The following is a 144,179-nucleotide window of genomic DNA, read 5'->3' on the forward strand; positions in this document are numbered from 1 at the left end:
ATTTTGAGACTCCAAAGATTTGAGCTTCTCAGCAAGCTCATCCATACGGCGAGTGGTCTCGAGGGCTTCGTCGTGCAAAGAAAATTAATCATACTGACAATCTTCAGTAACGGGGTGCCCGTTAATCCGAATTCCTTGATTCACATTGTATCTTCCACCAATACCATTCCCAACATTCCCCGTGTTGCCAACATTACCCGGGTTTCCATCAACATTTGCGTTACCCGCGTTTCCAGTATTCACAGGGTTATCAGCGTTCCCAGGGTTACCAGGGTTCCCAGGGTTACCAGGGTTCCCCTCAGCACTTGGTATCTCCAAATCTGGATTGTGTCTCGGTTGCTCAACCAATTCCCTCAGTTTTTCCTGACCTGCTGCCATACCAGTCATCAATGTCATGAACTGATCCATCCTTTCACGCATATCAGCCAGCTCTTTCTATACTTGGTCCATCGCTAGTTGTGGACGATTTTCCTTTGTCGGGTATCTGTGAACTCGCTTGGGACCAATAACTGCCTGATACAGGGAACAAACATTAGACACTGCAGTGACACCTGCAAAACAGACAAGGGTTAATATGCATGGTATGCGATGCACTGCTTGTTCAGTTTTAAGGCACCCCCGTTTTGAAAGGGAATACCCTACAAATGAATAAGCATGAGATGTTGGATGCAAATATGCAGATGATGTTATGCCATGCAAAGGCATGTCAATCAGAATTGATGGATCCGCTTGAACATCTGTCAGGTTGCACTGTCTGGAGAGAAATTAAGAGCACGCCAAACAAAGGTCATGGGATGGATCATGTTATCCTTAATATCAACCACCCATTTTGGTGGATTATGGTTTACACCTTATCAACACCCGAGTTTCATTGATATTAAGGATACCTGATCGGATTAACCATGAATCAAGGGTTTGTTGCAAGTCACGAGCATGGAGTTTAGGTTAAGAACCACCCAAAAGGAGTGTACTAAGGTTTAAACCTGCCAAACATGTTCTACAAAAGGTTCCCATAGTCATAATCCCGTCTTTCGGATATTATCAGAGGAACGACTACTCGTATTCCAACAATATTCTCAAGAGAGACTCTTATGAGTGTAGCATCGCGTAACAATCGTATCAAATCTTACACTTGAACGACTTTCGCACTACGTCCTACGAATAGGCCAAGATGGGTTAGGTAAACTAAGGTCCTTGGCTTCTTAGGTCTATATTGGAACAAGTAATGTCTAACCACAACTTACTTATGTGACATTATTGATCTCAACATGACCTCCACCAAGTGAATGGGCTTGCAAGTCAACTCGCTAAGGAATACTCCACACAAGTTGACAGGACTATGCCATTCTCCTATCTTAAGTGCACTCGAGTTCGGGTATAGAACTCATCTCACAAAGATCACCAAGCAGCCAGCCAACAGAAACAGCAATGATATATACACAATGCAATAAGGTAAAGCAGGTAAATAAATAACTGCACAAAAGCATGAACACCCAACAAACAAACAAACTACAAAAGCTAGGAGGGACTCGCTTAGGGCAGATGGACCAGCAAGATGTCAACTTCTTAGTGTCCCCAGCAGAGTCGCCAGTTGTCGCAACCTGAAAAATACAGTGCGAAAAAAAAACAACCGGCGAAAGAAAAAGACAGAAGAGTCGCCACCGTGCGTTATTTATCCCAAGGGAGGGAAAGGAAACGCTCGAAGTAAACCTGAAAAAAGGAAAGGACAAGACGGGGTCTCGCAACCAAATCTTGGGTTCGGGAGTCGGTTATGCGAAGGGAAGGTATTAGCACCCCTACGCATCCGTAGTACTCTACGGGATCCACTTGTGTAGTTCTTGTCTAAAGGGTGTGAGTTTATCTTGTGCTGTTTACCAAAAAAAAAGGGTTAAATGAAAATGACTCGCGCGGATGTCGCATCCACTGCATACGTATCTCATCTGAATATGAGAATCAGAGTCTTCGTAGCTCGGCTGACCTATGGGTTGGGGGATGTGTGCTCGCTAAGACATCGCGTCTTATGCCTACGTATCTCATCTGGCCTGAGAACCAGAGCAAAACGTAGTTCGGCTGACCTATGGGTTGGGGGGATGTGTGCTCGCTAAGGAATCGCGTCTTATGCCTACGTATCTCATCTGGCCTGAGAATCAGAGCAAAACGTAGTTCGGCTAACTACGGGGTTATGGATTGGGTTTTGGACGAACGACGTCACTACGCAATCTACCGGATGCTCGACCTTTGGAGACTTACTTGTAACACCCCGATAAAAATATGATAATTATTTAATTTAAGTTAATAGTATATTTATTAATTTAATTAAATAATTGGAATATTATTTGTATTATTATTATTGGAATAATAAAGTTGGAATATATATATAAAGAGTTCCATTTGGTAAAAAGGGTTTTTTCACGTGAAAACCAGAGAAGCGACAGAAAGTGGAAAAGGGCATAGAGGAAGAGCAAGAGAGCAAGGGTTGAAGAAGGGAAAAGCTTGAAGCTAAAGGATTGCCGGATTAACTCAGGTAAGGGGGGTTTATCGTCGTTTAATGGGTATTATGGGTTAACATGTAATGGGTAGTAATAAGCCATTGATTTGACCCTAATTTGGATGATGAATGTTGCAAATTGTGATGATCAAATTACGTTAAAAACTATGATTAAATCTATAATTGGATGAGTTGTGATTTTCTGGACGTGTAGTCGTTTACGGAATCGAAATCGGAGGTCCGGAAGTCCTCCGACGGCGAAAAATGCGGGTAATTCTGCATTTTGTTCGTGTTAGCGCAGGAACAGCTTTCTGTCTTGCGTTAACCGGTTAACCCAGGGTGTTAACCGGTTAACACTGTTATGATAATTAAAAGAATTTATTTCTGTTCTGCGTTAACCGGTTAACCCAGGGTGTTAACCGGTTAACACTGTTATGAATTATGAGAAATTGTTGTCTGTCTTGCGTTAACCGGTTAACCCAGGGTGTTAACCGGTTAACACTGTTAAAATGTGCCAGGAAGCGTGTTCTGTGTTGCGTTAACCGGTTAACCCAGAGCGTTAACCGGTTAACACTGTTGGAAAAGTGGAAATTTGATATTTAAATATTGTGGACATATTTGATGATTGGCCTATATTGGTGTATGATATAGTAGGGATCATTTCCCGTTGTTTTGAGCAGTATAGATATTAGTAGAGTATGCTAATACTGTGATTTATTATTTGGCATGATATGAATATGATTCTGTGATACATATGCTGATGATGTGTGATGGTATGCATAATGCTGTGAATGTATCGGTTATGTATGCAATTGTGAATGGACTGTTTATGGCTTAGAGTGTGAGCATATGTCCATTGTGGATTGTTGTTGATGTTTGCATGCTAGGTGATTTAGCGTGCATAGCATAGCCCTTGGGGTGGTAGCTAATTCCCATGGTGAGGAATTAGTGAGTGAGTCACTAGGTCTCAAATGAGTGGGACTAGTGAGCTTGGTAGCCGTATCTGGATTTGATCGGTGAGGTTGAACTATGTGTTCACGAATAGTCGGTACCGCATGCATGGAGTCTCATTGCATAATGTATGTGTGGCGTATAATATGAATGGATGTATTCCAATATTATACGTGTGTTTTATGTTGTGTTGTGTTGAGTATGATTATGAGTTGATGTTGCCGTTGCTGAATGTGTGATATGATTAGGGTGATGAAATGTGTTAATTTACTTAGCATTACATGATATTTTATAATGCTTATTATATCGATTGAGGAACTCACCCTTACAACTATGTTTCAGGTAACGAGCAGTGATTGAGTAGAAGCTAGTGCTTGGAGTCTAGTGTAGTTCCTTAGTGGGTCATGCTCTGGTAGATGTAACATCGGGACGGGATGTTTACTTTGTTTTCAATTGTGGTTGTTGAACAGTTTTACATGTAATGTGATTACATGGTTTGCATGATTGATTAGATCTCTATCCGCTGCGAATTGTGCAATGTTTTATTTTGATTAATAAATGAGCATGACAAGTTATTATGGTGAATGGTGTGAAGTGTCAAGTGTGACACCCTTAAATTGCATATCTACTCTGATTTATATTTTGTTGAATTAATTGATTTATTGGGGTATTTTAGAAGGGTGTTACATTAGTGGTATCAGAGCATAGTCGGTCGAGTCGAGTCGTGATTATTCTGTTTCCCTGTACGTGATAGGTGTTGTGTAACCCTATCAGTACTTATTGTTTTAGCTTGTTGGGTTTTCAGAATAGAGATGGCTGGAAGAGGTAGAGATGATGTTGCGATTGCTGAGGCTCTGGGTATGCTAGCTGGAGTACTTGGAGGAAATCCGAATGTTGTGGGGCTGGGAGCTGCTCGTCAACTGAGTGAGTTCCAGAAGAACAATCCTCCAATGTTCAAGGGAGCATACGATCCAGATGGTGCTCAGAAGTGGTTGAAGGAGATCGAGAGGATCTTCCGAGTGACTGAGTGTGTCGATAACCAGAAGGTCAGGTTCGGTACGCATATGCTATCAGAGGAAGCAGATGATTGGTGGGTTGCTGCCCGCGCTGAGTTGGAAGCGGCTGGGGGTGCTGAGATCACTTGGGCGGTGTTCAGAGAGAGATTCCTGAGGAAGTACTTTCCAGAGGATGTCAGAGGAAAGAAAGAGATAGAGTTCTTAGAATTGAAGCAGGGCAATCAGTCTGTTACTGAGTATGCTGCTAAGTTCACAGAGCTGTCGAAGTATTACACACCCTATGATGAGGCTACTGGGGAATTTTCAAAATGTGTGAAGTTTGAGAACGGGTTACGTCCCGAGATCAAGCAGGCTATTGGGTATCAGCGAATTAGAGTGTTTTCTGACTTGGTGGACTGTTGCAGGATTTTTGAACAGGATACCAAGGCCAGAGCGGAGAGCTATCAGCAGAGGGTTGATAGGAAAGGCAAGAATCAGAATGATCGTGGGAAACCGTATGCAGCTGGCAAAGGTTTCCAGAGACAGAGTGGGATGAGGAGACCTAGTGGGGGAGACTCCAGTGCCCCTGCTAAGTGTTACAGATGTGGTCAGGCTGGACATCGTTTCCATGAGTGTACCAGTGCTGAGAAGAAGTGTTTCAAGTGTGGCAAGGGTGGTCACTTGGCCGCAGAGTGCCGGTTGAAGACTATGACTTGTTTCAACTGTGGAGAGGTGGGTCATATTAGCCCACAGTGTCCTAAGCCGAAGAAAGAGAACCAGTCGGGAGGCAAGGTCTTTGCTTTATCGGGTTCTGAGACTTCTGTAGATGATCGTTTGATCCGAGGTACGTGTTATATTAATGGCTTTCCTCTTGTGGCTATTATTGACACATGTGCGACTCATTCCTTTATATCGTTGGATTGTGCTGTGAAAATTAAATTAGAGATATCTGAGATGCATGGGGGTATGGTGATTGATACTCCTGCGAAGGGTTCAGTGACTACTACTTCAGTTTGTTTAAATTGCCCTTTGAGTATTTTTGGTAGAGACTTTGGGATGGACCTTGTATGTCTTCCACTAGTGCAGATTGATGTTATCTTGGGTATGAATTGGTTGGTGTTTAACCGAGTTTATATCAACTATTTTGATAAGACTGTGATATTTCCTGAGATTGAGGAAGGAAAGAGTTTGTTTCTATCAGCAAGGCAGGTGAATGAGGCAGTAGCAGATGGGGCAGAATTGCTTATGCTGTTAGTGACTTTGGAGGCTAAAGATAAACTGGTGATTTGCGATCTGGCCGTGGTGTGTGATTTTCCTGATGTGTTTCCTGAAGAAGTGAATGAATTACCGCCAGAGCGTGAAGTTGAGTTCTCGATTGATTTGGTACCTGGTACTAGGCCGATATCGATGGCTCCGTACCGTATGTCTGCTGTTGAGTTAACTGAATTGAAGAGTCAGTTGGAAGATTTGTTGGATAAGAAATTTATTCGTCCGAGTGTGTCACCGTGGGGTGCACCAGTGTTATTGGTTAAGAAGAAAGAAGGTACTATGAGGTTGTGTGTGGACTACAGGCAACTGAATAAAGTGACGATCAAGAATCGGTATCCTTTGCCGAGGATTGATGATTTGATGGATCAGTTGGTTGGTGCGAGTGTGTTCAGCAAAATAGATTTGAGATCGGGTTATCATCAGATACGTGTGAAAACTGAGGATATTCAGAAGACTGCTTTCAGAACAAGGTATGGACATTATGAGTATTCTGTAATGCCTTTTGGTGTGACTAATGCGCCTGGGGTATTTATGGAGTATATGAATAGGATTTTCCATCCGTACCTAGACAAGTTTGTTGTGGTGTTTATTGACGATATTTTGGTGTATTCGAAATCTGAAGAAGAGCATGCTGAACATTTGAGAATGGTTTTAGGAGTTTTACGAGAAAAGAAGTTATTTGCTAAACTGTCCAAGTGTGAATTTTGGTTAGAAGAGGTTAGTTTTCTTGGTCATGTGATTTCAAGAGGTGGTGTTGCTGTTGATCCTTCTAAGATAGAAGCGGTATCTAAGTGGGAAGCTCCGAAGTCAGTTTCTGAGATAAGGAGTTTTCTTGGACTTGCAGGTTATTATAGGAAATTCATTGAGGGATTTTCTAAGTTGGCGTTACCGTTGACGATGTTGACTAGAAAGGGGCAAGCGTTTGTTTGGGACTCAAAATGTGAAGAAGGTTTCCAAGAGTTAAAGAGAAGGTTAACTACTGCTCCTATTCTGATATTACCGAGTCCATCGGAACCATTTGAGGTTTACTGTGATGCTTCATTGTTGGGTTTGGGTGGTGTTTTGATGCAGAATAAGCAGGTTGTAGCTTATGCTTCGAGACAACTGAAGGTTCATGAGAAGAACTATCCGACACACGATTTAGAGTTGGCAGCTGTGGTATTTGTTCTGAAGTTATGGAGGCATTACTTGTACGGGTCAAGATTTGAGGTTTTCAGTGACCATAAAAGTTTAAAGTATTTGTTTGATCAGAAAGAGCTGAATATGAGACAGAGGAGATGGTTGGAGTTTCTGAAGGATTATGACTTTGGTTTGAATTACCATCCGGGTAAAGCAAACGTAGTGGCTGATGCATTGAGTCGGAAATCATTGCATATGTCTATGTTAATGGTTAAGGAATTGGATTTAATTGAGCAGTTTAGAGACTTGAGTTTGGTGTGTGAGAGTACTCACAATAGTGTTAAATTGGGAATGTTGAAGTTAACGAGTGGTATTCTGGATGAGATTAGAGAGGGTCAGAAATCCGATTTGCTTTTGGTTGATAAGTTGACTCTAGTGAATCAAGGTCAAGGTGGTGAATTCATAGTTGATGAGAATGGTGTTTTGAAATTTGGTAATCGGGTGTGTATTCCGGATGTTACCGAACTTAAGAAGAGTATTCTTGAGGAAGGACATCGTAGTGGCCTGAGTATTCATCCTGGGGCTACGAAGATGTATCATGATTTGAAAAAGTTATTTTGGTGGCCGGGAATGAAAAGAGAAATTGCAAGTTTTGTTTATTCTTGTTTGACTTGTCAGAAGTCGAAGATTGAGCATCAGAAGCCGTCTGGGCTAATGCAACCGTTGGCTATTCCAGAGTGGAAGTGGGATAGTATCAGTATGGATTTTGTTTCTGGTTTACCGAGGACAATTAAGAATTTTGAAGCTATTTGGGTGATTGTTGACAGATTGACAAAATCGGCTCATTTCATTCCGAAGAAGTTGACACCTCGATTTATTGGTCCTTATCAGATTTTGGAGAGGATAGGGGAGGTAGCCTATCGTGTCGCTTTACCGCCGTCACTTGCGAATTTGCATGAGGTTTTTCATGTGTCTCAGTTGAGGAGGTACATTCCTGATCCTTCGCATGTGGTCCAAGTAGATGATGTACAGGTGAGAGATAACCTGACTGTTGAAACATCACCTATGAGGATCGAGGATCGAGAGTTGAAGCAGTTGCGGGGTAAAGAGATTGCTTTGGTAAAGGTAGCTTGGGGAGGACCAGCAGGTGGCAATGTGACTTGGGAACTTGAGAGTCAGATGAAGGAGTCTTATCCAGAGTTATTCGCTTGAGGTATGTTTTCGAGGACGAAAACTCTTTTAGTGGGGGAGAGTTGTAACACCCCGATAAAAATATGATAATTATTTAATTTAAGTTAATAGTATATTTATTAATTTAAATAAATAATTGGAATATTATTTGGATTATTATTATTGGAATAATAAAGTTGGAATATATATATAAAGAGTTCCATTTGGTAAAAAGGGTTTTTTCACGTGAAAACCAGAGAAGCGACAGAAAGTGGAAAAGGGCAAAGAGGAAGAGCAAGAGAGCAAGGGTTGAAGAAGGGAAAAGCTTGAAGCTAAAGGATTGCCGGATTAACTCAGGTAAGGGGGGTTTATCGTCGTTTAATGGGTATTATGGGTTAACATGTAATGGGTAGTAATAAGCCATTGATTTGACCCTAATTTGGATGATGAATGTTGCAAATTGTGATGATCAAAGTACGTTAAAAACTGTGATTAAATCTATAATTGGATGAGTTGTGATTTTCTGGACGTGTAGTCGTTTACGGAATCGAAATCGGAGGTCCGGAAGTCCTCCGACGGCGAAAAATGCGGGTAATTCTGCATTCTGTTCGTGTTAGCGCAGGAACAGCTTTCTGTCTTGCGTTAACCGGTTAACCCAGGGTGTTAACCGGTTAACACTGTTATGATGATTAAAAGAATTTATTTCTGTTCTGCGTTAACCGGTTAACCCAGGGTGTTAACCGGTTAACACTGTTATGAATTATGAGAAATTGTTGTCTGTCTTGCGTTAACCGGTTAACCCAGGGTGTTACCGGTTAACACTGTTAAAATGTGCCAGGAAGCGTGTTCTGTGTTGCGTTAACCGGTTAACCCAGAGCGTTAACCGGTTAACACTGTTGGAAAAGTGGAAATTTGATATTTAAATATTGTGGACATATTTGATGATTGGCCTATATTGGTGTATGATATAGTAGGGATCATTTCCCGTTGTTTTGAGCAGTATAGGTATTAGTAGAGTGTGCTAATACTGTGATTTATTATTTGGCATGATATGAATATGATTCTGTGATACATATGCTGATGATGTGTGATGGTATGCATAATGCTCTGAATGTATCGGTTATGTATGCAATTGTGAATGGACTGTTTATGGCTTAGAGTGTGAGCATATGTCCATTGTGGATTGTTGTTGATGTTTGCATGCTAGGTGATTTAGCGTGCATAGCATAGCCCTTGGGGTGGTAGCTAATTCCCATGGTGAGGAATTAGTGAGTGAGTCACTAGGTCTCAAATGAGTGGGACTAGTGAGCTTGGTAGCCGTATCTGGATTTGATCGGTGAGGTTGAACTATGTGTTCACGAATAGTCGATACCGCATGCATGGAGTCTCATTGCATAATGTATGTGTGGCGTATAATATGAATGGATGTATTCCAATATTATACGTGTGTTTTATGTTGTGTTGTGTTGAGTATGATTATGAGTTGATGTTGCCGTTGCTGAATGTGTGACATGATTAGGGTGATGAAATGTGTTAATTTACTTAGCATTACATGATATTTTATAATGCTTATTATATCGATTGAGGAACTCACCCTTACAACTATGTTTCAGGTAACGAGCAGTGATTGAGTAGAAGCTAGTGCTTGGAGTCTAGTGTAGTTCCTTAGTGGGTCATGCTCTGGTAGATGTAACATCGGGACAGGATGTTTACTTTGTTTTCAATTGTGGTTGTTGAACAGTTTTACATATAATGTAATTACATGGTTTGCATGATTGATTAGATCTCTATCCGCTGCGAATTGTGCAATGTTTTATTTTGATTAATAAATGAGCATGACAAGTTATTATGGTGAATGGTGTGAAGTGTCAAGTGTGACACCCTTAAATTGCATATCTACTCTGATTTATATTTTGTTGAATTAATTGATTTATTGGGGTATTTTAGAAGGGTGTTACATTACTCGCCTATAGTAGAAGGAGTTAACGTGTTGCTTTGGGTTTTAGGGTTTGGGATGCTCGAGGGCAAAAAGGCAGTCCTTGATGAAGGAACCGCGCTACCTGCAGGGATATGAATACAAAACACAAAACATGTATCTCAAAGTAAAACGCCACCAAGGGGCTCAAACGTTGCCTCCTATCGAGGTCTTCCAGCTAGGAAAGCAGTAAAATGCGGGAAAAATGTAAAAGTACCACGCGGATAAAGATCCGAAGTAACAGCAATTAGAGGAGTAAGAAACCCTGAGATCCTTCCAAGCTAATGCCATCAAAGAAAAGTGAGTCAGTACAGGTAATCGGAATGAACCTCCAGGGGTTATCCCACAAATAAAGTGGGAAACCACGCAAGTTATCCCTGCAAAAGTCATGTGAGCCCTCACAAAAATTCAACAAAAGGGTTAGTGAAACACCATAAGCATTTTTTCATGATCAACAGTATGGTTTCAAAAAACTCAAACCCTGTGGCATACCTTTCAGAAATTAAACGGTTAAACATTCAAGGCATTGTTTATACATTCATATACATATTAAACCCATGGGCGAAAAACCTAATGAAATTCATCCATCATACCTCATACATTCAGAGTATTCAACTTCAAAGCAAAAGGTAATGGGAATAAAGGCAAACCTGATTGGAGAGCTTGATTGAAATTGAGTTGCACCCGTGAGGTTTACAAAACAATCTTCAGGGTTTATGTGAGGCAGAGGCGATTCTGTGTAGCTGAGTTCCCTTCGGGGTTTGGAGGCTGCTCTGAACTCCGTTAGGTCTTCTCTCACTATCTTTTTCCTCAGGGTTTTGTTCCAAGGAAACCTCAGAGTATTTTGCTTCTCTTCCTTCTTCTCCTCTTCTCTGTGGCTTTTGTTTCAATGAAACTCTAGTATTTATAGGCTAATATTGGTAGCTTAGTGGGCTTTTGAGAAAGGTCCAAGTCCAAGATTTTTTTATTATTTATTTATTTATTTAATTAATTAATTTAATTAATTAAATAATTAATTAATTAATAAAAAATTTTTTTTCGTTTTTTTTTTTTTTTGCAATATGAAATGCTAAATGAATGCATGAATGAGGAGGGCAAATTTTGGGGTGTTACACCCTGCAGGGGATTTTTGCTGAAAGGATGGTGGATTGTCCCGTCACTGGCTTTGCAGACATAGTAGTGGCTGATGAGAGAATTGAAAGTTGGCTGAGAATGGGGAAAATACAAGGAAATGCTCCGTCATCTGGAGTAAAGAAGCTATTTGGGAACGTTCAGCGCAAGAATGAGGGTGAATCGAGTGCTGTGTATGCCCAGAGAGGACACGGTAGGGATCGCTACTACCAGCATACTGCTGCGGTAACAATTCCTGATGGTAATCAATCGGTACAACAACAACATCAGCCACCTCAGTAGAGAGCACAGAGAGCAGGGTACCAAGTGAGAGGAAAGGGGACTGATCGTCAGTTTGATAGGCCACCCGTGACATATGCTTTTCTGTTTAAGAAGTTGATGGATCTTGGGTTGGTTTAGCCGAGGACGATGGCTCCAGTAAGACCAGATCAGAGGCCTGCCAGTTATGATGAGAACGCCAAGTGTGAATTCCGTTCTGGTACACCAGGGCATAACATTGAGGGTTGTAGAGCCTTTAAGCATGTTGTCCAAGACTTGGTAGACTCCAAGGCCATCAATTTTGCACCATCTCCGAATGTTAATGCTAATCCCATGTCGGCGCATGGTCAGGTGATGGCGGGTGTAATTGTTGAAGATTCAGATCACGTCTGTGCGGTGGGTGAAGAGACTGACAGTGACTGCGAGCTCGATGGTTGGATAAAACCGTGCGTACCAGGGATGGAAGTCTAGAACTGGAAAGCTGAAAAGATCATCACTATCACTCTACGTGAAGAGTAATATTTCTTGTTTTTCAATTCTGTTTGCATGAAAGCCATACGTTTTGCCCGAAGCGTAATGGTCCATTGTAAGGGCCACCTCATGTGTTTCATTGTGCAACATTTTGCATCATTAATAAATGGATGTCTTTCACATTAAAAGCGGTGTTCCCTGTTTTTCATTTATTTTTGCAGTTTAAAAAAAATAAAAAATGGCAATGCTTGTTTTTATTCCTTTTGATTTGTCTCGTTCCGACCTCAAAAGCAATGCATGAATCAATATTCATGTAAATGCGATCATTCTCCGGATCTCATTGATAACAATCTTGTTACACCCTCATATGACTTCGACAATCCGATCTATCATGCCGAAGAAGAAGGCGAAGAAGATTGTGAACTGCCGGAGGAATTAGCCAGGTTGTTGAAACTAGAGGAGAAGGTGATTCAACTGCACGAGGAGCGAGTTGAGATTGTCAATCGGGGCACCGAGGAGGTCAGAAAGGAAGTAAATGTAGGGGACGCTTTGGAGGTAAGTGTTAAGAGCCGAAGAAGGATGGGAAGGTGAGAATGTGTGTGGACTACCGGGATCTGAACAGAGCTAGCCCGAAGGATGATTTCCCATTACATCACGTCGATGTGTTGGTAGACAATACAACTCAATTCTCGGTGTTTTCCTTCATGGATGGTTTTTCTAGCTATAAGCAAATCAAAATGTCGCTAGATGATATGGAGGAAACAATGTTCATCACACCGTGGGGCACTTTTTAATATAAGGTGATGCCATTCGGTCTCAAGAACGTCGGTGCCACGTATCAGAGGGCTATGGTGACTTTGTTTCATGATATGATTCATCATGAAATTGAATGCTATGTTGATGACATGATAGCAAAGTTCCAAACAGAGGAGGGGCATCTGGTAGATCTGGCCAAATTGTTTGACCGGTTGAGACAATTCAGACTGAGGTTGAATCCGAATAAGTGCACTTTCGGAGTGCGGTCCGGTAAATTGTTGGGGTTTATTGTAAGCGAAAGAGGAATCGAGGTTGATCCTGCTAAAGTAAAAGCAATATGAGAAATGCCTGAACCGAGAACAGAGAAGGAGGTTCGTGGTTTCTTAGGTAGATTGAACTACATTTCACAGTTCATATCTCATCTAACAGCCACGTGTGAACCCATATTCAAATTGTTAAGAAAAGATCAAACGATCAGGTGGAATAATGATTGCCAAGCGACATTTGAAAAGATAAAAGAATATTTGCAGGAGCCTCCGATTCTGATGCTTCCTGTGGAGGGACGACTGTTAATTCTGTACTTGACGGTCCTCGAGGGGTCTATGGGGTGTGTACTGGGGCAGCATGACGAGTCTGGTCGAAAAGAGCATGCAATTTATTACCTTAGCAAAAAGTTTACCGACTGTGAAACAAGATATTCACTGCTCGAGAAAACTTGCTGCGCTTTGGTATGGGCTGCTCGCCGGCTGAGGCAGTATATGCTGGTTCATACCACTTTGTTGATTTCCAAGATGGATCCGATCAAGTATATATTTGAGAAGCCAACATTGACCGGACGGGTTGCGAGATGGCAAAGGATTTTGACTGAACACGATATTCAGTATACCTCTCAGAAGGCGATAAAGAGGAGTGTATTGTCTGATTACCTCGCCCAGCAACCCATTGAGGATTATCAACCGATGAAGTTTGAGTTCCCTGATGAGGACATCATGTTTCTCAAATCGAAAGATTGTGAGGAACCGATCCCGGAGGAGGGGCCTGACCCTGAATCCGAATGGATTCTGATGTTTGATGGGGCCGTTAACGTGAATGGTAGTGGAGATGGTGCTGTTTTGGTTACGCCAAAAGGATCCCATATTCCTTTTGCTGCCCGGCTAACATTTGAGTGCACCAACAATGTGGCTAAGTACAAAGCTTGTGCACGGGAATCGAACCTTGGTGCGTACCCCTACTGGGGCAACGCCTTTCTCGCTTGAGTATGGGATGGAAGCGGTGCTACCTCAGTCCTGATGGAGGTAAAATTGAAGAGTTGAGCCTGATTGAGGAAAAGAGGCTGGCAGCCATTTGTCATGGGAAGCTGTACCAGCAGCGAATGAAGCGTGCTTTTGACCGAAAGATGCGACCTCGGGTATATCACGTGGGAGATATGGTGTTGAAAAGGATCCTTCCTCCTCAGAACGATCGCCGGTGCAAGTGGACACCCAATTATGAAGGTCCATTCGTGGTCAAGAAGGTTTTCTCTGGCGGAGCCTTGTTGTTGATGACCATGGATGGCGAGGATTTTCCATCCCCTGTGAATGCGGACGCAGTTAAAAAATACTTCGTATAAGAGACCCGTTGGACGATAAGAATAAAATAGTCCAGGCAAAAATGGGCATCCCGGCGAACCAGAAAAAATGAAAAAGGTTCGGGCAAAAATTAGGGATAAAAAGAAAAAACTGTACACCCGGCAAGTCGAAAACCCCACAAGGGCGGCTTGGGCAAAAAAGGGTATCCCGGTGGACTGAAAACCCGAAAGGGCGGTCCAGGCAAAAGAGGGAATGAAACGAACAACTGCGTCTAGCATGACCGTTTGTGTTTTGGTTAAGACACATGGATAATCTCCGACAGGGATCGATCGGAAGCATCTTGTTCAGAAGGCAGAAAGCACGGAGAGTCTTGAGGACATATGGGGTGTAACCGAGTTGGAACTCGATGAGATCACGGGTTCACATTGCCATTAGGATAGATTTTCCTTTTGTGCGCAATTACCTCTTTTCAGGAATTGCTTCTTGTGTATCGCTCAGTTAAGAGCCACCTTTTTGATCAATAAAGTGCATATTCAGTCAAATAATTTTTGTTTTTGTTTTTCATTACCGCTTTGATTGCAAAAACATCCGTTTATTTTGATAAAGAATCTTTGCATTTTAAGACATACGGCTCCCTTCCGATGCATGCTCATAAGATTGAAAGCCTGAAATCTTATTCGGAAGGTTGAGTGACTCAGGTGTTCAAACTTTGGCACGCCTGGGGCACGTTTTTATCTAACGATCTCTTTTGCAGGTGCTGTTAGATATTTTCACTCACTTGTAGGTTGTGATGTGAAGCCTTTTGGCAAAAGATCCCCGTGGAGTCCAATCAGGGACAAGGGATTGAAGAATGGTGAAAAGACGGCGAAAGACGTGCGACGATCCTGGAGGGTTAATCAAGAAAACTCTTCAAAGTCTGAAATAGAAAGTTGACACTTTGGCTAGATGGTGGATACCAGTGTTCGACGAGTCGACAGGTGTTCTATGTCAAATGTTCTGTATCTCCCCAGCAGGTTCGAGATCGGTATCTCCTCAGAAGTCAGGCCTGAAGGTTGTTGTTTCCCCTAGCATTGTCGGGATTGTTATATCCCCAGCAAGTCGGAAGGTTGCCGTTTCCCCAGCGGAGGTGTGCGTCGGTAGCTGTTCCCCAGCGAAGTTCCCAAGCGGACCGAGTTCAGTGGAGGTTATCCCCAGTGAAGGGTTATTCTTTCCCCAGCGGCAGTGCTATTCCCCAGCAGGGTGGAGATTGGAATGGTATCGAGTTCCTCAGCAGAGTGCCTCGAGCTCCCCAGTAGAGCCCCTGAGGGGGATACTTTTTATGTATTCATCATTTAGGAAAGTATAGCATATTGCATACCTAATTGCGTAGCATTTCCATGGTTATGGAGCATTACGCTGAAAAAAATCATGCATCAGCATTGCAAGCATAAACTAGTCTCAAGCCGTGGTTACCGTTTGAGGATTGGTTTCGCTGGTTGGAAGATCAGCATCAGCAAGCATAAGCTAGTCTCAAGCCGTGGTTACCGTTTGAGAATTGGTTTCGCCGGATGGTGAAGATGTTACTCCGATGAGGTTAGCATCATGACGTTGTATCAGCGCGACTCAAGTCGTGGTTACCGTTTGAGGATTGGTTTCACCGGATGGTGAAGATGTTACTCTGAGGAGTTTAGCATCGTGATTTTGGATCAACAGTATTCCCCAGTTAGTCCCCGGCAAGCGTTTGCCTTGTTTTGACATATGTAGATGTCATCCCTGAGATATCGGTAAGTGTCGTGTCGGTCCCCGTGATGTCTATCTTTTCTTTGGTGTCGGTAAACATCATTGTTCGATGTCAGTAAACGTCGAGTTCCTTCCCAGTCATCGGTAAATGTCTGGTCGTGTATCTTTTCTTTGGTGTCGGTAAACATCATTGTTCGATGTCAGTAAACGTCGAGTTCCTTCGCAGTCATCGGTAAATGTCTGGTCGTGTATCTTTTCTTTGGTGTCGGTAAACATCATTGTTCGATGTCAGTAAACGTCGAGTTCCTTCCCAGTCATCGGTAAATGTCTGGTCGTGTATCCTTTCTTTGGTGTCGGTAAACATCATTGTTCGATGTCAGTTAACGTCGAGTTCCTTCCCAGTCATCGGTAAATGTCTGGTCGTGTATCCTTTCTTTGGTGTCGGTAAACATCATTGTTCGATGTCAGTAAACGTCGAGTTCCTTCCCAGTCATCGGTAAATGTCTGGTCGTGTACCCTCTGATATGTCGCCATCAGAGTGGTGGTTGGTGTTATTTCCGGCATTGCCAACGGAATTAGCATGGGAAAATGGAGAACGAGGTTCATTATTTGGCAGCAAGAGTGACATGAAAGTGTGGGGTTCAAGAAAAGCAAAAAAAAATCAAATCAAGAAGTCTTGGGGTTCAAGAAAAAATAAATAATAATAATAATCCCCAGCGGATGCGGCATTCAGGCCATGGTTATTCCTGTGTTACCATTTATTTTGGTATCCAGGTCAACATTCTTTTCGGTATTCAGGCCGACTCTCACTATACCAGACGGATTTTTCTTTCAAGATTACCTCTTTGCCGATTCTGACAGGCATTGTTAATTATTTCCCAGCAGAGTGCAAATTGTTCGTCTGTTCTTGGTATTCAACCATTCTTCACCCTGATCATCTAAAAGCCGAGGCTGTTCATATCGACAGGTTCATAGTGGATTGAATAGGGGCAGCTGTAACACCTCAAAATTTGCCCTCCTCTTCTTGGGACTAGTTTAGCATATTGCATTTCATGTTTTAGGACATTAGGCATTTGCATATTGCCTATCATATGATAATAAGAGAGTCATCCTCCAAAGTCTTTTTCAGAAGATAGAGAGGTTAAGAGATTCAAGCCTGAGGGTCTTATTGAATTGATGATCAACCATCTGAGGGGTTTGTGCTTCAGTCAGGGTTTCTTGATTCCTCAAAAGAGGTTGAGCATTATCTTGTGTGCAAGGGTATATCTCCATCATCATGGTTATGTTATCATTCAGGGTTTCATCATTCAGTCTCCAGTTCCTTTGGATTAGGGTTTTGACCTCTGGTTAACCCTAATCAATGACTATCTTCCAGCCAGGGTTTATCAAGGAGAAGAGGTATTCTATTGAGATGGAGATCACATGAGTATCATATAGAGCTTACATGGGCTAGGGTTTTATTTCTGAGTCATTTCCCCAAGTGGTAGAGGCTCAAGCTGATCAGGGCATGTCTAGGTCATCTGAGGACCATACAAGTCAACTGTGCAAGAGCTAAGGGCTATGAGGTGGGGAAGTGAGTTTCAACATTTCATTCATGTTCAAAAGAGGTTCATTTGTCATTGCAAACATCTACCTTGAAGATTTTGAAGTCAGGGCAAAAGTTTCCAAAAATGGAAAGTGACCTGTAATTAAAAGTTTCCAAAAATGGCAAGTTTTTGGTCCACATTCAACTTGACTTTTCAACATCAAAGGAGCTTCAAATGAATTTTTGGTGAACATGAAAGTTTAATATCTTTCTCTCCTCTTTTCAAAAAGTCCAAGATCGTGATCATCTGATGAATGGTTAAGAAGTTATGGTCCAATGATTGCAAAGTATACACCGAGGTTCAACATGCCATAACTTTTGATCCAAAACTCCAAATTGGTCCACTCTTTTTGCAAAATGCTTGTCTTGACCAATATTTTCCAAATGAACCATTTCCTTGCATGAAAAAAGTTCATATGATCATTGGCTTCCACAAGTACATTTTGGAGGGAAAATCAAGAATTCAAATTTGGTTCAAGATATGTGCAAAATTCCAATTCCATTGTGTTTATTAGATGATTTTAAGAGGAATCAAGCCCTTGCATGACACTATTCACGTGCACATGACCCCATGCAACCTCACTTTGTCATTTTTGCAAAACACCTCTTATTTCATTAATTTTAATTAGCCATGCCTAATGTGGATTAGCAAAGTCATTAGCATACCATATAAATAGATAATCATAGCAGAATTTGCTCATAATCACAATTCTAGATCTAGAATCCATTTTTCCCTCCAAAACTCTCTCTCCTTGGATTTCAAATTTTCTTCACACAACCACAAGTTTTCTTCATAGATCCATCATCCTCAGGGAATTTGGAGCATGATTCATCCATTTTTCGTGGAAATTGAGCTGGTTTTGAAGACATTCAAGCACATGAACATGTCAATGGAAAGTTAAGATTCAACAAGATTAAAGAGGATTCGAGTGCTGATTCCTATTCAAAGCTTTAAAAGAGGTGTTAGAGAGAAGATCTGAAGCTTGTGGAGGCTTGAACACGTGGATTTGAAGCACTTCCATTCCAAGTAAGTGGATTTTCGAATCTCTTCTTTTTCCAATTCATGTGCATGATCTTGTAGATCTCATTGTGGTGAGAATTCTGATGTGATTAGATTTAATTTTGGTGAAAAGATGAGTGAGATATGATGATTATAAGTTTGAGTGTTGAAACTTCTCGCCTTCGATCCGTTTGATCCATGATGAATTAGGCTTAGCTAATAGGATATTCGAGATGTACATGAAAAGATCTTTCCATTGATATAAATTTTGTGAAATTCTGCATTTTGTGACGGTGGCGCTCCGCCGGAGACGGCCGGAGAAGACGGTGGAAACCACCGTCCGCCACCGCCTGTTGAATGACTTAGGGTTTATGCCAAAACGCTGGCGTTTTGTCCCAAGCGCGCTCATGAACTGTCCAAGCGCTGGTTCGATCCTTGGCAACGCCGATTTTGTGAATTGATTTTATTTTCTGAGCGCCTCTCATTAACCCCTTGCCTCCTGTGTTCGATCCTTGGCCAAGGCAATTGTGGATTTTAATTTCCCGCGCTTCTTTTGGCCATCATAACCTGAGTTCAACACTTGCTTCCAACACTTTTTCAAATTTGCCTTCAAATTTTATTTCCCTCCATGATTCTCATATTGTTTCAAATATTTTCATCAACTTCAAAAATCCATAAAAAATAGAAAATTAATGTAAATTGAGTGCAATTTTTTTTCAGATTCTTGTTACAATGTCTATTATTTTGTGATGTTTATTTTCCTGATTTTTGTATTTCTGGAATTTTATATGATGATTGTTTGTTTGCACATGATGATATATTGACATGTTGAATTCATTTGCTTGTGAAATGCACATAGTTTATCCAATTGGCTTGAAATTTGACATGCTTGTTCCTAACATGTGACTGGATTTTTGAGAATTGGTTTGGCATTTTTATCATGTTCTACCACTGTTTTGGATACATGGACATGTTGTGTGACAATTTGTGTCACAATTTGTATGTTGCATTTGTACATTCTCATCCACACACCAATTGACCTCTTCTGGACTTCATTTTTGGCATGATGCTTGTTCATAACATGTTGAACTCACATAAAAAATTTCATGATCATTGGATACATTTCTGTTTTAATGTGGTTTTTCTCATTTGGAATCTCCAATTGTGTTCACCTTGTTTGCCTTTGCCTTATCTTGATGAATTGATGGCTTTGCCTTATGATTTGGATTTGGTACTTTTTAGGACATGTTCTTGTTTGATTGAATTTGCTTCATGTGGAATGTTGACTTCTGTTTTGACTATTTGCTTTGCCTTTGACCCTAGTCTTTGCACTAGTGGTTTGTACTCACCGATTGTGTTTGTGTTTTAGGTGTTTAGCACTAATGATTGGTGTGGCCTCATCATTTGAGATGTCATTTGCTTTAATCACTAACTCTTGTTGTGTTGTAGGTCCATTGGTGTAATGAACTCACTTGAGTGCATGCATTTATGACTTACATTGTGTACATATTGGAAAGTCCTGTTGTTGTCTGTTTGTTTCTCTGAATACAATACTGACTGGTTAGCTTTTGTACAGGTACATTAGCCGCTTTTAGCTCTTGCTTGAGCTTTGCTTTGGAGCGTGGTTGGTACACCACTGAGGTAGCTTAGCCTTCTAACTCCATGTAGTCTGGAAGCCCTGTCGCTTTTTTGGCAGGCGTTTGGCTGAAGTCCTCCTTAAGAGGCAATGACTGTGATTGTTTATGTTTGTGCCAAAGACCTCCTTGTTAAGGCATGTTACTTGTTAAGTCCTCCTAAGTGAAGAGGCAATTGACAGATAGAAGGGACTAGTAGCCAGTCCCCTGTTAGTCGTTGAGTCGTTCATTATGCTCGCACTACGTGCTGATGCTCTTGAACCTAACCCAAGATCCTTGTATAGAGTCAGTCAAGTGGAATAGGGTCCCTCTTTCTGGATCCCCACGCTTTCCTTGATTTAAGCTCACCCAGGCCAGGGTTAAGAGCATGAGGTCTAATCCTCATTACCTTTCATCAGCTTCACCCTAACTCTCAATGTTAGTGGTTAAGAGCTTCAGCATACCCCTACAGTTTTGGCTTGTTTGTCGAGGTTGATATGACCCCTTGACTAAAGCCCAACCATTTGTCTGAGCCTCTTGTTTGTATATAGAGTGTGATGATTGCTTGTGTGTTTGCTTTTGGTATGTTTATTTACTGTTTGAATTGACTTGCTTCCTGTGCGAGTTAGGTTCTGATTAGATACCTCAACCTAGGGCTATTGTGGATTGCATGACAACTATTAGGCTCGAGTCAGTCTCCCTTTTAGTTTGTTATTCCCTTGGTCTCTGGTTAGGAGAGAGTTTCTCCCCTGTTAAGGGGAACTACGTCGCTCTGATTCTCATACCAGATAAGATACGTAGGCAGGAGATCGTGCGAGATCTCTCCGGGCAACCTTTTGTTTTTTTGAGTGTGTTCAACCTTTTGTTTTTTTGAGTGTGTTCAACCTTTTCTTTTCTTGTGTGTGTGTTTGTGTGGCAACTATTAGGCTCGAGTTCCAGACTCCCTATTAGCTTGTCAGTCTGATACCCTTTTGCTTTGGTGTTCGCTGGTTAGCGTGTGCTTGTTTGGAGTCGGATGTAAGTCCAGGTTTGGCATTCTGTTTCCTTGCTTGTGTTGTTTGTTTGGAGTCGGATGTAAGTCCAGGTTTGGCATTCTGTTTCCTGGTTTGTTTGTGTTTGGAGTCGGAAGTAAGTCCATCTATTGGCATTCCGTTTCCTTGTTTCCTGTTTGTTTTGAGGAGTTAGATATAAGTCCAGCTATTGGCATTCTGTTTCCTTGTTGAGTTTTTCTTGTGACGTCTCAACGTCTTTGTTTTGTGTTTTTGTTTCGGCGTGCGTTAGCCGAACTACGAGTGTTCTGATTCTTTCTCTGGATAGAGAAGATACATAGGCATAGTATGCGATATCCTAGCGAGCATGTTTCCCATTTCCCCGAACTACGTTGACTCTGATGTTTGTTTCTGACAAACTACGTAGGCCCAGGATGCGACATCCTGCCGAGTCCCCTTCCTCCATCTTCTTTCACCTGTTTATTAATCCAGTGTGTGTGCATTCTTTGAGCAGTTATTCAACAACCTTTTTCTATTCTTTTGAGCGTGGATCCCGTCGAGTACGACGGACGTGAGGGGTGCTAATACCTTCCCCTTGCGTAACCGACTCCCGTACCTTGCAATCTCTGGTCGTGAGACCATTCCTTTCCCTTTTTCAGGTTTACTTCGAGCGTTTCCTTTCCCTCCTTTGGGATAAATAACACACGGTGGCGGCTCTGTGTCTCTTTCCGCCAGTTGTTTTTCGCGTTGCGACAGTTAGGCATTACTATCTCTAATTTGGGTTCGAGAAGCTGAGGGTCGTAGAACACTTACCCCCTCTTGGCCTATTTTAGGACGTAGTACGGAGATTGTTCAAGTGTAGACTTGATAACAGTTGTTACGTGATACTACACTCAAACGAGTTTCTCTTGAGAATATTATGGGTCGATGAGTCAGTCATCTTAACTTGTAATATCCGATAGATGGAATTAAGACTCTCTGAACTGTTTAGAACATGACCTACAGGTTTTATCCTTAGTTCACTCCTTTGGGATGGTTCTCACCCAGACTCCATGCTCGTGATTCACAAACCCTTGATTCTTGGTTGATCCAACCAAGTCTTGTAAATATCAATGGAACTTAGGTGTTGATAAGGTGAAAACCATAATCCACAAAAATGGATGATTGATCTTAACAATGACTTGATTCATCCCTTGACCTTTGTTTGATTGCCTTGTGTGTGATCCCTTATTTGTCATTGTTGCATTCATGCATTCATGCGCATCATAACATTCATCACACAAAAATTTCAAGGAATTGAGGTATTATTTGCAAATATTTTCAGACCATGGATTATGGACGAAGGAACACTAAGAAGTACAGTTTCAGATGTCCCAACTTGAAAGAGTTAAACACATAACTTAAAGAACATTATGCTTCTACTAAGAATGCAGGTGCCTAGGAACACATAACTTTTATCACCTATTGGCTTTCTCGCTATGTTTTTTGCTCCAGCTCCCTTCAAGTGTCCAAAAAAATTGTACCTTTGGCTACTCAGCTCCATAAAAAGAGGGACGTTATCTTAGCAAACTGATCTTGTGTGGCCTTTATGAATCTTTGGGGTTATCTTTTTGTGACCTCAAGGAACGGGAAAATTCTGAAAGCCTCTTAATGTCTAGCCTCATCTGGCTCCTGCAACTGTGACTTAATTCCACCTTTGAACCTTCTATCAAAGCCAACATTTCGCCTAATTTAGAAAGGGGTGTCAAAGGCCTAAGGCTTTCCCAAATTGCTCTAGTTGACGGAAAAGTTGCATATAAAAAATATTTTAAGACTTATTTTTATATGTTTTACACTTTAAAAGATTCATTTTGACCATGTCACCTTTCGCCAGTAGGGGTTGTGGACCATACTGGTTCACAATGCCATTCATAGCCTCTTCTCCTGAAGAGAAAAGAGAGATTCACAACATTTTGCTAGAATTTTTTAACTTTCCCCTTTATCGGCTGTAGCACCTCAAATTTGCACCTAGCATTGTACATATCATTTCAAGTTAGGTCATAGCATAACATAATCCATTGCATAACATTTGCATTGTCCTCAGTTGCCTCAAGTGCAAGCAAGCAAGAATTTAGGTCAAACTGATCAGGAGATCAGTCAACTAATCAAGCAAAGGTGTTTATCAAGGGATCAAAGCCTTAGGGTTTGTCCAACAAGTTCACATGTCTTGGAGTATCATTTGAAGTGTTCAAGTCAAGGGTTGGATGTTCAGAGATCATCAGTCAATGCACAACCAGGTCAAAACCCTAGACAGTCAACAATCAGTCAAAGCAGGGGATGGTGGCCATTCTTGTGGAATTTGGGCACCATGGTCAATATTCAAGAGTTCATATGTCTTGGGACATCATTTGAAGTCAAGGTCTCAAGGAATTAGGGTTTGGAATTCATCAGAAGTGCACAGCCAAGTCCAAAACCCTAGAAAGTCAAAGTTGGTCAACTGTGGTTGATTCTTTGGATTTGATGGATGGAAATGGTTTGAAGGAGCTTATTCATGTCCTAATAAGCCTCATCTATCATGTCAAACCTCATCATGGAAGAAAATCAAGCCAATCAGAAAATTTTCCAGAAATAGCAAGTGGACCTGTAATTTCAACTGCCAAAAATGGAAACTTCTTGATCCTCAACTTACATCATGATACAAGCTCCAAATGAATTTTTGCCCAACATGAAAGTTGAAGATCTTGTTCTCCCATTTTCAAAAAGTCCAAGAACTCTCAAATCCCATGTATGGTTGTCAAGATATGATCCAATCATTTTCATCAATTTTTGAACTTCAACTGAGCATATCTCCCAAACCATAAGGCCAAATTTGGTGGGGTTTTTTCCTACAAACCACATTTTTCACCATCTTTCCAAAAATATAAATTTCATGACCTAAAACCTTACCATTCAAAATGGCATTTTTGGACCTTTTTATTTAAATTCAAAGTTTGACTCAAAGTTGACTTTTTGATCCTTTGACTTTTTCTCATTTTTTGCCAATTGGGAAATGTTTTAAATCACATTTGAAACTTGTTCAAAGCCATAAACCATAGTCATACCACCATCCTACCACTATTTTGGCCAAAATGCAAATATGGTATTTCTTAACAAATGGAAGCATGAAAGCAAGGCAATGTTAGTAAACCACAAGCAGAGTTCAAACAGCATTTGTGTTGGTCATTTACAGTCTGTTTAAGGCCCAACTCGTGCACCACTTACACCCTCCCATACTCATTTTTATGCCAAATAGCAAAATGCAATTACTTCCTTTTGAACAAAGCAAGTACAGCAGTACATGTACAACCACTAGCAGCATTTTGCAATGTCCTTCTGTAGCCTTTCCAGCCCATTTGAGCAGCAAATACACCCTCCATCATTCACTTGTTCCACAATTAGCAAAATTTGCAATTGGATTAAGATAAACCAAACTTGTTTACCATTCCCTTAAGTGACCTTAAACAGACAGTATAAGCTGCATTTTCTGACATTTACAAAACCCTAGAGAGCAGCCACACGCAGCAAAAAGCTCTCACTCCCTCATTGTGCATTTTTGCAAAACAATATTTCTGCAGAAACCATTCAAAGAAATCAAAGAACCCTTGCATCCTTCATCATCCAAACATCATTTGGAGCCTTGTTACAGCCTCCTTCACCAGCTGGGATTTCATCTTGGAGCTCTGTTTTTCTCAAAGCATCAGCCATGGCATTTGTGAGCTCGAGCTGAATTTGAACTGGTTAAGTCAATTTCCTTCAAGCCTTCATCACTACCAACCATCATTGACAACTGTTTGAGCTTAAATCATCAATACACCACTGTTCCACATTTTCTTCAAAAACAAGTAAGTGAATCGACTTCCATTATATGCCATGCTATGATATGTTCATGAAAGATCATCTTATGCTGATTCTAAGGAAGTAAGGTTTGCTTGAAATGGTGTTCTCTTGATGGAGAAATCTGCTTTTCTTTTTTGTTACAAGTGAACTTTTGGTCGATTTGCATTGCTGGAGTTGATTTAATGAATTTGGACATTATATTCTTGCTGTTTGATGCTTGATGATACTGATGATATGCTTGTTTAAGCTTTCTGGGTTTTGTTGAAATTCCATGATGAATGTGTGTTACTGCTGTTAAACCCTAAGCTGTCCAGATTTTTTTCATGCTTGTCTTGTTGGCTGCTGTTGCCCTATGCTGCATGAATATCATTTATGTTACCACGTTGGTCTGCATAATTTTGCTAGAGATTTGTCTTTCCATGATGATGAATGTATACATATGTGCTGCTATTTAAACCAAACATCCTGTTGTTTTTCCAGAAAACTGGCTCATGTATGTTGACTGCTGTTTGTTATATGAGCATCATGGTTGTGTTACATTTGTGGTTTCCATGTGGTTGATTAATTTTGATTGATGATGAGACATGATGATGACTGTTTGCTGCAGCTTAGAGAACCTTGCCTAGAAATGTTCCTGCTTGTTTTGTTTTGATGTTTATGACATGAAGCACATTGAGACTTTCCTGCTGTTTGCTTGATGATGATAATTACATGATGATAAAGTTGGATGATGAAATACTATGCTGTTGTGTTTGAAACCTTAAAACTTGCCAGAATTCCCCTGGTTGTGTTGGTTCTGTTGTTAGCTAAATGTTGCTTAGTAATGATGTTTCATGGCCACGTTTAATCATTGATGCTGTTGTTCATGACTGGTGTTTGGAATGTTGGAGATGATGATTCGTATGTTGCATAGCCAAACCCTAGCTGCAGGAACTTTGCCCAGAATTTCGAATGTCCTTAGTTGTTGCTCTTCTGCATGATACTGTATGGACCTACTGCTTGCTATGCCATGTTGTCCATGTGCTGTTGTTGGATTTCATTGTAATTGCTTGATGATGAGTGCACTGTTGTATTGAACCAAACATCATGTCCAGAAAATCCATGTGAAATATGTTATATGCTGTTGTGTGCTGTTGTTTGGATGTTGATGAACACATGATACCATGCTGCTAAAATCCTGCTGCAGTTTTGAAATATGAATGTATGCTGTTGTTTGGCTGCAGTAGGAACATTCTCATTGCCATGTTAGTTGTTGGTTTGCTGGAATTTCAATTGATGGTGATGTTGGTGAACCAAATGTTGAAAACCATGCTGTTACTGCCCTGCTGTTATTGCTTGAACCTTGAACATGCTCAGAAATCTACATGGATTATGTTCTGTTGTTTGTGTTAGAATGCCATTTGAGTATTAATGCTATGCCGTTTTCTGCTGGTCGGGTTTTGTGTTGATGTTTGAATGAAATGCCTTGCCATTGTTAAAACTCTAGCTGCATGAACATGAAATTCCTAGAATTGGCATGAAGTTTGGATTGTTGTATGTTGCTGAATGATGTTGTTGGAACACTAATGTCATGTTGTTTGATTGAGTTTGCTAAATGTTTGTTTTTGGTGATTACATGAAGATGTATACATTGCCTTGCTGTTAAAACCCTAAGGGTTTTGAAAACCCAGAATTCTGAAGCTTTATTGGTCGTTCCACTGTTCCATTGGCTAGTAGCCAATAGGAACATTTCCTCAGCGCCCCCAAAACGCTGCAGTTTGGTTAAGTGGCGCCCAATATTACAAGACTGCCACGGTTGACTATTGCTTTGACCCTATTGCCATGTTGTTTGTTCATACTTGTTCCAATTATTTCTCCATCTTCAAAAATCAATTTCTCATTCATTTTAATTCCAAAAATTGTGAAATTTTTTCCTCATGATCATGAATGTGTCCTTTGTTTTATGATGATTTTTAATGATTTTTCCATTGGCTGGATTTTTTATGGTAATTATTTTCCCAACATGTGTGCATAAATGATACCCTTGGCCATTTCAATTGTGAAATATTGATGTTGCATCCAATAAGCTTGAAATTTTTTTGTGATGAAACTAGACATGTTCACCTTCATTTTGGTATAAAGTTTGTGGATTTCCCATTTGTGGTTTGCTGGTTATGAATTTTTGAAGTTAGAGATTACATTTGGTGTCATACCATGATCATGCATTTTCCATAATTTTGTTCACATGTTTCCTCTTATCCAATTGACCCCAAAATTTGCATGAATCATCTATCACATGTCTAGTTTGTGTATGAATTTTCTTGGATTTAATCTTGCTGTTTTCCATTTGATTGTGAATTTTTCTTCCTTGCCTAGTCCATGGTTGACTTTTTGTGCTACATGTTGCCAAATCATTTGGGAAATTCTCATAACATATTGTATGATCATGAAATTTCATATGTGATAACTAGACATCTCAAGCTTTGCATTGGTGTTAATCTCATTCATTTCTCATCTGTTTTCAATTTGATATGATTTTTTGAAGTTGACCCATGCTTGTTGACTTTCATTGTGCATGCTTGAACTTGGTTTGACTTCATGATTTTAATTGACTGCCTTCCTCTCATTCAAATGCCATGAAATTTTACATGTCTACCATGTTAGATGTTAGGATTGAGTGTGATTTATTTGATGATTTTTGAGATTGTTTAGGTTGACTTTTGATGCAAGTCATTCTGTTGACTTTTGTATGTTTCTCTTGCCATGTTTTGCATGCTTTTGCATATGAAATGACCATGATGCATGATTTGAATATGAATCCAAGTGTGATAGCTTCCCAAATGTTTGACTTTGACTTTGAGTTGACTTTTCCTTGCTGTCTTGACTTTTTCTTTCATGTTTGACCCTAGGCTAGTCCTAGTGGTCTTTTAGCTTACAGTTGAGTTCATCTGTTTCAGGTTAAGCCAATGCTTCAAAAGATCACTCAATTTTGATTGAGTTTGGTTATATACATCATGTTGCTAACCTTTGTTTTGTAGGTGACTCATGTAACTTGAGTTTTGCTTTGCACAATTGACCTTCTGTGGTTGACTGTCTATCCATTTCTTTTGGATTTAAACTTTTGAACTGTTTACTAATGAGTTTGACTTTTTCAGGTACACTTTAGTTGCTTTAGTTGCTTGATTTGCTATTTAGCATTTGCTTTTGAGGTATAACATTTCTTCTTCATGTAGTCTGGAGACCCGGTCTGTTATTTGACCGGGCAAACTGTCTGAAGTCCTCCTTAAGAGGCAATGCCTGTGTTTGTTTAAAATTGTCCCAAGCAGGAAAAGTCCTCATTTGAGGCAATTGGTGGAAGGTAGGGATAAGCAATCTATCCCCCACTATTCAGTGTGTCCTCTCTTTGCTCCCATTACATGGTTGAAGCAATGAGATAAAAACCCAAGATCTAATCGAGTCAATAATGTGAAGAGAGTTCCTACTTTCTGAACTCCCACACTTTCTTTGATGCTCTCTCTGATCTGAGATTGAAGCAATGAGGCACACCCCTCATCTCCTATTCATCTGCTTCACCTTAGCCTTTCAATGGCAAGGTTAAGAGCAACACTTACCCTATTCCAGTTGGCCCTAGTGCCTAACCTTTTGCTTGAGCCTCTTGTATGCATATAGAGTGTGCTTCTTGTGATTGTGATTGCCTGTTTGTTTGCCTCTTTAGGTTTAGCTTAGGCTTGCCCTTGTGCAAGATAGGTTGTGCTTGACTTGCCCTTGTGCAAAGTCAAGTCTGTGTGGCTTGCTCCCTGTGTGAGCCATGTTTGACTGTTCGGCCGAACTACGGCAACTCTGATTCTCACGTTCAGGTGAGATACGTAGGCACAAGACGCGATGTCTTGCCGAGTTTCCTTTTGACTAACCACTAACGCTAACTCTTTTCTCTCACCCCTGTGTGATTAAGATCTCTCCTTTCTCTTGCCCTAGTTGCAATCGAGACCCTTGCTTCCCGTGCAAGCCTTGTCTAGGATAGGTTGGCCCGCGTGCCATTTAGCTAAAAACCTTAACTTAGGGTTGATTTTGCATGACAACATCTAGGCTCGAGTCGTAGTCTCCCTAGAGCTGTGTCTCCCTCTGTTATCTGGTTAGGCTAGAACCTTTGTCCCTGCGTAGGGGAACTACATCGCCCTGATCTTCACACCAGATGAAGTATGTAGGCAGGAGATTGAGCTGATCTCCCCGGGCGCCTTTTCTTTTCTTTTGTGTTTGTTTGACAGTTATAGGCTGAGTCCCCGACTCCCTATCTATCTGTTGTGTTGTTTAGGTTCGGATGTCAATGTAAGTCCAGTGATTGGCATTTGGGTTCCATGTTTGCCTCTTTGTGTGTGTTTTGGTTCGGATGCTGACATAAGTCCAGTGATTGGCAGTCGGGTTCCACGTTTGCCTGTGTTTCGTTTTGTTTGCGTGCGTGTCAGCCGAGCTACGAATGCTCTGATTCTTCTCTCGTCCGAGAAGATACGTATGCATAGGATGCGATATCCTAGCGAGCATGTGTCGTTTCCCCAGTCCGAACTACTTCGACTCTGATGTCTATGTCTGATAGACTAAGTAGGCCCAGGATGCGACATCCTGCCGAGTCAGTTTCAGTCAGTTTTCTCTCGTCTCTTTCAGCCAGTGTGTGTGTGTTTGAGCAGTGTTAGCAACCATTTTTCCTTCCTTTTGTGCGTGGATCCCGTAGGGTACTATGGATGCGTAGGGTGCCTAACACCTTCCCTTCGCATAACCGACTCCCGAACCCATCCTCTTTGGTCGCGAGACCATGTTCTTTCCTAGGTTTACTTCGAGCGTTTCCTTTCCCTCTTTTGGGATAAATAACGCACGGTGGCGGCTCTGTTGTTTTTTCTTTTCCCGCCGGTTTTTCGCGCGATGCGACAGCTGGCGACTCCACTGGGGAAATAGAGAAGTTGACCTATGCTGGTCCATCTTCCCTAAGCGAGTCTCTCCTAGCGCTCTCTAGGTTAGGGTTTTGGTTGCTTTTTGCTGTGTTTATTTATTGCATTCATTATTTACTGTTTGCATTCATTGTCTATTGTTTGCATTTATGTTTGTAATTATGTTTGCATTCATTCATATTCATCTGCTGGTTGCCTGTTTGTTGGGATGGGATATTTTGTGAGAAATAAGCCCACTACCCAGGCTTGAGTGCACACATAGGTGTTAGAGTGGATAGTCATGAGGCTTGCGTGGCATGTTGCTACGTTAAGTCGTTCGTGAGACCCACATTCCAGACGAGGTTTCTGTTGGATATATTTTGTCCTATGGATGTTCCATAACGACAAATATTCCTTTAGAAATCGTCGACTCGGGTGACCATTTCCCGAGAACCCAGTCGAGGCCTCTCCTCCGAGATGTGATTATGTTAGCTCTGGTGGGCGCATTCTCGCTGCTCAATCCGAGGACCCCGAGACTGGGAACTTGCTATAGGATATCCTGTTGAGGGGAGTCAGCAGAGGTCTTTCGTCCCGTAATAATACCAAACCTTCAGTGGTAAACGTATTATTCTCGACTGAAGGGCTGAAACTGACAAACTTCTGTTCTTAGAACCTACAAGTGAGGGGCGGGCTAAATTCAGGAAACCTTAACTTCCAACCAACCCGGTTTTCTGGAGCATAGTTATGGTCTTGTATTTTATTCTTCAGTGGGTTTTTCTTCAGACAGTGCAACCCGGCAGATGTTTAAGCAGATCCAGCGGTCCTGGTTTCCATATCATTGCATTGCATCACATCATTTTGCATTCATATCATCTAACACATGTTTATCCATTTCTAGGGGTTTACATCTTCTTCTTGATTCCGGTCGGGGTTTCCTGGTTCTCCTGAGATGGATATTGGCAGAAAGAGACATGTCGCTTACAAGTTTCCAGTGGTTTGTTTGGAGCCTATTCAACAGCTGATGAAGTCAATGGATCACGTTTCTCTAGAAGGATTCCGGAAGGATTATGGTTTGATTCTAAGCTTCGTCACAGTTCTCTCCAAAGATCAACACGATGCTCTCTTTACACTGCTGCAGTTCTATGACCCTCCATTGAGGTGTTTCACATTCCCGGATTATATTTTGGTCCCTACTTTGGAGGAGATTTCCAGTTTTCTCAGAGTTCCTATTAAGTCACAATTGTTATTCTACAGATCTGAGCTTCTACCCGATCTCAGCGTGGTTGCTTCGGCCACATATTTGGGGAAATCGGTCTTGAAGGATAATATATGTCAGAAGGGAGGAGTCAGTGGCTTTCATTTGAGTTTCTTGTTGGGAGAGGCAAAGAAGAAGCTTGAAGATGGTGACCAGAGGGGTTTCAATGCTGTGTTGGCTCTCTGTGTGTATGGGATTGTCCTGTTCCCTAATGTTGCAAAATTTGTGGACATAGACGCAATACGCCTCTTCGTGTTGGGAAATCCAGTGCCGACCTTGTTGGGAGATTTCTTTCATTCGGTGCACCACAGGAATGAGAATAGAAAAGGAGGATTGGTGAATTGTTGTGCGCCTTTGTTTTATAAGTGGTTTAGTTCTCACCTGCCCAAATCAGGAGCGTTCGTTGATGTCGAGGACTCGTTGAGTTGGTCGAAGAGATTGATGGGGTTGAGAGCTGAAGATATTTCTTGGTGGTCTGACCGGAGCTTACTTCGGGCGGATATTATTCACAGTTGTGGGAGCTTCCCAAATGTACCGTTGGTGGGAAGAAGAGGAGGAATCAACTATAACCCTTCTCTGGCAGTCAGGCAGTTTGGGTATGCTTTAAGGACTCCGCCTTTGGAAATGGATGTGGAAGAATCTCTGTTTTTCCATTCTGCGCCTGATTTGACTGTATCTCGTAAAGCAGCTGAGGCTTGGCTCAAGATGATCAAGCGAGGAGGAGTTGTACTTGGAAAAGGAGATTGTAGGACTTATCCTCTGTATGAAGAGTGGCTTCAAGGAAGAGTTAAAGAGTTTGGTCTGCCGTTTCCTATGGAAGAACCTTTGTATCCGCCGACTCCTGCACAGTCAACAGTGGTGAGCCGGGAGGAATATGACAGATTGAAGAAAGCCATGGAGAAGCTTCGATTCGAAAACTCGGAGCTAAACGTGAAATTGCAAGACTATATGCATCAATTCCATGAGGCAGAATATCAGAAGGCGGAAGCTGTCAGACTGCGAGAGGAAGCAGAGGGAAAATTAGCTGTGGAGGTGGACTTCTTCAGGAAGACGGACAAGGCCTTGGGATCATCCAGCTCCGAGTTGAGGCGAGTCAAACAACAATTAATGGATGCTCAGGGTAAATTAGCCGGGTGGCAAGAACGATGGGATGCATTTTCAATTTCCCGGAAGGCAAAGGAGGAGGAGATGGTGACCGAACTGACTGGTCAGATGGAGAAGTTGAAGACTTTGTTGAAAGAGAAGAACCATGAGCTTTTGTGTGCCCGTTCTACCAATGGTTACATCACCGATCAACTCAATGAGGCTCGGGGACAGATTGAAGAACTTAAGGAGTTGGCAGGTTTGAAGAAATCCAGACTTGTGGAGGTATTCGGAGAGGATGATGAGAATTACTACAGAGAGCACATCAACAAGATGGATGAAGTCATTTACCAGAGGAATCTGCTTATCCGGCGTTTGACAGAATCCCCAGGTCATCCCGACACGTTAGCATTACTGGAAGAAGTGAGGAGCAGTCCTCATGGTTTGTACACGGGAAGCTGAGTCCTGTTTTTTGCTTTTTACTTAATTGCTTTGTTGTTATACAGTGACGATCCACAGGCTTGTTGTGGAGGTCATCTTTTGATGTACTATTGGCTAAGACCTTTCTTTTTAAATTTATCTGTATGAAGACCTTTTCTTTATTGTGTCTTAATCTCTGAATTTTATCTATGGCTCGATTTTCTCGTGAGACTGGAATCAAGGATGTAGAATACTCTTTTGAAGTGATAAACATGTCATTGCATTAACATTTCATTTTTGCATATTCTCGCATTACAGGTGTTCTCAGGCCATCTTCTTACCTTGATTCCTGTGTCCAGACAGGATAGCTGACCAAAGGCCGCACCGCTACTCAACAAGGCTCAACCATCAACGCAACATGGATCAGGTTCAGGCCGAGTTGGCAGAAATGAGGGCAAGCATGGCCCAGTTCATTCATATGATGCAAGGGGTTGCACAAGGCCAGGAAGAACTCCGAGCAATGGTCCAGAGGCAAGAAGCTACATTGCCACCGCCCAACCAGCCTCTGCAAGAAGGAAATCCAGTTCCTGAGGTCCCTGCCGTTGCTATTCCCGTCAACGACTATGCTGTAGGTGAAGAATTGAGGGGTATCCGAGTCAACGGTCAACCGATTGCTCCAGATGCTGTTAGTCCCAGAGTCATCCATGCTCCGGTCCGTAACAGGATTCCAATTGTTGACAGACAAGAGGATTTGTTTACTATGCTCAGTGAAGACGACAACATGTTGGGTAGAAATGATGCGAGAGATCGCAAAGTAGAGGCCCTAGCTGAGAAGATCCGGGCAATGGAATGTCAAAACTCCCTCGGTTTTGACGTTACAAACATGGGTTTAGTTGAAGGACTTAGAATCCCGCATAAATTCAAGGCGCCGTCATTCGACAAATACAACGGTACCTCTTGCCCTCGCACCCATGTGCAGGCGTACTATAGAAAGATATCCGCATATACAGACGATGAGAAGATGTGGATGTATTTCTTCCAGGATAGTCTATCTGGGGCATCCTTGGATTGGTACATGGAATTGAAGCGGGATTCAATTCGGTGCTGGAGAGACCTGGGTGAGGCTTTCCTCAGGCAGTACAAGCACAATATGGACATGGCTCCAACCAGAACTCAGTTACAAAGCTTATGTCAGAAGAACAATGAAAGTTTTAAAGAGTACGCCCAGAGATGGCGCGAACTAGCTGCGAGAGTTCAACCCCCTATGCTGGAAAGGGAGTTGACTGACATGTTCATTAGCACTCTACAAGGTGTCTATATGGATCGGATGGGAAGCTGCCCATTCGGAAGCTTTTCTGACGTCGTAATCTGCGGCGAAAGAACTGAGAGCCTGATCAAGGCTGGGAGGATCCACGATACTGGTTCCTCATCGTCATCAAAGAAACCCTTCTCTGGGGCACCTCGCCGTAGAGAAGGAGAAACCAATGCTGTACAGCACAGAGGGAGTGCTTACAGAGCCAACAACAGGGACCAGTATCGTCCAATAGCTGCAGTGACCATTCCTGCACCACAACCACGTCCACAACAACAACAAAGAGTTCAACAACAACCACAACAACCGCAACGACCTCAACAACAGCAGCAACAGCAGCAACGTCCTTTTCAGCAGAGACAGAGGTTGAATCCTGATAGAAGATTTGATCCTTTGCCTATGTCGTACGCAGAGCTACTACCCGAACTACTCCGGTTAGGGTTTGTAGAGTTGCGTACGATGGCAACTCCTACCGTACTGCCACCCGGTTACGATGCAAATGTAAGATGTGACTTTCACTCTGGGGCACCAGGCCACCATACTGAAAGATGTCGGGCGTTTCAGCACAAGGTTCAGGATCTGATTGATTCCAAGACAATCAACTTCTCTCCGGTTCCGAATGTGGTAAACAATCCTATGCCACAACATGGAGGGCATAGGGTTAATAACATTGAAGATGGAGAAGCTGAAGATCTGGTTGTGAATGTTGAAGATGTCCAGACTTCCTTACTGATTGTCAAGGGCCGATTGTTGAAGGGAGGTGTTGACCCGGGCTGTAATGAAGATTGTGTGGGCTGTTCAGAGGTTGTCAACGGTTGTGACCAGTTGAAGACTGGTATTCAGAGGTTAATGGACGAAGGCTGTCTACAGTTTAGCCGTGCTACCAGAGATAATGGGGCAGTGTCTACTGTCACCATTTTTTATAAGCCGGCTGAAGGAAGAGGACGTGGGGCTGTCAGTACACCCACCACCAGCAATACTCCGGTTACCATTTCTGCTCCGGTAACCATCAGAGCACCTGCTACTATTGTTGCGCCTGGCAGAAGGCAGAATGAAAATAGTAGGGCTGTGCCCTGGAGTTATGACAACGCCTATCGCCGGGATAGGAGGGCTGGTAATCAGACAAGGCCAATTGTTCAAACACCAGTTACGATCAGTGCTCCTGTGAGGATCCCTGCTGTTACAAGTCCTGTGGTGGACAATGTTGGAGGACAGGGAGGTTTCACAAGGAGTGGACGACTGTTTGCTCCTCAGCCTGTGAGAGATGCTGCTGCTGAGTCATCTGCAAGGGCTAAGGGCAAGCAAACAATGGTTGATGAAGAACCGGCTCAGAAGGAGGCTGAGGGTTCTTTCCAGAAAGATGTCGAGGAGTTTATGAAGATCATAAAGAAGAGTGATTACAAGATTGTTGATCAACTCAACCAGACTCCGTCGAAGATCTCAATACTCTCTTTGCTGATGTGTTCTGAGGCACATCGGGACGCCTTGCTGAAAATGCTGAACATGGCATACGTCCCGCAAGAGATATCGGTCAACCAGCTGGAGGGTGTTCTAGCAAACGTGAGTACCAGGCATGGTGTAGGTTTCACTGACCTAGACCTAACGCCTGAGGGCCGTAATCACAACAAAGCCTTGCACATCACTATGGAGTGCAAAGGTGCAGTATTATCACATGTGCTAGTGGACACCGGGTCGTCCCTGAATGTCCTTCCAAAGCAAATACTGAAGAAGATAGATGTCGAGGGAGTCGTGCTCACTCCCAGTGACCTGATCGTGCGTGCATTCGACGGATCCAAACGTTCTGTGTTTGGTGAAGTCACCTTGCCAGTGAAGATAGGTCCTGAGATCTTCGACATCGTGTTCTACGTGATGGACATTCAGCCTGCTTATAGCTGTTTGTTGGGGCGTCCTTGGATTCACGCCGCTGGGGCAGTCTCGTCAACTCTCCATCAGAAGCTCAAGTATGTCTGGAACGGTCAGATTGTGACCGTCTGCGGTGAAGAGGAGATTCTGGTGAGTCATCTCTCCTCATTCAAGTATGTGGAGGTGGATGGCGAGATCCACGAAACCCTGTGCCAGGCATTCGAGACTGTGGCATTAGAAGGTGTAGCTTGTGCAGAGCAGAGGAAGCCAGGTGCTTCAATATCATCGTACAAGCAAGCCAAAGAGGTTGTTGACTCCGGTAAGGCTGAAGGCTGGGGCAAGATGGTTGACTTGCCTGTAAAAGAAGACAAATTCGGCATTGGGTACGAGCCTCTCGCAGCAGAGCAGCATGTACAAGCAGGTCCGAGCACCTTCACCAGCGCTGGGCTGATGAACCATGGAGACGTCTTTGCTACTGATGGTGAAGATAGTGGTTGTGATTTGGATGTCTGGGTCCGCCCTTGTGCACCAGGCGAGGTCATCAACAATTGGACGGCAGAAGATGTAGTCCAAGTTACTCTACTGACAGAGTAATTTTCTTTTGTTTTTATCATTTTGCATGAAAACCCTACGTTCTGCCCAAGGCGTAGTGGTTCATTGTAGGGCCACATCATGTTCAATGTTTATAAATAAAGGACGTTTTTTCAATCAAATTTTGAGATCTTTGTCTTTCTATTTTCGGTTTTCCACTTTTTCAAAAAAATAAAATGGCAATGTTTTTGTTTTTTGTGACTCTATTGAAATCTTTTTCTAAAAAAAACAAAACATTAAACATGCAGAAGTGATCTTTTGGCACCCACTGTGAACGACTCTGTTATGGCTCAGTATGATTTCAACAATCCCATCTACCAAGCTGAAGAGGAGAGTGAGGAAGACTGTGAACTCCCTGCAGAATTGGTCAGACTACTGAAGCAAGAGGAAAGGGTCATCCAACCTCACCAGGAAGAGTTGGAAGTCGTCAATCTGGGTACTGAGGACGCCAGAAAAGAGATCAAGATTGGGGCTGCTTTAGAAGACTCTGTCAAGAGGAGGCTAATCGAGATGCTGAGAGAATATGTGGAAATATTCGCCTGGTCATACCAAGATATGCCGGGTCTGGATACAGACATCGTGGTGCATCGGTTACCTCTCCGAGAAGAGTGTCCGTCGGTCAAGCAGAAGCTTCGCAGAACTAGTCCTGATATGGCTGTCAAGATCAAAGAAGAGGTTCAAAAGCAGTGGGACGCAGGTTTCCTGGCTGTTACCAGTTACCCACCGTGGGTTGCCAACATCGTTCCAGTGCCAAAGAAGGATGGCAAAGTCAGAATGTGTGTCGATTACCGGGATCTGAACAGGGCGAGTCCGAAAGATGATTTCCCATTACCTCACATCGATGTATTGGTGGATAATACGGCTCAGTCCTCGGTATTCTCTTTCATGGACGGTTTCTCAGGCTACAACCAGATCAAGATGGCGCCAGAGGACATGGAAAAGACGACATTCATTACACCTTGGGGCACGTTCTGCTATAAGGTTATGCCATTTGGGCTGAAGAATGCCGGTGCTACCTATCAGAGGGCAATGACGACTCTCTTTCATGACATGATGCACAACGAAATCGAAGTGTACGTGGATGATATGATTGCGAAGTCGCAGACGGAAGAGGAGCACCTGGTAAATCTGCAGAAGTTGTTTGACAGACTGGTCAAGTTCAAACTGAGGCTGAATCCGAACAAGTGTACGTTTGGGGTAAGATCTGGGAAGCTCTTAGGCTTCATTGTCAGTGAGAAAGGGATTGAGGTAGATCCAGCTAAAGTCAAAGCTATTCAAGAGATGCCTGAACCGAAGACGGAAAAGCAAGTCCGTGGGTTTTTAGGGAGATTGAACTACATTGCAAGGTTCATATCTCATCTAACTGCTACATGTGAACCAATTTTCAAACTACTCAGAAAGAATCAGGCGATCAAATGGAATGATGACTGTCAGGAAGCTTTTGACAAAATCAAAGAATACTTGCAAAACCCTCCAATCCTTATTCCTCCAGTTCCTGGGAGACCACTGATCATGTACCTATCAGTCACCGAGACTTCGATGGGGTGTGTATTGGGTCAGCATGACGAGTCTGGTCGAAAAGAGCATGCCATATACTACCTGAGCAAAAAGTTTACCGACTGTGAAACAAGATATTCACTGCTCGAGAAAACTTGTTGTGCTTTGGCCTGGGCTGCTCGCCGACTAAGGCAGTATATGTTGAACCATACTACTCTGTTGATTTCTAGGATGGATCCTGTGAAATACATCTTTGAGAAGCCAGCTCTCACCGGACGTGTTGCCCGTTGGCAAATGATCTTAACAGAGTACGACATTCAGTACACGTCGCAGAAGGCCATCAAAGGTAGTATTCTGTCAGACTATCTTGCCGAACAACCGATCGACGATTATCAGCCTATGATGTTTGAATTCCCTGATGAAGACATCATGTATCTAAAGATGAAAGACTGTGAAGAGCCGCTTGTTGAGGAAGGACCTGATCCTGATGACAAGTGGACATTGATGTTTGATGGGGCTGTGAATATGAACGGTAATGGTGTCGGGGCAGTGTTGATCAATCCCAAAGGTGCTCATATACCTTTCTCTGCCAGATTGACATTCGACGTCACCAACAATGAAGCTGAGTACGAGGCTTGTATCATGGGAATAGAAGAAGCCATTGATCTGAGGATCAAAACACTTGATATATTTGGAGATTCAGCTCTAGTGATCAATCAGGTCAATGGAGATTGGAATACAAATCAGCCACATCTGATTCCATATAGAGACTACACCAGAAGAATACTGACGTTCTTCAAGAAGGTGAAGTTGTATCACGTCCCCCGAGACGAAAATCAGATGGCTGATGCCTTGGCTACTTTATCCTCTATGATAAAGGTTCATTGGTGGAATCATGTGCCACATGTTGCTGTGAATCGACTCGAGAGGCCTGCATATGTGTTTGCAGCCGAGTCTGTTAATGCTATTGATGATAAGCCGTGGTATTATGACATCAAGAACTTCCTCAAGACTCAAGAGTATCCTGAGGGTGCGTCGAAGAATGATAAGAAGACCCTGAGAAGGCTGGCTGGAAGCTTTTATCTGAATCAGGATGATGTGCTATACAAGAGAAACTTTGACATGGTCTTGCTCAGATGCGTGGATAGACACGAAGCAGACATGTTAATGCAAGAAGTGCACGAGGGTTCGTTTGGTACCCACGCCGGTGGTCATGCAATGTCGAAGAAATTGCTGAGAGCCGGATATTATTGGATGACTATGGAATCCGATTGCTTCAAATATGCTCGGAAATGCCATAAGTGTCAAATCTATGCCGACAAAGTGCATGTACCACCAAGCCCGTTGAATGTCATGAACTCGCCTTGGCCGTTCGCCATGTGGGGCATTGACATGATCGGGAGGATAGAGCCAACTGCTTCTAATGGACATCGTTTCATCCTGGTTGCGATCGATTACTTCACCAAGTGGGTGGAAGCAGCTTCTTATGCCAACGTCACCAAACAAGTGGTTGCCCGGTTCATCAAGAAAGAAATCATCTGTCGTTATGGAGTTCCCGAGAGAATCATCACTGACAATGGTTCGAATCTCAATAACAAAATGATGAAAGACTTATGCAGAGATTTCAAGATTGAACATCACAATTCTTCTCCCTACAGACCAAAGATGAACGGTGCTGTAGAGGCGGCTAACAAAAACATCAAGAAGATTGTGCAGAAAATGGTCGTTACGTACAAAGATTGGCATGAGATGTTGCCTTTCGCTTTGCATGGGTACCGTACCTCAGTACGTACGTCGACCGGGGCAACCCCCTACTCCCTTGTGTATGGTATGGAAGCAGTCCTACCAGTTGAGGTGGAGATCCCTTCTCTGAGGGTATTATTGGATGTCAAGCTGGACGAAGCCGAATGGATTCGTACAAGGTTTAACGAGTTAAGCCTGATTGAAGAAAGACGTTTAGCAGCTGTTTGCCATGGGCAGTTATATCAGAGGAGGATGAAGCGAGCCTTTGATCAGAAAGTGCGTCCTCGGACATTTCAAACTGGCGATCTAGTTTTGAAGAGGATCCTTCCTCCCGGTGCAGATAACAGGGGCAAGTGGACTCCTAACTATGAAGGTCCATATGTTGTGAAGAAGGTCTTCTCCGGTGGAGCCTTGATGCTTACAACTATGGACGGTGAAGATTTTCCTTCCCCTGTCAACTCAGACGTAGTCAAAAAATACTTCGCGTAAATTGACCCGCTGGACAAAAAGAACAAAATAGTCCAGGCAAAAATGGGCATCCCGGCGAACCAAAAAACAGAAAGAAAAGGTTCGGGCAAAAGTTAGGGATAAAAATGGAAAAATTGTACACCCGGTAAGTCGAAAACCCGCAAGGGCGGCTTAGGCAAAAATGGGTATCCCGGTGGATTGAAAACCCGAAAGGGCGATCCAGGCAAAAGAGGGATTAAAAGCGAAGACTACAGTCTGAGTCATCTGTACCTCGTCATGCTTCGTCAGCTAACATCTCGACAGATGTGATCGGTCCAGTCATTCTTCTCAGAAAGCAAGGAATTGGGAGGAAACTGATGATCTACGAATTATAACAGAGTTGGGAAACAGTGGATGCCGTGTTCACATTGCCATTAGGATAGTTTATTTTCCTTTTGTGCGCAATTACCTCTTTCTAGGAATTGCTTCCCAATGTACTCGCCTTTTCAGGCGCACTTCCAATCAATAAAAGTCGTTATTCAGATAAATTGCTCTTTTGTTTTTATTTTTATTGTTTTGTTTGCAAAAACGTCCGATTTTTGATAAACATTGCATATAAAAACATGAAGGCTATACAATGACGTGCACAAAGATTAAAACATTTGAAAATCATTTTTGAATGTCGAGGACACTTGAGCGTATCTTGTCCATATACCCCCTAGGGCATCTGTTGTTCTGATTTGCGGGTCGTCACCTGTGAATATTTTCCCCAGTAAGGTCGTCGCCTGTGAGCATTCTCCAGCAGTGCTTTCCCCAGACAGAATCATTATCCTGATCTATGTTTTGTTTAAGTCTTCCCCAGCGAAGCAGTTACCTCTCCAGCAGAGTTTATCCTACCAGAGGATTGGGTGAGTTATCGTGGCAGATCGATATCCGCATCCCCAGCTGAGTTGTTTTTACTCGTGAATTATGTGGGTCGTCCCCAGCGAAGTAACAAGTTATTCCCCAAAGCAGAGTTTATTGTATCTGAGGTTTGTGTGGGCCTTATCCCCAGAGAGTCTCTTAGTTTATCTCCCCCAGCGGAATAGTGATTTCCTCAGCAGAGCGGTTATTTCCCCAAGCGGAAGTTTTTGTGGATTCGTTGGACTCTCTTCGGCAGACTACCTGTATTTCTCCCTAGCAGAGTTGATTCATTTCTCCCCAGCAAGTTGCCTTGTCTCCCCCAGTGGATTTATACTGTCGGCTCCCCAGCAGTCGTGTTGCTCCCCCAGCGGATCTATCTTGAAGATTCCTCAGCACAGTCGTCCTGTGTATCTCTCCCCGCAGATGTCTTATCATTTTGCATTGCATATAGTAATCATTGCATCCTCAAAATTACGTAGCATTTCCATTCCATATGGAGCATTACGCCGTAAAAAATTCAAACATATGCATTCATGTGTTCGAAACCACATCAGACCGTATCCCCCGGTAGAAGCGGATCATCTTGTTCAACATCAGCACCTCGTCTGCTACGGTTGCTTCGACAACATTCAGAATTTGATTATCCCCACAGAGGTTTATTTCCTCACCCGATGGTGACAGAGGTTTATTTCCTCACCCGATGGTGACAGATAGTCTGTTTCTCCCCAGTGAGACCCCCAGCAAGTGATCAGTCTTGCCTTAATGTATCCCAGATATTGTTCTTTGTGATACCAGTAAGTGTCATGTCAACACCCGCGTGTGTCTTCTTTGTTTGGGTGTCGGTAAACGCCATTGTTTCGGTGTCGGTAAACATCGAGTTCCGCCCAGTCATCGGTAAATGTCTGGTCATTTTTTTGGTGTCGGTAAACGCCATTGTTTCGGTGTCGGTAAACATCGAGTATTTCTGTCAGTCATCGGTAAATGTCTGATAATCCCCAACAGAAATCCCCAGTAGAGTCATCGGTAAATGTCTTGTCTGGTTTTCAGTTGCAAATATCTGTTTGTCTTTCCCCAATAAATTTCTCATCCCAGTCATCGGTAAATGTCTGGTCTTTCTTTTTGATGTCGGTAAACATCATCTTTCGATGTCGGTAAACATCGTGTCTCACCCAGTCATCGGTAAATGTCTGGTCTTTCTTTGTTCTCTTATCAATAAAATCAAAATCCCCAGAAGTCGTCGGTAAACGGTTTGTCTGGTATCGCCACAAAGATTTTGTTCCTCCCCAAGCGGAGATGTCATCGGTAAATGGCCCAGTTTTCCTCGATATCGGTAAATATCGAATTCCCAGTTGCAGCAACCATCGGTAAATGGTCTTGCTGAGTTGACATCGGTAAATGTCCAGTTTCTTTGAAGCCACCATCGGTAAATGGTCTCGCTTCCTTTCAACATCATTTGTTTCCCAGCCGCCATCGGTAAATGGTTGTGCTGAAGTTGATATCGGTAAATATCAAGGTCCCAGTTTTAACCATCGGTAAATGGTTTGGTTTTTCAGAAGTCTGTTTTTCCCAGCCGCCATCGGTAAATGGTCGTGCTGAAGTTGATATCGGTAAATATCAAGGTTCCAGTTTTTCAACCATCGGTAAATGGTTCTGCTTTTCTGAAACTGTCATGCAGTTGTCATCGGTAAATGACGTGGTTATCTTTGTTTTATATCCAGTCGGTGCAAATTTCTACGGTTCTTTGGTATTCAATCCCTGTTTACCCTGAAAGCCTGACAGCCGTTGCTATCATCCGTTCGGGTTCCCAGCTGATTGAATAGGGGCAGCTGTAGCACCTCAAATTTGCACCTAGCATTGTACATATCATTTCAAGTTAGGTCATAGCATAACATAATCCATTGCATAACATTTGCATTGTCCTCAGTTGCCTCAAGTGCAAGCAAGCAAGAATTTAGGTCAAACTGATCAGGAGATCAGTCAACTAATCAAGCAAAGGTGTTTATCAAGGGATCAAAGCCTTAGGGTTTGTCCAACAAGTTCACATGTCTTGGAGTATCATTTGAAGTGTTCAAGTCAAGGGTTGGATGTTCAGAGATCATCAGTCAATGCACAACCAGGTCAAAACCCTAGACAGTCAACAATCAGTCAAAGCAGGGGATGGTGGCCATTCTTGTGGAATTTGGGCACCATGGTCAATATTCAAGAGTTCATATGTCTTGGGACATCATTTGAAGTCAAGGTCTCAAGGAATTAGGGTTTGGAATTCATCAGAAGTGCACAGCCAAGTCCAAAACCCTAGAAAGTCAAAGTTGGTCAACTGTGGTTGATTCTTTGGATTTGATGGATGGAAATGGTTTGAAGGAGCTTATTCATGTCCTAATAAGCCTCATCTATCATGTCAAACCTCATCATGGAAGAAAATCAAGCCAATCAGAAAATTTTCCAGAAATAGCAAGTGGACCTGTAATTTCAACTGCCAAAAATGGAAACTTCTTGATCCTCAACTTACATCATGATACAAGCTCCAAATGAATTTTTGCCCAACATGAAAGTTGAAGATCTTGTTCTCCCATTTTCAAAAAGTCCAAGAACTCTCAAATCCCATGTATGGTTGTCAAGATATGATCCAATCATTTTCATCAATTTTTGAACTTCAACTGAGCATATCTCCCAAACCATAAGGCCAAATTTGGTGGGGTTTTTTCCTACAAACCACATTTTTCACCATCTTTCCAAAAATATAAATTTCATGACCTAAAACCTTACCATTCAAAATGGCATTTTTGGACCTTTTTATTTAAATTCAAAGTTTGACTCAAAGTTGACTTTTTGATCCTTTGACTTTTTCTCATTTTTTGCCAATTGGGAAATGTTTTAAATCACATTTGAAACTTGTTCAAAGCCATAAACCATAGTCATACCACCATCCTACCACTATTTTGGCCAAAATGCAAATATGGTATTTCTTAACAAATGGAAGCATGAAAGCAAGGCAATGTTAGTAAACCACAAGCAGAGTTCAAACAGCATTTGTGTTGGTCATTTACAGTCTGTTTAAGGCCCAACTCGTGCACCACTTACACCCTCCCATACTCATTTTTATGCCAAATAGCAAAATGCAATTACTTCCTTTTGAACAAAGCAAGTACAGCAGTACATGTACAACCACTAGCAGCATTTTGCAATGTCCTTCTGTAGCCTTTCCAGCCCATTTGAGCAGCAAATACACCCTCCATCATTCACTTGTTCCACAATTAGCAAAATTTGCAATTGGATTAAGATAAACCAAACTTGTTTACCATTCCCTTAAGTGACCTTAAACAGACAGTATAAGCTGCATTTTCTGACATTTGCAAAACCCTAGAGAGCAGCCACACGCAGCAAAAAGCTCTCACTCCCTCATTGTGCATTTTTGCAAAACAATATTTCTGCAGAAACCATTCAAAGAAATCAAAGAACCCTTGCATCCTTCATCATCCAAACATCATTTGGAGCCTTGTTACAGCCTCCTTCACCAGCTGGGATTTCATCTTGGAGCTCTGTTTTTCTCAAAGCATCAGCCATGGCATTTGTGAGCTCGAGCTGAATTTGAACTGGTTAAGTCAATTTCCTTCAAGCCTTCATCACTACCAACCATCATTGACAACTGTTTGAGCTTAAATCATCAATACACCACTGTTCCACATTTTCTTCAAAAACAAGTAAGTGAATCGACTTCCATTATATGCCATGCTATGATATGTTCATGAAAGATCATCTTATGCTGATTCTAAGGAAGTAAGGTTTGCTTGAAATGGTGTTCTCTTGATGGAGAAATCTGCTTTTCTTTTTTTGTTACAAGTGAACTTTTGGTCGATTTGCATTGCTGGAGTTGATTTAATGAATTTGGACATTATATTCTTGCTGTTTGATGCTTGATGATACTGATGATATGCTTGTTTAAGCTTTCTGGGTTTTGTTGAAATTCCATGATGAATGTGTGTTACTGCTGTTAAACCCTAAGCTGTCCAGATTTTTTTCATGCTTGTCTTGTTGGCTGCTGTTGCCCTATGCTGCATGAATATCATTTATGTTACCACGTTGGTCTGCATAATTTTGCTAGAGATTTGTCTTTCCATGATGATGAATGTATACATATGTGCTGCTATTTAAACCAAACATCCTGTTGTTTTTCCAGAAAACTGGCTCATGTATGTTGACTGCTGTTTGTTATATGAGCATCATGGTTGTGTTACATTTGTGGTTTCCATGTGGTTGATTAATTTTGATTGATGATGAGACATGATGATGACTGCTTGCTGCAGCTTAGAGAACCTTGCCTAGAAATGTTCCTGCTTGTTTTGTTTTGATGTTTATGACATGAAGCACATTGAGACTTTCCTGCTGTTTGCTTGATGATGATAATTACATGATGATAAAGTTGGATGATGAAATACTATGCTGTTGTGTTTGAAACCTTAAAACTTGCCAGAATTCCCCTGGTTGTGTTGGTTCTGTTGTTAGCTAAATGTTGCTTAGTAATGATGTTTCATGGCCACGTTTAATCATTGATGTTGTTGTTCATGACTGGTGTTTGGAATGTTGGAGATGATGATTCGTATGTTGCATAGCCAAACCCTAGCTGCAGGAACTTTGCCCAGAATTTCGAATGTCCTTAGTTGTTGCTCTTCTGCATGATACTGTATGGACCTACTGCTTGCTATGCCATGTTGTCCATGTGCTGTTGTTGGATTTCATTGTAATTGCTTGATGATGAGTGCACTGTTGTATTGAACCAAACATCATGTCCAGAAAATCCATGTGAAATATGTTATATGCTGTTGTGTGCTGTTGTTTGGATGTTGATGAACACATGATACCATGCTGCTAAAATCCTGCTGCAGTTTTGAAATATGAATGTATGCTGTTGTTTGGCTGCAGTAGGAACATTCTCATTGCCATGTTAGTTGTTGGTTTGCTGGAATTTCAATTGATGGTGATGTTGGTGAACCAAATGTTGAAAACCATGCTGTTACTGCCCTGCTGTTATTGCTTGAACCTTGAACATGCTCAGAAATCTACATGGATTATGTTCTGTTGTTTGTGTTAGAATGCCATTTGAGTATTAATGCTATGCCGTTTTCTGCTGGTCGGGTTTTGTGTTGATGTTTGAATGAAATGCCTTGCCATTGTTAAAACTCTAGCTGCATGAACATGAAATTCCTAGAATTGGCATGAAGTTTGGATTGTTGTATGTTGCTGAATGATGTTGTTGGAACACTAATGTCATGTTGTTTGATTGAGTTTGCTAAATGTTTGTTTTTGGTGATTACATGAAGATGTATACATTGCCTTGCTGTTAAAACCCTAAGGGTTTTGAAAACCCAGAATTCTGAAGCTTTATTGGTCGTTCCACTGTTCCATTGGCTAGTAGCCAATAGGAACATTTCCTCAGCGCCCCCAAAACGCTGCAGTTTGGTTAAGTGGCGCCCAATATTACAAGACTGCCACGGTTGACTATTGCTTTGACCCTATTGCCATGTTGTTTGTTCATACTTGTTCCAATTATTTCTCCATCTTCAAAAATCAATTTCTCATTCATTTTAATTCCAAAAATTGTGAAATTTTTTCCTCATGATCATGAATGTGTCCTTTGTTTTATGATGATTTTTAATGATTTTTCCATTGGCTGGATTTTTTATGGTAATTATTTTCCCAACATGTGTGCATAAATGATACCCTTGGCCATTTCAATTGTGAAATATTGATGTTGCATCCAATAAGCTTGAAATTTTTTTGTGATGAAACTAGACATGTTCACCTTCATTTTGGTATAAAGTTTGTGGATTTCCCATTTGTGGTTTGCTGGTTATGAATTTTTGAAGTTAGAGATTACATTTGGTGTCATACCATGATCATGCATTTTCCATAATTTTGTTCACATGTTTCCTCTTATCCAATTGACCCCAAAATTTGCATGAATCATCTATCACATGTCTAGTTTGTGTATGAATTTTCTTGGATTTAATCTTGCTGTTTTCCATTTGATTGTGAATTTTTCTTCCTTGCCTAGTCCATGGTTGACTTTTTGTGCTACATGTTGCCAAATCATTTGGGAAATTCTCATAACATATTGTATGATCATGAAATTTCATATGTGATAACTAGACATCTCAAGCTTTGCATTGGTGTTAATCTCATTCATTTCTCATCTGTTTTCAATTTGATATGATTTTTTGAAGTTGACCCATGCTTGTTGACTTTCATTGTGCATGCTTGAACTTGGTTTGACTTCATGATTTTAATTGACTGCCTTCCTCTCATTCAAATGCCATGAAATTTTACATGTCTACCATGTTAGATGTTAGGATTGAGTGTGATTTATTTGATGATTTTTGAGATTGTTTAGGTTGACTTTTGATGCAAGTCATTCTGTTGACTTTTGTATGTTTCTCTTGCCATGTTTTGCATGCTTTTGCATATGAAATGACCATGATGCATGATTTGAATATGAATCCAAGTGTGATAGCTTCCCAAATGTTTGACTTTGACTTTGAGTTGACTTTTCCTTGCTGTCTTGACTTTTTCTTTCATGTTTGACCCTAGGCTAGTCCTAGTGGTCTTTTAGCTTACAGTTGAGTTCATCTGTTTCAGGTTAAGCCAATGCTTCAAAAGATCACTCAATTTTGATTGAGTTTGGTTATATACATCATGTTGCTAACCTTTGTTTTGTAGGTGACTCATGTAACTTGAGTTTTGCTTTGCACAATTGACCTTCTGTGGTTGACTGTCTATCCATTTCTTTTGGATTTAAACTTTTGAACTGTTTACTAATGAGTTTGACTTTTTCAGGTACACTTTAGTTGCTTTAGTTGCTTGATTTGCTATTTAGCATTTGCTTTTGAGGTATAACATTTCTTCTTCATGTAGTCTGGAGACCCGGTCTGTTATTTGACCGGGCAAACTGTCTGAAGTCCTCCTTAAGAGGCAATGCCTGTGTTTGTTTAAAATTGTCCCAAGCAGGAAAAGTCCTCATTTGAGGCAATTGGTGGAAGGTAGGGATAAGCAATCTATCCCCCACTATTCAGTGTGTCCTCTCTTTGCTCCCATTACATGGTTGAAGCAATGAGATAAAAACCCAAGATCTAATCGAGTCAATAATGTGAAGAGAGTTCCTACTTTCTGAACTCCCACACTTTCTTTGATGCTCTCTCTGATCTGAGATTGAAGCAATGAGGCACACCCCTCATCTCCTATTCATCTGCTTCACCTTAGCCTTTCAATGGCAAGGTTAAGAGCAACACTTACCCTATTCCAGTTGGCCCTAGTGCCTAACCTTTTGCTTGAGCCTCTTGTATGCATATAGAGTGTGCTTCTTGTGATTGTGATTGCCTGTTTGTTTGCCTCTTTAGGTTTAGCTTAGGCTTGCCCTTGTGCAAGATAGGTTGTGCTTGACTTGCCCTTGTGCAAAGTCAAGTCTGTGTGGCTTGCTCCCTGTGTGAGCCATGTTTGACTGTTCGGCCGAACTACGGCAACTCTGATTCTCACGTTCAGGTGAGATACGTAGGCACAAGACGCGATGTCTTGCCGAGTTTCCTTTTGACTAACCACTAACGCTAACTCTTTTCTCTCACCCCTGTGTGATTAAGATCTCTCCTTTCTCTTGCCCTAGTTGCAATCGAGACCCTTGCTTCCCGTGCAAGCCTTGTCTAGGATAGGTTGGCCCGCGTGCCATTTAGCTAAAAACCTTAACTTAGGGTTGATTTTGCATGACAACATCTAGGCTCGAGTCGTAGTCTCCCTAGAGCTGTGTCTCCCTCTGTTATCTGGTTAGGCTAGAACCTTTGTCCCTGCGTAGGGGAACTACATCGCCCTGATCTTCACACCAGATGAAGTATGTAGGCAGGAGATTGAGCTGATCTCCCCGGGCGCCTTTTCTTTTCTTTTGTGTTTGTTTGACAGTTATAGGCTGAGTCCCCGACTCCCTATCTATCTGTTGTGTTGTTTAGGTTCGGATGTCAATGTAAGTCCAGTGATTGGCATTTGGGTTCCATGTTTGCCTCTTTGTGTGTGTTTTGGTTCGGATGCTGACATAAGTCCAGTGATTGGCAGTCGGGTTCCACGTTTGCCTGTGTTTCGTTTTGTTTGCGTGCGTGTCAGCCGAGCTACGAATGCTCTGATTCTTCTCTCGTCCGAGAAGATACGTATGCATAGGATGCGATATCCTAGCGAGCATGTGTCGTTTCCCCAGTCCGAACTACTTCGACTCTGATGTCTATGTCTGATAGACTAAGTAGGCCCAGGATGCGACATCCTGCCGAGTCAGTTTCAGTCAGTTTTCTCTCGTCTCTTTCAGCCAGTGTGTGTGTGTTTGAGCAGTGTTAGCAACCATTTTTCCTTCCTTTTGTGCGTGGATCCCGTAGGGTACTATGGATGCGTAGGGTGCCTAACACCTTCCCTTCGCATAACCGACTCCCGAACCCATCCTCTTTGGTCGCGAGACCATGTTCTTTCCTAGGTTTACTTCGAGCGTTTCCTTTCCCTCTTTTGGGATAAATAACGCACGGTGGCGGCTCTGTTGTTTTTTCTTTTCCCGCCGGTTTTTCGCGCGATGCGACATCGGCAAAACTTTGTTCTTCGAAATCAGGTATAAGTGCGGCAATCTATCATTCAAAATTAGAAGCTAGAAAATTTGGTCTTAGCCAATTCTTAAATAAATCCCTCATTCTAAAAGAAGACACTATCTTCATCGTTATTGATGAGGCAAATGGATTGTGGCTTCAGAACTGTATTAACTTCTTCAAGAAAAAGGTTGTATTCCTTAACCCTCTCGAATTCCCACCTTATTTTCACTACACAAGAGAATTAGAAGACTGGTGGTCAGCCTACTATAAAGGCGTGCAAGATCCTTTACTCATGGTCCAACACCTAACTGGCGCATTTTTATTTCTGCAGAACACAAAGAAGAAAAGAAAAGGCACACATATCAAAGAAATTCAATAATTTCAAAGATACTTTGAAACTGTATATAATCCATGTGATATTCGTCGAACTGTTTAAGACGCATTTGTAACTTTAAAACATAAAACTTTTGAAAAACTTCCAAGTTCGAACCCATTTTAAAAGGGTAACTATAAAACTCTTAGGAAAAATTTTAACTCCCTTTGCATTCCCCTTTACTTACTCATGTCGACCTGTTGCAGCTATTCCCCTTAATCCAAAATCGTCGAAGGAAACACACCAAGAATCCAACAAAATTGAAGGAAAGTCTGAACCAACAAAAATAACCTTGTAGATAAATTTTCTATAACTTCATATTTCTCTTAAGATACAAGTCTCTTATAAACTCACTGATCTTTGATCTTCCTTCTCAGAGTCGAAAGAGAGAAAACACTTCTTCCACTGTAGGACCATCAAAAAAGAGAAGCAAAATAACAAATACATTGAAGCCTCTGACAATGAATAAACGTTGGTGCGTATTACCTTCTTAGTTTCTCTCATTTTTTCAAATTTATCTTACACCCCCACTAACATCTCTCGAACATCCTCGTCTTCACATAAAGAGGCGGAATTTGATATTGATAGTGATGAAAGTATGCAGTAAAATCCACTCATTCCTCCCAAATATCATACTAATGTAGCCAACAAAGCTGCAACTGCAATTTTTGGAGATCAAGGGAAAGACAAGGCTCTTGCTAAATCCTTTGGTCTTCGAAAGAAAAAGAGGAAGAAATATAAGAAATCATCCTCTAAGGGTTGTCCAAAAATAATTATAAAAGAGCCATTTGTCGCTTTTGTTGATGAAAGACAACATGAAGATGAAGTTCCTCCATTGGCAAAGAAGAAAATAGGTTAAAAGATGTCGCGCCTATCTGACAATAGCCCAGGAAGTGTTCACTCAATTATGAATCTGGAAACTATTGAGGTATCTCCTCATTTCCTTTATCTTTTCTTTCAACTCCCACTTGTACTTTATATTTTGATTAGACTCTTTATATAGGAGCATCCTCTTAATGTCGAACTTCCAGCACCTCAAGGAACCGATCATGTCATGATTATATCTCTAACATTAAGTGGACGGCTCCTGTTACAACAAGCTCCCCATCAGTTCATCCAATGAGTGAAGTTGTAGCTGGTGGTATTATTGTCGACCAGTAGGAACGAATAGTCAAAGAGAATGCATATTCGACCAACAAACAAACTGGGGCTTAACTAGATAAACCTGCATCTGAAGGGTCAAATAAACAAATGTCAATATAACCTTCCTATCGCACCTCAAAAAAAATGAGAACACGACCTAGCGAAGCGCAATCGTGCACTCGCAATGATGGACTAAACAGAGTCGCCATCGAATATATATTTATTCCTAAAAAGGAAAGGGGAAATATCGAGAAAACCCAAGAAAGAATGACAATGATTATGTTCGTCGCAACCAAATCAAGGTTCGGGAGTCGATTACGCAAGGGGAAGGTATAAGCACCTCTCACGTCCGTTGTACTCAACGAGAACCATTAGGTTAATTGTGCGCGTTAGTGTTAGCTTAAAAATATTAGACTTCTCAAGTTATTAAGAGGGAAAGAAGAATAAGAGAGAAAATAATGTTTTTTTGGATTTTTTGCAACGAATGAGCCTAAACCTAAGTTTTTTATTAATGGGCCTGACAAGATTTCACAATCCTGCTCCTACGTATCTCAATAGAGAACTCAGGGCACACATAGTTCTGGGTAGAAAAATGTTTGTTTGTTGGTTGATTTTAGCGAAAGCTATATTGTATTAATCGACGAAAAACATTGTTTTACCCAAAACAGATGAGGAGCAGACATATACCACACATCGAATGGATTTACAAATCAACATTCGGAAAAACGTCACTTATCTCAACTCAATAAATATGGACGGAGCATTGTTTTACATCACCTTAAGACAAGATTTCTTTCATTTATGAAAAGGTTTTCCTGATCAATTGCACGACAGCAAAAAAAAAAGAGTTTGATTGGTTGAATGTATTTTTGGGCTTGAAAGACGAGTATTTATAACTTGCAAGCTCTTACAACTTGAGTCTCATACTCGAGACTATGTCTGGACCTTTCACCTAGGTAATCTTTTTCTTCCAATTTTTATTTATGAAAATGGTTTGAATATTTACAAGTGTTTTTAGACGGAAGACGAATACTTAAGGCTTACAAGCTCTTACAACTTGGGTCTAATATTTGGGATTATGACTGGATATTCCATCCAGGGTAATCTTTTGTTTTCAATTTTATTGAGAAAAGAAGTTTAAATATTTACAAGTATTTTAAAGAGAAGACGGATACTTATGGCTTGCAAGCTCTTACAACTTGGGTCTAGCTTTCAGGACTACGACTGGAACTTTCACCCAAGTAATCTTTTTCTTCCAATTTTATTATGAAAATGGTTTGAAGTGATTTGAGGGTAATTGAAATGCAGACAGGTAAATGCGAGCACGCGAAAAGAAAAAAGCTCATTGTAAGAAGGCCCAAGAGTAAGCCAAGGGACTCGTAATATAAATCAAAATTTGAACTACATAATTTTAAGTTATGTTAGGGAATCGTAAAAAGATTCATGTAGGAATCACTCTATCTGAGACCAGTCAATACAATATATGCGTTTAAGCAGTTTCTGAAGTTAAATTGAATTTTTAACTCCGAAAATGCAACGCAACAGGAACAAAAAAAATAAATAACAGTAGCATCAAAAGTAAACATATATTTACAAGAATAAAAACTAATGACAAGATCACATAATGTCATATAGTCCAAGACACATTAATCCAAAATAGAATGCACACTTCTTAGTCAATACCTAAAAACTATCTATTTTGAAAAACAAATTTTAAACAATAGCAAAAAATCATTATTATAGAAATGAGTTTTTTAAATAAAAACATAAAATAAAATGAAGATTGAAAGAAAATAAACATATTGTTACATATATCTGATGATTTATATGAACTCAAACATCATAACGGTGGGAGAGACTACAATTAAGATTTTGCATACATGTAGATCAGGTATGTATTAAAGAATATGTTGTCAATCATAGATTGTAATATTATATTTGAATGTAACAAGCTTTAATTCCTACTACAGAAGAGTCTTATAGCCTATGGTATAATATTAGGAATGCAATTCTATTTTTTTTCTACTAAAGTAAACTCATGAAAAAGTAAAACTAGATGCAAAAATTATGATAAACCTAATTAACCTGAAAATTTTGTTAAACATAAGTCTAAACCCAATCTCATTTAATAATAATAAAATAAATAAATAAAAGGAAAATAAAATAAGAATAAATAAAAACAAAAATCATGTTTGACTTTCCAAGCCTTGTTTAGAACATTCCGTATAGTAACTGTCATACCCCAAAATTTGTCCTCCAGTTTTTGCTTTTTACCTAGCCTATAACCTGAGATCCATCTATACTCAGTCATATTTCATTCATGTGCATTCATTCATTCATTCTTAACATTTTCTAACAAGTATCATAGATTCAGGGTCCGCAGTTGATAAAATTAGATTTGGATCGAAGATTATGGTATTGCACGATTTTCTTCCTATAGGATCGTGTGCCTGACCTTCTGTGCATCTGACTTGGCTTATAAACCTTGATAGTGGGCCCATGGTTTGAGACGTTGTTGATGGGAATTTGTTCTTGATTTGAAACCCTAATTAGGGATAATGGGTGTTCAAATACCTTTGCTTGGTTGACTTTTGATTCAGGATTCATCAAAGCCCTAAGCATTGATTTCGAAAGGTCGTGAATCATGTGATTTACTTTGAGGGAGTGGAAACCCCTAGTTTCTGATTATGGCGTTATCCTCTAGGGTGTGTGCATTCAAGAATGAGGATTCATCAGATTCACCTGGTCTGTTAAGGATGATTTATTTACTTGATAAAGATTCATGGTTCTGACTCATTCGGTAGGATTCATTCAAGGTGTTATAATTTGCTGCTTGATTAAGTATCATTTGGTCGGTTTGGCATGATTGAACTTCAAGCCTTGATTTGGCACGTGTCAGTTGGTTTAAGAACATTGGGGTACCTGTAGCGGTGTATTCGTCACTTTATGATTCATTGATTAAATCAAAAGCAAAGCATACAAAGAATCGAGTCGCCACCGCACTTTTATTTATCCAAAGGAATGGCTAAAAAGCGAACAAAAGCCTAAGAAGTTTTACACATAGAAAACTAATGAAAAGATCAGAGATCTGGGTAAGGGGTTAATTACGCAATGGGAAGGTGTTAGGCACCCAAAACGTCCTAGGTACTCCTAGGGAGCCCTTTTCACAACTTGTTGTATGAAATGTTATTTGTTTATGAAATATTTATTGTGCAAACATGGATTGGGGGGATGAGAAAAGAATATACAAGTTATTATTTTTGTGTTTGAACGGATGAACCCGTTGCCTACGTACCTTTCCATGGAAGGTAAGGATCAAAACACCGTAGTTCGGCTAAAAGATTTCCAAAAGTATGTGAATTGATTTTAAAACAAAAGCCCTAAGGTCTTTCGTTATCCACGGGAGAAAACTCAACCTATACAACCACAAGTCCACCATGTGAGAACAGCTTCAACTTGCTAGTGAGGGGTTAACCCTATAATAAGCAAGGAAGTCTTGCAATTCAATCACTAAGGACAAAAGGTGAGATTAACATCAACCAACTAGGATAAATCAAACCTATGGCTAATGTATGAAAACTTATCAAGAATGGACAAAGCCACAAAAACAATTGAATGAGTGGAATTAATCAATTAGGATTTATTCACAAAAGATGGTCAAAGTGTGATTAGAATTCAATTCAAAAGAAGTATTATGAAAATGAAATTTGAAAATCAAAGGCTTAAGGCCTAGGTTTCTAATTTGAAATCATGTCAAAATGTTTGCACAATATTTTTCAAGTTTTGGGTTAACATGCAAAAGGGGGGTTTAAAGCAACAAAAGGTGGGAGGATGAGGAAGTAAAACTTCTTAGATGTTCACCTCTTGAGATCATATGTAGATGGTTCAAGTGATTCCTTTGGAAAAGGCAACAAGCAATAAGCAAATGAACAAAGATGGATACCAGATGCCAATCAATGGACTTATACTAGTCTCACAAAACAAAGAAACAAGGATACCAGATGCCAATCAATGGACTTATACCAATCTCCTAAAACAAAAAAACAAGGATACCAGATGCCAATCAATGGACTTATACCAATCTCCTAAAACAAAAAGAAACATGGATACCAGATGCCAATCAATGGACTTATACTAATCTCCAAGGAATGATCATAGGAAACAACTGCCAATAGCTGGACTTACAATTGACTCCTCACAAGAAACAAATAACAAATGCAATAAGCAAGAGGAAACAAGTTGCCAATAAACGGTCTTACACTCGACTCCAAGGAAAGGAATGCCAATGAATGGTCTTAGTTCCAAATCCCTCCAGATCATAGGAAACAACTGCCAATAGCTGGACTTACAATTGACTCCTCAATGGACAAAGCAAAATGTCACAAAGATATGAACAATGATTATGAAATGATATACAAGTAATGATGATAAATGCACAAGGCACACATAAGCAAATATGCACAGATGAATCAAGTAAGCAATCAAACAAGTCAATCAGCACACACTATATACAATCAATTAGGCTCAAGCAAGGTTAGGCTTTACAGCCAGCAGGAATGGGGTATTTTGTGCTCTTAACCCTAACATTGAGAGTTAGGGTGAAGCAGATGAGATAGAGATGAGGGGTGTGCCTCATAGCTCCTATCCCTGGTCAGGGAGAGCTTTAATCAATGGAAAGTGTGGGAGTTCAGAAAGTAGGAACTCTTCTCCACAAATGAGTGACTCTATAAGATCTTGGGTTATTATTCACAATGCATCAACACATGGTGTGAGAAAGGTGAATGACACACTGAGTAGCAGGAGATGGATTACACATCTCTTTTATCTGCCAATTGCCTCTTAAGAGGACTTTACCTGCTTGGCACAATATTAAACAAACACAAGCATTGCCTCTTAAGGAGGGCTTCAGACAGGTGCCTACCAATAATAGTAGGTCTTCCAGACTACATGAAGATTAGGGATTATACCTAAGTGGTTAAGCAACCAAGCAAAGCAAAGTTCACAATGAACTTAAAGCAACTTAAGTACCTGTGGAAACAACTAAACAAATCAGTACAATACTCAGACAAACAGACAACAGTCAATAAGCAACAGACAATCCCAATGTACAAAAGGTGTAAGCCAAAAGGCAAACTCAAATGAGTTAGCATCAACCTACAAGACACACAAATGTTAGTAATCAAAAGCAAACATCAATATTCACATGATGAAGCATCATCAACTATGGAACTTGGATGCTCAACCTGAAATCAAAACTCACATGTAAGCAACAAACCACTAGGTCAAAGCCTAGGGTCAAAGATGGAGAAAAAATTTAAAACAGGAGCTGAAATTTAACACAAAGCAACCTCAAGCACATATTGACATATCCTAAAAAGGCTCACATCAAAATCATTCACCAAAAGCATTTCATGATCAAGTGAAGTCAAAGGCAATTTCAAAGCTCATATGTGATTATCATGAATGAAAAATTCAAATCAAAAGAGAAATGATTCAAATAAATCTGGAAAAATTCATGCACATCCAAGACATATAACATGATCCACATACAAAAAATCAGAAGCATTGGAGATCAATTGGCATGGAAATCACATGGTACAAGTTGAACATCAAAAGGTGTGACACAAATTGTCACACCAAGTTAGCACAATCATAAAACAGAAATGATGCATAGGAAAAATACCAAACCAAAACCAAAATGTCCAGCAATGTGTCTAGAATCATCATGCAAAATTTCACGTTCATTGGATAAGAAACAAGCATTTCACAATGAGATAAAAAAAGCAAGGTCATAAATGCATATGCATTTAATCATCCTAGCACAAATTATTTTTCCAGCCAGGCACAACTTTGGAAATTATGATGATAAAAACTAGACAAAATAAGGAGCATTTTGCAAAAAATTGGGATCAAATTGGTGCAATTTTCAATTTGTTGTGATTTTTCTAAGTTTGGGAAAATATTGAAATTCAAAAATGGACCAAGGCATGAAAATGAGAGGGAAAGTGAAAAAAATGCAAGGCAATTTGAAAAAGCTCGCTCGGCAGGAACCGATCCATGTCCACTTTTGAATTTGCGCGCTTAGCAAAACGACAGCGCTTTGACTCAAAAACCCTAAGCTGCATGGCATTTCCAGATTCGTAGCTAATTGAAGGATTCGTAGCAAAACCAAAGCAAATTCGCAGCAAGTTCTGGAAACGTGATGAACTTCATATGCAGATTTCCAGAAAATCCAAAACACATCCAGAAATCACAAACAAGCACAGCATTCGAATCATCATCACATGCACATCAAAGATCCATAAACAAAACATGCAAAAACACCATAACAAGTGCAGATCGAAGAAAATCAAAATCAACATCAAACTTTCCAACAAGCATAACTTCATGAATATTGCGCTATTTCACTCAAATTTCATATCAAAATCATCACCAAGCCAAGATCTACACAAATATCATAGTGAATTCAAGAATAATTGAGATCGAATCCTGACCTCTTGAAGAACAACAACTGGAATTTTGCGCTACCAAGCTCAGCAAGGCTTCAAATCTTCTCTACAATGCTTAATGAAGTGATTGATGATGAATTTGAAGCTCCAGCATACACGAATCCAGCTCAATTTGCAAAATCCATGGAACCTTCAAGCTTCGAGTATGGCTCAATATGGCACCAATTGCTCCAATTCCACGTCCAATTACACTCAAAAATGTTTCATGATCATGAATCAATCAATAGGAAAGGTTCTTGTGTGAAGAAATTGGAAAAAAAATTGAGAGAAAAAAATTTGATGATTCTTGAATCTAGATCTGAAAATGAGTGTTAATGATGAATGCAGTTATGATTAACAATATATAGGTCCTGCTAATGATTCTGAAATCAAGTTTAAGCTAAATGCAAATGAGATTAGCAACTTATGAGGTGTATGTACAAAAATGGTTTTTCACCTCATGCACTTCATGCATGCGTGAACAGTGCATTTTGCTGATCCAAAACCACTTAAACAAGGCCCATGCAAGCTTATGGATTGGTATTTTATGCATATGATCAACCAAAATGGTTTTATGAAATTTCCTTTCAAAAACTTCATGAGTGAGCACATGATTATGCAAGTGTAATTCAAGCCATGTAATGAGATGTTTGGAAAATACAAGTCATGAGGAGAATATTGCAAAAAGAACCACTCATTTTGGAGCTTTGGTTGAAAAGTTATGCTCATTTGAATTTTCAAGCATAATTTGCAACGATTTGATCATATCTCCTCAACCACACATCATAAATCCATGATCTTGGACATTTTGGAAATGGGAGAGAAAGATCTACAACTTTCATGTTCAACAAAATTTCATTTGAAGCTTTTTTGATGATGTAATATTGAGTTGAAGTTGGTCCAAAACCTTTCCATTTTTGGAAAGTTCAAATTATAGGTCACTTGCTATTTTGGGAAAGTCTTGACTGGACCTCAAATTCTTCAATGTGAGTGTTTGAAATGTCAAATGAGACTTGTTTGAACATGAATGAAGTATTTCTAATCACTTCCCACCTCCAAATCCATAGTTGACTTTGCAGTTGACTTTCTAGGTCTTCAGACGACTTGGAAATGTTCTGATGAAATTCAAGCCTCTACCATTTGGGATTTTGCTTCAAAATGACATCATAACTCATATGAACTCTTGATAATGATCATGGGGTCCAAATCTCAAGAATGACCACCATCTATTGCTCAATGAATGACTTTGATTGCCTTGACCTGTTATTGCTTCATCTGCAAGACAAAGGGTTAATGACATATTTTTTGTACTTTTGGTTAGTGATTAAAAGAAAAACAATGATATACAAATGCAAACATGCTTGGTGATCAAGAAACACTCTCAAAAAGATAACCCACCCACAGGGAAGGAAGCAAGGTGTCCAATGATCCTCGAGGCAATGCAATGATATGATATGATACCATGAGGGATCTTAGGGACAAAATTGGGGTCTTACAGATGCCCCTATTTAAGGTCATTCTATCTGGAGAAATGAAGGTTAAAATCTTCATCTCGACGCGGTAGAATGGGCTTAAATAACAGTAATGAGACAAATTTTGGTCCCTAAGGGACCTCATGATGCAGATGTATGCATGCAAAACAAACAAAAATCTGTGGGGAATATGGGTCCACAAAGAAGAAAAGGCGATCCATCGGAGTAATGAACTCACTAGGAACAGAGACTCTAACAGGACTCTCATGGGGATAAGAAAAAGAAAAAAAAATGCGTGAGCAGGACACGACTCTGAATTAGGGGAAACTGACGCTGCGTGAACAAGACACGACTGGACTAGAGACCTTACTGGGGAGTAAAGGACTCAAACCGGGAAAAAAAGAATTCCAAAGGAAGACACATCCATTGGAAAGACTCAAGCTGACTCAAACTATCCACAAAGGATACTTCGGATAAAAATCCAGACTCGGACTGGGGAAGGATCCACACAGAATCTCCCTGCCGGGGAAAACTGCATATATTGGGGAAAACGCCAATACAGCAAAAGGGAAAAATCACAACGGGAACTCCACTGGGGAATGTCTAACAAAGAGACTCTCCTGGAGAAAAACTGCAAGATGAGGTGTTACCGGCTACTGGGTAACAAACTCAAAGAGACATGTGATCTAAACATCGGTTACTGGGTGAAAGAACAACAAGCTCAGGAAGAATGAATATCTAAGACCGGTATAAGGGTGAGAGATATCAATCAACCAAACATCTGAGAAAGACCTGAAAAAGGTACATCAACTCAGGAAAATCTGACTCCACAGGGGACCGAGGTCATAATAGGGAGCAAAAAGGAAGGAACACCAGGGATACCGATTACTGGGTATATAATAGGTGACCGACCGAAACGTGAATTGGTATATATGCCAAGACACTCATCATCCGAAAGGAGGGCTTGAAAAAGCAAATCGACTTACAGGATGGACATTCGATTCCACAACGGGAAAACGAATCTTACTCAGCTGGAAAAAAAACCCAAAGAGCGCATGAGATATAATATCCATTACCGTCAGAACGTGGATAGTATACTCGCATGAGATATATTATCTATTACCATCAGAACGTAGATAGTATACTCGCATGAGATATATTATCTATTACCGTCAAAACATAGACAATATACTTGCATGGAAGGAACACCAGGGATACCGGTTACTGGGTATATAATAGGTGACCGACCGAAAAGAGAGACAATCGATACCAACACCAACAGGGTAAACGAAAGATAACTCACAGGGGATAAATTGCAAGCATCCGACAATCATCCAGGAGACATATCACCGGCTACTGGGAGATACGCTCAAAAAGGAGAACAAAGAATATTCGATTCCACAAAGGAATACGAATCCTACTCGACTGGGGAAACACAACAGGCTTCAACTGAAGAGTGCATGAGATATATTATCCATTACCGTCAGAACGTGGATAACATACTCGCATGGAAGATTATCCACAACCGGTTACTGGGTTAATAAAGGATAAATCGACCGAAAAGAAAGGCATCGGGATACCAAAATTAGGTATATAAAGATGACCGATCAAAGGGAGCAACAATCATTACCGGCAAAAGGGTAAATGAAAGAGAACTCACCGGGGATGCATTGATAAATATCAATGATCCGGGGAACAAATCACTGGCATACGGTGAAAGGACCCGCTAAGGATAAAATTGCTAGCATCCGACAATTATCTACAAGGAAAGATCTGCTGGGGATACAACTGCTAGCATACGGCAATTACCCAGAAGAAAGGGGAAATATCAACATCAAATACTGGATGAAGATAACCACAAAGAGTAACCATCATCGGTTAAGATGAACAACAAGGTTAACTCTGCAAAAGGGAGAAGTTAGGATTTACAACTACCGAATACGGGGTAGAAGACCACAAAATCCACCATCAACCAGAATGAACCACAAAGGTTACCTCTGCTAGGGGATAAAAGTAGGATTTATAACTACCGAAATACATGGTAGAAAACCAACAACTCTATTGAGGAATAAAAGGTATATAACCACAAATTCCGCCAAGAGGGAAAAGGAACATAGGACTTACAACTACCGGTTACTGGGTAGAGGCCCAAACTCCGCCGGGGATAAACAGAACTATTGCCGGTTACTGGGCAATTCATTCATTTATTCCACAGGGAAGCACAAGAGACAGTTGAAAAATGCCAATTCAGGATCAAACCAAAAAGGCAAACTGAATCAAGACTCGTCCTAATGAGGATATAACTCAATAGGAAGATCCATCCCAATATATGTGTTGGGAGGAAACGGAAAAAACCGTCATCCACGAGGATATATCTCAGTGGGGAATTGCAGAAGGAAAGACAGACACTTTCTGCTTATGGGGCTGACTCTATATTGAGAGATTAGATACCCGACATCTGCTTGGAAAGATCTACTGGAGAGATCTATATCACCATTAGCAGGAGACAACAAACAAAAGATATATGGCGAAAAATGCAATCATGAATATCTGAATGTTGAAAATATGCATGAATATGCGTGATTTATGTTTGATGAATGCTGACAAAACAGACATATCTAACACAAACAAGCCCAGGAATCAAACGCCCGGTACTACACTTCCAGAGGAAAATCCAAAGAAATCCAACTGGAAAGCCAATCTGCTGGAGATCTACATGCTAAAAAGCAAAGATCTGCTGAAAAAAACAGAAGATCAGAGATATCAAAAAAATCATAAAATCTCTGAGTGATGGATCATCAATAAACCCAACTAGGGAACAGAAGTTCACAACAGGCAGCAACTGCCACAAAGACAAATCTGTTGGGGGAAATGGAGAAATCCCGAGATTTCTGCAAGGGATCCTCAGCCTCAACTGGGAAACAAGAGCTCATTGCACAAGCAAGAACTGTTGAAAAGAACAGAACACACGAGTAGAATCTGGCTGCACAAGCAACTCTACTGGGGATACTGTCAGTCACTCCATTGGGGATAAACCCACTGAGGGGAAATAGATCACACAAGTAGATTCTGCCACAAGCCACTCTACTGGGGATCAAAAGCATCAGGAAATCACCAAGTCTAAGGATGATAGATCTCACCTACCAATCCAACTAGGGAACAGAAGTTCTCAACAGGCAGGAACTGCCACAAAAGCAACTCTGTTGAGGATACCAACTCGGTTGGGGATACTGCAGGGAAATCACGAAACTTCTGCAGGGAAACATCACAGATACAATCCACCGTACCACAAATCTACTGGGGAATTATCTGAGGAAGAGAAGGAGAACTGGTGATCAACCACCAAATGCTGAACCTTCCAAGAGGAAACCAACAACTGCTGAGGAGGAAATAAATCACTGCTCTGCTGAAGGGATAAGAGGTGAAAAACCTCAACAAGCACTCTGATGGGGAGATAGCATAGATGAAGTACATCATACCAACCACTCTGCTGGCGACTTTACTAAGGAGAGAAACGAAGTACTGGGATGTCAACCCACCAACTACCGAATCTTCCAAAAGGAAAGCAACCACGCTGGGGAGAACATATTGTTGGAGAGGACTGTGAAGTTCTCAACAAACACTCTGCTTAGGGAACAAAATCTCAACATAAGCTCTGCTTAGGGAACAACCCTAACAACAATCTGGAGAAAGAGGATACAACCATACCAGGAATATGAACAAATGTCTTACCCTGTTGGAAATCATGCCACCCTTGGGAGAGCACTGAGAAATTCTTGAGTATCCTTTCATCATTGTGAATGTCCACTTTATTTAAAAACAATTTTGAAAAATTTGTTTGTTTAAAACAATGACATTTTATCAATTAAAACATGCAAAACATTTGTTGAATTGAAACAAATAAGAATGCAAATAATTGGATAAAAGCTCAAATTTATTTGATGGAATGGTAGCCTGCAAATGGCAAGACTCCATAGATCTGTACAAATTTGAAATCGGTGATATATATTGGAAGAGGGCTACATTGAACATAATGATCCTTTCTCTACCAATTTGAATTTCGATGTATTCGAAGCTTCAGTTGACGACGAATCGAGAATCTCTGACGAAAAGACGGCTGTGAAACAGAAAGTCTGGTCAGGATGCAGTTACTTGCCAAATCCCTACTTTTTGCCTGGATTGCCCCAGGGTGAGGTACTCAATCTAGCGGGATGCAAATACATTTTTTTTTCATGTCTCTAACTTTTGCCTGGATCGCCCTTTCGGGTTCTCCACCGAGACGCTCATTTTTGCCTAAGCCGCCCTTTCGGGTTTTCAACTTAGCGAGCTATTCTGTTTTTCTTGTATATACTTTTTTTTTCAGGCAAGGTATTTCTTGACTGCATCTGAATTCACAGGACGAGTGAAATCCTCCCCATCCATTGTTGTGAGCATCAAAGCTCCGCCTGAAAAGGCTCTCTTGACAACATATGAACCTTCATAGTTTGGAGTCCACTTGCCCCTGGAATCGGGCGCGAAAGACAAGACTTTCTTGAGCACGAGGTCACCTTCTCGGAACACACGAGGTTTGACCTTCTTATCGAATGCTTTCTTCATCCTCTGCTGATATAACTGACCATGGCACATGGCAGTCAATCGCTTCTCTTCAATCAAATTCAGCTGGTCGTAACGACTCTGAATCCATTCAGCATTAGTCAACTTGGCTTCCATCAAGACTCTCATTGATGGGATCTCCACCTCTACTGGGAGAACAGCCTCCATGCCGTAAACAAGAGAGAAAGGGGTTGCCCCTGTTGAAGTGCGGACAGATGTACGATATCCATGCAAAGCAAATGGCAGCATCTCATGCCAATCTTTGTACGTGACTGTCATCTTCTGGATAATCTTCTTGATATTCTTATTAGCAGCTTTAACAGCCCCATTCATCTTTGGTCTGTAAGGAGAGGAATTATGGTGTGCAATCTTGAACTCAGCGCACAACTCTTCCATCATTTTGTTATTCAGATTAGATCCATTATCAGTAATGATCTTATCTGGCACACCATAACGACAAATAAGTTGATTCTTGATAAACTTCACAACCACCTGCCTGGTCACATTCGCATACGAAGCGACTTCAACCCATTTGGTGAAGTAGTCAATTGCTACGAGAATAAACCTGTGTCCATTGGACGCTTTCGGTTCAATCATGCCGATCATGTCAATTCCCCACATAGAGAAAGGCCATGGTGATGAAATCACATTCAGAAGTGTCGGAGGAATATGAATCTTATCCGCATAAATCTGACACTTGTGGCATTTCTTCACATATTTGCAGCAGTCAGACTCCATTGTCAGCCAATAGTAGCCTGCTCTCAGCATCTTTCTTGCCATGGCATGTCCATTGGAATGAGTACCAAATGAACCCTCATGGACCTCAGTCATCAACAGGTTTGCTTCGTGTCTATCCACGCATCTGAGCAAAACCATGTCAAAATTTCTCTTGTACAGCACTTCACCACTGAGGTAGAAACTGCCTGACAACCTTCTTAAAGTTTTCCTATCTTTCACAGATGCCCCAGGCGGGTAGATCTGGTTCTAGAGGAAATTCTTGATATCAAAATACCAAGGCTTATCATCATGTACTTCTTCCACTGCAAACACGTGAGCTGGTCTATCCAAGCGCATCACGGTGATGTTGGGAACTTCATTCCAATATCTGACCACAATCATCGAAGCAAGCGTAGCAAGCGCATCTGCCATCTGATTATCCTCTCGAGGAATATGATGAAAGTCAACTTCTGTAAAGAACGTTGAAATCCTCCTCGCATAATCTCTGTACGGAATGAGACCAGGCTGATTCGTCTCCCATTCTCCTTTGATCTGATTGACAACCAAGGCTGAATCACCATACACATCAAGATGCTTGATTCTTAGATCAATACATTCTTCTAATCCCATAATATAAGCTTCGTACTCAGCCATATTATTCGTGCATTTGAAAGTTAGCCTTGCTGTAAAAGGAATATGCGTGCCATGAGGAGTAATGATTACTGCCCCAATTCCATTTCCATACTGATTTACAGCGCCATCAAACACCATCTTCCATCTGGAACCAGGTTCTGAACCTTCATCAAGTGTAGGCTCATCACAATCTTTCATTTTCAAATACATAATCTCCTCATCTGGGAAGTCGTACTGAACAGACTGATGATCTTCAATCGGCTGATGCGCTAAATGGTCAGCCAAGATACTACCTTTGATAGCTTTCTGAGCTCGATACTCGATATCATACTCAGACAACAACATCTGCCAACGAGCAATCCTCCCAGTTAAAGCAGGCTTCTCGAAAATATACTTGATTGGATCCATTCGGGATATCAACCAAGTGGTATGATTTATCATGTACTGGCGCAAACGCTTAGCAGCCCAAGCCAAAGCACAGCACGTCTTCTCAAGCATCGAGTATCGAGACTCACAATTAGTAAACTTCTTACTGAGGTAGTAGATAGCAGATTCTTTCTTCCCTGATTCGTCTTGTTGACCGAGTACACAACCCATCGAGTCTTCAAGAACAGTCAAATACATGATCAGAGGTCTTCCTTCTACAGGCGGAGACAAAATCAGAGGTTCAGACAGATATTCTTTGATACTGTCAAAAGCTTTCTGGCAATCCTCGGTCCAATCATGAGATTGATCTTTCCGGAGGAGCTTGAATATTGGCGCACATGTGGCAGTCATGTGGGATATAAATCTGGAAATATAATTCAAGCGGCCAAGAAAACCTCGGACTTGCTTCTCAGTTTTGGGCGCAAGCATCTCTTGTATTGCTTTGACCTTTGCAGGATCAACCTCAATACCTCTCGCTGACAACAAAACCCAACAACTTGCCGGAACGGACTCCAAATGTACATTTGTTCGGATTCAGACGAAGCCTAAACTTCCTCAAACGCTGAAAAAGCTTCAACAAATGTTCAACATGTTCAACCTCCGTTCGGGACTTAGCAATCATATCATCAACATAGACCTCTATCTCCTTGTGCATCATATCATGAAACAAGGTAGTCATAGCTCGTTGATACGTGGCTCCGGCGTTCTTCAAACCGAAGGGCATCACTCGATAACAGAATGTTCCCCAAGGTGTGATGAATGTTGTCTTCTCCATATCCTCGGGTGCCATCTTGATTTGATTATATCCGGAAAATCCGTCCATAAAGGAAAAGACTTTGAATTTAGCTATATTGTCTACCAACATATCAATGTGTGGTAGGGGAAAATCATCTTTTGGACTAGCCTTATTCAAATCTCTGTAATCAACACACATACGGACTTTTCCGTCTTTCTTAGGCACAGGCACAATATTGGCCACCCATAGAGGATATGTAGAAGTCACCAGAAACCCCGCATCAATTTGCTTCTGAACTTCCTCTTTGATCTTCACTGCCATATCTGGATGAGTTCTTCTGAGCTTCTGCTTCACAGGCACACACTCAGGCTTCAAAGGCAGGAAATGTTGCACAATATCTGTATCTAGACCTGGCATGTCTTCATACGACCAAGCGAAGATATTAGAATATTCTCGTAGCAAACTGATCAACCCCTTCTTGACAGACTCTTCAAGAAGTGCCCCAATCTTCACCATACGAACACAATCTTCAGACCCCAAGTTGACTGTTTCCAGATCTTCGAGATGCGGCTGAATGATCTTCTTCTTGTGCTCAAGGAGGCGGGTAATCTCGTCAGGAATCCCTTCAACATCATCTTCCTCTGCCTCGAATACAGGGAATTCAAAATTGGGAGATGGCGTTGGATCATTATGTTCAATGGGTTTTAGAATCAACCTGCATAATGATTTTGGATAATAAAAACTTTAGAATTTAAACAAGCAAATCATTATGCAGATGAAAAGATTGCTTTTATTCTTGTTTTTAGGGTTTTTTGTGATCACCGATTTCATGCAAAAGCAAAAAGTAAAAACAAATGGAAAAACAAATGTTTAACAATGCATTAATTGAATGAAATATCATTGCATAAATGCTGCCAACAATGTCATCACTTCTCCTTTTGGCATGGGAGCAGGGTTTTTTTTTTAACAAAGTGAATAAATTACGCTGACTTATGAATGACCGTAGGAACATCCACAGCGACCCAATTATGGCAGATACCACCAGAGATAACGAAGTTGATCAAATCCTCTGCATCCTCTTCCAGAATAGCAGCAGTTTCTTCAGTCTGATCAGCATGGATGAAACCTCCACTCTTGAACAGCCCTTTCTCGTTGAAGACCCCAGAAGAATAGCCAATGCCAGCCCGTGACTTATTATCTTCAAGCTCAATCATCTTCCCTAAACCAGCAACTGCACCACATTCAATGGCCACTTTCGCATCACGATAGGAAGCAAATGAAGGAGACTTCTTCTCAATTGGCTCAGCAATAGACAGAGCTTGGAAAGGCGTTCCAACTTCGTCCTCATCATCAATATATGAGAAAGAAGACAAGTGGCTAACCAGGAGAGCCTTTTCTCCCCCTACCACAACCAGTTTCTTATTCTTAACGAATTTCAGCTTCTGGTGTAGGGTGGATGTCACGGCGCCAGCCTCGTGAATCCATGGTCTACCAAGGAGACAGCTATAAGATGGGTGGATATCCATAACCTGAAAGGTAACTTGGAAATCACTTGGTCCAATCTTGATTGGGAGATCAACTTCCCCAATCACGGTCTTACGCGACCCATCGAAAGCTTTCACAACAACACCACTCTGCCTCATGGGAGGCCCCTGATATGACAATCTCGAAAGAGTGGTCTTTGGCAGTACATTCAAAGATGACCCAGTGTCCACCAGCACGTTGGACATGGCGTCGTTCTTGCAATTCATGGAAATATGTAAAGCCATGTTGTGGTCTCTTCCCTCCTCAGGGAGATCAGCGTCACAGAAACTCAAAGTGTTGCAAGCAGTGATATTTCCAACTATACTGTCAAACTGTTCAATTGTGACGTCGTGATCAACATAAGCCACGTCCAATACTTTCTGCAGAGCATCCCTATGGGGTTCTGAGTTCAGAAGCAAAGATAGCACGGAGATCTTGGACGGCGTTTGTAGAAGCTGGTCTACGACGTTGTACTCACTCTTCTTGATGAGCCTCAGCATCTCATCACAGTCTTCATTCACAGCGCCACTCGGGCCAACAGAAGAAGTAGGAGTCTTTTGTACAGAGGAGGGTTTGGCAACAGCAAGTTCCGGGTTCGGAACATTCACTGCAGTCCCAACTGGACGCTCAGCAGAATCAGAAACAACATGAGGTTTCGGGGGTGCAGAAAACACACGACCACTACGGGTCAACCCACTCACATCAGTAATATTTACCACAGAGGTAGAAGGTAACGACACTTCTTTCCCATTTTCAACAGCAACTAGATTATATCGGAAGGGAATTGCTCTATCTGAAGCATAAGGCACAGGGCCTGCAGGCTTGATTACCAAAGAAGGAGAGACCTTCTGCTTGCTACCATCATAACGGATGACAACAGGTTCAGGAATCTTGAACACAGGAGAAATCACATTTACTTCTGGTTCATCTTCATCAACATTTCTGTTTTGAAGAATCTCAATAGTCCCCTCATCCAATAGCTCTTGAAGCTCTCTGCGCACTTGGCGGCAACCCAATCTATTGACGGAGCAGATACGGCATTTGTCATGGTCGTGCTCCATATGACTGTAATCACACAGCAGACGATGCAACTCGACCAATGACTGTCGAATATGGCTTACATATTTGACCTTATACTTGCCAGGGCAACCCTGGACCATGTTAACCGACTTCCCATGCTCGGGCAATGGGTTCTTCGTAACATTAGGGCCTGAGTCCTCAAAGCTCAGAATGCCGCATCTCACAAGGTCTTGAACCTTAGTCTTCAATGGATAGCAGTTTTCTATATTGTGACCCGGAGCACCAGAATGATAAACACAATGCTGGTCGGGCTTGTACCACCACTGCGGGTTAGCAGGCACAGCCGGAGGATCCCTCGGGGTAATCAGTTTCCGCTCTATTAAAGAGGGATATAGCTCAGCGTATGACATAGGAATAGGATCGAAAGTGATCTTCTTCCTATCATAATTCAAATTAGCCTGATTACTGTTGCCACGAGGCTGGTAAGCCTGTTGCTGTGGGCGATGTTGTTGTTGATATTGAGGTTGTTGCTGATTATGCTGATTGTTGTCTCTGAAGACAGGTGCTATGTGAGCCACCTGATGCTGACTGCTGGCATGATGCACAGGCTTCCTCTTGGCAGAGGGTCTTCTAGGTTTAGTATGAGATTACACAACATGTGTCTCTCCATCTTTCTTCTTAAACGCCCCATATCGTTTAGAAGAGCCTTCATCCTTGGATAATCGTCCTTCCCGACTCCTTCCTCCAAACGCATCCCCATATTCACCATTTCAGTGAAATCAGAGGGAGCACTAGCGACCATCCGCTCATAATAAAATGAGTTAAGAGTCTTCAAAAAGATCTTAGTCATCTCCTTCTCTTCCAGCGGAGGAGTAATCTGAGATGCCAGCTCTCGCCACCTCTAGGCGTATTCCTTAAATGTCTCTTTGTCCTTCTGGGACATAGTCTGAGTTGATCACGGTCATGAGCCATATCCACATTGTACTTGTATTGCTTGACGAAGGCCTCGCCAAGATCGTTGAAGGAACGGATGTTTGCACTATCAAGGCTCATATACCAATGAAGAGCAGCACCAGACAAACTATCTTGAAAATAATGAATCAACAGTTAATCATTATCAGTCTGAGTAGACATTTTCCTGGCGTACATAACCAGGTGGCTGAGAGGGCAGGTGTTCCCCTTATACTTCTCAAATTCAGGGACTTTGAATTTGACAGGAATCTTAACATCGGGAACCAAGCACAGTTCAGCAGCAGACTTGCCGAACAAATCTTTCCCTTGGAGGGTCTTCAATTCCTTGCGGAGCTCAAGGAATTGGTCATTCATCGCATCCATCTTTTCATTAACATCTGGGCCCTCAGACGGCTCAGAATGATAGATGGTGTCGTCTACCCTGGGAGTGGTATGCACGACAGGAGGAGGCATTGCAAGGACCGGGCTAGATGCCGGCATGGAAGCAAATGTAGGAGCTGGAATATCTGGCATAAAACCAGGAGGCATACCCCACGGAAACCCGGCTGGCATGGCTGGCATGAAATGGGCACTGTCAGCTGGCACAGTTGAAGAAACCACTTCAGATATAACAGTCCTCTGGGGAGGAGTTGCAGGAGTCGGAGATGGTTGATTCTGGGCAGCCAAGAATTGCTCCATCAGAGCGCTCAGTCTGGCGACCTCTTCCTTCAGCTCTCGGTTCTCTTGTTCAAGTTGATCCATCACTCTTGCAGAATTAGCTCGGGTGTAGTACCGATGAGTCAGCTTGTCTTCAAAATAAATGAAGAGCACAGAGTTAGGCCACAGACAAGAAGACCAGAACAACACCTGCTTATGCAAAATGATGCATGCAATGCTCGTGCATATGCTTTGTTTTTATTTCAAGGAACTTTTAGGGTTCTATTTGCAAATTTTGAAATATTAAACATTTAATCACATATGGAAAAATATCTCATCAAATATATATTTGAGACAAAGAAGTACAGCATTGTCGATCATATTACAAAGGGAAAAGGAAAATAAACACCCTATGGATCCCTAGAAGCTCGAGATGCTGGAAGACGAGATGCACAAAGCCTCTTGATCTCTCTCTCATATGCTGCTTCCATATCCGCCTTCTCTTTAGCAAGTCGATCATACTTCCTCTTCCAGAATTTGGAAGACTGAGGAAGCAGAGAAGTCCAGGTATCATTCGGATCATCTATCACCTGATGCTCGAGAAACTTGATCAGAGCGTCCTTCTCTTTGATTTGCTGAAGCAACTCTTCTCTTTCACGGATCCAAGCACGTGAAAGGTCTTCGTCTCTCAACTACTCTACGCCTTGGTTAGGGAGGGTTGAAGGCCCAGCCACATCCAACGATGTAGGTTTCCGATAATCATATGGCATAAGATACTCAGATGCTCTCTGCCTGACCCAAGAAGTATACGGCTCCAAAGCAATGCAGTTCTTTGGACCCAACTCACTTCTACCCTTCTTGTGAATCTTGCGCCAAGCACGGACCATCCTGGCTTTCAGGCCTTGGGGATCTTTACCCTCCTGAAAGAACACACCTTCTAACAGAATGTTATGAGGTTTATCCTTTAGGGGGAACCCAAGCTGACGACGTGCTAAGATAGGGTTGTAGCTGATCCCACCATATGTACCAAGAAGAGGCACATTAGGGAATTCACCACAATAATCAATGATCTGAACGGTATCATACACGCGATCATACCAAGAGATATCATCATTAGTGAGAGACATAAGTCTCGTAGACCACCGTAGACATCCCTTGTTCTCCTTGAAAGCAACCGTCTGCGGTAAGTGAGAAATAAACCACTTATACAACAGAGGCAAACAGCACACAATAGCTCCTCCACCCTTTGCATTCCTTAGATGCAAAGAGAAATAGGTATCACCCAACAGAGTAGGAACGGGATTAAGAACAGAAAAGATCCTAATGGCGTTCACATCCACAAATTTGTCGATGTTGGGGAACAATACCAATCCATAGATGAGAAGCACAAATAAAGCCTCAAAGGCATCTTCACTCATGGCCTTCCCATAAACGGTAGCTTGAGCAATGAGGAAATCAGAAGGAAGACCCTGAATTCCACCTTTAGTGGTCATATGCGCTTCAATCAGGGATTCATCTATGTGCAACAAGTCTGCGATCTCTCGAGAAGTCGGAATACTCTCCAAGCCACTGAACGGCACCTGATCCAGAATAGGAATACCCACAAGATGAGCATACTCCTCAAGCGTAGGCAACAGCTGAAAGTCCGGAAAAGAGAAGCAGTGATACAGAGGATCATAGAACTGCGCCAAAGTACTCATCAACCCTTCATCAACCTGAGTAGTCAACAGAGGCAGGAGCTTCCCATAACGAGCTTTGAAACCCAAGGGATCTAATACATAAGATGTCAGATTCCTTAACTCTTTCACATCGGGCTGTCGAAAGTTGTACTTCTTTGTATGCCTTTTTGGTCTTTCCATGTCTGAAAATTTTGCAAATAACCCTTTAAGTTCCTTGAAAATTTTCTCATTTTTCTGATGACATGAATGCAGATGAATGCATGAATGTATGAATGCAGCAATCACACTCAAGGATCAAGCAAGACACACCAGACAAAGGTCATAAGAAAGCTCATAGTATTCTTAATATCAATCATCCATTTTGGTGGATTATGGTTTTCACCTTATCAACACCCAAGTTCCATTGATATTATCAATACATGAACCGGCTCAATCATCCTTAATATCAATCATCCATTTTGGTGGATTATGGTTTACACCTTATCAACACCCAAGTTCCATTGATATTAAGGATGTCTGAACGACTCAACCATGAATCACGGGTTTGTTGAGAGTCACGAGCATGGAGTCTCGGTTAAGAACCACCCAAAGGGAGTGTACTAGGGTTTAAACCTGCCGAACATGTTCTACCAGAGGTTCCCATAGTCATCATCCCATCTTTCGAATATTATCGGAGGAACGAATACTCGTATTCCAAAAATATTCTCAAGAGAGACTCTTATGAGTGTAGTATCGCGTAACAATCGCATCAGATCTTACATCTGAGCGACCTCCGCACTACGTCCTAAAAATAGGCCAAGATGGGCTTGGTAAACTAGGGTCCTTGGCTTCTAAGGCACATGATTGAAAGAATAATGCCTAACCACAAATAACTTGTGTGACATTATTAATCCAACATGACCTCCACCAAGTGAATGGACTCGCAAGTCAACTTGCTAAGGAATACGCCACACAAGTCGACAAGACTATGCCATTCTCCTATCCTAAGGTGCACTCGAGTTCGGGTATAGAACTCGTCTCACAGAGATCACCAAGCAAACAACAATTGTATATCAAGCAATTCAATCATTACAATCAATACAGTAATCCCAAATTGTACAAAAATATGTCATATAACAAATAAACAATATCATACAACAAGGGTGAAAAGTAGGCAAAACCACCAAGGATGGTGAGTTCCCCAGCAGAGTCGCCACTTTTCTGTAGCGGTGTATTCGTCACTTTATGATTTATTGATTAAATCAAAAGCAAAGCATACAAAGAATCGAGTCGCCACCGCACTTTTACTTATCCAAAGGAATGGCTAAAAAGCGAACAAAAGCCTAAGAAGTTTTACACATAGAAAACTAATGAAAAGATCAGAGATCTGGGTAAGGGGTTAATTACGCAATGGGAAGGTGTTAGGCACCCAAAACGTCCTAGGTACTCCTAGGGAGCCCTTTTCACAACTTGTTGTATGAAATGTTATTTGTTTATGAAATATTTATTGTGCAAACATGGATTGGGGGGGATGAGAAAAGAATATACAAGTTATTATTTTTGTGTTTGAACGGATGAACCCGTTGCCTACGTACCTTTCCATGGAAGGTAAGGATCAAAACGCCGTAGTTCGGCTAAAAGATTTCCAAAAGTATGTGAATTGATTTTAAAACAAAAGCCCTAAGGTCTTTCGTTATCCACGGGAGAAAACTCAACCTATACAACCACAAGTCCACCATGTGAGAACAACTTCAACTTGCTAGTGAGGGGTTAACCCTATAATAAGCAAGGAAGTCTTACAATTCAATCACTAAGGACAAAAGGTGAGATTAACATCAACCAACTAGGATAAATCAAACCTATGGCTAATGTATGAAAACTTATCAAGAATGGACAAAGCCACAAAAACAATTGAATGAGTGGAATTAATCAATTAGGATTTATTCATAAAAGATGGTCAAAGTGTGATTAGAATTCAATTCAAAAGAAGTATTATGAAAATGAAATTTGAAAATCAAAGGCTTAAGGCCCAGGTTTCTAATTTGAAATCATGTCAAAATGTTTGCACAATATTTTTCAAGTTTTGGGTTAACATGCAAAAGGGGGGTTTAAAGCAACAAAAGGTGGGAGGATGAGGAAGTAAAACTTCTTAGATGTTCACCTCTTGAGATCATATGTAGATGGTTCAAGTGATTCCTTTGGAAAAGGCAACAAGCAATAAGCAAATGAACAAAGATGGATACCAGATGCCAATCAATGGACTTATACTAGTCTCACAAAACAAAGAAACAAGGATACCAGATGCCAATCAATGGACTTATACCAATCTCCTAAAACAAAAAAACAAGGATACCAGATGCCAATCAATGGACTTATACCAATCTCCTAAAACAAAAAGAAACATGGATACCAGATGCCAATCAATGGACTTATACTAATCTCCAAGGAATGATCATAGGAAACAACTGCCAATAGCTGGACTTACAATTGACTCCTCACAAGAAACAAATAACAAATGCAATAAGCAAGAGGAAACAAGTTGCCAATAAATGGTCTTACACTCGACTCCAAGGAAAGGAATGTCAATGAATGGTCTTAGTTCCAAATCCCTCCAGATCATAGGAAACAACTGCCAATAGCTGGACTTACAATTGACTCCTCAATGGACAAAGCAAAATGTCACAAAGATATGAACAATGATTATGAAATGATATACAAGTAATGATGATAAATGCACAAGGCACACATAAACAAATATGCACAGATGAATCAAGTAAGCAATCAAACAAGCCAATCAGCACACACTATATACAATCAATTAGGCTCAAGCAAGGTTAGGCTTTACAGCCAGCAGGAATGGGGTATTTTGTGCTCTTAACCCTAACATTGAGAGTTAGGGTGAAGCAGATGAGATGGAGATGAGGGGTGTGCCTCATAGCTCCTATCCCTGGTCAGGGAAAGCTTTAATCAATGGAAAGTGTGGGAGTTCAGAAAGTAGGAACTCTTCTCCACAAATGAGTGACTCTATAAGATCTTGGGTTATTATTCACAATGCATCAACACATGGTGTGAGAAAGGTGAATGACACACTGAGTAGCAGGAGATGGATTACACATCTCTTTTTATCTGCCAATTGCCTCTTAAGAGGACTTTACCTGCTTGGCACAACATTAAACAAACACAAGCATTGCCTCTTAAGGAGGGCTTCAGACAGGTGCCTACCAATAATAGTAGGTCTTCCAGACTACATGAAGATTAGGGATTATACCTAAGTGGTTAAGCAACCAAGCAAAGCAAAGTTCACAATGAACTTAAAGCAACTTAAGTACCTGTGGAAACAACTAAACAAATCAGTACAATACTCAGACAAACAGACAACAGTCAATAAGCAACAGACAATCCCAATGTACAAAAGGTGTAAGCCAAAAGGCAAACTCAAATGAGTTAGCATCAACCTACAAGACACACAAATGTTAGTAATCAAAAGCAAACATCAATATTCACATGATGAAGCATCATCAACTATGGAACTTGGATGCTCAACCTGAAATCAAAACTCACATGTAAGCAACAAACCACTAGGTCAAAGCCTAGGGTCAAAGATGGAGAAAAAATTTAAAACAGGAGCTGAAATTTAACACAAAGCAACCTCAAGCACATATTGACATATCCTAAAAAGGCTCACATCAAAATCATTCACCAAAAGCATTTCATGATCAAGTGAAGTCAAAGGCAATTTCAAAGCTCATATGTGATTATCATGAATGAAAAATTCAAATCAAAAGAGAAATGATTCAAATAAATCTGGAAAAATTAATGCACATCCAAGACATATAACATGATCCACATACAAAAAATCAGAAGCATTGGAGATCAATTGGCATGGAAATCACATGGTACAAGTTGAACATCAAAAGGTGTGACACAAATTGTCACACCAAGTTAGCACAATCATAAAACAGAAATGATGCATAGGAAAAATACCAAACCAAAACCAAAATGTCCAGCAATGTGTCTAGAATCATCATGCAAAATTTCACGTTCATTGGATAAGAAACAAGCATTTCACAATGAGATAAGCAAAGCAAGGTCATAAATGCATATGTATTCAATCATCCTAGAAAAAATTATTTTTCCAGCCAGGCACAACTTTGGAAATTATGATGATAAAAACTAGATAGAATAAGGAGCATTTTGCAAAAAATTGGGATCAAATTGGTGCAATTTTCAATTTGTTGTGATTTTTCTAAGTTTGGGAAAATATTGAAATTCAAAAATGGACCAAGGCATGAAAATGAGAGGGAAAGTGAAAAAAATGCAAGGCAATTTGAAAAAGCTCGCTCGGCAGGAATCGATCCATGTCCACTTTTGAATTTGCGCGCTTAGCAAAACGACAGCGCTTTGACTCAAAAACCCTAAGCTGCATGGCATTTCCAGATTCGTAGCTAATTGAAGGATTCGTAGCAAAACCAAAGCAAATTCGCAGCAAGTTCTGGAAATGTGATGATCTTCATCTTCCTGATGAAGATGAAGATGAACTTCATATGCAGATTTCCAAAAAATCCAAAACACATCCAGAAATCACAAACAAGCACAGCATTCGAATCATCATCACATGCACATCAAAGATCCATAAACAAAACATGCAAAAACACCATAACAAGTGCAGATCGAAGAAAATCAAAATCAACATCAAACTTTCCAACAAGCATAACTTCATGAATATTGCGCTATTTCACTCAAATTTCATATCAAAATCATCACCAAGCCAAGATCTACACAAATATCATAGTGAATTCAAGAATAATTGAGATTGAATCCTGACCTCTTGAAGAACAACAACTGGAATTGTGCGCTACCAAGCTCAGCAAGGCTTCAAATCTTCTCTACAATGCTTAATGAAGTGATTGATGATGAATTTGAAGCTCCAGCATACACGAATCCAGCTCAATTTGCAAAATCCATGGAACCTTCAAGCTTCGAGTATGGCTCAATATGGCACCAATTGCTTCAATTCCACGTCCAATTACACTAAAAAATGTTTCATGATCATGAATCAATCAATAGGAAAGGTTCTTGTGTGAAGAAATTGGAAAAAAATTTGAGAGAAAAAAATTTGATGATTCTTGAATCTAGATCTGAAAATGAGTGTTAATGATGAATGCAGTTATGATTAACAATATATAGGTCCTGCTAATGATTCTGAAATCAAGTTTAAGCTAAATGCAAATAAGATTAGCAACTTATGAGGTGTATGTACAAAAATGGTTTTTCACCTCATGCACTTCATGCATGCGTGAACAGTGCATTTTGCTGATCCAAAACCACTTAAACAAGGCCCATGCAAGCTTATGGATTGGTATTTTATGCATATGATCAACCAAAATGGTTTTATGAAATTTCCTTTCAAAAACTTCATGAGTGAGCACATGATTATACAAGTGGAATTCAAGCCATGTAATGAGATGTTTGGAAACTACAAGTCATGAGGAGAATATTGCAAAAAGAACCACTCATTTTGGAGCTTTGGTTGAAAAGTTATGCTCATTTGAATTTTCAAGCATACTTTGCCACGATTTGATCATAACTCCTCAACCACACATCATAAATCCATGATCTTGGACATTTTGGAAATGGGAGAGAAAGATATACAACTTTCATGTTCAACAAAATTTCATTTGAAGCTTTTTTGATGATGTAATATTGAGTTGAAGTTGGTCTAAAACCTTTCCATTTTTGGAAAGTTCAAATTATAGGTCACTTGCTATTTTGGGAAAATCTTGGCTGGACCTCAAATTCTTCAATGTGAGTGTTTGAAATGTCAAATGAGACTTGTTTGAACATGAATGAAGTATTTCTAATCACTTCCCACCTCCAAATCCATAGTTGACTTTCTAGGTCTTCAGACGACTTGGAAATGTTCTGATGAAATTCAAGCCTCTACCATTTGGGATTTTGCTTCAAAATGACATCATAATTCATATGAACTCTTGATAATGATCATGGGGTCCAAATCTCAAGAATGACCACCATCTATTGCTCAATGAATGACTTTGATTGCCTTGACCTGTTATTGCTTCATCTGCAAGACAAAGGGTTAATGACATATTTTTTGTACTTTTGGTTAGTGATTAAAAGAAAAACAATGATATACAAATGCAAACATGCTTGGTGATCAAGAACCACTCTCAAAAAGATAACCCACCCACAGGGAATGAAGCAAGGTGTCCAATGATCCTTGAGGCAATGCAATGATATGATATGATACCATGAGGGATCTTAGGGACAAAATTGGGGTCTTACAGTACCCAGTTGGGTCCATATTCAGTCATGATGTGCATTCATGTTCATAGTTGGCCAAAATCTTGGTTTATGCTTGGTTCATTGGATAGTCAGTTCACAATCATTTATTCAGTTCATTGTCATCTAAGGTTTATTCAAATAATTCATTTCGTTCATAGTGTGTTCTTCTCCTCACAAGTATTCATGTCCATTGCAAAGGTTCCATTCTTCGGGCATTGTTTCTGTTATAGTTGACTTTTTGGTCAACCAGTTGACCAAAGTCATGCTTGCTTACTTCTAGTTTGATTCCTTCACTTACAAACCGATTCAATCATTTCGCGCTCATTTTAAACCAAGTCATTTACATTGCATGTTCATTTTTAAACCTTGTTAAACCATGATCATTGTCCATTCATGTTCATTTTTTGAACCACTTCTAACCATGTTCTTTTCTCACATTTTTAATCACTTTTATTTTTCAATACAACTCCATTAACCATCACATGAACATTTTCCATTTCACATTCCATATCATTTGACCACAATCCCATTACATTAAATCAAGCACCAATATATTCCATGTACAAACACATTGAAGCCACATATTCAATTACATACTCAACATGACCAATGTTCATTTGCCCCATTGTAATAGTACAAGCTTTTGCAAGTCTTGACGGACTACAGAAAGCGGCACCATGGTCGAAGCCGCTTGGTATTACCCTTTTCATTAAGTCATTCATCCAGGGTTCTCCACGTGATATTGCATTCAAGTTGTTTCTTATCTTGTTACCGTCGATATTGATGATGATTGGCTTCTAGATACTACTGTTTTAATTTGTCAATATATTTCTTGGGAACATATTTATCGGGACAGCCTTTCAACAACTTGACTCTTTCATGGACAAACCAGAGAATCAGTATCCCATAACAATTGACATTGTATTTCCTTCAAAAGCAAGCTTCTTCATCACCTATACAATGGTTTAAATATGGTATGGTATAACTGCTAAGGTTTGGATGTTGACACCGCTAATTATGTACCACTTAAGGAATCTCTTCTTGATTAAGACTGAAAAGGATAAGAAAGAGGCCATGGACCCTGGAAGCATAGGTTTCAACACGTGAGAACCTCACACACAATTGTACTTTTGGTCGGGCCAAGTTTATGCTACAACGACGCCTACTATTCTTTCTTACGTAATAGATTTCGTATCATAATCGCACTGATAGTATCACAGTTAGTTCTATTGGGACTCTTAAAGAGCTGCTTCATTAACTCCTTTACTCATTGCACCCCGGTACTGGCGATAAGGTTCCATATATATACTACAAATGATCTGGATTTACCGAAGCAGGCTTTGAGAAATAAACAAGGGATCGAACATGATTGTTAACTCATGACAGCATACAACAGCAATATGATTCACATTGGCAGTAGCAGGAGTCACCCTGCATAAACAAACTTCACAATTAAGTCAAACCAATTCTAACTAGTTCATTCTAAGTTTTGCATACAACTCACAAACACTAACATCCTAAACAGTCATGACATTGTAACCTGAAATAACGACAGACCATCCACATGAGTAATGAAACCTGCAATAACCACAACCAAAACATAAGCCATGTATTGTACAAATTCGGTAGCCAAACTAATATGTGTCACAAAACATGCCTGTCGCTACGCGAAAAATACAGAGTCGCCATTGGTTTTTATTTATTCCAAAGGAATGGGAAAATATCGAGAAAACCCCAAAGAATGGTCATCGCAACCACGAATGGGTTCGGAAGTCGGTTATGCAAGGGGAAGGTATTAGCACCCCTCACATCCATGTTACTCCATGGGAACCATCTAGGATGTTTGCGCTTATGTGTGTATTGTTTATCGAATGTTTTCTTGCCAAAGGTTTGCAGAGTGGAGGAAGATTTTAAATTAGTGTGCTCGCCAAGGAATGGATCCTCGTGCCTACGTATGCCCACTTGTTGAAGTGAGAAATCAGAGCCTTCGTAGTTCGTGGGTTTAAAATGTTTGTTTGTTTTGTTGATTTTATTACCTTGAAGAAGGTTTTTCGATTGTGTCGCCCTAAGGCTCAAACAAAAGGTTTGAATGCGTTGGATTTTTTTTAGGTTTTTGAGAAAGTGTTATTGATTTCGGATTGCACTAAAGACTATGGATAAAGGTGAATACCTCAAACTACCAAGCCAAACGTCTTGTGTTCGAAGCATTCAGAATGAGTATAGGAAAGCTCCAGTCTCATCCCTTCTTTATCGCTTAAGGCTCGTGACGTACGATCCTAATCGCCATTTATTGTGTTTTTGGATTTGATTTGGAAAAGACCGTTTGACGTTGGATCAAGGGTTTATTTATTGAGTTTGACTTGAAAAAGAGACCGCTTGACGTTGGATCAAGGGTTTGATTATCGATTTTGAATGGGTGAACATTCCTAATGTCTAAGGAGTAGCCAACAAGCAATAAAAGAAATCAAGTAAATGCGTACATCAGAAAGGGGAGGGGGTACAGGTAAAGTACAAGGGAGTGCGGAAATAAAATGTCTCATTGTCAGGTAGCCCAAGAGAAATCCATGTGTGTGCAATTGTGTCCTAAACTAGAAAGCACATAAAAGATTACAATTTGTCTTGGATCTTGAATGCTCCATCCATGTTCGGATTGAATATTTGTCCAAGGTCTTTTGCAAGGGTCCTAACAACAATCTCTAAGTCCATTCCAATGTCCATTACATGTTTGAGACTTACCTTTTTTTATTTTTTAAGTCTTATCCATTTTTAGTCATTTTTAGATGAGATGAATGAAGAATGTACAATGATAGAGCAAAAATAAAATAAAAGTAAGTAAATGACAAACTAATAAAATGTTAGGAGCTGAAATTAAAGGAGTTAGAAGCGGAATCGTAAAGGATTAGATGTTAGAAGGCGGAAATTAAATGTTAGAATTAATTGTTAAATGTTAAGGTAAAATCAATATTATAAGAGAATTAATAACAATATGAAAATCTAAGCCAAATTCTAATGTTAACCGATTAACAAAAATTCTAAAACCAATTACAATCATCAAAAGTAATATCAAGTTACTTTTAATCAAAAATCTAAAATAATATTCTAAAACAATCTACAATCAAAACAACTTAACAATTCAAAATAAAATTCTAAAAATATGCCAAAACAATACATAAAATATATTCAGAATCAATTCTAAAGTTAATTCCAAGAATATTATTCTAAAAACAAATCTCTAATCCACTAATCAAAATTAATATTCCAAAATCATTACCAATTAACATAATTAAAAAGACTAGTCCACAATGAGAAAAAGAAAGGCCCAAGGCTGGCACACCAAAAACGGACTGCTAGCACACCAAAAATGGATCAGACCTCCCTTGGGCTCAACGAGGCCTTGGCCCAAGGTGCCTCAAAATCACCCTCATCGTAAACAACCAACACATGCAGGAAAGTAGAACCAAAAAAAATTACCCATATTCCGGTGCATCTCCTTCCAGAATGACAAATGGAAAAGATGCCTCACCACTTTGACACCATAATTGAAACGAGTGAATCATAAAAACCAATCGCTCATCCTTAATTTCGACGGCGAGGCTTCGCGGCCCAAACGCGACCTCAATCCAATTCCTCAATTTAATTCATCCTAATATTTATTCGAATACCTCAACCGAAACAAAAGTTCTCCCGAACCCTAGGTTTAGGACCTGGAAATTAAACCTCACACAAAAATAATCGAGCCTACAAGCTTGGGAAACTCAAATGCTAGATTCAAAGCTACACAACAGTCACGATCACGAGTCAAAGTAATGAGAGTTCTCACGTACCTTCGACGGTAATCGAGTCGAGCCGATGAAGAAATGTGTGGTTGTTGTTGTCGTCGTCGTGCTGGATCAAGGAAGGTGGAGGATTCGTCGGAGAAGACGATCATTGTGGCGGCGAGGTTAACTTGAATCTCCGGTAAACTCTTCTCACTTTGCTTCCGCTTTTGTTGATCGAGGATGATGCGTCCTCGCGGCTGGATCGGTATGTAAGTGCGGTGATGTTGTGGTTGCGGTCCTGCTTGAAACAATGCAGCGACGACGGCGACCGAAGTTAGGTTACCGGTGGTTTTGGAAGTTTGGACAGGAGAGTTTGTTATCTGTGAAACGAAAAAATGGAAGCAGCCCCGAGAAGCTATCGTAACCTCCTACTTATACTCCTTGAAGAATAGAATTTTTAGGGTGAGTTTTCATTTCAATCACGTTGTTACCGTTTCCATTTGGACTCGTCGTTTTGGCCCGAAACTCTGCGTTTGGAAGTAACGTTAAGTGAGCTCGCGTTTTGAATCATTCACATGCCGTTTTGGATTAGCCGTTGTTTGCTTCGGTTTGTACTTTCGTTTTGGCTTGATTTACGCCTTGGTTGTTGCCGCTTTGGCTCGTGTTTCAATTGGTTTATCGTTTCTGCATTTTCGGTGGCTTATGGTGAAGTCTTTGCACAGTACCGTGTTGCATTCTTTGAGTTGTAGCTGTTTTGGTTGCCGTTTGTGGCTCCTTGCATCTTGGGAGAGTTGTTATGCAGCTTGCGTTTTTTAAATTCAATATTGCACTGCTGTTGTAGCAGCTTTTTCTGTCATTTTGTACTAGCTGTGGCTTCCCGTTTCTGTTTGGATTTTCATTGCAGCTTGAGGCTTGTGTTAGGATGTAGTACTTGGACTTAGGTCCACCAGGCCTTGTAATTGCAATTGGTCCCAACTTTCACATTTGGGCCCAAGCTGGAATTTGTTAAATAAACATTGAATTAATTGGACATTGGTAAATGATAACAAGACATGATAAATGGATAATTGGAATCGAAGGGATTAGTTAAAGGGGTTAATGGGATGAAATGAAAACGGAATGGATTTGAATAATTGGATTAATTTGGAGAATGGTTTGAATAAATGGATAGATGGTAAAATGGATTTTGCAATTGGTTTTGTGGATTAAATGAATTAATTGGATTTGGTTTTTTTTAAAGTGGATATGGGTCAAAAATGGATATTGAATTGAAAAGAGTTAAATGGTTAAATGGGCTAAAAAAGGCGAATGGACTTTAACCAAAAAAGAGTGAATGGGCTTCTTCTAAACCAAAAAATGGCCCACAAAAGAAAGAAGATTTCTAAAAAATAAGAATCGATTAAAATGCTAAAAATAAATCGGGATTGAAAACTCAATTTCAAGATGATGTCGTGACTTCTAAAACCAATCAACAATCAAAGACCCATTAAAATTCCACAAATTAAATGTAACCTCGAAAATCAATCCAAACTTAAAAAATTAATTTGAAGTTGAAATCAACATGAAGTTAGAATCAATTGGAACAATTATTGACATGATGACAAAATGATGACGGTATATGTAATGGATTGTTGAATCCGACCGACACGACTTGTGAATCGAATTGAACCATGCTTATTCAAATGAAATGAATGGATGAGGATGATATGCAAATGTTTGGAATTAGTGACCTATATGATCATGCGAAGGGTAGGGCGAATTTTGGGGTATGACAATGTCAACCATTATACTGCAGCAAATACGCACAATACACAGCCACACTATACCTCACTGTTTCACGACGACTCTCAGGTTGATAATGAAGTCGGGGGGGGGGGGGGGGGGGGGAGCTAATTGTGAACCTGTCGCACCAAAATTGTTGGTACCATTGTTGTTGTAGCTTTTGTTTGTGCCGAAGCAATCTTGTGTCACGGAAAGGAACCTATGGCTTCACTTGGGGAGCATGAACCAAACCAAGACGACAAATATAACAGAATCAGGGCAGTCGGTGACAAGGTGATGCAGTAGAATGGCCATCACGTACTTGGGATTCTTGCATCGCCAAGGTCTATTGGTAATGAATGTTTAAAGCCATGGATTATTCTTGAACTAGAAGTTACATTCCCCTTTCGTGCGAAAATAGATAAAAGCCTCATCGGTCCAGTGACACGGCTAGAAGATGTCATGTTGTAGAATACATATCGAACTGTGCTTCGCCGATTCCAAGAAGAGAAGATGAACCAACTTCCCATAGTAAAACACGGTTAGGTTCAACCCTGCAAAATAGCTCACATCAGTAGTTTGTATGACAAACCCATTGCAATCTCATGAAAATAGAGGTTTACTTCATTATAGAGTCCAAGAAAATTCATGGTGTTGTTATGAGTATGTTCGGTCAGATGAAAGAAGTGGATTTAATAGAACATTGTCATAAATGGTTGTGCTCTGAGTAGTCTAGAGGAGTATCCCTTAAAGATGTTCGTTGATTTATTACGGAGTGGACAGTTGTCGGATCAATTCACCATTACAAGTGTTTTGAGGGCTTGCTCCTCTCTTGAATAAAGCTACTGTCTTGGTAGACAGAAGCTAGGTCCTCTTCATACCCGTGTTGCCCATGATGTTGGCGACAAGTCGAAGGTTTCCGTAAAACTACGCCTGGAGAACTTACTGAAGATGTTGCTTTACATCTACCTTCAGACCCTGTAAATTTGCTCACTTTGTCAATGTTGTTGCAAGTAGGTTCCATCTATTTTGTCTGCCTTGTTCCTTTCCTTCATGATATCTCAACCATTCCCTTCACTTGCTAGCTTCACCAGCATCTGGGCTCATAGCCAAAATCCAACATCCGCCGAAACCAAACATAACACCGACCTGCCAAGCCTTGCAAACCACACTAAAATCGCGAACAACCATCATTTCAAAGCAACAGAAAAAACACAACCAATAAAACAAGATCAAACATTACCACATACACTGGACTAAATTGAAATGCAGTCTGGATGTTCACCCATTGAAAGAGAGGAATTTACCAAATAAAGCTCAGAGGCGTGCTTGCAATCCGTTCCGACACATAAGCAATTCAACGTACACTAACCAACTCAGTCTACGGTGGTATTCTTTCTCTTCTTACGGAAAAGCTCGTAATAAAGATCCGCAAGCCATGGGAAAATCTTTCAACCTGTAATTGGACGAAGGCGTAGAATGGCTTATGAATAAAGTAACATGTTGAATACGAGCCTGAAATGCCTCTGGTTCATTTCCCATAATAGTACTCTCATCTTCATAGAAACAAATTCATGACAATCAGCGGTAAGTCCCAGCTCACTTATGTGCTGCATTTTCAAATCAAGCGACACAAATATTGGACATTTAGTTTCGATACAAGATATTCAAAGAAGGGCATAAATAGTAGATTCGATACGGAAACTTACAGTAAAATGCATATGCATTCACATGATGGAGCAGTAGCGCACAATGATTAACCTGGCCTTGAACAACAACATGAAGCCTACCTAATTTTTCATTCAACTACAGCCACACTAAACCGCACACGGAGTCGGTAGCAGACATAGTGCATTCCAAACCAATTGACATGTCAATCACTAAAATTGCAGTTAGTATCTTTCTTGACAGCATATATGTGAGTCAGAAAAGGGAGAATTAGAATAATGGTATTTTTCATAATTTTCATTTAGCAAAAGCCGTATAATAGAAATCAAACTTAACATCCCTTTCTAACTGTAAGACCCCAATTTTGACCCTAAGATCCCTCATGGCATCATAACATTGCATTTGCATTGCCTCAAGGATCTTTAGCATCTTGGTTCCCTTTGCCTTTGGGTGGGACTCCTTGTGATTGGTTTGAGATCACCAAGCATGCTTGAATTATACATCATTATTTCTCTTACTTTTGTTTACTAACCAAAAGCACAAAAATGTGTCACTAACATCTTTTGTTTGAAGCTTGAGTATCATCCAAGACACTTTGTGGGTTCTATTTAGATGATCAGTCAACACAAGGTAATGGCTTGAGATACTTCCAACAGGTTCAAATGGGGTCTATTCGTCAGTCAAAACATTAATCTTGAAGGAGCAAAAGTTTGTTCATGAGCTGTCATGCTCGCTAGGCGAGCAGAATGGGTCGCCTAGCGAGTCCCAAGAAAAGCCACCAGAACCACCTACGCTCAGAGAAATTTCTTAAACTGTCTTGCTCGCTAGGCGAAGCCCACGTGTTTAAAAAAAAGAACGAAAAACAAAAAATAAAATAAAATAAATAAATAAATAAATAAATAGATAAATAAATAAATAAATAAATAAAATATAACAGAAATTTTTTGGACTTGGGCCTCTCTCATTTGAGCCCACAGGTCCACAAAAATCAGGTTATAAATTCAGAGTTTCAGTGAAACAAAAGGCCATTTTCTATTCCTATTACCCTGACAGGGAAAAAGATAGTGAGAGAAGAGCTAACAGAGTTCAGAGCAACCTCCAGAGACTGAAGGGAACTCATCGGCAAAGAACCAATTCCCTCTCATATAAACCCTCAGATTGCTTTGCAAACCCAACCGGGCAATTCAATTTCATTCGATCTCTCCGGTCAGGTTTGCCTTATTCCCATTAGTTTATGCTTTTAATTTGAATGCTCTGAATGTATGAGGTATTATGGGTGAATTTGATACCCTTTTGATGCATGTGTTTGACAAGAGGTTTAGGCCTCCTACCCTTGGTTGCTTTTTGTGAATTTTAATGGCATGATTCATGTGGTTACATTTTGATTTGGGGGCAACTCTGGATTACCCTATCTTGTTTCTCTAACCTGTTTGTTGAGTTTTTTTTGTGAGGGCTCACATGACTCTTGCAGAGATGGCTTTCCTGGTGTTCCACTTTATTTGTGGGATACCACCTGGAGGTTTATTCCGATTACCTGTACTGACTCACTTTCTTTAATGGTGCTAGCTTGAGAGATCTCTGGGTTTCTTATTCCTTTATTTGCTGTTGCTTCGGATCTTTATCCGTGTGGTAGATCTCTTAACCCCCTTTATCTTTCCCACATTTTACTACTTTTTGCCTAAAGACCTCCATGAAGAGGCAATTGACGGATAAAAGGGATCAATAATAAATCCCCCGTTATTCAGTGCGTCGTTCTTTAAGATCACACTACGTGTCGATGCTTCAGAACAAAAACCCCAGATCTTTTGTCCGGTCAGTCAGTGGAGAGGGTTCCACTTTTCTGAACCCCCACTTTTTGTCATGAGCTCACCTTGTCCAGGGTTAAGAGCTATGAGGTCTTATCCTCATTACCCCTTTTGCATGAGCATCCCTAAACACCCCAAACTCATTGATTTTTCTTCTCCTAAGAACACGTTATCTCCTTCTACCACAGGCGAGTAAGTCTCCAAAGGTCGAGCATCCGGTAGATTGCGTAGTAACGTCGTTCACCCCAAAACACAACCCTTACCCCATAGGTGGTCGAACTACGTTTTTCTCTGATTTTCATTCCAGATGAGATACGTAGGCATAAGACGCGATGTCTTAGCGAGCACACTCCTCTTTAACCCATAGGTAGCCGAGCTACGAAGACTCCGATTCTCAGATTCAGATGAGATACATATGCAGTGGATGCGACGTCCGTGCGAGTCATTTTCTTTTGACCCTTCTTTTTAGTAAGTAATACATTAGATAAACATACACGTTTTTCTCATCCCTTCAATCATGTTTGCACAAATAAATTTTCACAAAAACAACAACCTTCGCAACAAATGTGAAAAGGGCTCCCTAGGAGTACCTAGGATGCTTTGGGTGCCTAACACCTTCCCATTGCATAACCAACCCCCTTACCCAGATCTCTAACATTTTTACTAGTTTTTGATTCGATAAAACTTTTAGGTTTTTGTTCGCTTTCTAACCATTCCTTTGGATAAATAGAAGTGCGGTGGCGACTCGACTTGTATGATTTACCTTGGATTTAGTCAATATCTCTAATGGTAACGAATACCCCACTACACTAACTAACTCAATCACACGTGGTCCCATAACAGAATCAGATTCATTTTAACCTCTACACAACTGTTCAACCAACTATCATAACAAACTCTAGACCTCACTCCATTCCTCCCTCGGATCCGAACCTGTGCCCTATAAATTCATTCACCCTCTCACTCTCATAGGGTTAGATTTTTTGATCCACCTTCACAACCCTTCATTTAATCCCTAATCTGGCGCAAGAATCATTTTACTCCCTATCACTCCATTTTCTTCCACCTTCAACCTCACTCATCACTCACATTCTACAGCCATTGAAGTTTCGCATTGAAGCTTCAAGGTGCTCGAGCTAGGCCCCATCAAAGAATCATATCTCTACCCCACTCACTCATTCTCGAAGCACAAAGAAGAATGAGAAGAAGTTTGAAGTTCCGAGTTAAGAAGAAGAAGAGAGTAAAGCCAAGGAAGAAGAAAATTTATACCTATTTACATCTCAATCCGGTTAGTTTTCTTTTTCTCAAATAGCTTCGACTTTTTCCTCTATCTTCGTGCGTACAATCCAGTTCCAGAAGGTGAAAACGTGACGAATACGTGAACGCTCTTTCCTCCATGGCCAGACTTAAGACAATACTTAGAGGCCGACTTGAAGCTTGAACGTGAAGGGTGGAGTATGCTCACCAATAATATGAAATTGTTGAGAGAAGATGAAGATCTGAACATGTGGTTGAAGCGTTTCACGTGTCGAATTTCTTCACGGAGCGGCGCGTTGGATTCGCGACCCGGAGTTAAGGCGCGTTGTTTGAAATCAGAAAACTTTACCCCGTACCCCTACAATTATACCCACACCCCTACATTTAAATTTTTTTGACCAAAATACCCTCATATAAATAGGGTATATTTTCCATTTCTAAATTTTTTTACCATTTTTGTTCAAGAGTTCCGGAGAAGAGAAATTTTTGACTTTTTGACATTGTAAACCGGAACACTCAGAGTAAGTCTTCCGGTTCATGAAATGTATACCAGAACACATGTCTAAAGAGTTCCGGTTTGTTGCCTTTAGGGGGCACTGAACCGGAAGTCTTTTAGAAAGTCTTCCGGTTTAGATTGTTGTATACCGGAAGTCTTTCTTAAAGACTTCCGGTTTGGATGATCTAAACCGGAACTCTTTAAGAAAGTGTTCTGGAAGTCATCTTGTCTTTTTACTCACCGGAACTCTTCTTTGAAGTGTTCCGGTACGTTTTTTTTTGTTTTTTTTTTTAATTAATTATTTTTTAAAACTTTTTTTTTGCAGTGGTTCGAAGACGAGGTGCAGATGGTAGGATTCTAGTCCGCACGTTAGACCGGGGTACATCTTCATCTGCAGCTGAGCCGGCTGGATATCCAGGAGGGTCGTACGATACATCTCTTTTGGTGAAGTACGAGCATCATGTTGCTCGACATTTATAGTTCGGTGAGGTAAGTAAACGGACTATATTTGAAAATGAATAATAGTTGAATATTTTATTTTTTGTTTTCTAACATGTGTTTTAATTGTTTTTAGGAAAGAGGTTCAAAGAAAGAGTTGAAGGTTGCTGGACATGGACTGAAGCTGACTTCTAGGGTTCCATTGTATCTAGATCCGGTTTATCTTCACTGCAGAGAACCAATCTGAACAAGATAGACACAAATCTTGTCTCTGCATTTGTGGAAAGATGGCATCTAGAGACATCTTCATTTCACATGCCGTTTGGTGAAATGAGAATTACTTTAGATGATGTCGCATGTCTACTTCACTTGCCCATCAGGGGTATCTTCTGAAGTCCTCAGGATGTGATTGAAGAGGTAGCTGTTGAACTTGCTGTTGACTACCTAGGAGTGTCACAGGTCAGGCACAGTCACATGTTCGTAGCTGCAGGGGGTCGTATTACAAGTTGGAGTGGTTATACGATTTATTCGTACAGCATAGAGCTGCTTCCAGCTGGGCATATGCGACCAGAGCATATCTATTGATGTTGGTGGGTTCCACCATATTTGCTGATAAGACCTTTACACTTGTAGAGGCACGATACCTCCTCCTGTCTACGGACTTAGATAGATGTTCAGGATATAGTTGGGGAGCAGTTGCACTAGTTACCCTCTACAGATATCTTGGAGATGCGTCCATGTACAGTTGCAAACAGCTCGGTGGATATCCTACTCTCCTACAGGTATATAATTTAATTTTGTTTATTAAGTGTTGGATTCATTTTATTAAATATGTTAACTTAATTTATTTTATTTATTATGTTTGTATTTTGTAACAGTGTTGGACTCACGAGTACTTTCCAACTGTTGGAAAAAGAGGGGAGAATTGGAAACCTGCTGATAACTGTGGTCTTCCCCGAGAAATGAGATGGTCGTATAGGCAGGGAGTCCTGAAGGTCGATGATTTACGACCTATTTTGGACGAGCTGACACCTGCCGACGTCATATGGTGTCCATTTGAGGATCATAGAGCATGGCGTGTGTTTGATGAGATATGTCTTTACAGGGGCTGTTTGAAGTGGGGTGAAACAGTTGTACCATACTTGCCTGATAGATGTTTACGTCAGTTCGGGTATAGGCAGTATGTTCCATCCCCACCTCTAGATTGTATGATGGCGACGAATATTGATGTTGATTGGATCAGTTACCATCAGAGTGTTATCGCTGTGATCGGTCCATCTACCGTGGCCACCACTCCATCTGATGTAGAAGATGGTTATCTGGAGTGGTATTATCGTGTTTCCCATCCACGGTTGGTCCCTCCCCATCGTGACGATCCTAGAGAGGTACCAGTTTCTGTATATGACGTCGGGCCATCTGATCCTGATTGGGCTCGTGTATCTACATTGATTCATCGCTATCTGAGACAGGTTAATGCCGAAGAGGAAGATCCACAGTTTTCTGATTTATTTGAAGCTTTGCATATTTCTCGTTCACATTGATTTATGTATTAAGCTTTGAATATAATAGACATAATAATATAAAATTCATGTTTTGATTACATATTTATGTTTTGAGTACATAATCATGCTAATACAGGTGTAAGTAATTGCCAATGTTGCATACGTCCTGCAAATCCTAACATCCAAGTAGTTGCTATATGAGAATGAAATTTCTTCCAATCTAATGTGACCGGTGGCAATGGAAACCCCTCTTTCATGTTAACCTGATAAAGTAAAATAATTAAAATATTAAGTCATATAACATAAAATATTAACTGAAATAATGTAGTGAAATAATTAAAATATTTAGGCATATAAATACGTACTTGAACCCAATGATTGTGGTTAACAAAACCAATGCAATAAATAGAGACATTTGGTGAATGTGAACTTGTCATCGGAAAGAAAGTCATGCACGGATTGCCTAAACAGACAAGTACAACATTATAGCGATTCGCTATCAAGTAACCCATATCTGGTAGACTCAACCATTTTTCAGGTGGCTGTGAACCAAAGGATTCTATCATCAAAGATTCTCTCACTTCTGACAACCGATTAGAAAATAACTTGTCATACAAAGTTGACCTATCCTTGTCTATTATTTCCAACCCCAACTCTCTACGAACCATTGGCCAACCATCCTCACCATATCCATGCAATGATGCAATGACTCTAAATCCACAATTACCACCTGATTCAACATTAACTACATCTTCAATGTATGATCTAATATGATTAGGAAATTAAAGAATGAATTGTGGTTGCTTCTTTGATAATTTTATCTTCTTCGAAGTCTGTGATGGTTGAGATTGCCTTTGTGAAGATTGAGATGCCTTATCAACATACTCATGATACAAAGGGTCCCTATAAACATCATATTCTGCTGGTTTTTTCCCTTTCTTCTTCACTCCTCCTTTGGTTTTTAGTTTCTCAGGTGGTGGACACAATGGAGTCATTGTTGGGTATGCTAGTTCACATACCCTACTCTTTAATGCCCTTTTCCCAATAACATCTAATGACCTAAATTGTCTCCACAACTCATCCATTGCAGAAGTCATATCCACCTCTGATCCATCATCCTCACCTACCTCTAACTCAACTTCCATAGTTAGTTTCCTCCAATGAACATGAACAACATCAATGGGTATCGGTATACCACCTAGTCTGTATCTTCCTAACTCACAAGCACAAGGTAACCCATAAGATGTTCTAAGAGTACAACCACATATTTGCCTGTTAGTTCCAACATAATCAACTCTCAATAACTCTTCAGCAATACGTCTCAAAGCAGCTCGAGATACGGAACCACGCAAATAACCATAAAAGGGACTTATGTGTGCGTGCTCAACTTCGTAAAAACTCTTTTGAAAAGAAGCTCTAATGTTTCCCATTTGTAACCTCTAGTTGTTATTCATGGCTTCCCAACATTTGACCATGTCACCTATACTGTTTCCTAACATCTGCTTTAACTTCCAATGAGCAGATTCAACCCTAAAAATATTGAAAATAACACATAAAAAATACATAGAAATAATATCAGATATAAAAATAACACATACAAAATTATAAGACGTACCGATTAGTCATTGTGTTACCCAAATGTAGCACTCGATTAATCCATGCTCCAACAAATTTATGCCTATGTGGAGTCAACCATGTGTCTTTCACATAATTAATAAATCCACTATAATCAACACATGCTTGCTCAAGTTGATGCAACCGCTGACCATACTCAACCTCATCACTAGCCCAGACAACTTCCATCCATAATGTGTCTATCGCCTTTTGCAGGTCATTCACCACATGTTGTTTGCATTTGGCACCAACGTTTTTGTTAATGTGAAATCTACATAGCAAATTAGTCGAGCTGGGAAACACAATTTCAATTGCTTTCATCAAAGCAAGATCTCTATCTGTCAAAATCACTTGTGGACACATGTCTTTCTTCACAAACAACTCTTTTAATTTCTCCAATACCCAGCAAAAATTCTTTGTTTGCTCAGACTCCATATACGCAAATCCAACAGCAAAAGTCAACTCGGTCGATGTCATGCCAACAATATCAAACAAAGGTTGTCTATATTTGTTTGTCTTGTAGGTGCTATCCATAACTAACACAATCGGAAAAATATTCAACAACTTAACTGAATCAGGATGTTCCCAAAATATCTCTCTCACCACTTCCGAGTCATCCTTTTTTCTACTCCAATAGACATAGCCTGCATCCTCAATAAGCTTAAACAGATGTTGTATCTCACTCATAGGACCTCTTATCTCTTTTTGTATCACACTCTTATGCTTGTATACTTGCGTAATCCGAGTGACATTCTCAGGATATCGGTCTTGCAAGGAAAGCAATATGTGTCTAGGTGGTACATGTCTCTTTTCCAAATCAGCGACATGTTGCTTTTCATCTGTGGTTAACCTACCAATAAATGAATGACCTTCTAATCTATCAGGTAAACCATGATTATGTAACCCACATTTTACATCAATCTTCCAACCAGATCCATCTTTCGCCGGAGTCGACCTGATTTTAAATGGGCATCCACATTTCTTGGACGCACTTTGGGTACCACTATCACTAATCTTGTGTTTTCCACCTTTATCACAACCAAATATTATTTTGTTACTTCTCCCTCTCTTCCCCGTTTCAGTATCTGAACGACTGATAATAACAGTTAATTTATTATCGATTCCAACCTCTTTAATCCATCTGATAACCTCTTCTCGTGTACCAAATCTTTCCGTCGTCATAAACGCATCAGTAGTATCTACGCATATTTGGGGAAGATTTTCCATTCTTGCAAAATAAAAAACAGATTAAAAAAAATTAAAAAAAGTTAAAAAAAAAAAGCGAACCGGAATACTTCATGAAAGAGTTCCGGAACACATATAATACAAATCGGAACACTTCTCCAAAGAGTTCCAGTATGTATAAATTTGTTCACCGGAACTCTTTCAAGAAGTGTTCCGGTTTTGTAAATTTTTTCTGACTGAACCGGAACTCTTTCATGAAGTTTTCCGGTTCATTGTTTTGTGTGTTCCGGAAGTCATTCTTGAAGTCTTCCGGTTTGGGAAAAATACATACCGGAAGTCATTTTGCAGGAATTCCGGTGCGAGGGGTGTGAAAGTGTAACTTCTGAAATTTTCAACTGAATGGTAAGAATGAAATGGTAAATTGGTTAAAACCAATTAAGGGTAGAATGGGAATTTTTAAAATTTTGTAGGGGTATGAGGCTAACTGTAAGGGTACAAGGTAAAATTTTCTGAAATCAAGGTCTAACCCGGATTCGGCCCACACTCACTTTGGGCCTAAGACCCGAGGGATGCCAACAATCACCTCCCTTTCAATGGGCTTTTACCCCTCCATAATCCTTTAATTAGGTCCTATTGGTGTGTATTTATTTAATTAAGCTCATGTTAATTTTTCATGGTTAATTAGGTGTTAACTAGAAGAATTAGGGAAAATTTTCATGGTTAATTTTTCGTGATTAGAATTTTAATTCGATGTTCCATAATTGTGAATAATGATTGTTTTACCCTTAGGAGTAGAAATAGTCCAATTTTCCATGTTCCCCTAGTTTTAGGACTTAGAAAATAATTCCAAATAACATTAACCTTTTAGCTAGTTGTATCCATTCAACTAATTTTTTCCCATCGATTAAGTTGATCAAAGTAAGCTTTGATTGACTAAATCCTTTGATTGTGCTTAATGTCCCAAGCTTAGTCAAGTGATCAAAAGACCATTGATCACTTGATAAAGCAAGTCCTTGTGGTCAAGATGTTGGATACTAGATCTCCAAGTTCAATCAAGAGTCAAAGATCAAGATCAAGAGTTCAAGCTATTCAAATCAGTACAAGGCATGACTACTATTCAAGCACTAAAAATGTCAAAATCAACACTTGTTAATCATGAGCCTAGTGGTATGCCATGAGTCTTAAGTAATAGAGAAGGAATGGGATTGGAGAATTCCTACCCCCATTTTGAATATCTTTGGGTGCAGGACAAATGACTTGTTTGCTCATCGTATTCACCTCTATTCATAGGCTTTAGCACAACTCGATTCAAGTTGATTAACAAGCCTCTTCATCATTCAAAGACAACCCTTCATCATGGGAAGCTGCAAGGAAATTCAAGTTCAACACTCATCGATTATGATGAAAGTTGCACGTCATGAGCCTTAAGTAATAGAGAAGGAATGAGACTGGAAACTTCCTACCCCCATTCTGAATATCTTTAGGTATGGGACGAATGACCCAGTGCTCATCGTATTGGCCTCTATTCAGACTTTAGTGCAATTTAAATCGATTAATTGATAAGTCTTTCTACACAAACATGAAGATCAGACGTGAAGCATATATTGAATATCAGACTTCCGCCGTTCAGGGTTTCGCTTTCTATCCTTTTGTTCTCCCAGTAAAACAAAAACCATTTTGTAAATAAACTCAAAAACAATTAACCCTACGATTAGGATTGTGCAACACGAGCCTTAAGCAATGGAGAAGGAATGGGACTGGAGAATTCTTACCCCCATTCTGAATATCTTTGGGTATGGGACGAATGACCCAGTGCTCACTGTACTCACCTTCATTCATAGACTTTAGTACGATTCAAATCATGACTCTCATTTTAGAATAAAATCAGACGCACCTCATCAAACTCAGTTTTGCCTTTGGGGCTTCATTTTCAGTTTAAAACCTTTTCAGAAAGGGCGTGTTACTTCCGTTCTACCGTGAGCGACGCTTAAGTCTCCATGAGCGAGCAAGCAATGTATAACTTCTAGAATGTGATCCGAGTTCATCCATTCTACCTCAAATAGACAGACGCTTAAAGCTCCCATGCTCGAGCATACAAGCCAGTCGACAGTAGAATGTGAACGTTAATACTCTACACTAAAAACAACTAACGCATCCGTCCTAGTTCCACGAACTACGGAGCTCTGGCTTCCTCATTGCACGAATTAGGATACATAGGCACAAGGGCCCAAATCCTTGGCGAGCACAATTATATATTCCTTTCATTTTCTCATAATTATTTATTTCTCACATTTTTCACAATTATCTATTAACCCCTGTTTCCCCCTTTTTCGCGAGTAATCTTCAGATAATAACACCTATTCTTGCAAAGAACATTTAAAATGGTTCCCATGGAGTACCATGGATGTTTGGGGTGCTAATACCTTCCCCTTGCATAACCGACTTCCTTACCCATTTCTTTTTCCCCTGGGTTTTATCGATGTTTTCCCTTTCCTTCGGGAATAAATAAAGTTCGATGGCGACTCTGTTGTACCTTTGAGCGTACGATGCGCTCGAGTATAATTCACGTAACTTCAGTAACAATAAAGAAAATGAAGATATGAACTTAAAAAAAGCAGATGATCAAAGCTCAACAGTAACAAAAAGAGAGTACACCCAAACCAAACACACAAAAACAACAATAATAATATTTAACATTGTATTAATAACCAAAAGAAACATATACATACTATAATAATAACCAATAATAGCACATTCAAAATGTCATCAAAACAAAAGCAAGATATTGAACGCTATATCAAAATAATTTCCAACACATCAACATTATATCTATAAACAACACATCCAATCTTATATCAAAAACATCAGCAACTTATTCGAAGTTATATCAAAAGTATGCAAATTTAACATAATATAGAAAAGAGAAAGGTAATAAACCAAATTAATACAATAGAAACGCAAAAAATATGCAGCAATCAACTAAGTCTCTAATCATCAATACACAACTCGTAAACAAACCGACACAAACTTAAAATTGAAACGCCACACAATCTTAAACTAAACCAAGCTAGTAAATTAACATAAATCGACGAAAATGAACAACACGAAATGATACCAAATCAGAATAACATGAAGTTATCGAATCGGAAAAAATACCAAGCACGAAACGGAAAATAAAAAGGAGCGTGGTTGTTGATGCTTTGCTTGAAAAGGAAATGTCGACTCGACGTCGTTATTGCTGAGTTTGAAAGCTTACAAGACAGTTGCTACGGTGGTTGTTTATGGTAGTGGCGCGATGAGGTTGGAAACACAGAGAGAAGTTGAAACGGTGGTTAGTCGTTGGAAATGGTTGGATCGATGCAAGTTTGTGTTGTTGTTTTGCGTACTATGAAACGGTTTGAGCGACTAGTTTGTTATCGGAAAAAACATGACGGTGGTGGAAACGATTTACTGTGGTTCACTAGACTATTACGATGATTGTTAGAGAAGGTTTTCCGGTGGGTGATGAAGAGAGTGGAGATGAAGTTATTGATGTTGTTTTGCTTACACTGTTATGATGGAAGACTTTTTGAAAAAGAGAGGTTATGAGTGTGCTAAGTGTAAAAATGAGTTTTTTTTCTTTTATTGTTTTTCTTCAGGTTTGAGAGAGATATACGTACAAGGAGGGGTGACTGTTCTATCGGTTTTCTTTCACTCAAACTTTATCATTGTATATATAGTGAGTATGTAGGGTTTCTTTGATTAGAAAATGTCTAAATTGACCCTAGTCTAGATATTTTTTAGTAGAAAATGTCTAAATTGACCCTAGTTTAGATATTTTTTAGTAGAAAATGAATTCAAAATGCAATAGAACAAAATTCAATTATTTTCAATAGAAATAAAATAAAAGGACTCAAATATAAGGACAAAATTCTATCGGTTCTCTATTAATTCTATTTATTTTGTAAAAAAAATCATTTTGATAAAAAAAAGTAAAAATAAAAGGACTCAAATATAAATAAAATTCAGGCGCAAAAGTGTCCGAAAAATTAAAATGAATGCACTAAAATTATCAACACAAAATAAACTTCTCAGAAATATACAACGTTTTAACCAATTTTGAAATAAAATTTGACTGTTTAAAAGGCTCAGACTGACCAGAATGCGACCGAAAAAAGTAGTCGAAAAACTAAAACGAGCACGCCAAGTTAAACTACGTGAACCGTAGATTAATAAAATTGACGTCTTCAAGATCGATCTTGAAAAAATTTTCCCGCTAATTTTACATACATTTGAGGATCAGTTTGACCGATCTGTCTGTAAATCCAAAAATTTATTCTGATTGACATTTCAGGCATTATGCAATATGAAACGCATGCTATGATGTGCAGATGATGCGAAAATCATGATTAGTCTATCACTTTACTAAATGAGGACAAAATTGGGGTATGACACTTCCCCTCAGGTGGAAGAACATATGCCTGGGATGGGTCCGACACCAAGGGCCCCAAGCCATGCTAATTCTACCTAGAGGTATCAAGTTATTGTCCTGGTCAAAGAGACTCTACATGTTAGTCATCCTGAGAAAATTCAAGACCCGAATAGGTCCCAGTCTAATGAGGATTGGCAAGAACACACTCATTCATCTCCTACTCTTAAGTCTGGGTTAGAATCTCTTAAAATCCCACACTTTAACTTTTCCTTTGACTACTCTGGATCAACCCTTAATCCAAACAAAATGGGGTACAATCATGAAGAAAACTCAGTCAAATGTTTCAAAAATCTTACGGATAGCCAGGAGACTTTAGCTGACAAATCTTTTACTTCATTTGACGCTTGCACAAAGACTTCTGATAATGTGTTCGCTAAATTATTCTAGCAGTGAAGTTCAGGTTTTTCGACATGGATCTAGTTCAGAACCTAGAGGACAACCTTGCTACCATTTTCGAAGTTAAGGGATTGCTATCAAAGTTGAACAAGCTAGAAGAGCCCGACTCTATTGTCAACTTTGTCCTAGATTTTGATCCCTTCCTTGAGCAAATTGCTCAAGTTGTCAATCTCAAAAGGGAATCCTCTAGTAACCTCGACCAACGGGCTAAAGTTATTCTCCCGCAATGGGACTTAGTCTCTCAGTCCCAAATTCGAATCATTGAGTGGGAGGCAAAAGCTAAGGACAAGGATAGGCTAATAGCCCTTGAAGCAAGCATTATAACTTGGACTCAGTAGATGGACAAATTGCAACATAATATCTAAGCAGCGAAGAAAGAGAAGGCTGAGGTTGATGCCTCAGATTTGGCATCTATCAAAAAGAAATTGGTCGAAAAAACCAATGTTAGAATTGTACACACTAAGACTACTCGTGACTTGTAAAATAAGGTGAACATGCTAAAAGTTGAGGACATTATGAATGATTGAAGGATTATACATGCCAAGCTTCACTTTGAAAAGATGAAAGTTGGGTTTTTATATTAAATTTCTAGATTTGTGTATCTCAATTTCATTGTATCAATGACTTTTCCATTTTAGCATATTGAAATGAATGCCATTTTAACATTACATCTTCCTGTATATTATCATTCTCCATATATTTTTATTTCTTGCAATATAGTCTTATACTTCTTTAAGTATTTTCCATTTACCCTTAATATTTGCCTATCAAGAGCTACTCGATCGATTTCATAAGCGTTACTTGAAAACACTTGATTAACTCGAAATGTTCCTTCCCAACTTTGTGACAGTTTTCCTAAATCTCCGTCCTTTCAATCCATAGGCAGAATTACCTTCCAGACATAGTCACCCACTAGAAAAGCCTTTGACTTAACTTTTTTGTTGTAAGTCTTAGCTATTCATTCTTTTTGCCTTATAAGAATGTTTAAGGCAACTAACCTTTCTTCGTCTAGGTCGAGTAACTCGTCCATCATCATATTCCAATAATGGTCGAATGGGATCTCACCTCACCTTTGGACTCTTACTAATTGTAAGTATATTTTAGCAAGAAAGACCGTGTCAAGGCCAAATGTCATTCGAAAAGGAGTAGAGTTAGTTTCCTCTTTAGGAGACGTTCGAAAAACCCAAAGTGCTTGGTCCAAAGTCTTGTTCCAATTATTTGGCTTTTGACCCACATGTCTCTTAATCGGACCATTTATGATCTTATCTGCAACTTTGACTTGACCATTTACTTGAACATAATAAAGGGGTAGAAGTTAGAAGTTTGATTCCTGAGTCTGAAGCAAACGCGACCATCTTTTGACCAGTAAAGACTGAACATTGGTTAGTGGTTAAGGTTTTAGGAATTCCAAATCTACAAATGATGTGACTCTGAATAAAATTAATCATATCATCTTGATCAACATTCGTCAAAGGCACTATTTTGACCCATTTGGTAAAATAATCTATACCCACTAAGATATATTTATGACTGATCGGTAAAATAGCAAGTGTATTATTTGCACCGATGTAGTAATAAAATGGGAGTTATCCCGAGTATCGATCTCGAGGACTGCGTGATAAGTACCAATCTTTATAATAATTCTATTGAACAAAAGATCATATGGGGTTTGATGAGTGTTTTCAGAAATAATAAGAACGAGAAATAATTATATTAAGCATATAAAAACTGTTTAACCGATATGAAAGAGCATGCTAGGGCCAGATGTGTGAATTGCTCAGTAATACACTTCTTCCATATTATATGACATCTACGTTGTAATTATTCAAAACCGATTCTCATGAATTGTTTTCTCTAATTCCTTAGTCGAAAACCATTAACAGTCAATTTCAATCCTAATTCCTTAGTTATTCAAATTGTCGTTACGAAATATGTAATTGATCAAGAATTAACGGCTACTACGGTTTGATCCTTATTTCTAAGTGATTAAACCGAAGTTTTATTATACAACAAGTGATAAGGCGGTTTGTCCGACCTAAACCTTAACCAGAGACCAGAATTTCATTTGTCCGATAAAATAAAGCATTAAGAACGTTGTATAATAATTTGAATAAAGAAAACATCGATGATCATAAAAACATGGAAAAAGTATTCATACAGTAGCAGTTCAGGGACACCCCCTAGCATTGGGGGTTTTAGCTTCTCATAATATTCAAAGACAGTAAATTACAAATTAGAGACATTACAATTTGTTGTTGATGAAGGTTGATCTTCAATCTCTTCTGATCTTGAAGATCTCTTATCCTCTAAACACCTTGCAAGCTCGCTTCTCCTTTTTGTCTATTTTCTTCTACGATCCAAAAAGTCCCTTTCTCTATGCCAAAATCTAGACTAAATAGCTTCCAGTCAACTAAAAACATCGCGAATTACCCAAACTGCCCTCCAGACGTACACAGGGGTCAACATACTAAAAATCAACAAACGGGGCGAAATGGCCAACACGGGTCGTGTCAGGTGACACGACTGCCCGTGTTGGCTCTCTGTAAACTCAAAACTTCAGCCCTTGCTGACACGGGCACCCGTGTCAGCCCCCTGGATTCTTGATCCCTACGTCTCTCTTTTGCACATGCTGACACGGGCACTCGTGTCAGCCCCCTGTTCTTGTCTTTTTCCGCTTTGCATGATATCCTTGCCTTCCATTCTTCCGATACGCATCTTTCGAGCTTATTGTTGGACCTAGAAACCAAACAGTACTACACAAAAACGCATCAAATGTGACATAAAGAGATGAACTACTAATGCAACATAAAACAAGCAGAAATTTATAAAATGCGATAAACTTAAGAAATCAACTCAAATAAAGAACAAAATGTTACCGATTCTTGGAGATTCAATGCTGGATGGATGATGAAAACTAAGTGTAAATGGCGACCGATCAGAACCCCAAACGTATCTCATTGCTTGTCCTCAAGTGATGTAAGAGACAACGTAGAGGTCAACCATGGATTTCCTTCTTTCCACAACACAGCTGATGCTATTCGCAACTTATCTTCCTCCTTCCCGATTAAGCTTCTGGTTCACCCATTCAAACTATCCACTGCACTATCATATCAGAGTGTTCCTTCACCTGCAACTTCTTCACATTACTCACTAAATCTCTTTAGGTTAAGGTGTTTAGCACTCATGATATCAAGGTATGTAATATCAACTCTTAATTTTTTAATAGATTCTACGTTAACTACACAAACCAAATTCACACACTTTAAGAGATCTTCCGGGTTGTAACAGGGTTTAGGTACGGTGGGGGGTAGACAAGAAAATGGATGGCAAAGGTTTTTAGAACTCGGCATTCATGTTGTTGTTTTTCTTTGTGCACGAATTATTTTATGGGGTGTTGTCCAACCTGACTCTTTTTCACTCAATTTTTTTCTTTTGAGTATCACATTAATGTATGAGTCTTTGATCTAGGCAAGTACTTATACTTCATTTTTATTTTTCATTTCTTTTCTCTTTTTTTTTTCTCGGTAGAAGCGAATGTTTCTACACAGTTTTTCTTTTCCTTTTTGTTGCACTTGCCCCTTTTTCAAAATTTCTTCTAAGGATTACCACCCCCAAACTTATCTTTTTGCACAATTTGTACACTACAACAGTCATGCCGAGCGAGGGTAGGAAGTGTTTGGCTTATGGTTAACAAGACGGTTTACACAAACAAGGGGGTACAGGCTCAACGGGGTTAACAACGAATAAATACAAGATTATGGATGGCTAGAAAGGCTAAAAGGGTGAAAACAAACAACGTGCCTCAGTGTGCGTCTTTGTATTGTGTTGTATCAGTAGAACTTATGCAAAATTAGAGAGATAAAGTCATACCTGAATGTGCTCTTTTGTGTTTGGTTATGTTGAAATCTCACCATGTTGGATAAGCTTGCAGGCTCCAAACCACTCTTTATGACAGACAACTTATTTTTCAGCTTGGGCTTACCTTCCCCTCTTTCGGTCTAGAGTTTCCAAGTTGTGTCCAACATTTTATTTCTCAGCTGTATCACCTTCCAGGTTGCCTCGGGAATAAATTCGGGGTTGCGTCTTTCCCTCACTGGTCACTAGTCCATCATTTATCCAGCAGAATCCACTTTTATCAGTAACTTAAAGACATAAAACAGCCACACAACGACAAACACAGTAACACACAGACACAATTAAAAATAAAATATAAAACAATTAAACCCCCCTCACATTTAAACCAAACATTGTCCGCAATGTTTATTGTCAAGATAAGAGGAGCACTCATAATGTTTACTGTGGAGGTGGGGGAGGGTACGGATAATGCAACATCATGTGTTGTATCATCGCATTCATCTCATCCAAAACCATCCCTTGACGGTGTTGTTCGACTCTGAACCTGGTGAGCTCCTCACCTTGCCTAGATTGCTTCATGCGAAGGTGACCGATCTCATCCTGAATCCAACCCCATTGGTCTTGTGGCATGGAGTAGGACCCTGAAGCTTGAGTCGGTTCTTATGGTTGCTGGTTAAACGGATCCTCGATGCTCGGTGCACCTTCCATATGTTCATCTGCAGGCAAAGAGTCAAGAAAATCTTCGTCCCCCTCATCCAGGTCGGGACAGTCATAAAGTCAGTTGGCTCTGTTAGTAATACTGATGAAATCATAAGCAGGTAAAGTAAGGACATGTACTTTTTGGAAAATAAGAGAATAATAATCTTGTTTTACCGCAATCATGCCTTGTTAGATCAACGCGGCCATGTCCAGTTTATTTTTACCCGGCACCTGTGGAGAGTCAGCCAGTGTAGCACCAAATCCAAAATGATCGACAATCTCTGTGATCATTTCGCCAACCAAAATGTCACCTGAAGTAGCGCGACCAACTATACCTAGGTAGTCAGCTGCAAATGCTGCTACGTTGATAGGAGTTTGTGCTGCCATACTGTACAGAAAGAACAACTCCCTTTGGGTGGCGACACCGGTGTTGTCTCCGCGACCAAACATGGTGTACGCCAACGCCTTATGCGCGTACCTGAAACATGGGTTATGGATACCCGATGCTTTTGCCACTTTGGAAACATATTTAGTGTTACCTGTTATAGTGGTCCAAAATTCCGCCGGGACAAATGTATCGGGCACCGTTCCGGGGCCTACGATTGGGAGTTTTAAGATACTCCCTAACTCATCCACAGACAATTCCATATCAGTATTAAATAATCGAAAATGCAACGTACCGTAGTATTCTTTTTCCGTTCCATTCCACCTATTTTTCAGCTTAAATTCTATGGTACTCAAGAATTCAAGAGTAATACAGTGAACCAAGTGGAACATACGGTGAACCTCAACTTGCAATCCCAATTCTTACAAAGTGCCATTACACATGTACCTAGTGGGGGTTAATTTTCTTTTAAGATGAACCGCATACCTCTTTTGGTGCTCCAAGTTTTCGAACACAGTGTCGTGCTTATTCGGGGTTCTTCTCGCCCTTTGACGTGGCCGGGATGATTCTGCCACATTTTTGATTTTGTCTACTCGGCGAGATATGTTCTTACCTGCACACAACAAAAAGAAACTAGAAATTGAAAAGAGAGATTATGCAAAAATATTACCGTAGGAAGGTCGAGGATGGAAAATGGAAGAACTTTTGTGAAGACGGATGGAGATATGATGGAGATATGAGGTGAAAGTATGGGGCTTTAAGTGAGAAAAAATGGAGGTTTTTAGGTATCTTTGAGAGAAAGAGAGATGGAGGTGAGAGAATAGGTCGGAGAAGAGGTTAATGAGGAGAGAATGGGTGATAAAGTGGATTTAGTGGGGGAAATTCGATGGTGGAACCAAGTGCCAACGGTCAAAAAAATTTGAAAAAATCACACTGCGCTTGCTGACACGGCCGTATCAACTGACACGGGCGACCGTGTCAGCGCACAAGACCTCAAGGACACGAGCCGTGTTCTTACAAAAGCATCTTCTTCATGCAGGGGCTGACACGGGTCGTGTCACCTAACACGGGCACTTGTGTCAGGCCCCTGGAAACCCCCTTTCTGACACTTCCTTGGTACTTCCTGACACGGGCCGTGTCACCTGACACGGGCACCCGCGTCAGGCTCCTGATTTTTCATTTTCCTTCATTGCTTTCTCAAGTTGTGCCAGGCTTCTGCTTTCTGAATTTTCTAGAGACTTTTTGCGCCCGCGATTATTAACTCCTCTAGCAAACATTGTTCACACCTATAAGTAAATAACACACAACCAAACAAAGAAAACAATTAGACACAAAAGCATGGGTTGCCTTCCACGTAGCGCTTCGTTTAACATTGCTTGGCTCGACGGTTATGCATCTTATCAGACAAGATGAACAACATCCATTTGGCCAACTTCTTATTCCACATTGTAAGGCTTAAATCTTTGGCCATTCACTTTAAAAATTTCCCCATTGGATGGATTTTTTATTTTGATTGCTCCATGGGGATATACCTTGTGTACCATAAACGGACCCGACCATTTCGATCTCAGTTTTCCAGAGAACAACTTCATCCTTGAATTAAACAATAATACTATTTGTCCTTCCCAAAATTCCTTCCTTTGGATTCTTCTATCATGCCATTTCTTTGTTCGATCTTTGTAGATTTTGGCATTTTCATATGACTAGTTCCTAAATTCTTCTAACTCATGGAGTTGAAGGATTCAGGATTCTCCCGCTTTCACAAGATCCAAGTTAAGGAATTTTGAAGCCCACAAAGCTTTGTGTTCAAGTTCTAAGGGTAAGTGACATGCCTTACCATATACCAATTGATAAGGGGACATACCAATCGGCGTTTTGAAAGCAGTTCGGTATGCCCAAAGTACATCATCCAGCTTACTTGCCCAATCCTTGTGAGAAGCGTTAACCGTCTTCTCCAGGATTTGTTTCAGCTGCCTATTCGACACTTCAACTTGACCACTTGTTTGCGGGTGGTACGGAGTGGCTATCCTATGTGTTACATTATACTTCAAGAGTAGCTTCTCCATTAGGTGATTTAAGAATTGAGTTCCTTCATCACTTATTAGAGGTCTTGGCACTCCAAACCTGACAAATATGTTTTCTTTCAGAAACTTGACTACCACTTTTGCATCATTTGTTGGTAGAGCAACTGCTTCTACCCACTTGGGTACATAATCCACCGCCACCAAAATGTAATTCTTTTCGAATGAAGGTGGAAATGGTCCCATAAAGTCAATACCCCAAACATCGAAGAGTTCAACTTCCAACATGGGGTTTTGCGGCATCTGATTTCATTTCGAGATGTTTCTCATCCTTTGACACTTATCGCACTCTTTGATTACTTGCTGAGCATCTTTGAAAAGTGTCGGCCAGTATAAGCCTGACTAGAGGACTTTGGTGGCGGTTCTATCACCACTAAAATGTCCACCATAGTCAGATTCATGACATGCTTTCAATACATCTCTCTGTTCTTCTTCATGAACACATCTTCTGACCAACCCGTCTACTCCTTTCTTATACAGGAATGGGTCATCCCACAAGTAAAACCTGCAATCATGCACAAACTTTTTCTTTCGGTTAGAGTCAAATTCGCTAGGGATCACCCCGCCTACTAGATAGTTCGCGTAGTCTGCAAACCATGGCATTCCAATAACCGCAAGGACGTGTTCGTCAGCAAACTCATCCTTTATTGGACGCTTTTCCTAATTCTCCTCTATGGGGGACATCCGAGAGAGGTGATCTGCCACAGTATTTTCACACCCTCTTTTGTCACGAATTTCCACATCAAACTCTTGGAGGAGTAGGATCCATCTCAACAGTCTTGGCTTAGAGTCCTGCTTAGCAAATAAATACTTCAAAGCAGCATGGTCAGTATAAACAATGACTCTAGAACCCAACAGATATTGCCTGAATTTATCAAAGGCATAGACCACACTAACAACTCCTTCTCGGTAGTCGCGTAGTTCATCTGTGCAGGGTTCAAAACATGACTAGCATAATATATGACATGCAACAGTTTATCTCTACGTTGCCCAAGAACTGCTCCCGCTGCAACGTCACTCGCATCACACATGATCTCAAAAGGTAGAGACCAATCTGGGGCAATGACAATTGGTGCCATCACCAATTTATTTTTTATAGTTTCAAATGCAACGGCACACTCTCTATCAAAGATGAAAGCCTTGTCCTTAACCAACAGGGTAGTTAAAGGTTTAGCTATCTTGGAAAAGTCTCTTATGAACCTGCGGTAGAAACCCGCATGCCCTAAGAAACTTCTTATACCTTTTTCGTTCATAGGAGGGGGTAGCTTTTCTATTACCTCGATCTTGGATTGGTCCACTTCTATCCCTTTGTGAGAAATTTTATGACCCAAGACTATGCCTTCTCGCACCATGAAGTGACACTTCTCCCAGTTGAGAATCAGATTGGTCTGTTGGCATCTTTCTAACACAAGGGAAAGGTTAGTTAAACAATTATCAAAAGAGAAACCAAATACCGAGAAGTCATCCATGAAGACCTCCATATGCTTTTCGAGCATGTCCGTAAAAATGGAAGTCATGCATCTTTGAAATGTGGCTGGTGCATTACATAACCCGAATGACATTCTTCTGTAAGCAAAAATACCATAAGGGCAAGTAAAAGTTGTCTTCTCTTGATCTTCTGGTGCAACTGTTATCTGATTATATCCAGAGTATCCATCAAGGAAATAATAGTACTCATGACCTGCCAACCTTTCCAACATCTGATCAATGAATGGTAAAGGAAAACGATCCTTTCTTATCGCCAAATTCAACCTCCTGTAATTGATGCAAACACGCCACCCCGTGACCGTCCTTGTAGGGAGTAACTCATTTTTCTCATCCCTTATAACGGTAGTTCCTCCTTTCTTCGAAACCACATGAACATGACTCACCTAAGAGCTATCAGATATGGGATAAATTAACCCAACATCTAATAGTTTAACAACCTCTTTCCTAACCACTTCCTTCATTGCGGGATTTAGTCTTCTTTGGGGTTGCACCACTGGTTTGTGACCATCCTCCATGAGAATTTTATGCATACAAACCGTAGGGCTAATCCCCTTCAAGTCTTCTATCGCCCATCCCATTGCACTTTTGTGCTTCTTCAGAACCTTGACAAGCTTGTCTTCTTGAGAAACTTCCAGAGTGGAGCTTATAATAGCCGGGCATTTCCTTTCGGGATCAAGAAAAACATACTTGAGATTTTCAGGCAATTGTTTCAGTTCAGCCACTTTCTTGGTCTCATCTTTCTTTTCCTCAATCTGTGGTTCCCTCAAGTTTTCCCATCGGAGTGATCGGGATCCCTTAAAGGGTGGTTGTGTTGCCATCATAGTTAACACTTCCCTCTCATTTTCATCAACTTCTTGAGTGTCTTCAGAAATTGACAGACTTGGAACTCTCTCCAAGGACAATTTTTGTTCACCTAAAGGATTTTCTTTCAGAACCATTTGATCAATCACCTCTATGTGTTGACTGGTGGCCATATCATCTTTGTATTTCATGGTGTTACGCACATCAACTTTTAACTCTTCGTCATAAACTTTTAGAGTCATGGTGCCCTCTTCTATATCTATCAAACATCTTTCGGTCTCTAAAAATGGTCTACCAAGAATGAGCGGTATCAATTCATCTTCCGGCATTTCTAAGATGACAAAGTCCATCGGAAATACAAACTTATCAATCTTCACAAGAACATCTTTCACCACTCCATAAGGTCTCTTCATAGAGTGGTCAGCAAATTGAAGTGTCATTCTGGTATCTTGCACTTTTCTAATCTCCAACCTCTTGTAAATGGATAACGGCATGAGACTCACACTTGCCCCCAAGTCTATAAGGGCCTTTTTGAAAGATCTATCCCCGATAGTGCAAGGGATAGTTACCGATGTAGTAAGTGTACTATTTGCACCGATGTAGTAATAAAATGGGAGTTATCCCGAGTATCGATCTTTCTTCTTTACCGAAATCTTCATACCTTACAAAATTGCACTACAAGTTTCAGTTAGTATAATAGAGTCAGTGTCAATGCTCCTCTTTTTTGAAATAATATCCTTCATAAATTTAGCATAAGAGGGCATTTGCTCAAGTGCCTCCAAGAACGGAATGTTAATCTCAAGTTTTTTGAACATTTCCAAGAATTTCTCAAAGTTCTTCTCATGTTGTTATTTCTTCTTATTTCTTGTGGGGAAAAGGAGTTTGACAACTGGCTTTGATTCACTAACTTTTTCTTTAACCACCAGTTTAGGTACCACCATCTCTTCACTCACAAACTCATTTTCTTTTATTTCCAACTCAACTTCAAGCAATTGGTCTTCTTTGTCATCATCTTTTTCAGGGACTTCTTTCGCTTTACCACTCCTTGTGGTGACCGCACTCACATTATTATGCTCTCGTGGATTTGTAACTGTAGCACTCGGTAATGCCCCCGGTGTTTGCGAACCCGCGAGTTGTTGAGCAATCTGACTCATTTGCACTTCCAGATTTTTTATTGAAGCACCAGTGTTTCTCAGATTACTTCTAGTCTCCTCTTGGAATTGTGAACTTTAAGCTGCCATTTTTTCAATGGCAATTTCCTAATCTGCTTTTCTTGGAACCTGTTGTTGAAATTGTTGTTGGGATTGGTGAAACTGCTGCTGGTAGGGTTGCTGTTGTTGTGGTCGATACTGTTATTGTGGTTGGCTTTGATATTGGGTGGGCGCTTGCTTCTGAGCATTTCCTTGCTGGTCTTTCCAGGAAAAATTTGGATGATTTTTCCATCCAGGATTATACGTATTGGAGTAAGGATTGTTCTGCTTCATAAAATTAATCTCTTCTACCTATTGTGTAGTTGCCACACAATGCATGGCGAAGTGAGGTCCCCTACAAATTTCACAACTAACTGCTTGAATAGGTTGAACCGGTTGCACTTGTGCCACCGTTTGAGTGTCAAGAGTCATTTTCTTGATTCTTCTCTCTACTTCAGATGTTATTTGATCTTCCATCTTCACAACTTGATTTTCTAGCTTGAGACCAATGATACCTTCAGGTTGACTTACACTGCGGTCATAGATCTCCAGATGCTCATTTGCTGCAATTGCTTCAATGATTTTCTTTATTCCAGTGGCTGTTGTAAAATTTGTTGAGCCACCGGCAGCTGTGTCTATGAGTTGGTTAGTCTTCATTCTAAGGTCATTCACAAAATTTTGCATCTGTTCAGTTGCATCCATGTTATGATTAGGACATGCAACCAACAATCTCTTGAACCTCTTGTAAGCGTCTCCGAGTGGCTCTCCTTCCTTCTTTTTGAAATTAACAATATCATATCTCTTGCGGATATACACAGAAGCAGGGAAGTACTCATTTAAAAGTGTTGTCTCCATTTGTTGCCAAGTTGTTATGCTTCTCGCGGGTAAAGAGTAAAACCACTCTTCGGCATCTTCCGATAGTGTAAACAGAAACATCACCAACTTTTTAGCTTCCTCTGAGTGTCCCTTAATTTTTAACGATGTCGTCATGGTCAGAAATCTTTGTAAATGCTTGTTGGCATCTTCATTGATTTTTCCGGAGAACGGTCTCCTTTCGAGTTGACGAATTGCCGAAGGGTGTAGCTGGAAATGATCAACATTTACCGGTTGGTTCACAATTGTTAACCTTCCAGTAGGAGCATTTGCCCCTCCATAGTCACCCAGAAGTCTTTCCGCAGGAGGTGGAGCTTCAGCCGTTGGTTCAGAAACGGCTTCGGAGTCTTCCGAATGAACTAAAACAACTTCTTCTTTTTCAGACTCATAAATAATGGGGGTTGCTTCTGAAAGTTCCAGCCTAGCTTTTCATCGTCTTGCATGCAATAATCTTTCTAGTTCTCCGTCAAAAAGAAATTCAGCTGAGGCCTTACCTCGCATACACAGATTAGACAATTATTAGAATAAACAATAGTACAAAAATTTTTTGGCTGCAGAGCAACAAAATTTCAATTGAATTATTTTTCAACTTATACTTTGGCAGTCCCCGGCGACGGTGCCAAAAACTTGATCGGTAAAATAGCAAGTGTACTATTTGCACCGATGTAGTAGTAAAATGGGAGTTATCCCGAGTATCGATCTCGAGGACTGCGTGATAAGTACCAATCTTTATAATAATTCTATTAAACAAAAGATCATATGGGGTTTGATGAGTGTTTTCAGAAATAATAAGAACGAGAAATAATTATATTAAGCGTATAAAAACTGTTTAACCGATATGAAAGAGCATGCTAGGGCCAGATGTGTGAATTGCTCAGTAATACACTTCTTCCATATTATATGACATCTACATTGTAATTATTCAAAACCGATTCTCATGAATTATTTTCTCTAATTCCTTAGCCGAAAACCATTAACAGTCAATTTCAATCCTAATTCCTTAGTTATTCAAATTGCCGTTACGAAATATGTAATTGATCAAGAATTAATGGCTACTACGGTTTGATCCTTATTTCTAAGTGATTAAACCGAAGTTTTATTATACAACAAGTGATAAGGCGGTTTGTCTGACCTAAACCTTAACCAGAGATCAGAATTTCATTTGTCCGATAAAATAAAGCATTAAGAACGTTGTATAATAATTTGAATAAAGAAAACATCGATGATCATAAAAACATGGAAAAAAGTATTCATACAGTAGCAATTCAGGGACACCCCCTAGCATTGGGGGTTTTAGCTTCTCATAATATTCAAAGACAGTAAATTACAAATTAGAGACATTACAATTTGTTGTTGATGAAGGTTGATCTTCAATCTCTTCCGATCTTGAAGATCTCTTATCCTCTAAACACCTTGCGAGCTCGCTTCTCCTTTCTGTCTATTTTCTTCTACAATCCAAAAAGTCCCTCTCTCTATGCCAAAATCCAGACTAAATAGATTCCAGTCAACTAAAAACATCACGAATTACCCAAACTACCCTCCGGACGTACACAGGGGTCAACATACTAAAAATCAGCAAACGGGGCGAAATGGCCAACACGGGCCGTGTCAGGTGACACGGCTGCCCATGTTGGCTCTCTATAAACTCAAAACTTTAGCCCTTGCTGACACAGGACGTGTCAGCTGACACGGGCACCCATGTCAGCCCCCTGGATTCTTGATCCCTACGTCTCTCTTCTGCACATGCTGACACGGGCTGTGTCAGCTGACACGGGCACTCGTGTCAGCCCCCTGTTCTTGTCTTTTTCCGCTTTGCATGATATCCTTGCCTTCCATTCTTCCGGTACGCATCTTTCGGACTTATTGTTGGACCTGGAAACCAAACAGTACTACACAGAAACGCATCAAATGTGACAAAAAGAGATGAACTACTAATGCAACATAAAACAAGTAGAAATTTATAAAATGCGATAAACTTAAGAAATCAACTAAAATAAAGAACAAAATGTTACCGATTCTTGGAGATTCAATGATGGATGGATGATGAAAACTAAGTGTAAATGGTGACCGATCAATGACCATTAGATGATGTAGGTTGAATTTCACCAATTAAATTTAATGTTAAACCTCTAAATGGCCAAGGCTTAACAATTGAATGCAATTCGTTGGTGGGGACATGTTGGATCGCTACATGCTTCTGGAATTCTTGACACCCTTAGGAAAATTCTATGCTTTCTTTCAACATAGTTGGCCAATACACACCATATCAAAACAAAATCCACTTCATTTTGTGGCCTGTTTGATTGGTGCCACATGATCTACTATATATACTTAAAATTGCCAAATAGGCTTCACTTTCACTAAGGCATTTCAAAAGAACTCCTTTTGGGGTCTTTTTAAACAATTCATTGCCAATAATAGCATAACTTAATTCCCTATACTTGATATTTCAATCTGATGTTCATGTTGGTTTTTCCAAAAAAAACTATCATTGTTTTTTCGCCAATCATTATTCACCAAGTTATCAATGGCAAAAAAAATTATAGTTTTCAGGATTTTTTAAGTCTTCTAACCTATCTACCACCACTAGTTTTAACTTTGGAAATTCTGAGGGAAGAATACTAAACGAAACCAACTTTACTTTCACTTTGATTAATTCTTTTAATTTCTCTCTGGAGACTTTATATCCTGAAGAAATGTGAGCTAAGTCATTAGCCTCTTGATTCCCCAGTCGTGGTGCATGCTTGATGTTGACTGAATTAAATATTTTTAGAAGTGAGTTGGTTGTGACGAAGTACATAAATAGATTATACTTAATGCACTTATATTCTTTCGTCAACTACTTCATAACCAATTGTGATTCGCCTTTAATTTTGACCATTTTCGCCCCCAAATCTAGCAGGATCCTAATGCATGTTATTAAGGCTTCATATTCAGCCTCATTATTTGAGCAACACCCTTGGATTTTGAATTTAAATTTGGTTGGAGTTTCTTTGGTAAATAACTATAATCCCAACGCCAATTCCATTTTTATGTCTGGGACCATCGAAGTACAACTTCCAAGGTTTAAGTTCAAAGTGATTTTGTGGTGTTTCGACTATTGCGTGATCTACAATAAAATAAGCAACAATATGACCTTTTATGGCCTTTAAAGGCACATATATTAAATAATATTAATTTAAAGATAAATCCCACTTCTCTATTCTACTATGTAAAATAGGCTTCGATAACATATGTTTAATAATATCAAACTGATAGTAAACAAACACATTTGTTGGCTTTATATAATACTTCAACTTTGTACAAGAGAAATACAAACAAAGATACAATTTCTCTATTTAGCTATATCTAGTATCTGCATCATTCAAAACTCAACTAAGAGGACGCCATCATCACCCTTTTATGCTAACATACTTCCTATTGTCGAATGAGATGTAGAAATGTATAACTTCATTAGTTTATTCCTCTAAGGAGGTAAAAGTATAGGAGGATTTAACAAGTATGTTTTGATCTCGTCAAAAGCTTTATGATGTCTAGCTCCCAATTGAATCCTTCTTCCTTCTTTAAACTTAGCAAAGACGAAAAAGCTTGTGTCTTGCCACTTAGGTTAGAGATGAACCTCCTTAATAAGTTTACCTTTCCTAACAAGGATTGGAGTTGCTTTTTGTTCGACGAAGGCTTGGTGTCGAATATAGCCTTGGTTTTGTTCTGGTTGATCTCTATGCCCTTTTTGTGAATCACAAAGCCTATAAAATAACCTACATGAACACCAAAAGCACACTTTAATGGATTCATTTTAAGTCCATGTTTCCTCTTCCTTTCAAAGGATTGTCGAAGGTGGTCTAGATGACCATTTTTCAACGAGGATTTGATGACTATGTCATCAATATATACTTGCATAAAGGTTTCGATGAAATCATGAAACATGTGACTCATCTCCCTTTGGTATGTTTCCCCATCAGTCTTAAGACTAAAAGGCATTACCAGCCACTCATAAGTTCTTAAGGCCCCAAGGCATTGAAATTTTGTTTTGGACACATCTTCCTCTCTAATAAATATTTGGTTATATCTAGAATAACCATCTAAAAGATTTAGATACTCAAAGCCTACAGTTGAATCGACTGACATTTCTACCATGGGCATTGGATATTCATCTTTTGGAGTGGCGAAATTTAGGTCTCTAAAGTCTATACAGACTCTAAGAGTCCTATTCTTTTAGTTACAGGAACAATGTTTGCAAGCCGTTCGACATACCTGGTAGTTCTTATGAACTTATTCTTGAGCAACCTTTCGATCTCTTCTTTTATTTTTGACATTATCTCTGGTGAAAACTTCTTTGGTGTCTGCTTTACTAGCCTTTTGTCAGGTCAAATTGTAGCTTCAATTCCACCAACTTTCGACTAACCCTTATTATTTTATCATTGTCCCAAGTGAACCAATCCTTAAACTCTCTTAGCGACTCAATCATTTGAGCTTCCAGGCTTGGCTCAATCTTGTTACTAATGAAAGTTGACCTTTTGATTGTACCATTCCCTAAATAAACCTCTTCTAAAGGTTCTTGTGCATGAATTCATTTCATTGAAGTTAAAGGGTCTTTCTCAAACCCCAAAGGCTCATCATCATAGATACAGTCGAGTCTCTGGATTTCTGAAGTTATTTCTTGGCCATTATGGCCAGATTTTATAGTTCCAACAATTTCAACTGTTGTAGCTTCGGTAACCACCTTTTGTTGAGTTTTCTACTCTAAGGACTCTCTTATTTTATTTTCAACCACATAGGTCGAAATTTGAGCAAGTGCGCTCAACTTAGTCGTTGTTGTCTTCTTCTACCACCCACCCAGTTGGTGAGATGGTACTTCTTCTAAATCCTTATATCTCATTATCTTATGATCCCATATAAAACCATGGGTAGGGTGCAATTTCATAAAAAAATAAGCATTTTCCACTGGCGCAAATTAAGTTTCGGCAGAATGACCTGGTGGGATGTTTGCCAAATTTTTGTCGAAATTTTTCTTATCAACATGATTGACCACAACCAAAATAATAGCTTTGATCTGCTTCAGTATTTTTGACAATACCATATGGCCTCCAAATAGAAAGTCTTTGATGGGGGGTCGATGTAACTGCTCATATCCCATGTATCCATTCTCGTCCTAATAACAAATTGTAATTTACTTTGGACGATATAACCATAAATAGGATTGGTCTTGTCAATGTACCTACTGAGATATATACTTGGATTATTCCCAAAATGTGGCTTGTCTTCCCTTCACAATTGGACAACACTATGTTATGAGGGCACATATCAGTGGCAAAATTTCCAATCCTTTTCAACAAAAATTGTGGCATTATGTTCACTGTAACACCTCCATCAATAAACACATTATTGATGCCTATATTTTCGACCTTAGCTTATATGAACAGAGGCTTAAGGTGGTTCATCATGCATGCATTAGGTCTCTCAAACATGGCTTGTTGTTCCTCGACATAGCCATTGTTCTTTGCCACTGGTGGCAAAGAAGGAAAAAGTATATGTTTTATTGACCTTTTGGTCACTTCGCAAACTGTTATTGTTGATGCTTTGTTATTGGCACTAGAATTCGTAGCTTCAAAGGTTTCTTTATAATTTCTCTAATGTCTTCGCCACTAAGTACTCTTCATGGGATTTTTTCCTAAATAATTCTGAGGACCGTAAGAATATTTTTTTGACACATGAGAATTGTCGTGATAAGAGGATCATGTGCCCATCTCAAACGTCTTCCACTTTTGCTGGCTAGCATTGCGCTTATCTAGTGGTAGGATCCATTCTCACCCAGGGACATTAGAAAGAGGAACGTATGTCCTTCATTGATTTCCAGACTTCTTATAAAAATCATGTTATTTCTGTGAGGGACACCCTTCTTGTCGAAAGTAAACTGAGGTATCTTCTCGCCTCATTTGCTTTTCCTCAATTCAAGAGGTATGATAACTTCAAGGCTTTTATTTCCTCTTTATCAAATATAGCACTACACCTAGGGAATATCATCATCTCAGAATATTTTAGCTTGCATTGATTCAAGAAATCAATAAGCTTTTCTTCGGACCTTGAATACACCACCTTCATTTTCCCTTCACACTCATCCGCAACAACCTGTTCGTCTTCCATGTCAAGACCCTTAGTAGTCTCAACCATCAAGATTTCAATAGGCTCAATATATTATGCATCCTTGACGTGAAAAGGGTCAGATTCCACTTGCATTGGAGTTTTAGATTTATCCCCAAACTGCAGTCTTTCTTCCTTGAGGGAGTTATGCACCAAGTCTCTGAAAAGCACACATTGATAAGTTTTATGACCCAAAAACGTGCGATAGTTATAAAAAAACTCTTTTTTTCCTCTATTCTAATGGGGGGAGTTTTTAGGCCTTTTGGCACTATTATCTGCCCATTAGTAACTAATAAATCAAAAAAATTGTCACATTTTGTAATGTCAAGAGAAGATGTATTGTAACGAACTTTTCGTTTTTGTTAGGTTCAAAGGGGTTTTTCCCGTTCGAGGGTTTTCACAATTTACAAACATATGGAGGTTCTAGCTTTAACTCTGCTACATTGACCTCACTTTATTCGACATGTTTATAAGATATTCTAGATTCGTGATCATCTTCATCTGCTCTAACATAGGCTATTTTTTTTATTTATAGTTATATTTTTTCGACCTAGCCATCTTAGTTTTTATACGTTCGACTTGTCGAACTCTATCTGTCAATTGGACCATGTCTCTCAAATGTTGGGTATCTAACTTCTTTCTAATGGAATAATCTAACCCTCCTACTTCTATTTTGACCAACTCATGTTCAAGCACTTGGGTAAAGCACCTTGCTTTCAACAATCTAAATCTAGTGAGATAGTCTTATATTGATAAAAGACAACACTTCTCAGAATTTTGATAAAAACACCTTGCTTTATGGATTTTTTTTACCACTTCTCAGATGCATAAACACTTAAAAAATGAAGACATTACATGAAATAAGATTAAAATGAACAAGATAAAAGACAACACTTTTCTACAAAAAGTTTAAAATTCTCTGCATAAAAGGGTCCCACAAGGCGTGCCAATTTGTTTACTGGTAAATTTAGTAAACAATCACGAGTTTAGTTTACTTAATAGATTAACTAGAAAAATCTCAAGGACATTTTTGTGTAAAAGGAAATGAAAAGAGAGACGTGTTTGTGATTAAAAGTTAATGCTTGAATGTTAATGGAATGAATGTAAATGCTAATTGCATTAAACTTTGGATAAAGATGACAAATAGAAACAACAAGAAATGTTATAAAATAACTATTGTAATTGAAAATACTTAAAAGAAATGGTGTGTAGATTCGTACATATTTATCTCAATCTCGTTTCTCTCTGTGACTTGGGTACTTTGAGTTCTACAGGAATTTCTAATGAGAATTACGACCTCTAATTCTATACTAGAAGTCAGTTTATACAATACTGCATTGATAATCGTCTACAATAGTTACTTGTTCAGCACTCAACACCACGTGTGTTTCCATACTTTGGCGCGCGTCCGTGTGTCTTGGTCTTCAAAGATAAAAACTGCTTAAAAAATCAATCATCATGCTGACAATTGTGTTGATAACTGATTTAAACCTCTTAACAACCTTTGACGAGAATCTTTTATCAACTCCCCTAAATATGAGACATCTTCATATCACATAGTCTTTGGATTTAAGAATACCCAAAGTCCCTAACAATTGGTAGGCGTGTCGACTTCGACACTGGTCAAAGATTTGATTTGTGAAACCTTTTTCAATATTATGCACATGTTTGGAAGAGAGAGTGATCCTAATCTTGTGGATCTGTTCCTGAGCCTCCTCCATACCAGCCTTTACCTTGACTCAATTGATAGGTTAGTCGAACCATCTTAGTCGATATAATTAATATATCGAAGCCTTTGACACTTAGCATTTTCAACATAACTATTACCATTCTTTGTTGTTCAGCTAAAAATTTCCAGGAAAACAGCTAGATAGAAACATTATTATGAATTAAACATGAAATATCATAAGTTATTAACAAAAATAGTCTTTTTAACAACAAGACACACATTTATAATTTCATCGACTTTGACTTGCTTAAGGGTTCTAAAGGTAAGTTGTTAAAGTAGTACAATCCACTATTATTAAAAAATCCTTCAAGAAGCACTAGTCTAGATGCATGTGATTTGACACAGCTTTTGTCATAATGAAATTCAAATAACACATTATTTTCCTTGGCAAATTTTGACACAAAATTTAGATTTCTAGTAATTCTAGGAACATGAAGTAAGTTGTTTAGATTCAACACAAATTTGGACACAAGTTTGGACCTAAACTTAGAGGAGCCAACTGACTTGATTGTTAAGCTATGACCAATATCAACTAGAACATTATTTGAACCCTCATAGAAAGGTTTATTTTGTAATTAAGAAGTGCTAGAAGTAATGTTATGGGAAACACCTGAATCGCAAACTACACATGAGATTCAAGTTCTTAAGGCACTTTGAGTTCATCTTGATGAGTCAAAAGAGAAATTGCTTGTGCAGAAGTGGATGCTTGGATCTTTTGACTTCCATTAGAATTATAATGACTTATTGAAGAGAAGTTTTCTTGAGGCTTTGGTAGTGGATGCTCAAAGAATGCACCATATATGTACCAACGATCCACCACAGTGAGACCATATTTTGTGCAGAATTGAAAAGTTAGGCGATTGCCAGGGTTATAAACTTGTCTTACACATCCTCGACCACGGTTGAACCGCCCTTTTCCATGAGAGAATTAATAAAAGCCAGATGTCCCACCATTTCTTCTAGAGTTTTAACTAGTTATGGCATGAGCTACATTAGCAGTTATACTAGGAAATGTAAATTTTTGGAGAAACTTATTTAGTTGTTCTTCTTACACATACAAGAGGGCTTCAACATCATACAAAGCAGTTGGTTGAACCTTAACATAGATATCATTATGAATGTGTTATATTATTCATGTAAATCTTGAAGAATATCATCAATTTGATTCCTTTGAGAGATAGAATTACCAATAGCCACCAATAAGTTAGATATAACTCTAATTCTTAGACTATACAGAAATTGATCGACTTCCCTTTTTTGTGATCTTCAACTCCAACCTTAATTGATGAACTCGAGCTTTCATCAACGAATGTAAGTGCTTGTGCACTTTGTCCCATACTTTGTAGGTGTCATACGGTGAACTGGACCTTATTGGATTTGTAATCGCAATGTCGCGGTTAGCAAGAGTCGCCACCGACTTTTCTTTTATCCCTTAAGGAAAGGTGGAAAAGAACAGGAAAGACCTTAATTTTAAATTCTTAGGTTCGGGAGGTACTTTATACAAAGGGAAGGTATTAGCACCCTTTGTATCCATGGTTATCCATGGGCTCTTAATTGCTCAATCATTTATGTTTTCTTTGTTTGAAAAAGGTGGTTGAGAAATGTATGAAAAATGTTTTGAAAAGGAGAATTTAACTTTGTAATGATTCTTGCATGAATGTATACAAAGTGGTTATCTCATTTAGTTTTTTGAAAGTAGTTTAGAAAAATATAACTTGGCAATGATCCTAGTACGGATGTATGCTAAGTGGTGATTTTCCAAAAGAAGACGTTTGAAAGGTGTGGGGTGTGAAAAGCATTTTTTGTTATGAATGAGCAATTAAGGTTATACCTGTCCGAGGTCTTTCTGGGCATTTCCCATCCTTATGAGGGTAAAACTGTCCTTACTATTGAGAAGCAAGTAGTTTATCCTTGGGATGTATAAGGGTCATCGTAGGGTCATCGATAGGTCATTGAAGGCAACAGTTGTGAGGATACCTTAGCATTCGAAGGGACTACCATCATTTAACCGTAGGCTACACCGAAGGGTCATCGAGGGACAAAATGGTATTTTCGAAGGCAACATCCGAGGGACTATGATGATTTTACCGAAGGGTCTTTGCTAAGGATATCCCCATATTCGCGGGACATGACCGTAATATTGTAATCGTGGGGTAATAAAGAGAGGTCCGATGTCATTTATTTAAAGTCCATGTTTTAAGTCCATTAGGTAATTATGATGATACCGCATTAAATCGATACATTAAAATCAACATTACATTAAAAATTAATATAGTAAAATTAATTAGGCACTCAATATGAATCTTCACATTAAAGTGAAATAATTTAGAATCCCTCTCCATGAAGGCTTCCCATGCGTAAAGCGGAGTACCTAACCGGCTATTTCTTCGGAAGTATGCTAGCCTTTACACCATGAACACACGGATTAAAGCATAAAAAATACAATTGGAAATTGCATCATAAGATAAATATAGCAGCCAAGAATTTAGGCCAAATAATGCAGAATCATCATTAGGTAAACATGAAATAGGCAGCAAAAAGCAAAGCAGCCCCTGGCCCGGTCGCCTCTGCTTCGCCCAGCGAAGGCTCAGCGAAGGCTCGCTGCGGGCTCGCCTAGCGATGAGCTAGCGAGCGGCCACGGGTTTGAAATTTGAGAACATTATGACCTCAACCTGCAGCATGGCTTATGGCATCTAACATACAATTATAGGGTTCAGTTTCACAATAGGCAAACACATTTAACTTCTCATGCAAGACTTCAAAATGTTTATGAATTCAATTATAATCCACAAATTAAGAACATGAAGTGGTACCATATGCCAAGTGAAAATACAAAACGATATCACATGCCAATTAAGATATTAAAATGATACCACATGCAAAGTACGGACACCAAATGATAATCATATGCCAATTAATCATATGCCAATTAAGAAGCTAAAGCGAATAATAGTGAGGCTAACCTGTTTGCAAATCAAGTTGTAACCTTGAATTGGCGAGCCGGATTGAGTTGGACGGCGGTAGCTTCGGAATGAATAAACGGCCTTCAGGGTTTCCGCCTTCTGAATTCTTTGGATCAGCAGGGTTTCTGTGTTTCTCCCTCTGGATGCGTGTTTCCGTCCGTCTTCGTCCGTCTGTGTCTTCTTTTTCGTGGCAGAAGAGCATGTATTTATAGTAGTGGCAATGGTGACCTAATGGGCTTGAAATGAGGTCCAAAATTTCCAATTTTCGCAAGCTTCGCTAGGCGAAGGAATTACTCGCCTAGCGAGCAAACTAGGTCTGGGCCTTTTCCTGGATCTGACGCTTCGCTGGGCGAGTGTCCTGACGAAGCACTCGCTAGGCGAAGGGATTGCTCGCCTGGCGAGCAAGCTATTTTGGGCCCCTTTTGGATTGGGCCTGTTGTGAGCTGGGCTTTTGTTCACTTGATGTCGGTGCCTTGCGGAATAAGCCGGAGGGTCTTGAGAAATGCTTTGTAATACCAACGGGCAAATTTTGGGGTATGACAGCTGCCCCTGTTCAATATTCTTGAACCGAGAGAGTAGAATGGTAGGTGCCGTTCGTGGTCTGGAGGTGAAAGATTATTGAACACTTAGAATGCCCCAAAAATTTGCACTTGTTCATTTGTCTTGACGGAGGTGGGCTTAAAGATGCCATCCAAGAAACTTGCTGAGGAGATTTCCAGATTGTGTCGTACGTTAGACGATACCTAGAGACATGGGTGTCACACCGGGTCATACATCAGACCGTATAGTGAACCATCCATTATGCTGTTGACTTTGTTGGGGAGTCAGAGTATGCTATACTGCTGAGGATAAGGGATCAGAATGGACCATACGTTAGACCGTGTCTGAATACCAGAGGGAGCTGTTCATTAGGCGGATGACTTTGCTGGGGATAAAAGATCAGAATGGATCGTACGCTAGATCGCATCTGGGTTGCAAAATGGGCCGTCCGTTAGGCTGAATCTGCTGAAAAGGGAGTAGTCGTATGCCAGACCACCATTCAGGAATGTACCTGTCCGAAGGTAGCACCTGAGAAAGGGAGTAGTCGTATCCTAGACTACCATTCAGGAATGTACCTGTCAGAAGGTAGCACCTGAGAAAGGGAGTAGCCGTATACTAGACCACCATTCAGGAATGTACCTGTCCGAAGGTAGCACTTGAGCAAGGGAGTAGCCGTATACTAGACTACCATTCAGGAATGTACCTGTCCGAAGGTAGCACCTGAGAAAGGGAGTAGTCGTATGCCAGACCACCATTCAGGAATGTACCTGTCCGAAGGTAGCACCTGAGAAAGGGAGTAGCCATATACTAGACTACCATTCAGGAATGTACCTATCCGAAGGTAGCACCTGAGCAAGGGAGTAGCCGTATACTAGACTACCATTCAGGAATGTACCTGTCCGAAGGTAGCACCTGAGAAAGGGAGTAGCCATATACTAGACTACCATTCAGGAATGTACCTATCCGAAGGTAGCACCTGAGCAAGGGAGTAGCCGTATACTAGACTACCATTCAGGAATGTACCTGTCCGAAGGTAGCACCTGAGTAAGATGAAGGTTTAACTTGGTCGTACATTAAACCATACTTGAGTTGTTGAAGATCAGAATGGATCGTACGTTAGATCATATCTGAGCTGAAAGAGTCATATGTTGGGCTGAATCAGAATGAACCGTACATTAGGCTGTATCTGATAATATTTGTGTATGCTGTATTTGCAATGAATATCTGGGATGGGCTTATAGATGCCATCGTTGGGAGGATATCAGAATGAATGTTGACATGGAGTATATCCGAAAGGTGTAGTTGAATCCTGAATGTAATTGATACAGATGTCCGTCTGAATGGACCTTTGTGTTGATTGTATCAAGAGGATAATTAACCTGAAAAATGAAGTTAGTTTCATGCAATGTCATGATGCATGATATGTTTTATGCCTGCGAACCTGGTATACAGGTGTATGCATGTATATATAATGAAATGATGTAAAGTGTATGATGCGGAATGAAGTAAATGTGAGCGTTGGATGCAGGTATGTAGTATGAAATGATGTAATGAATGCATTAGGCGTCTGAAACATTCTTCCAGGGGACACTACTGGGGAGATAGATCTCAATCTGTTGGTCGGAGACATTGGTACTGATGGCCCTTCCTTAGCTGGGGATTTGGGTTCTGTCCAACGGGGCCTGGCTGGGGATAGAAGGGATGACCTTTCGGTAGGGCGGTGCCGACCTCTTCTGGGGGATAATTGGCGTTGCCGGGGAATCGGATTAACAACGGACTCCTTGGGGAAGCGTGATTAGACCTTCTCCTCGACCCTGAAGTCGTATAGTAATTGCTATTGCTACTTTAGGCATGCATTTTTGTAAACATTAGTCATATTCAAGTGCCTAAGTCAATTCAAGTTAAATCGATGGACGTTTACGCAAACAAAACAGAGAAAGTAAGACAAAAGCATCTTTTTGGAAATGAAATTGTATTGATTTTGAAAGAGAGCCTATAAACAGGCAATTTGTGTACAAGGAGACAGAAATCCTAGTAAGAGGAAATTGTCAAGACAACAAAAAGAAAGCTATGCAGAATAAGTCCTATTGATTTTGATTCCACTACTGTCATTATGTCTTCAAGCATCTCATCTCCTGCCGTCGGATAGCAGTGATTGGCTTGTTCAGTCCCTGGAACTTGGTTGAAGCTGACAGAGAACGGGACATAGTCATACGCTTTAATCCCTAATTTTTGCCTGGACCGCCTTTTCAGGTTTTCAGTCCACCGGGATACCCTTTTTTGCCCAAGCCGCCTTTTCAGGTTTTCGACTTGCCGGGTATACGTCTTTATATATTTATCCCTAATTTTTGCCCGAACCCTTTTGGTTCGCCGGGATGCCCTTACTTTTGCCTAGGTACGTCGACCTAGCGGGTCTCTTTTATGCGTAGTATTTTTTAACTATGTCCGCGTTCACAGGATGCGGGAAATCTTCGCCATCCATTGTAGCAAGTATCATGGCTCCACCCGAGAATACCTTCTTAACCACAAATGGCCCTTCGTATGTGGGAGTCCACTTGCCTCTGGGGTCACCTTGTGGTAGAATGATACGCTTGATCACCAAGTCGCCTACCTGATATACCTGTCTCTTGACTCTTTTGTTGAATGCTTGGGTCATGCGCTTCTGATATATCTGCCCGTGACAAACAGCCGCAAGTCTCTTCTCGTCAATCAAGTTTATTTGATCGAGTCGAGTCTGAATCCATTCATCTTCGTCTAAGCCCGCCTCTTTCATGATTCTTAGAGAGGGAATCTGGACTTCCACCGGTAAAACGGCTTCCATTCCGTAGACTAAAGAGAAAGGAGTTGCCCCTGTCGAAGTTCGCACGGAGGTACGATAACCATGAAGAGCAAATGGTAACATCTCATGCCAGTCTTTGTATGTTACCGTCATCTTTTGTATGATCTTCTTGATGTTCTTATTAGCAGCTTCTACGGCGCCATTCATCTTTGGCCGGTACGGAGAAGAATTATGATGCTTTATTTTGAACTGCGTGCAGAGTTCCGTAATCATCTTGTTATTCAAATTAGTACCATTGTCCGTGATAATTCTTTCAGGGATGCCATACCGACAAATAAGACTATTTTTGATGAACCGTGCCACCACATTCTTGGTGACAGAAGCGAAGGAGGCTGCCTCTACCCACTTCGTGAAGTAATCAATGGCGACGAGAATGAAGCGATGTCCATTAGAAGCCGTAGGTTTAATCTCTCCAATCATGTCGATGCCCCACATTGCAAAGGGCCAAGGAGCTGTCAACACGTTCAATGGAGCAGGAGGCGCATGTACTTTATCCGCATAGATCTGACACTTGTGGCAGGTTCTGGAGTGATGGTGACAATCGGCTTCCATGGTAGACCAATAATACCCTGCTCTCAGAATCTTCTTGGCCATCGTATGTCCATTAGAATGAGTCCCAAAAATACCGTCGTGCATGTCTCCCATAATTCTTTCTGCTTCCTTTCTATCCACACAGCGAAGCAGAGTCGAATCATGATTGCGTTTGTATAACACTCCATTACTCAGAAAGAATTTAGCGGAGAACTTCCTCAGGAATTTTCTGTCCTTGATGGATGCCCCTTCAGGGTATTCCTGAGCTTCCAAATATCTTCTTATGTCGTGGAACCAAGGTTTCTCCTGTACCTTCTCAGTGTTAAGTCCATAACAGTACGCTGGTTCATCTAACCGCCCAATGGTAATCATGGGAGCTTCACCGTCCCATCTGACTCTGAGCATAGACGACATGGTAGCTAATGCGTCTGCCAACTGATTCTCCTCTCGTGGAATATGTTCAAATGTAATCTCCTCAAAGTATGGGATCAACGTCATCACCCGCTCTCGATAAGGGATGAGATTTGGATGTTTAGTCTCCCATTCTCCGTTGATCTGACTGATTACCAAGGCCGAATCTCCGTACACACTCAAAAGCTTGATTCGCCAGTCTATAGCAGCCTTGAGTCCAAAAATACATGCTTCATACTCAGCCATATTATTGGTGCAATGAAAACATAGTCTAGCAGTGAGAGGTGTATGGTACCCTCCGGGAGAAATGAGTACAACCCCAACACCATGGCCCAATGCATTAGAAGATCCATCAAAGACCATAGTCCATCGGGATCCCCATTCGGGTCCTTCATCTGGTTTAGGTTTTTCATTATCCGTAACAAACATGACATCCTCATCTGGGAACTCAAAATTCATAGATTGGTAATCATCCACCGCTTGATGAGCCAAATGATCAGCCAGCACGCTTCCTTTGATTGCTTTCTGGGTAGTACATTGGATATCATACTCTGTTAAGATCATCTGCCATCTCGCTATTCTTCCGGAGAGGGCAGGCTTCTCGAACATGTATTTGATGGGATCCATCCTAGAAATCAACAAAGTGGTCTGATTCAACATATACTGTCTTAGTCGGCGAGCAGCCCAGGCCAAAGCACAGCAAGTTCTCTCGAGCAGTGAGTATCTTGTTTCACAGTCGGTAAACTTTTTGCTCAGGTAATATATGGCATGCTCTTTTCGACCAGACTCGTCATGTTGCCCCAATACACACCCCATTGAACTTTCTAACACGGTCAAATACATGATTAGAGGTCTTCCTTCGACTGGTGGTATCAGAATTGGAGGTTCCTGGAGATATTTCTTGATTTTGTCAAAGGCTTCTTGGCATTCGTCATTCCATATCATTTCTTGATTTTTCCTCAGTAATTTGAAGATGGGTTTGCAGGTAGCGGTCAAGTGGGAGATAAATCGGGCAATGTAGTTCAAGCGTCCCAAGAAACCTCTGACCTCTTTCTCCGTACGGGGAACTGGCATTTCTTGAATAGCTCTCACTTTAGCCGGGTCAACCTCAATTCCTTTACCACTGACAATAAAGCCCAAGAGTTTACCGGATCTTACTCCGAAAGTGCATTTGTTCGGGTTCAATCTCAACTTGTATTTCTTCAACCTCTCAAACAGTTTGTATAAATGATCGAGATGTTCCTCTTCAGTATGAGATCTGGCTATCATGTCATCCACATATACTTCTATCTCATGATGAATCATATCATGGAACAAAACCACCATAGCACGCTGGTATGTTGCCCCGGCGTTCTTTAGACCGAATGGCATTACTTTGTAACAGAAGGTGCCCCATTGCGTCACAAACGTAGTTTTCTCCATGTCCTCAGGTGCCATCTTAATCTGGTTATAACCCGAGAATCCATCCATGAATGAGAATACTTTGTGTTGAGCGGTGTTATCTACCAGAACATCAATGTGTGGGAGTGGAAAGTCGTCTTTGGGACTTGCTTTATTCAGGTCTCGGTAATCTACGCACATTCGCACCTTACCATCCTTCTTTGGCACAGGCACCACATTAGCAACCCATTGAGGATAAGAAGTAACAGCTAGGAAACCGGCATTGAATTGCTTCATAACCTCGGCTTTGATTTTCTCAGACATTTCAGGACGCATGCGGCGAACTTTTTGCTTGACAGGACGGCAATCTTCCTTCGTAGGCAGCCGATGCACCACTATATCAGTATCCAACCCAGGCATGTCTTCATAAGACCAAGCGAAAACCTCTACATAGTCATGTAACATCCGAATCAATCTTTCCTTGACACTGCTTTCCAATCCTGCTCCTATTTTGACTTCTTTTCTGTCTACCTCAGTACCCAGATTTACAATTTCGAGGGATTCTTCATGCGGCTGTATAGTCCTTTCCTCTTGCAGTAATAGTCTGGCAAGCTCTCCAGGGACTTCACAATCTTCCTCACTTCCATCTTCGGCTTGGTAGATTGGATTTTCAAAGTCATAATGAACAGTAGCGGAATTATTATCAATAGGATCCAGAGTGAGTACGGATCTGCAATTTGTTACGTGAGTGTGTGTAAGAATGCATAGCTTGTTTGAAAGACGACAGGAAAAATAAAGAGCGCAATATTTGAATGCGAAATGTCCATTGATTTATTGAATATGAAAATATGCTTATGAAATGACAAAACCCTTAACAAATTAGCTATTGTGCCCCGGGTATAGACACAATGCTTTACGAAGTTCAATTAAAATTTGCAATGCTAAATAGACAATAACAATTACTCCTGACTAAAGGCGATCGGGATGATGTCTTCAGCCTTCCAATTATTGAGTCCGTTGCCAATTGTTGGGTAGATCCAGCTATCCAGGTCGCAATCACTGTCAGCATCTTCTACAACATTGATTTGATCTTTGACCATCTTTTCAGAGTTGAATCCCAGACCAGCTTTGTCAGACTTGTACGGTACGTTGATCAGTTGACCCCAGCCAGTACAGCCACCATCTTCCACTACAGCTTGAGCATCTTTCAGAGAAATCATAGCAGGAGGAGCACGAATAATCTTGGGCACACAGGGAGTTGGCTTAAGGACAGGATCGGGCGGAGAAACCACTTCAAATGACTGAGTCGGAGTCTCGAAGAATTCACCATCCATTTCAACGTATCTGAAGGTATGCACACTACTGACAATGTATTCTTCTTCCCCACACACAGTGACGATCTTACCCTCTATTGGATACCTCAGCTTTTGATGGAGAGACGAAGCTACAGCGCCTGCCTCATGAATCCAAGGGCGTCCCAGTAAGCAGGAGTAGGCAGGGCGAATGTTCATTACATAAAAAGTAGTGTTGAAGACTTGAGGTCCTATCTTGATAGGGAGAACAACTTCACCGTGGACAACACTCTTTGCACCATCGTAAGCCCGCACCACAATGTCACTAGGCTTCAGCTCAATGCTCTTGCAGTCAAGTTTCTCGAGCACGGCTTTCGGTAACACATTCAAAGAAGAGCCATTATCGATTAACACATGAGACAGGGTGATTCCTTTACACTCAATAGAGATATGCAGAGCCTTATTATGGTTCTTTCCCGCTGGTGTCAGGTCAGCATTGGAAAAACCTAGGCCACCGTCGACAGTCAGATTAGCAACATAGTTTTCGAACGGATCAACGGAGGTCTCCTGAGGTACATGGGCAGTCTTCAGGAATTTTATCAAGGCATTGGCATGAGATTCAGAAGACAACAACAAGGACAACATCGAGATTTTGGAAGGAGTGTGCCCCAACTGTTCTACCACATCAAAATCACTCTTGCGGATGATTTTCAGCACTTCTTCCATTTCTTGTTTGGCAACGTCTTCAGTAGTAGCTTCGATCGGTGTCTCTGACTGAGAAGGGTTGACTGGTTCCTTTCCTCGGTTTTCGGGAACTGGAGGTGAGATCTCTGGAGAGAAGATCCTTCCGCTTCGAGTAACTTTACTAGTCCCAACAATGTCATTAGGATTAGCAGAATTGCCAACTTGCTTTACACCATGGATGTAAACATCACCTCCATAATTCCACGGAATAGCTTTGCTTGAGGAATACGGGATCGGGCCAGGTGCAGTAATGATCAGGGGAGCTACTCTGGGCTCAGCAATAATCTTTACAGGTATTCTGGGAGCAGTAATCTTCACTGGAACCTTGGACCTTGCAATCACAGATACTTCTTCAACAGGGTTTTCCGTCTTAGAAACCCTTTCAAAGAGAATTGTACGATCGTCGATCAGCTGTTGAATACCATTCTTCAATTTCAAACAGTCCTCGGGCCGGAGTATGCAGAGATTGCAATCTTCCGTACAACCTGGAAATAAACCAGCTTGCAATAAATTCCTCTTTATAATTGGGAGAGGAGATGTTAAGTCTGCTACAGTAGTGATGAGAGGATTGTCATCGAGAGCATTAACAGCCTTGTCATGATTAGGCATAGGAGCGGTGATGACATTAGGAGTCTCCGGAGGCTCGAACTCAATTTCCCCAGCGTCGATCATGTCCTGAATTTTATTCTTTAACAGCCAACAATCGTTTGTATCGTGCCCGGGGCTATCGGAGTGATATGCACACCTGGCATTGGGATTATAACGAGGCGAAGCAGTGTTGACATTTGCAGGAGGACCTCTGAGAGTGATTAAATTTACCTTCAGCATGCTTTGCAGTGCTTGTGCTAAAGTCATATTGAGCTTGGTAAACTGCCTTCTTGGTCTGTCTTGTCTTTGCTGGAAGTTTTGAGCTGGCGGGGCTGCAATTGTCACTGCTCCAACGGCATGGTCACCATTTTTCTTATTATGATTCTTCTGACCATACACAGCATTCGATTCATTCTTCCCATGATAGGATTTCTTACTGCTTGTAGAAGTAGCTGCCTGTAACTTTCCACTTCGAATACCGCTCTCCACCCGTTCACCTGTCAGTATAAGTTCAGTGAAACCTGATGAAGAACTCCCCAGTAGATGGCTGTAGAATGGGCCAGTCAGGGTACCCATGAACAGGTCTACTAACTCTCGGTCAGTCATAGGGGGTTTGACCCTGCCAACCAAATCTCTCCATTTCTGAGCGTACTCTTTGAAGCTTTCTTTAGATCCCATAGCCATATTCTGCAACTGTAGCCGAGTAGGCGCTAATTCAGAATTGTACTGGTACTGCTTATAGAAAGCTGTTGCTAAATCAGTCCAGGTGCGGATGTCAGAGCTCTCGAGCTGATAATACCATTCCAACTGAGTGCCAGACAGACTTTCTTGGAAGAAGTGGATCCACAGTTTCTTATCAGTGGTATGCGGCTGAATCTTTCTCACATAAGCCCTTAAATGCATCTGAGGGCAGGATGCACCATCGTACTTAGTGAAAGTGGGGATTTTGAATTTGCGGGGAATGGTCACATCGGAGACCAGACCCAGACTTTCGAAATCCAGACCAGGTGTCTTCTGACCCTCCATGGCTAGCATGCGTTCTTCCAGCAGTTTGTACTTATCATCTCTTGGAGAGTACGGTTCATCTTCATACTCTTCATCCTCATCCTCAGGGTTAGAGAAATCAGCGTCCTCCTCCTCTGAATCCTTTTCCGCCCCCTCTTCTGGGCCATTCGGGATTCCAAATTTGATTCCCGTAGCCTGTCCTTTACGCCTTCTGCCCGGGTTAATGAAGCTCACAGCTTTCTTGTCCTTCTTCTTTTCGGCCAAAAGAGCCTTCAGTTCCTCCTGTCCCTTGGATAAGCTCAGCATCATCTCCTTGAATTGAGCATTCTGAGTCTGGAGATCTTTGACAGTCTGTTCGAGATCCATTTTTCTGTTTAAGAGGCAGACCGTGAGAATATGGTCCTTTGGAATACCTGTTATGCAATGTTATGTTATGCGATGCAATGCATGAAATGTTTTCAAGGACTTTTGGAATTTAACTCTGCATAAATCCCCAACAAGAGGGAAATGTTTTATTGCTACGTTTTTTTGATCAATGTTCATTACAAAAGGAATAATAGTAAAACTACAATGAAAGCTCAAGTCTCCCAGGGGCGACTTCTTTTCGGGCGAAGATATGCATTGAGTCTTCGTTCCTCATTAAGCTGACTGGTGAGCTCTAATACTTTCTTCCTTTCTGCATTGAACTGAGCTTCGAAAGTATCTCTCTCCTCTCTCAACTGGGTCCAGGATCTTTTCAATTCCTCAGCATCAGTAGGCATATCTGGGTAAGAAATGATCTGGGAAATAACTCCTTCGACCTCTGATTCAACAATGAATGGTCCGACTGCAAGATATGGCATGACAAGTTCACGAGCTCTGGCGCGTACCCATCTGAGATAAGGCTCCATAGGAATAGAATTTTTCTTGCCTAAATTGCTTCTTTTCACTACGCCCCAAGCTCGTACAAACCTTTGGCGGAGATCTTGAGAGTCATTGTCATAGTCAAACACTATACCTTGGATAATCATTTCACGTGGACCATCTCTTCGGGCATGCCCAAACTGACGTAGGGCTAAGGCAGGATTATAAGTAATACCTCCCCTTATCCCCAGGAGTGGTACATTAGGGAATTCTCCACAACGGTCGATGATGATAACATTTTCTCTGGGGTTAGAACACCAACGGATGTCCGAATGGGAGAGTGCCATTATCCTTTGAGACCACTTCAGATTTTGATCATTCTTTAAAACTGATTGAGGAAGGTGCGAAATAAACCACCTAGACAATAAAGGTACGCAACACATGAGAGTCCCTTGCTTCTTCATAGTACGAGTGTGAAGGGAATGCAAAACATCTCCAAGCAAGGTAGGCACAGGGTTACGAGTGAGGAATATCTTAATAGCATTCACATCTATGAATTGGTCTGGATTAGGGAATAGCACCAAACCATAGATTAGCAATGCTAGAACATCTTCAAAAGCACGGACATTCATAACTTTTAAGAATTCTCGGGCCTTACTTGTCAGAAATTTGGCAAGTAAACCTTTTATTCCACTCCTTGTTACCCAATTGGTCTCAATGTCAGACTTTGTCATGTGTAAAGCTGTGGCAACTTCTTCAGACTTTGGCATCTTTTCTAAACCACTGAAGGGTATTTGATCCAGGATAGGTATCCCAAGTAGCTGGGAGAATTCTTCTAATGTGGGTACCAGCTGATAATCTGGGAAAGTGAAGCAATGATGTTTAGGATCGAAGAACTGGAATAGAACTCTCATCATATCTTCTTTGAAACCAGTGGTAACTAAGTTGAGAAGATGACCATGTTTCTTGTTGAACTGAGCATGATCGGGAAGTTCTAGCACCAAATCCTTGAGTTGAGGAGAGATTGCTACAAGATTGATCCGGATAGTCTTCCTGGAAGCCATAACCTGTTCAAAGAGCAAAGCTAAATTCCTAAGTCCTTGAAATGGTTAGTACGATAATGCCATGATGCTATGATGTTATGATGTTATGATGTTATGCTGTTATGCGAGCACAGACATGTCACACAACAATCATTCCTAGGTCTTAAGGCTTGCATGAGTTCCATAGGTAAGTACCCTCCCCACTGAAGTTTGGTTGGTTCAACCTGTCCTAGAATAGTAACCGGGTTCTAGAAGGATCTCAAATCATCAACCTTTCTTTAAGTCCACTTCAGTGCAACACCAAGTGGTTGACCGGAGCTTCCCTAAAGTCCAATCTCAAAGAGTGTAGTATCGAGTATCAACCAACCTCAGTCGGAACCGAAGCCAGTTATCTCACTACTTTCTAATGGCTAGGATGAGTCAATTAGGGTTCTAAAGGTCTGGTTAATGCTCTGATGACACCACGCGGAAGCCAAATTTTTCCTCAAGTAACATGAGGAACATCAGGACAACGAAAGTGTCACATTAACCGTAGCCATCATTTTGACCATTCCAGTATACGCCGGATAGTCGCGATGATCTATTGCTACTTACCTAAGGTACACTAGATCCGGGTGTAGGATCTTTCACTCAGACAATCCCTTAAAACGAAAGCACAAATTCAAACATAAATGATTTTGATTTTTTAAGGTGGACCTCTCTTTAGTGAGTCCCCAGCAGAGTCGCCAGTTCTGTCATACGGTGAACTGGACCTTATTGGATTTGTAATCGCAATGTCGCGGTTAGCAAGAGTCGCCACCGACTTTTCTTTTATCCCTTAAGGAAAGGTGGAAAAGAACAGGAAAGACCTTAATTTTAAATTCTTAGGTTCGGGAGGTACTTTATACAAAGGGAAGGTATTAGCACCCTTTGTATCCATGGTTATCCATGGGCTCTTAATTGCTCAATCATTTATGTTTTCTTTGTTTGAAAAAGGTGGTTGAGAAATGTATGAAAAATGTTTTGAAAAGGAGAATTTAACTTTGTAATGATTCTTGCATGAATGTATACAAAGTGGTTATCTCATTTAGTTTTTTGAAAGTAGTTTAGAAAAATATAACTTGGCAATGATCCTAGTACGGATGTATGCTAAGTGGTGATTTTCCAAAAGAAGACGTTTGAAAGGTGTGGGGTGTGAAAAGCATTTTTTGTTATGAATGAGCAATTAAGGTTATACCTGTCCGAGGTCTTTCTGGGCATTTCCCATCCTTATGAGGGTAAAACTGTCCTTACTATTGAGAAGCAAGTAGTTTATCCTTGGGATGTATAAGGGTCATCGTAGGGTCATCGATAGGTCATTGAAGGCAACAGTTGTGAGGATACCTTAGCATTCGAAGGGACTACCATCATTTAACCGTAGGCTACACCGAAGGGTCATCGAGGGACAAAATGGTATTTTCGAAGGCAACATCCGAGGGACTATGATGATTTTACCGAAGGGTCTTTGCTAAGGATATCCCCATATTCGCGGGACATGACCGTAATATTGTAATCGTGGGGTAATAAAGAGAGGTCCGATGTCATTTATTTAAAGTCCATGTTTTAAGTCCATTAGGTAATTATGATGATACCGCATTAAATCGATACATTAAAATCAACATTACATTAAAATTAATATAGTAAAATTAATTAGGCACTCAATATGAATCTTCACATTAAAGTGAAATAATTTAGAATCCCTCTCCATGAAGGCTTCCCATGCGTAAAGCGGAGTACCTAACCGGCTATTTCTTCGGAAGTATGCTAGCCTTTACACCATGAACACACGGATTAAAGCATAAAAAATACAATTGGAAATTGCATCATAAGATAAATATAGCAGCCAAGAATTTAGGCCAAATAATGCAGAATCATCATTAGGTAAACATGAAATAGGCAGCAAAAAGCAAAGCAGCCCCTGGCCCGGTCGCCTCTGCTTCGCCCAGCGAAGGCTCAGCGAAGGCTCGCTGCGGGCTCGCCTAGCGATGAGCTAGCGAGCGGCCACGGGTTTGAAATTTGAGAACATTATGACCTCAACCTGCAGCATGGCTTATGGCATCTAACATACAATTATAGGGTTCAGTTTCACAATAGGCAAACACATTTAACTTCTCATGCAAGACTTCAAAATGTTTATGAATTCAATTATAATCCACAAATTAAGAACATGAAGTGGTACCATATGCCAAGTGAAAATACAAAACGATATCACATGCCAATTAAGATATTAAAATGATACCACATGCAAAGTACGGACACCAAATGATAATCATATGCCAATTAATCATATGCCAATTAAGAAGCTAAAGCGAATAATAGTGAGGCTAACCTGTTTGCAAATCAAGTTGTAACCTTGAATTGGCGAGCCGGATTGAGTTGGACGGCGGTAGCTTCGGAATGAATAAACGGCCTTCAGGGTTTCCGCCTTCTGAATTCTTTGGATCAGCAGGGTTTCTGTGTTTCTCCCTCTGGATGCGTGTTTCCGTCCGTCTTCGTCCGTCTGTGTCTTCTTTTTTCGTGGCAGAAGAGCATGTATTTATAGTAGTGGCAATGGTGACCTAATGGGCTTGAAATGAGGTCCAAAATTTCCAATTTTCGCAAGCTTCGCTAGGCGAAGGAATTACTCGCCTAGCGAGCAAACTAGGTCTGGGCCTTTTCCTGGATCTGACGCTTCGCTGGGCGAGTGTCCTGACGAAGCACTCGCTAGGCGAAGGGATTGCTCGCCTGGCGAGCAAGCTATTTTGGGCCCCTTTTGGATTGGGCCTGTTGTGAGCTGGGCTTTTGTTCACTTGATGTCGGTGCCTTGCGGAATAAGCCGGAGGGTCTTGAGAAATGCTTTGTAATACCAACGGGCAAATTTTGGGGTATGACAGCAGGCATGCATGCAAGAACAACTTTGGATAGAAGCCAAGTAAATTTCAGAACTTGGGGAAAAACAACTTCAAAAAAATTGGATATAAGCTAAGTAAAGAGATGAAACTTTGAGATTTGGATATCCTCCATGGACGCTTCTATGAAGCTTTGAGCTAAGAGAGAAGAAGAAGAAGAAGAAGAAAAGAAGAAGAAGAGAAGAAGAAGAAGAAGAAGAAGAAAAGAAGAAGAAAGAAGAAGAAAGAAGAAGAAGAAGAAGAAAAGAAGAAGAAGAAGAAGAAGAAGAAAGAAGAGAAGAAGAAGAAGAAGAAGAAGAAGAAGAAGAAGAAGAAGAAGAAGAAGAAGAAGAAGAAGAAGAAGAAGAAGAAGAAGAAGAAAAGAAGAAGAAGAAGAAGAAGAAGAAGAAAGAAGAAGAAAAGAAGAAGAAGAAGAAAAGAAGAAGAAGAAAGAAGAAGAAGAAGAAGAAGAGAGAAGAAGAAGAAGAAGAAGAAGAAGAAGAAAAGAAAGAAGAAGAAGAAGAAGAAGAAAAGAAGAAGAAGAAAAGAAGAAGAAGAAGAAGAAGAAGAGAAGAAGAAGAAGAAGAAGAAGAAGAAAAGAAGAAGAAGAAGAAGAAGAAGAAGAAGAAGAAGAAGAAGAAGAAGAAGAAGAAGAAGAAGAAGAAGAAGAAGAAGAAGAAGAAGAAGAGAAAGAAGAAGAAGAAGAAGAAAGAAGAAGAAGAAGAGAAGAAGAAAAGAAAGAAGAAGAAGAAAAGAAGAAGAAGAAGAAGAAGAAGAAGAAGAAGAGAAGAAGAAGAAGAAGAAGAAGAAGAAAAGATAAGAGAAAAGAAGAGAAGAAGAAGAAGAAGAAGAAGAAGAAGAAGAAGAAGAAGAAGAAGAAGAAGAAGAAAGAAGAAAAAGAAGAAGAAGAAGAAGAAAAGAAGAAGAAGAAGAAGAAGAAGAAGAAGAAGAAGAAGAAGAAGAAGAAGAAGAAGAAGAAGAAGAAGAAGAAGAAGAAGAAGAAGAAGTGAAAAAAACAAAAACAAAATTGTTTTACCAAAATAATTTTTTTTATTAAAGAAAGACATATTTTGATTTATATATAGATTATAAATATAATTTTTTCCACATAAAAATAATTGCATGAACCGTATATTTTTCTATATGTAATATTATTTTTGTTTTGATATTATTTATATAAAAAATTGGATAAAAAAACTTGTTCCCATTTACAAAAAAAAAATTAAGATTCACTTATTAATTTAAAAATAATATTTTTCATTAATAACATATAGGAATTAATTACTATACATTGTCGGTGTAATATTTTTCATTAATAACATATAGGAATTAATTACTTTATAGGATTTTAAAATAAAAGTCAAACTTGTTCAAATATCCAACGTCTATGATTAACTGACGGTGTAAAATTCTTTTACACTGTCGGTGTATTTCAATTAAATTCTAACAACTCATTTTTTCATATATTATCTTAAAAAATATTGTATCTTAAATTAAAAATAATTTCAAAATAAAAATATTTATAACATAAATAATTATAAAACAACATATTTTTCCTGTGTTTGGATTTATATATTTACTTTTATTTTCTTTAATGGTACAAAAAACTGTAATAACCAATGAATTCACATGAATTATGGTCTGGATATTCGTAAATTCACATAAGTACTGGTGTGTTAAGTGCATTTGTTTCTAAAATGTAAAATAATAAAAAAACAGAAAGACTAAATTATTTAACCAAGATTTTTTTTTTTTTAAAAGAAAAACATGTTTTTATTAATATTTGGAGTATAAATATAATTTTTCCATATATACAAATATTTGGATCAACAGTATATTTTTCCGTAGGTAAATATTAATTTTGTTTTGATATTTTTTATAAAACTATTTATGGAATCATTTAGTTTTATAAATATCAACTAATAACATAGTATTTGTAAATATTATTTTAATTGTGTAAATAAATATTAGTATCATAAAAAAATACATTTTGCCCATGTTTGAATTTATATATTATTTTAAATATATTTATCTTTATTTTCTTTAATTGTATAAAAAGAAATTTTTATTTTATTAAAGTTGTACTAAAAGATTTTTGTTTATATTCTGTTAAACGATTTTTTTTACAAATATTAGAAAGTGTAATTTTATTAAATTTGTACTAAAAGAATTATATACGGAAAATTAACATCTTTTGGATTAGACATTTATAAAAATATTTGAATCAATAGTAAAAGAAAATCGATTATAAAAAATTATTTAGATCAATAATATATTATTTTTCTTTCAACATTATTTTGTTTGTTATCGTTTATAAATTTTTTTATCAACAATACATTTTTTCCATTTAAAAAACTATTTGCATCAACTTTCCTATTTATAAAAATATTTATATCAATATACATTTTTTCCGTTTATAAAAACATTTATATCAACAATACATTTTTTTACCGTTTACAAAAATATTTGTATAACAATATATTATTTCAATAAAAATATATAGATCACAAATATAACTTGGTTGTCATTTAAAATATAAACTTTTTAATTACAAATTATTACATATTTAATAATTTTTTATTTTCTGTATATAAACAATAATTATAAATATGCAGTATAAATATGTTCTTTTATAATTTATATATAATTTGTATATTGTAACAATATTTACAATTATTAATTATACAAGTTAGTAAATAATTCATTATTAACTTCTTTGGAAATAAAAAAATATTTATATACTAATAGTTAAATATATTTAAAATTTATTATAGTTATAAGTTACATTTCTTTAAATATTTGGATCATGCAATATAATATCATAAAAAAATTGATTTTTAAAACCCTATCTATAAAAAGTAACGTGTACTTTTATATTATATTGTTTTCTATTTTCTATTGTATAGAATATTTATTTTATACTCAACTTTATTTTTTTTTTATCTTATATCCATAATTTTTTAGCACTATTATCTTAAATATTTTTATTTTTCATAATTATACATTAATTAGTATTATAATTATTTATTCTTTTCATTAATGTACATTTAAACTTATTTATTTTATTAATTATATTCACAAATATAACTTAATTGTCATTAATTAATATTATAATTATTTATCCTTTTCACTCATTCTATCTCCCCAATGAATTACTCTATGATCTATTGCATCATCATATATTCAAGTCAATTTTATGCACCTTGGCATTAACAAGCATTCAAAAATAAATATCATATGAAAGTGGAGTATCAATCTAATATTCTTTTTAGTACATGTAGATTAAGTATATTTCTCGTTGTTTGAAATATATGTCAGGTTGCATCTCAGCAAGGAATTTACCTAGCCAAATGTTTTAATCAAATGAAAGAGTAGAAGAAACAAACTTATTCCAAGACATGCTCTCACTTTTCTTTTACTACAAAAGAATATACTATTGTGTTCAGAAAAGAAAATGAAGAACATGGAATATAAATTTAGCCACTTTTCATTGAAGTTTGAAAGACAAATAATCCATTTCATGAGACAGTACAACAGATGGAAGCTTATTCTCTTGTTATTATAAACAAAGGAGTAAAATACAATTACTCTAAAAAAATCAATTATACAAAACTACAACTTAAGCATCTAAGCACATGTTTAGTCTAAGATAATATTAGGGCAACATTCAATATTAGGAGCCCGGTTTTAAATTCTCAAAAACATCTGCATAAAATAAATACAACTGCAAAATTATAACAACCTTTATTATCCAATTATTAATTAATTAATTAGTTAATTAATTTCTCTTAACCGCAAAAATATTAGATAGTTAAATTTCAATCGTATGAATTCCGATGAACATAAAACACTTGATAGTATCTTTTATGAAATAAAAGTTTATAGACATAATTCTCAGAACATGAAGAAATTATCTTGATATTGTCCTTTTTAGTTATCGAATAGTATAAGACCTAAACCAAAAACATAGCATAAACACTTTTAGAATTTAAGATACAAAATTATGAGCGTCGAAAACTTCACATCCAAAACTAATACATCATGGGAAGAATGGAAGAGATATATGAAAATATTGTAAAAGTATTTTCAGAAACAACAAAAAATTCAACATATACTTTAGCAGGCATAAATCATAAAATTTGTGGTTTGTACCAAAAATTATGATCAAATTTATAATCAATTTTTCTATATGTTAGATCACATCTAACCCGGTGTTACTGTTAGATCTAAGAAGTTTATATTTATCCCGTTGAGGGATTTTGTACTACCATCTTCGTTACAATAGTGATGTTCACACCAAACACAAAAGAACATGATAATTTTAGATTTTTTTACCAATTTCAACAAAATAATGAAAATCCAATAATTCAGAACGTGTAATAAACAAAATTCATAATTTTATTTTAAAATAAATATATCAATAAAAATAGTTAATAATGCATTTGCCATCATACTGATGCATTTTACATATATTAGTAGAATACAAGTTTAAAATTAATTTACCTTGTACAAATATTAGTAGTATATAAGATCTAAGAATGATCTGAATGGTTAAAAAGAATCTCTTTTGCAGAGCCACCTCTTTCAATCATGAATTTTATTTCTTCTCTCTACAATCATTCAATTCATTAAGGCATGAGGAAATGTTAGAGATAGTAAAATGTAACAGGAAGATAACATTTACAACATGGCTAATCAGCTATACATACCAAAGCCTATAATTTAGTGTTTGCCTGAAAGTTCTCAACCTCAATGTCTTGTTTTGAGAAACCTCATCTCTCTTATGCTTCTTTGTAATTTCTTCCAATTAATATCCATCCTCACTATTCCTCTTGATTCCTAAACAAAAGAGAGTTTTTCAATTAAATTACACATACTAAATTGTTATAGTTTTTTTTTTAATATTACCTTCATCGTTGTGCTTCGACTTCGGTAATTCATAAATATTAAAGCATAAGCATCAACAAAATGAAGAGTGAAGATGAAGAAGAAATGTCGTTAATAGATGAAGAAGATAAACTTATTTTATTGAAAAAAAATATTTCGGAAATGAAGATGAAATTGCTTAAAAGAAAAGATGGGGATGAAGTTTAGAAAGATGAAGGATCTGAAAATCGCAAAGGTGAATTTAGATAGAGGATATTGAGAAAAAGTGGATGAGAAAATGGGAGAATTAGTGTTGTAATACACCAAAGATGAAAGTTCTTCAGAAAATTTATTTGGGGAAAGAAAAGGATAATTGAAATAAGAAGAAATGGTTGTGTGAGACATCAGCATTAGGGGGGAAATAGAAATTTCAAGAGCATAACATTTTCTTATATGAGACATCATTTACATTGTCACCTCACTTTTAGGGTACATCGCACTTCAAATTTTTCGAAGCTACAATTATTAATTTAATTTCAACATGTGGATATAACATAATTTTAGGTAGGGGTGCACAAATTTAAATAGTCCGAATGAAGCCGACTGATCCGTTCTATTTTTTGTGCAAATAGATTGGGTCGGGTGTTAGGTAGATTCGATTGTTTCGGTATAGGATTGTTTCGGTCGGACTCAAATGATTATTTTAGACCTATCAAAAACTGAAATCGATCGAACTTAATTAATATATATATATTATTTACTTTTATTAATATATGACTGGCTCACTATAAAATTGAGATTTATAATGTTTCGGGATATTATCATTTTTATAATTTAATGGTGACATTGTGTACTTTAAAAAAGTCAATAATAAACCCACAAATTTATAATACAAATACTAGTAGACTACTCATAGCGATTTTTTTTTAAAATAACCATGTTTTAGAAATAAAATACGATAATAATCAGGATTTCAAAAAATTTCCCAAAGTAACCATGTTTTTTAAGGGATGCGCCGGAGGAGTTGGCGCATCCCTTAAAAATTTTAGGAGCCTTAAAGGCAAGCGCCCATGGGCTAGGCGCCCTAGTTGAACCACCCATAAGGGAGGCGCCCCTAGGGTTGGCGCCCTTGTGTGTCCCTAAAGGGAGGTGCCCCTAGGGTTGGCGCCTTAGCCTCCCGCTAAGGGAGGCGCCCCTAGGGTTGGCGCCTCTGTCTAATTTTTTTTTTTTTAAATGTAATTATTTATAATTTTTTTTTTAATATTTCATATTAATTATTTAATACGTAATAAATAAAAATAAAAATAAAATGACTTCATTAAATATATAATAAATGATTACATTAGAATGACCAAAATCCTAATGACCCGCCCGATTATAACGTCCCCCGGTTCCACATCCCGGTGCGTTAGGTTGTCTCCGAGGTCTCCCACGATTTTCTTGAGGTGTTTGTGGTCTTTGGGTGCTGACCTGATCGAGCGATGGCTAGTTGGAAGGTCCGGCAGAGGTTCCGGCGGTATTCGAAAGATGTGTCATCATTTGCTCCCAATATCCAGAGGGACTGTGGCCAACGGCGCTTCCGTAATGGAGTTCGGTGCCCATGTCATCGTAGTTAGGGCGTTGGGGTTGGGTGAATTGGGTGGATTGGGGACGGTATAGTTGCCCAAATTGGGTCATTGAGTCGTTTTGAAAACGAAGCAATGGTTCTTGGGGCGTACTATAGTTAAACAGTGGTTGGGTGTTAAATGGTGGGGGGCTACGATGACGTGACCCATATGAATCATTGGTGCTATAGACGGTTGTGGTTGTGGGGTTTGGTTCTTGGTTTTGTGTTTGGGTGGGTGGTATGAAGGGATTGCGACGTTGGATGGTTCGTTGTTGGGTGGTTGGCATGAACGGGTTGCGATGTTGGGTGTTTGGTTGGTTTGAGTATGTGGTCGGTTGATGTTGTGTGGTTGGTTGTTGGGTTTGGGTGGGTTCACATTGGTGTTGGGTGGTGAATTGATGTGGGACATACGATGATGAAGCAAGTTGGCGCGGATCTATCAAATACCGCGGCTCAGATACGAATTGCTGAGTTGTTACAGACCTAAACCATGCCATATATTGTTGAGTCGGTCTTACACCTTGGATGACTGGTTCGTTCAGGACGTGTTGTCGTCGATTTCTCCATTGACGACACATGTCTTTTGCAAAGTCTCTCCAGTCCGAAAAATCCCACTGTGCATCGACCCTTTTTTGATGCCAATTCCCCAAACACGTGGGAGACTCTGGGATATGTTGTACCATTCCGAACTGCAGTTTGACCCTGTCACTTTGGTGCATTTCAACTGTAGTGAATCGGATAATTGGTGTCTTCGCTGTCCAAACTGCAGCATCGTCATGGTTCACATCATGATCCAGACCCAGATATGGCCTCCATACAAACTGGAAAAAAATAACAAATCGTTAGATGAGAAATAATTTGAGAACTATTTTAAGATTAACTATAGTTTGGTAGGAGTATTACATCATCATGTCCAATGTGATCCAATAGATTTCGATAGACTACAATAGCGTGTTTCGGACACCTATTGTAGTTCATTCCCCTTACTGACCACCTAAGATAAAAAAAAGGAGTGAAAAATATTATTTACTGTTAATTTAAATAATAGATATAATTAATAAAATGGTAAATAGTAAAGTGGTAGACTTACTTGGTTGCAAATGGGAACGCGAATGGACGCTCATTTTCTGGGGCGAGCGACGACATCCTAGACCACCCCCAAGCTTGAAGCAAATAAGCACATGAAAAAAAAGTACAGGTATTCTTTTTTGCATTTTTACACAATGCACTATATAGATGGGCCAACACAGCTGAACCCCAACTATAAGTGTTTACCTTATTGATGTTGCGTAATAAAGGTAAATACATTATATTCACAGAATTACCTGTACTTTCTGGAAACAAAAAGTTACCAAATAAAATCATAATATAACACCGAGCTTTTATTATCTTCTCATACTCGGTTGAATCTTCAGACAGTACTATACTGTTATAATATTGTCTAAGGTATTTTAAATTTATACCTTGCCCCCTTGCTTGACTGGATGTGTCTCCCTCAGGTTCGTCGTCTAACAAAGGGGCACCCAGTAATTCATTGCATATGTCGTTGACATGGTTAACTTTCCCATTGACTGCCTTTCCATCTATACGAAGACCCAACAACATGTACACGTCCTCAAGTGTGACGGTACACTCACCAATCGGAAGGTGAAATGTGTGGGTCTCGGGTCTCCACCTCTCCAACAAAGCTAGGATGAACTTGTAGTCCACCGAGTACGAAACAATGTTTAGGAGATTTCCAAATCCACATCCTCTAATATATGGTTCTATTAAAGGATCGTGGGGTACATATTCATGTACACGACATCTAAACCGCTTCGGATCCTAATAACAAAAAAACAAAAATACAATTAGTAGAAGAAATACATTCTAAAGAAATATGTACAAGATGTAATCCATAAATAGAAACTAAAAAGAAAGAGATTTGAAAGGTATAACACAAAGAACATATGTATTACAAGTAATCCATAAATAGTAACTAAAAGAGAGAGATAACATACAAATGTCGAGATATTCTCGATTGTGCCTCTGTGTTCATCGCCCATAGTTAACAAAGACATGATTCGATTTTGCAAAGCTTAAGTTTGTTAGATGAAAGAAATGTGGTAGAAGGAAAGAGTGTGATGAAGATGGTTTGATAATGTTGATATGGGAGGGTATTTATAGATGAATAAATGAGTAGGTTTAGAAACTATAATGAATTATGATTGGTTGCATGCAAAGGCATATGAGGTTAAAAAACTAGTGAATGACAAAAGACAAATGAATGACACAAAGTGAATGACAAAAGTAGCATAGCATGGAAGGGAATCACACAAAGTGAATGACAAAAGCAGCATAGCATGGAAGGGAATCTAGTAGGCGCATGTGAAGAAATTACATGCAATAGGAAGAGGAGCCATTATCCTTGGCGCCTACATGTGATTTTTCACATGCAAGGTGTAACACCCTTCTAAATACCCCAAAATATTAATTAAAATAATAACATATCAATCAGAGTAATTATGCCCCGAAGGGTGTCACACAATCATTTCACAACAATTATCAAAATATCCTGTCATGCTCATTTATTAAATCAAAATAAGACTATTTTGCATAATTCGCAGCGGTTACAAAACATCGACATTCAAATCATGTACTACATTACATGTAAAGTTGAATCAACAACTAAATTAAAACATAGTCAAACATTCCCTCCCGATGTTACATCTACCAGAGCATGACCCACTAAGGACGACACTAGACTCCATAGCACTAGCTTCTACTCAACTCACTGCTCGTTACCTGAAAATTAGATGTAAGGGTGAGTTCCTCAATCAATATAATAAG

At 39.8% G+C, this 144,179-nt stretch overlaps 1 protein-coding gene and 1 pseudogene across 1 annotated transcript; one reads left to right on the forward strand and one right to left on the reverse strand.

Moving 5' to 3' along the window:
* Positions 1-135,160: 135,160 nt before the first annotated feature.
* LOC127121241 (uncharacterized) lies at positions 135,161-135,842 on the forward strand (annotated as a pseudogene).
* A 6,594-nt stretch (positions 135,843-142,436) lies between these two features.
* Positions 142,437-143,469, reverse strand: LOC127122282 (protein MAIN-LIKE 2-like). The gene is made up of 2 exons (XM_051052645.1): positions 143,351-143,469; positions 142,437-143,174 (listed from the first exon to the last, which is right to left on the reverse strand). The coding sequence occupies exons 1-2, from the start codon at positions 143,408-143,410 to the stop codon at positions 142,437-142,439; spliced, it is 798 nt and encodes a 265-aa protein (XP_050908602.1). The 5' UTR covers positions 143,411-143,469.
* Between the last annotated feature and the right edge of the window lie 710 nt (positions 143,470-144,179).

This window comes from Lathyrus oleraceus, chromosome 2, assembly GCF_024323335.1.
Source record: "Lathyrus oleraceus cultivar Zhongwan6 chromosome 2, CAAS_Psat_ZW6_1.0, whole genome shotgun sequence".
NCBI classification, from domain to species: Eukaryota; Viridiplantae; Streptophyta; class Magnoliopsida; order Fabales; family Fabaceae; genus Lathyrus; species Lathyrus oleraceus.

Excerpts from the sequence above, each read along its gene's own strand:
- LOC127122282 (XM_051052645.1), bottom strand. The coding sequence starts at position 143,410 with ATGTCTTTGTTAACTATGGGCGATGAACACAGAGGCACAATCGAGAAT. Across the intron at positions 143,175-143,350 it reads TCGAGAATATCTCGACATTT|GATCCGAAGCGGTTTAGATG; the intron begins GTATGTTATCTC and ends TTTTGTTATTAG.